At 39.6% G+C, this 142,891-nt stretch overlaps 6 protein-coding genes and 1 long non-coding RNA gene across 17 annotated transcripts; 3 read left to right on the forward strand and 4 right to left on the reverse strand.

Moving 5' to 3' along the window:
- Positions 1 to 3,148: 3,148 nt before the first annotated feature.
- BEST3 (bestrophin 3) lies at positions 3,149 to 30,569 on the forward strand. Of its 3 annotated transcripts, XM_086884428.1 has the most exons (12): positions 3,149 to 3,192; positions 4,809 to 4,901; positions 5,841 to 6,324; positions 10,077 to 10,246; positions 11,925 to 12,019; positions 12,551 to 12,784; positions 17,773 to 17,927; positions 18,624 to 18,701; positions 19,126 to 19,278; positions 22,531 to 22,611; positions 23,911 to 24,062; positions 26,368 to 27,883. In XM_086884428.1, exons 4-12 carry the CDS (start codon positions 10,095 to 10,097, stop codon positions 27,272 to 27,274), a joined length of 2,007 nt encoding a protein of 668 aa, XP_086740554.1. In that variant the 5' UTR covers positions 3,149 to 3,192; positions 4,809 to 4,901; positions 5,841 to 6,324; positions 10,077 to 10,094; the 3' UTR covers positions 27,275 to 27,883. The 3 variants fall into 3 exon arrangements, with proteins under 3 accessions (XP_086740554.1, XP_023787778.1, XP_023787779.1); XM_023932010.2 differs by lacking the exon at positions 4,809 to 4,901 and having other exon boundaries at positions 26,368 to 30,569; XM_023932011.2 differs by lacking the exons at positions 3,149 to 3,192; positions 4,809 to 4,901; positions 10,077 to 10,246 and having other exon boundaries at positions 6,250 to 6,324.
- A 2,081-nt stretch (positions 30,570 to 32,650) lies between these two features.
- LOC111932764 (cathepsin E-A-like) lies at positions 32,651 to 41,514 on the reverse strand. Its single transcript, XM_023932017.2, has 9 exons — positions 41,288 to 41,514; positions 40,931 to 41,108; positions 38,802 to 38,919; positions 38,183 to 38,301; positions 37,517 to 37,716; positions 36,728 to 36,850; positions 35,652 to 35,796; positions 33,110 to 33,208; positions 32,651 to 33,024 (listed from the first exon to the last, which is right to left on the reverse strand). The coding sequence occupies exons 1-9, from the start codon at positions 41,341 to 41,343 to the stop codon at positions 32,845 to 32,847; spliced, it is 1,218 nt and encodes a 405-aa protein (XP_023787785.2). The 5' UTR covers positions 41,344 to 41,514; the 3' UTR covers positions 32,651 to 32,844.
- Positions 41,515 to 45,896: 4,382 nt separating this feature from the next.
- LRRC10 (leucine rich repeat containing 10) lies at positions 45,897 to 46,913 on the forward strand. The gene has a single exon (XM_023931993.2). The coding sequence runs from the start codon at positions 45,989 to 45,991 to the stop codon at positions 46,823 to 46,825; it is 837 nt and encodes a 278-aa protein (XP_023787761.2). The 5' UTR covers positions 45,897 to 45,988; the 3' UTR covers positions 46,826 to 46,913.
- A 2,562-nt stretch (positions 46,914 to 49,475) lies between these two features.
- CCT2 (chaperonin containing TCP1 subunit 2) lies at positions 49,476 to 59,948 on the reverse strand. Of its 3 annotated transcripts, none has more exons than XM_086884433.1 (16): positions 59,755 to 59,948; positions 58,912 to 58,986; positions 58,403 to 58,468; positions 58,193 to 58,304; positions 57,280 to 57,356; positions 56,456 to 56,568; positions 55,699 to 55,901; positions 55,407 to 55,507; positions 55,192 to 55,319; positions 54,676 to 54,779; positions 53,044 to 53,163; positions 52,427 to 52,555; positions 52,238 to 52,341; positions 51,134 to 51,233; positions 50,267 to 50,408; positions 49,476 to 49,621 (listed from the first exon to the last, which is right to left on the reverse strand). In XM_086884433.1, exons 1-16 carry the CDS (start codon positions 59,755 to 59,757, stop codon positions 49,591 to 49,593), a joined length of 1,608 nt encoding a protein of 535 aa, XP_086740559.1. In that variant the 5' UTR covers positions 59,758 to 59,948; the 3' UTR covers positions 49,476 to 49,590. The 3 variants fall into 3 exon arrangements, with proteins under 3 accessions (XP_086740559.1, XP_023787739.1, XP_023787749.1); XM_023931971.2 differs by lacking the exon at positions 59,755 to 59,948 and adding an exon at positions 59,356 to 59,672; XM_023931981.2 differs by lacking the exon at positions 59,755 to 59,948 and adding an exon at positions 59,329 to 59,609.
- Positions 59,949 to 61,531: 1,583 nt separating this feature from the next.
- Positions 61,532 to 111,908, reverse strand: FRS2 (fibroblast growth factor receptor substrate 2). 7 transcript variants are annotated; one of them, XM_086884437.1, is made up of 10 exons: positions 111,736 to 111,885; positions 99,706 to 99,782; positions 92,211 to 92,299; positions 90,909 to 90,971; positions 80,177 to 80,282; positions 77,694 to 77,785; positions 75,672 to 75,858; positions 72,503 to 72,661; positions 71,516 to 71,679; positions 61,532 to 69,216 (listed from the first exon to the last, which is right to left on the reverse strand). In XM_086884437.1, the coding sequence occupies exons 6-10, from the start codon at positions 77,757 to 77,759 to the stop codon at positions 68,266 to 68,268; spliced, it is 1,527 nt and encodes a 508-aa protein (XP_086740563.1). In that variant the 5' UTR covers positions 77,760 to 77,785; positions 80,177 to 80,282; positions 90,909 to 90,971; positions 92,211 to 92,299; positions 99,706 to 99,782; positions 111,736 to 111,885; the 3' UTR covers positions 61,532 to 68,265. The 7 variants fall into 7 exon arrangements, with proteins under 7 accessions (XP_086740563.1, XP_086740565.1, XP_086740564.1 ...); XM_086884439.1 differs by lacking the exon at positions 90,909 to 90,971 and having other exon boundaries at positions 111,736 to 111,879; XM_086884438.1 differs by lacking the exon at positions 99,706 to 99,782 and having other exon boundaries at positions 111,736 to 111,873.
- An 83-nt stretch (positions 111,909 to 111,991) lies between these two features.
- LOC147653619 (uncharacterized) lies at positions 111,992 to 114,296 on the forward strand. The gene is made up of 2 exons (XR_015285532.1): positions 111,992 to 112,333; positions 112,439 to 114,296. It is a non-coding gene; the product is annotated as an uncharacterized LOC147653619 (long non-coding RNA).
- A 17,259-nt stretch (positions 114,297 to 131,555) lies between these two features.
- Positions 131,556 to 136,037, reverse strand: YEATS4 (YEATS domain containing 4). The gene is made up of 7 exons (XM_086884446.1): positions 135,934 to 136,037; positions 135,714 to 135,833; positions 135,115 to 135,181; positions 134,930 to 135,024; positions 133,491 to 133,583; positions 133,326 to 133,413; positions 131,556 to 132,141 (listed from the first exon to the last, which is right to left on the reverse strand). The coding sequence occupies exons 1-7, from the start codon at positions 135,982 to 135,984 to the stop codon at positions 131,972 to 131,974; spliced, it is 684 nt and encodes a 227-aa protein (XP_086740572.1). The 5' UTR covers positions 135,985 to 136,037; the 3' UTR covers positions 131,556 to 131,971.
- Between the last annotated feature and the right edge of the window lie 6,854 nt (positions 136,038 to 142,891).

Raw genomic sequence — 142,891 nt, forward strand, 5'->3', positions numbered from 1 at the left:
ACACGGTATTAAAATAATGGCACATTCTTTATGATTAAAAAAAACAGAATAAACACTGTTTCATGAATACACAGAACACAGCCTAACCAGGGAAGATAAAAATTAATAAAGAATATAAATTCTTCATTGACTCTTAAAATGATGAAGATTAAAAAGAAATTTCCCATTCAAGCACGTTAGATTACACTTGTCCTCTTTGACCATAAGACTGATTCTGCAAACAAGCTGCCCAAGTAGAGAGATTCTTCTGTTGAATATGAAATAATTAATGCCTGTAGATTTTTTTGAAGGTGTTTATAAATGTAACAATACTAAGTAGAAGAAACATAACAACTGAAATGGGCTTACTAACTTATGTAAGGACTGACATGTGGCTTTGTTTATCTTTAGAAGCAAGCCAGGGACGGATCCAGAGTGCGATTAAAAATAGTACAACATGTTCATTCCTAGTTGGAGCACAGCAGAGATACCAAACCTGAACTCAGAAATCAGAAAATAAAAATACAAAATACATTTTAACATGGAAGTTAGCTCTCCAATAATCCAAACAAACTTTGTAGACCCAACAAACCTGTTGTTATAACTCAAGAATTCTTTTACTTGATGTGACTCCAAAAACAGCTCCACCGAATACTGAAAAAAGCAGTGAAAGGCATCAGGTGAGAATTCAGGAATCCTATGTTTTATTCACAAGCCTGCTTTGAGCCTGGGTACCTTCCCTGTGCCTTAATTTTTCCATCTCTAAATGAAATTCATGAAACTTCTTCTTCCTTCCCCATAACACATACTTGTGATAAATTTTAAATAATTTTTCAAAGGTCTTCATTCTTTCAGAATGAAGTTCCTATGAAAATGGAATATGTGGCTTTAATGGGCTGGTATTTCTTATTTTTGCTCAACAACATAGAGATTCAAAATCAGACTTCAGTCAAGCCTGCCAGTTATTGCTGAGCTCTGTCCTATGAGGTGAAGCTGACCTTATGGTGAAAAATTTACAGGTACCAACCTGTAAAATATCACATATTCCCTATGTGATAGAAATACCATTTTATTCACCTTCTGTTTAGAGTTACCTAGTTGGTACAGGCACCGCTCCACTGGGCATAGGAATGCCTCCCAGTTTAGAGCAGCCTTTTCTTCTCCATGTCTTCTGTCTTCTCAAGCTCAGCATACTCATGATGCCAAGGCCCTGCAAGTTCAGTACAGCAGGGCAGCATTTCTGAAAAATAATCTGAATGCTTTACTCAGTTGCATAGATGGTAAAAAATGCTTAAGTAGTACTGAAACCAGAGCAATTTCAATTGCACAAAAGAAAGGGATTACTGTTACACTTTCCAAAGTGACCTTAAAACTGCCAGGCCTCCCAGAAGTCTAGTGTCCAGTATCATATACATCTCTGTTACCTTCATTGGAAATGTTCTCTCACACTCACTGTGGTAGGAAACATTTTCTGTCACCTCATTAAAATAGTCAAAGCATGGATTTACCCAGAGGAGAGTGAAGGATAAATTCCCCAGCTAGCACCATTCAATGCGCGTGCATGTTCTGGGCCATGAACTGGCTCAGCAGCAGCACAGCAAGAGGGTTTGTTTCATCTGCTCTTGGCTAACTCATTGAATCTTATGTCAAACAATGAGACTTTACATGCTGTTCAGGCATTTTTTCTAAGTAAAAGTTGTAGATAGCAGAGAATGAGAGTTTGTTGAAATTCAGGTGGAAATGATCAGGCTTGTTGTCCACAGAAATTCTTTCTGTGTTTCTTTCTGTTTTTTCCCCTATTAAGCAAAATCTAAAAAGTGAACAAATGAAGTTTTGAGGAAAATGTATGGCACTGAAGTATGCAAGAGAGGAAAGCCAGAGTTAACTTTAATACAGGGCTGGCAGGACCTGTATTAAACCAGTTAACATCTGGCTGATGGAGTAAAGTCCTCAGTTTTATCCTTTTCATGTGTGTATTACTGCTACTTTGAATACCAGAATGTTTTATTTTATTTATATTTATTTTATTTATGAAATAAAACTAGTTAAATAAGAGAAAACCCATGTGAGTTGTTCCCTTTACAAAAATAAGTTAATGATGGTTAGCCATCTCGATGAAATCCTTTTTTAGCACATATACCAATAATCCTATTCTCACAGATACAGCAACAACAACTATTCCAAATTCTTTCCAGACAATAACTAACTCTAAAAAACTCACCTTTTCTAGACACATTTCTCTGGAAATACTCTTCTGTTCTTAGTTGCTTTCCTGTTCTTGGAATCTCTTCTGTCTTATCCTTCACTTTGTCTCTCATACAAGCAGATACTCCAATAAATCTCTCTGCCCAAGAGACAACTCAAGAAAATCCTTCATCCCTACAAATCACATTTTCATTTGCTGGTACCATGACTCTAAATTTTGGGCTGAGGTCCCCTGTAATTTGAATAGAGATAATGAAGGGTGTACTTTCTCCCATCAGCTGCTGCATGGTTTAATCACACCTCTAGCAGTGTTACATAGGGTGAATTACTCCAAAGTTTTGTATTGCTCATCACTGCATGGTGATCTGGATCATCATTCCTGTAGCTGGATTTTCATATACACAAACCAAAATATAATCATATGAAAAATTCCTCCAAATAAGCAAAGCTGTCCTTATAAAGTGGGAGAAACACAATGGCTCAGTTGTAGGGTTATGTGTATTGTCCATTTTTACATACCATTTTTATTGTTGTTATTATTATATTTCCATGCAGGTCACATGGGTCATCATTTGCTATTCTGAGATGTAACATCCCTCACTAAAAACCTAGGCTGTTAAGCCATAAAGAGCATGAATTTATGAGGCTCCCAGTGATACCTCAGAAATCTTGACTGAGAGCACAAAAATGCCTGTTGTGCAAAGAGGCATTATTAACTCTAATATGAATATATTATATGAATATTTCTGGTCCAAAATAAACATTTAAATGGGAGAAAATATTTGTCTTTCTCTAATTTAAGTCCCTAAGAAATGCAGGAGATATTACTATATATTATGAAGCACAGACTACCAACTATCAGTATTCTTCAATGTCCAGAACAATACAAAATTTTGTTAACATAACTTCTTCATCAAAAAGAAAAGAAATTACAGTTTTGCAGCATCTGCATGGGAAAAAAAAAAAGAATGATTATGCAAATGGATGTGCAATCAGCTGCATTTTTAAGTAAGTACAGGAATTGTCTAATATCTAACATTTGATAATGTGTAAGAAGTTTTGAAACCTTGGTCATATTGCAAAGTAAAATGACACTGACTTCAGAAAAGCCAATCCATAGAGCAAAATCAATCACGTCTCCTTCTGTGATTGCCTTTTAACCATTTAGCTTTCACTTAAACTATGCTAGCATATATTAAATAACCTACCCAGATTGTTTCAGATGAACATGATATGGAGCACTTTGGGGACATAAGTCCTAAGTCATGAGAAAGCTCTCCCAGTCAATCCAGACACTGGCTTTTGAATCCAGTTCCTGGACACCTTATTCCTGGATGCATTGTTGATCTCATCTGTCTGATAAATCCCATGGTGACATTGTATGGCTGCGCCTTTTGCCAATAAAAGGATTGTCGAGGCTGATAAGAGTCACGGTAATAATATTTCTAATAGCAAACTCAGCACTATTGCATAATAAATGATGTTTATTTCATTACAAGGAAGTTACAAAGCATAGTATTTTTTTGATTGCAGTTTTACAGTACTCAGAGAATTAATCTGTCAGGACAGCAGGCTTTATCCTGCAGACAAATTCATTTGTAATCCTCTCAAGTATTCTACCATGTGACTTCAAGAGATAAAAGAGCCTGCTTTAAAGTATATTTCCATAACTCGCATTGAGTGATGCTAAGTACAGTGGTATCTCTCCCACTAGATTAACTTTTAATTATTGCAATTTCTCTCATGAAAGAGACTGTAAGATAGCACAGCGAGTCTCTACACAGTCATTCTATGGGCAGAGGACATTTTATGTTAATTTACTGATTTATTTAAGACAAGAATTCCAGCAGCAAGTGACAGTAAGTAGAAAAGTATAGCAAAACTCAATATATTCTCATTTGAGAAAATCTGACAGCAGGTTCTTTAATACTGCTCTCTTCCCAACACTTAAATTATTCACTTCCTTTCAATAAGAAAATTCTTTCATGTTGTTCAGACCACATTTTAGCCTATTTTTTATGGCATTTCTTTGGATATTGGCATTATGTGTTGTTGTTACAGCTACTGAAGTGCTTGCTTGAAGCTTCACTAGCACATGATATGTATTCATGTCTCTTCCAGAAATCTTCCAATATAACTGGATTCAAAAATCAAGAGGAAAGAGAAGTCAAAAGCATAAATATATTAAATAACTTTGATGGATTTCTATCTGTTGCACTCAACTGTCTCGTTAAACACCCATGGATGATACTAGCAGAAACCTGTCTAGTTACACATTGCCAAAATGTTTTTGTCTCTTGTAAGTGTCCAAAATACAGCAAGAGAAAATGAAGGCAAAATACACCATTATTGGTGATCATTAGTAGAACTGCATATAGAAAAGAACTTCGGAAAACTATTTTTGTAGATGAAACCACATTTCCCTAGAGGGAAGCAGAGGAAGACAGGTAAAAACATTGCCTATCTTTGGAAATATCCAACAAGGAAATAGAGACACCTTAGAGATAAAAAAAGGAGTACTTCCTACAGAACCAGTCCCAGTGGAGCTACACAGATGGAAACCCATATTTATTTCTGCCTCTGAAAACACAGGAGCTCTAAATCTCATGTCTTCTTCAAAACAGCTCAGAGCCAGTAGAGCAATCTCAGCCACTCCGATCTGCAGGAATACTGAAGAGCCGCCAGGAAAACCACCTGATACCCACTGACACACAGAGGTGCTATTATTTACTGCTCAGTGAGACCAGCAAATGATTATGCTCAGCAAAGAAAAATGTTTTAGGTCTAAGTAATTATTTTACCAGTGACCTTAAAACATCCCTGTTGTTGAGAATTTTCCTTGCACAGGGCAGTTTCTGTAATAGGATCAGGCAGTATGTTTCTTCATGCCAAGTCACTGAATGCTAAAATGATTTGTCATCTTTCGCCACAGGCCACTGCCTGACACACACATGCCACAGTCTAATATCTTGCCTGCTTTGACATCAAAGTGTCTTTCTTCGGTCGGCCATTAACAACAAGAAGAAAGGCAAACAATAGCAGAAACTTCTATTCTTTCTGGGAGAGCTTTAATTAAATAAATGGCCTCAAGTAGCTTAATGGGACTAAGGCAGGGGGGAAAACCTTTCATCATAAAACGAATTAAATCTATAAATCTTGCTTATTCTCTCCCCCTGAATTTTTTTTATTTACTTCACAGTCACATTATTTCATTCTCTGCTGAAGTTTATGGCAACATTATATGATATCTCCTGGGCTTTCACAGTCTATCACCTTTTACAGCTCATTCTTAATGCCATGGGTCATAAAAGACAGAGTTCATCTCATTTTACAAAGGGGAAGAGGGAAAGAAGTCCTATGTAAAACCTCCAGTTGCAGAAGGGTTTTCACGTGCTGAAATATACAGTTGTGAACAGGTCCACTGAGACTTTTGGTAGCAGCAACACTGCCTGTTTTGAGGGGTGAGTGATTTCTGCAGCATACCCCAAAGACCTGATTTCCCAAATCGAATCAGCAAAGCAGAAATACAGCAAATGCTGTGCTCCAGGGTGGGACCAAGGTGCAGCTGGGCCGCATTTTCAGGTTTGGTGGGGCTGTCTCTGGTCTTCCTATTTAGATGTAGTTAATCATTGCTATTCATTGATGTGTCTTCACAGGACCCTGTTGGAGACATTTCACTTTTCAAGACAGGTCTCAGAACAAAATGCTCCCTTCTTGTCCATCCCATTTTGGAGAAAATAAAATGTAAAAAAACAACTGTATGCACCAGCCAAAAGCATTGCAAGATTCTTCATTCAAATGAAAGAGGTCCTTCCGATGGCAAGTGGCGTTATAATTATAGACTAGAAAAGAGCAAGATCAGCAGCTGCTGCTGCTGCTGCTGCTTGCGTTTGTTCCCTGTGTAACTGACAGGACAGAGTACTTGGCAAAAACAGACTTCCAGAAGTGGAAAGACATTTTAACCCCTGTTCTTGTCAGTCCACTCCTCTTAGTGCTCAGCACCAGCAACCCCTTGCTTCAGGTTAAGGGAAGAGCAAGGTGATTATTGCAGATCTGAAGGGGACTTGGTTTAGGACGTCTGAGAAAGAGGAAGGGTCCAGGATTTGCCTTCGGGCTTGGATTGCTGAATCAAAATAGCAGGTCAGTGGATACAGCATAAGCTTAATATGTTTTTATAGTTGGCTTAACTCAAATCTCTCTCACTCACTTTCTCTTCTATGCTAAGAAGCTATTAAGCTATTAAGCTATTCTAAACTAAAAAATAAGGTGAACAATGACAAGGGGTAGGTCTGCATAGAGGTACTATTTATTTATATATTCTGTAACAAGATTTTCAGTTAGGAAATACTGATGGCTCTTATTTTGTACCGTGGTTTCCCTCTGAATCATAATGCATCCTGAAATTCTCAGCCAGGCAAAACTCCCATTTACAATTGAGTTCAATATTAATGGAGAGGATGCACTTATATTTTTATCTTTTTATGCCTAAAGTCTTCTGAAGATCTTAGCAAAAGTGGAGCAATATATAACTCACATTCCAGTCTGTGCTTGAGAAAGTTTCAGAAAGTAAATAAACACCAAGTAAAAGAAAAAAACAACATCACAGATACAAGTCAAGGTCTCTACAGGCATCAGATGGTCATAAACTTGCATTATGTCCTCAAAACTCACAAACCCCTACCAGCAAAAAGTCTAGCCCTATATCTGCTGATGAATTTAAGGGCAACATGATAATTAGGAATGTTTTTCATGACACTGGTGCCAGTGGTATCTGATCTAATGTACTCTCCTTCTTCAGCCCTGGCCAAAAGAGTGCTCAGAGAGGAATGTGCTGGGGGACATCGTTATGCTTTGCTCTTCCTGTCTATCTCAGTTTTAGCTTTTTAATTTCCTGTGGCTATAAGTAATGTAGGAAGGACTCTCTGCCAACATTCTGCATGTGAACCAAGGGCTTGGGACCACCGTGCAAGAGCCAGAGTAAGCACAAGGCTTTATGCCAAAACTTCCTGTTGCAAGGGGAGGCTGTACCTAAATGGTTGTATTTGCTCTCAGAGAAAAAAAAAACCACAAATGCAGATTTGAATTTGTGTTTGCTGCATTGAGAAATCTAACCAGACAAACACATAGCTGTCTTTCATAGCTTTGTATAGTCTAAACTGTTCTGTAATCACCTAATCTGACCTAATGTTTATTTGAAGACATTGATTATTCTGAAGTCCCTATATGAACCTAATGATAAATGTTAAGGAAAGCATTTGCTTAGCAGAAAGATAAAACAGAGTGTGCCACAGGCAAGGAAAGGCAAGGAAAGCAAGGCACCAAAGCCTAGAATTGCTGTAAAACTCATACTTTTCTTTGCCCCATTTCAGAGGCAGAAAGAAAAAGCAGGGACCTCCAGTATCTTCCAAGAGTCTCTATTCAGAGTCAAGAGCATTGAGTAAGGTGCTAAGAGATGGCTGGAGTGTGATTAAGTGAAGTATAGTTACTAGAATCAAGCAGACAAATTGCATTTAGTGGATAAAACTCTTCTCTCAGTCTATTGCATGGGGAAATATTCTTAATCCTGATTCCTATTATCACTACAGCTCTGTAATTTGTGGGCAAAGCCCATCCACAAGGCCTTGCAAGACAGGATTTGCTTCAGGTCTGTAGAGAAGGTAGACCCACTTTGTCCAGCTTAGCTGCTGACCAGTTTCTGGCACTTTCCACTTTCTGATAGCTGTGAGGAACAAATCCTTCCTGATCCTCCAATGCAGAAATGGAGAGTCATGTTTTTGACACTAATGGCTGCCTTTCTGCAGTGCTGCAGATGCTGCAAAGGTGCTGCAAGCAATATTTTTTCCTCTGTGACCCACAACAGAAGAGACCTCACAGAAAGTTTAACAGATGCCGAGATACCAGGGGAGACCAGCAGAACCCCTCAGACCCTGTCTGTCTCATTTATTCTTCCTGAAGGTCATCTTCTGTTCTACGATTTGCCCTCAGCTTAAAGATCCTAAACAAGAGGGTGACTATCCAATCCTCTGTTCTGATATTTGGCTGCCTCCACAGTTAGCAATTCCTGTTCTGTTTCATCCTGCATTTATCCAACTTCACCCTCTCATTGTGTTGTGCTGAGGGTCTGTGTTCTTGCCAGGCTATGAGCCCTCCCGTTATCAGACATCTTTTCTATATCTAAGTCCCTACATTCAGTCATTCCCACAGGAGATTTCCATTAAAAAGTGGATATTAATGGGGAGATAGAGACACACTTGTTGGTGATATGGCTTAAACGTGTACTCCACAGCATCAGTGGGCAAGATCTAAAGGCTCCTACAGCAATTCCAGGAAACACAGCATATTTTTAAGCATATTTTTTACCCCATTCCTCCCCTATAGCCCAGCCACAGATTTCTTTAATTGTTTATAAAGCCCCACTTTTGCTAGAGAATGGACATCTGTGCCTCCATTTTCTTAAGCATTGCATCCTGACCACAAGATTTTTAGCAGACAGGACTGCATTTCCATGCATGCCAGTCAGACAAGTTGGCGCTTGCACTGAACTTCTTGGACTACAACAATGACAGCAAAAAATTTCAAGGTCTGTGCCAAGGCTCAGGAGAAGAAAAACTATAATTTGGATTCTAAAGACCAAAACCAATGCTTCTTAAAAAAAAAACAGAAACAAAAACAAAAACACCACAAAAAATAATCTTCAGGCACATGCTGGCAAATATTGAGCAGTCATTCTGCAGAGGAAAAGAGACAGCCTGTCAGCAATACAAGGCTTCTGGTGTCTTTTCCCTGCTGATTCCCTTTGTGCCTAAAATAAAAACTGGCAGTTTTACAGGTGTCTTTTAATGGCTTACTTTATGCTCTGTATCAGATACACAGCCAAGAGGCACAAAATACTTGCATCTATTTACTAGGAATTCAGATTTTTCTTCCCCCCCCAAAATAAATTTGCTACAGTGGCATCATGAAAATATAGGCAAGAATCGTATTTGTGATACATAGTGACTTTCTTGAGATTTTGGGCTTGTCTTAATTACTCTTTCTTGTGTGCTGTATAAAACTGCTTTCATTCACATTTGGAGCTGGGATATGTTTTGTAAGGATATGAAAGTTCCTGTAGCATCTCCCTGCACTGGGTAAGCAGGTACCAAACCCAGCAACAAGTATTTACCTGTGTATTTTCAGTTGTACTTTAATTACACCGTGTCTCACACTACCTACCTGAGCAGGCCTATGGCTTGTTTTGCATGGCCATGCAATGCTGAAGTATTGATGAGTAAGTCTGGTCTCAAGGAGAGAAATAAAAACATTTCCCAGCTGATCTCAGCTGCTGTCGTAACTGTTAATGAAAGAGGCAGTCTCCAAATCTCATTTGGTTTTTCAGTGATTATAATTACCACAGCCAGCTAAAAATACTGGCTGGGGATGTACATGCATTTGTGGAATTTAGCTTTACTTCTCTTACCAAGAAGCTGAAAAGTTTTGAAAAAATGTCAAGCAAATTTGTTTCCTATTCTTTTCCCACACTACAGTGGGGCAAACTGAGAGTAAGCAGAGACTTCAGAGGTGTAACATGTCCCTGCTACTGCCACCCAGAAAGGTGGCCACATTCATTGCTAACTGCTGAGTTTGGGTGGTCACTGACATAAAGCCCAAATACAGCCTTGCATCAGTCAATCTGCAGGTCTCAACAGGGCTTATAACTGCAAGATTTTATTTTTCCCTCTCTTTCTATATATATATATGTGAATACAAACACCATGTATTTATGTACACATACTATTATATATTTAAATTTACAAGTATATCCATGTATCTATCTATACAAGGGTACATTCAGGTTAGGATACACTGTCTAAACTATTGTTGGTGTCCTGCTTCTCTTCTACTGTTTCTAGGCCCAGCTTACCACGACGATGACAGTCACTTATTCCAGCAAAGTAGCAAATGCCACTTTCTTTGGATTTCACAGATTACTCCTAAGGTGGAAAGGCAGCATCTACAAATTGCTATACAGAGAATTTATTGTTTTTGCTACTCTTTACACAGCGATAAGTGTATTATACAGGTACACTCTTTCCAATTCACATCTCATTAAATGTTATGCTGAAGTTTCAGACTTCCTAAGTGTTAGGCTGATGAATGATGGGGGGAGGTTACTATTTACTTATTGTCTTTTCCTTGGACATTTTCTAATGTGCTTACCTTTCCATGTTTCCTGTAAGGTGCCAGAGAAAGTATATAGTGTCAATACTGTTTATCATATTCAGCTGATTGTACTTTTAGCCTAGCACTGAGCAAACACCCTACTGAAGTTAGACTGAATAAAAACTCAGCTCTAGCCTAGGCTATACAGCTTTTGTCATTCTGACATTGAGCTGTCAGTCGTGAGCATGCCTCCCTGCTTGAGATCATAGGTATAGACCTTTTGCTCTCCCTGCAGAACTCTGTCTTTGGTTGCTTGGTGGGAATTTAACAACATTGAGAGGTAATAATTTTAAAGTGAACTTATATAGCCAGGAAAAGCAAAGTTTTGCTTCAAGCTAGAAAGGCATGCAGCCTTGAGTTTTGAGCTTGCAAAGAACCAAGGAAAATTGCGTGGAAGCCAGACATGGTTATTATCTGTGTGTCTCCCAGCACCTGGGAGCAACATGTTAGAAGAAGAACTACTTTTTCCACCAAGGTGTGAATTAAACAACATATGACAGATGCAATGCATCAGTTGGTACAGTGCAACTTTTAATTGATGAAGTACATTACATAGAAGTATCAAAATTATGGTTCCGTTCTTACCATGACCTCTAATTAGATCTCTGCTTTTTACTGGAAGCAAGGAGAAAATGAGCTTCAGTTTTTCTCTGATTAATCACTATTTTTTTATTCAGTAATCTATACCTGTAAACAAAGAAAGAAAATTATAGCATTAAGATGTAAAGGAACACCAAAGTCTCACTATTATTTAAATTAATCTTTCTTTTATTGAAATGTCAGGCAATTGAAGACCATGGTAAATACACCACAGGAAGCTTTCTATATGTGCTCCAGTTTTTACTGCACAATTGTAAAACCCAACAAATATTTGTTGTATGTTCCTTTTATAAGAAATCAAAGAATAACTGTAATACTCACCTATACAAATAAAATTATACTGAAGCTTGTTGTATTTAATCAGATGTCTTTTCCCAAGGGCAGAAGCTACTGCCATGGTCCACTTGCTATCATTGGGTGAATATTTTCCTGATTGCAAAATAAATACAGGTATAATTTAATCTTGTAGAAAAGGAAAATTTCATGGGAGTAAGAATAAAAAACCTGTTGCAACAATGTAACATTTCAAATCAGAGGAATTTGACTGGTAACCTTTTGCAATCCAAGTAGATCTGAGCATTTCCAATATATACCCCTCTGAAAAAGGAGAGTAAGTTCTATTTGCAGACTTAGAGCTTGCTGCCATCTTTGGTATGTATGGGACAGCAAATTGATTCTCCAGACATATTGATCCCATTAGTAGTGCCAGTCAAATTAGTTCTGAGAAAATTACAAAGACCAGGGAATAATACTGTTGTTTCCTCCAGCTTCTTTAATACCTGCCAAAAGTGTTTAGACCTTTACCTTTAAGAATTTTCTGGAAGGCATTAGCCAAAGTTGCTCCCCAGTGCACATATCTGATTATTTATACGTGTTTGCACTTAGTAGATAGAGCCAGAATATTATGGAAGGACAGATACATTTTATTTTTGCTGCAGATTTTTTCTTACAGGTAGCCAAAAACGGTTCTTTGAAAAATTATCAATTTACTGTGACAAATATGCTGAACAAATCCCAGTAACTTTTGTGCTTGGTAAGTACCGGTTAAAAGTGAAATTATTCTCCAGCTCTGTTCAGGCATTTTGTGAATGTTGGTGCATGGAAGCATTTCAAAGCTGACAGGCATGTGAGAGGCTAGAGGTTCACAATAATCATCCACTTCCAGGTCTCTTCAAGTTCAAGTTGCTTTTGTCATATCAACATTTATGCTCATCTCCTTAATATACTAACAAAAAAGGTTCCCATAGATCTAGATCTAGATCATGCCCACTAACACTGATATCTTGTAACTGATCTTCCAATGAACTAAATCTACCCTAAGTTTTACTACAGCAGAGGAAATTTGGAAATTTGTGGGTATGAGATACTCAGCTGGAATGTACTGTTACATTGCAATGTCCATTAAATAATTAGTATTTATTGCATCCTGGGTTTTGACATGGTTTATTGCATTTATTCTGGGAAAGGTAGCAGCTTAGTGATATGAACAACACTCTGCAAACTGAAATTAAAATAACTGAAGCCCTGATAGTCACTGGACTTTTTTTCCCCTTCTAACCCTCAGGTTTCTATGTTACTTTGGTGGTGAATCGCTGGTGGAACCAGTTTGTGAACTTGCCATGGCCAGATCGTCTGATGTTGCTCATCTCCAGCTGTGTCCAGGGCAGAGATGAGTATGGGCGCTTGTTAAGGAGGACTCTCATGCGTTATGTGAATTTAACATCTCTGCTGATCTTTCGCTCTGTCAGCACAGCTGTGTACAAAAGGTTCCCCACCATGGACCATGTGGTAGGAGCAGGTACTGTGCTTTGCTTCCCCAAAATTGCTTTCCTTTCCCTCAGAGGCAAGGCTCAGGGAGGAAAGGAGCCAACCTCGTTTTTCCTTTCCTGTGGCCCCATGTGTGCCTCATACCAACCCACATCAAAGCAATCACCTTTTTATTAGTGACTTAAATGACATAACCTTAAGAGTGCATCTTTAATGTTCTTAAAGTCTTTAACAACACTATAGAAGTCAAACGAGTTTGACACTCATGTGAATCTGCTTTCAGACCCCATGGAGGCAATAGGCCTGCCCCAAACATGCAATACAGCTTTATCTCAATTTTTATTTAAGCAGACTGCAGTTTAAATACATTGCACATTTTAAGTGTTGTGATTTACTCAAAAAAATCCCTCAGCCCCAAGGGGTTTTTTCTTTCTAATGAAAAACTTACCTTAGACTTAGTTTTTCAAGGATAAATATACTAAGTATTAAACATGTCTTTGTTTTCCGTTTCTTTCAATAACACAGTGAGTGAAATGAAGTGAGGAGCATTCAATCATGTCAGTCTTTGATTGTCTTTCAAGGACTAACTGCTCAGTATTTAAAGGCAAAGTGTGGCACTGTCCCTTCTGACTGGCATGGTCAGTGTCAGAGGTAGAACAGCAAAGCAAAGACATGGGGATGTGCTCCAAATAGAAGTCATGTTTTCTACTGAATATCTCGAATTTCTTAAAACTATTCCTTTGGCAGAGATTAGTAAGCAAAGTTGTAGCAAGTTAAAATATGCAGTGTGTATATACATATACAGATTTCAAATATATGTGAGAAGCTTTGGATATTAAAAAAAAAAAAAAAAGGCTTACTGAAATAAAACCCCAAACCATTTATGTTGGATACATTGAATTTTAAAGCTCTTTTCCTTGTGCTGTACAACAAAACTGTTTACCTGAGCCTGTGAGAGGTCAAGGAAGCTTCTGTCACTCTCCCCAGCAATCTGCTTCCACTATGCACTGGAAAATTACAACATTTCCAGGCAGCTAATCCAGCTCTGCCTCCCTATTGCTAGAGACAATCTGTTCCAAAGAGACAGAATGTCACAGCATTCTACCAAAATTGTAGACCAGAAAGCAAGTTTTGATTGTTGGGTTTTTTAACAGTGAAAAATCTACTATAAACTGTGCATGTGAGTATAGATAACATAGTCAGCTCTGGACTTCAGTACTTATTTTGTGGGTTTTAATGCATATTGTGTTGCAGAATTTTTATTGATGCAGTACTGAGCATTTCAGGGTATGTTTTGCTCCTATTAACATCCAGTGACTTATACAATACTCGGTAATAATCCCCTCCCTAGCTCCCTGTGGCATTGCATATCAGACTGCATGCACGGGAGGCATTTAATATGAAAGTGAACAGCACAAATCTGATACTTACAGCACAGTCATCACTGAAACAGCTTATGACAATTTTGCATTTTGCTGTCACACTGAGAACAGCCATGATGTAACTATTGCTAATGCATTTCTTTTTTCAGCAAATTAACTGCTTAAATTCATAGATTTTAAATTTGAGAACAGGGCCACAATAATCTAGTCTGACTCATCCATAACACAAGGCACAAAAGCTTGCTAGCAGCATCCTTTATCATGCTGCAATTTCTGACTGAGCTGTAATACCTTCTAGGAATATAATCAGCCCAGATTTAAAATTCAGATGGATATACTGGAGACTACACCGCATCCTAGGAGAACAGACATTCGCAACAGTAAACTTGCTGTTGAAGAGTGACATCTTATTCTCAGTCTGAACTTGCACATCTTGTTATCTTCTGTTCACTGGATTCTGTAATAGGTTTGGGGGTTTCTTTTTTTAATTAGAAGAAAATGTACTTTTCCCCTCAATAGTTACCTGTTAGCAGACTGCATAAAGGCTTGAATGAAACTCAGGAGCTTCACAAACTGTAGTTTCTCCATATAGGATACAGTCTAGAGTGGCTGTACCTTCCTCCTGACTCTTTTTCATCTTTTAACACTCTTTATGGAACTGTAGACAGTAGATCCATGGAGATTCACTCCTTTTTGATGCTGACTGCTGGGGCACACATGCTTTTAAGTGTCAAATGCCTAGCAGCTGTCAACTCTGTTGGCTGCAAGGTGCAAGAGGGAAGCTGAATGCTCAAGAACACAACTGTTTAAAAACAGAGTAATGGGTGAGCAGCTGAGCAGAGAGCACCCCAAAAGAGCTGATGGGAAACACTGAAGAGAAACAGGAGGTGTGAGCTCAGCAACATGAATACCTATGGATGGCTGTAAACTGCAGTCCCAGATTCTCTACTGGAAGGAAGCACCTGAATTAACCCTTTCCCACATAACACAGAAGCAGAAAATGAGGCTTTTATCTACTTGACCATGTTCCTTCTTCTCTAACCACTAGTATTAAAAATATTTAATGTGAATAACCTGAATCAGTCTTGTCTCAAACTACTGAGTTTTGACAGAACTGAATACTCTTTGAATCACTTAAGGAAGGGAATGTGTGATTTTTTTCCTAGCCAGGCTTGTGTTCTCATCAATAATTTTCCTGTAAGATCTCTTTGGCTGACACTGTTCACATTAGTGTCCTTTGATTATTTATTGATCGCACTCCATGTCACTCTTCTGATACTTTCACAAGGATTCAATGCTCTGTCATTCCTTAGACCATCCTTTTCAAGATTTTGGCACAATATTTGACAAATATTCCCCATTTTCTGAAGCTGCTCTGTCTTCCAGTGCTTGTCAAAACCAGTATTGTTGTCTATAGAGTTTCTTGGTTAATTCTTTGAATACTCCTAAATAAAAACATCATGGCCATATTTAGAAACCATGTAATTTTAAGAACTGAAGTTGGATATTCTCCTCTATATTGGATGGAATAGAAAGTGTTTCTTTACCACTGCAATAACAGTGAGCTGTTCTGAACTGTATGCCAGCAGTAAGAGCAATCCAGAATTAGTATTTTCTGCAATAAGAGTACTAGGTATTATTATTCATCAAATATTTAATCAATGTTAACACAAATATTTCAATGCCAGTTTGAACTTTATAATTAAAAGAAACAGACTTTGTTGAGCTTTCTGAACAGAAGGTGCCCGGTTTCAGTGGAAAGCTGAACTGATCCTTGCTGTTCTTTGTGACCCCTTCAGGCTGTGTCATTCCAGAGCCTCCATTGACTTGAATCCAGTGTTTACTCCAGAGTCAATTTTTTGTTTTTCTGTCTATTTCAGCCTGACAGAAGCATATTTTCCTGTCCTGTAATAAGCAGGCTGGCTGGACAGAAACTAAAGGCAGCCTGAAAGACTTTTAGGAGTCAGAAGTCATGACGAGCAGGTCAATTTGTCCAGTTGCCTACTATTTCTGTGGAGTTGTTTATGAGAGGTAGCTGCAAAATGCCCAGGGAACTTGTAAAAACTTCATCTCATTCTGTTCTGAAATTCTATGATGCTGCACGAGTACTGTCTCTTGCTGCTGAATATTTCCTCTTCCACAGTGTTTTCTGTCCTGTCCTTGCCTTCCTTCTCAGTAGATGCAGTATTTCATACCTGCTGTGTAGGCTTGTTCCAACTGTACAACAGTGATATTTTCCTCAACAACAGAATATTTAAAATCACTGTGGTTAGCAAATCTCCTTTAATTTAATTCACATTTCCATGCAACACAACTGAGTTTCTATGTATTTATTTGTTTGTTGTGTCATGTATCTTTAGCGATGTTAGCCATATTCTTGGAGTCTACAGTCAATTCTCTTACTGAATTTTCAGCATTCAAACTTGTAACTGGTTGGCTGAGCCCCCTATTTTGGGGCTGTCATGTTACTAAATTTGTCTTATTTCAGAGCTAATGTCAATACAACAAAATAAACTTTATAGCCACCCTGATAGATGTCACGCACCTGAGCAAAAACTAAGATCTTCCAAACTTGACAATTGCTCCAATATCAGAAAATTCAGGATTTGGACAGAGGAAAATGTGACTTTTCTGAGATTGTTTTTGTCAAAGCCTGGGTGGAAGGAAGACAGCAGAGCAGAGCTTTCTTCCCCAAGGGGGTAGAGGTGTTGCTCCAAAAGCCATCTGCTCCCTTGCCAGTCCCAGGCAAAGACTGGCTCTGGTGCAGGATTCATCACACTCAGCCCTGGCTCCCCGGTTTTGTGACCTTGGACTTGCTTGCAGCAGGGGGAAGCAGGGCTTCACGAGACAGGGGAACTCTTCAGGAAACCTAATAGCTTCCCAGCACCCCAGCAAGGCAAATTGCCAGGCAGAGAGCAGCTTGCAGCCCCACAGCATGTCACCTGGCCCAGTGTCCCCTTAGCAGCGGGATTTCTGTGCACAATTCCCTCTTCATCTCTTTGCTTGCCTTCATAACCCCAAGTAAAGCATCAAACAATCTGTCAGGGAAGTATTTCACTGGCAGAAGGCACACACTCTGTTGGGCTCTGTTTCATGCACTTGTATCCTCTGTTGCTTGCTCACTGCTTTGCAGATATAACAAAAAATAATCAGAATCAGAAGGTCATATAACTGCCCTTATATTGTATGTCAAAATGCTTCTGAAAGCCATCATTGGTGAAAACTGTTTCAGTTTTGACTGATAGATCCAGTTCCTTATTTTTCTGAAAGTAGAATATGAAACTAGAGAGTAATTTGTACAATTCATAGTGTTTTATGTACCTACCATAGATCAGCAGTTAGATATGAGAACACAGTAATAGTAAATTATTGCCTATATCGGTAAAGAGGAATTTAGCATAGGTAGGTAGTGCAAAAAGAAGTTCTTTCAAGCAAGATCTGTCCTGGAATTTATTTTTTTTTAATTGTTTGTTTGTTTGTTTTAAAGAAGAGATTACTAATTAGAAGTATAAGTTGTGTTTAGCAGAGTTCTATGCAAATATTACATAAACAGATAGAAATATATTCTGAATTTACAGTATCAGTAGTACTGAAAGCACAGAATAAATGAAGGTTGTTTTGGTGTTTTGGTAAACAGGTTTTATGACAAGACATGAAAGAAAACTTTTTGATGACCTTAAGTCTCCCCACCTGAAATACTGGGTCCCATTTGTCTGGTTCGGAAATTTGGCATCAAAGGCACGAAAAGAGGGAAGAATTCGAGACAGTGTGGATCTGCAGACACTGATGAATGTAAGTAGAAAAAGAAAATCTACAAAAAACTAATCTGAAATTGCTATGTTGCTTTTGACTTACAAAATTGGTTTGATTTAGTATGCACAGATCTCCTGCGTCATCTAAATGACCTTACTCAGGATTTATCCCACTTTTTTTTGTGTAATAATGTACACTTAAACACACAGCAGCATTCACTGGGATTCTTTTTAATATGACTAAGAAGGAATTGAAAGAAGCAAAAAATTGATGAGCAAAACATTATTGTAACATCAGTCTAAATTCATACTTGTTCCATTGCTAAAAATATGAGAAATGAGAATAATTTGGCATTTTGAAGATTTTATTATCAGCTTTAGAGAAGATAATCTCTCTGAACATTTCATTAAGTAGTAAAATATCCTTTTTATGATACAATATATTCTCTTTCATGTATCACTAGACTGTTAATAAGATAGAAACAGAAGATGAAGAAATACAAAGTATACTAAGCACTTCAACTCCATAAACCAAGTCAACATTCAAACGGGGTGCTGGCTACCATTATACTATCAATTTATATATACTATTCTTTCTTTTCTCCCTGTCCTTTTATATGTGCAAAAATGAACTGCAACAAAATATTTATCATTCAGAACTGTATCCCATGCAATTTTATTTTGTTATGGTTTCTTGCTGGTTGGTTTTGGTTGTTTTTTTTTTTCCCCCTTTTAGGAGATGAATAAGTACCGGTCATGGTGTAGCCTTTTGTTTGGTTATGATTGGGTTGGAATTCCACTGGTCTATACCCAGGTACTGAGCTATTATCTGGTAGAAAATTCAAAATACAATTTTCATAAAAGGGGGGTTGGTATAAAACATCCATATTCGTGGTATAAAACATCCATAGTCCCAACCAGAGTCTCTTGAGATACTGAACACTGGTTCACTGGCACAGGATCATGGAGGCCTGGCTAACTCCTTAAGGTGTATTTAATGCAGAGATGTTTTGAAGACCTTGCATAATTTGGAAGAGGGGAGGGAAACAGTGAAATTTTTTTCTCTTTCCTAAGTGTTCTTCCTGGCCACAAATTTTCCTGTGGCCTCTGTATTTGCAATACCTCCTACAGATTTAAAAATTATATGGCAAAAGGCAGACAAAGGCCATTGGGTGTGGGTTGTCTTGTGCATAAGATTGTATTAGTTCATTATTTCAATGAAGTTCTGTTCTTTGCAGGTTGTTACTCTCGCAGTCTATACCTTTTTCTTTGCCTGCCTGATAGGGCGTCAATTTTTGGATACTGACCAAGGATATCAGGGACATGACTTAGATATTTACATTCCAATCTTCACACTGCTGCAGTTCTTCTTCTACGCAGGATGGCTCAAGGTAAATTGGCTTTCTGGCCAGGTGATGGGGGGACCCTCCCTGGGGGGCTGGTCAAGTTGTCAGATCTGAGGCACACATGTAAAATCACCAGTGAATACTGAAGTCACACCAGAGTGAATTCAGCCTGAAGTGTTCTGTGGTCATATAGAAATATCATGCAGTACATTTTTAATTCCACCTGACAGTCCATATGGTAAGAAGTGGTTGTGAATCTGAAAGAACCCATTTTAGCAGCCACAAGTCCCCAGGGGAGTATTACTTTCACAAGACCTCAGGACTTGAACTATAAAGTGACAGAAAAGAGATTAAAAAAATCCTTCCTCCCACTCCTTTCTCCAATGGGGAACTATGGCTGAAGACCTGGCATCAGCTGAAAGGGACTAAATGATACTTTCTTCTTATGATCAAATCTGGTAGTATCTGCTGTTAACCTCACCAGATGCAGGCAATTAAAGGTCCCCAGTTCCAGAGGGCTGTGAAAGAGTGACAGACAATATTGGCTAGAACTCCACTGCATAAAAATGTTCATTAAAAAGAAGAGTAATAGAGGAACTGGATGCTGCCAAGCAGCCTGTTGATGACTGCTGGTCTAACGTAACACAATCAATCTGATAGCTGACTAATTAAGCCACATATCTCAAGGTGGTTCTCTCCTCTGCAATAGACTAACTGGAAAAAAGTTTCTTTGGGGTCCGTGTGCATTTGATTTCCTTTTGTGTTTATTAATCATGGTGGAAACATAGAGCTAACTTTTCTGCTAGAATATAAATTGAACAAAGTTGGCCAGCTTTAGAGACACCTTCCCACAGCCAGCTCCAAAGGGCAGAGTAGAGAAGGCAGCACACTGAGCTGGCAGATTGTGAGGAAAAGTGCATGCAGGACAAGCTCCTCTAGTGCTGTGACCTAGGAACTGAGGGGGAAAAGGATTTTGCTGCATAGGGACCAGCCTGGATGGGAGCAGGAGAGAGGGGGAAGGGAGGCTGGTATGGTGAAGGTAGCAACTTCTCCTGGAGAAAAGTGAGGTTTTATTTCTAGGCAGTATCTTCCAGTTATGCTAGAGGGCTAAAAACTGCAAGCTGTTCCTCTTGACCACCCTACTGGTGATCATGAGGGGAAATGGGTTTTCCTTCTTCAGCACCCAAGGTTGTTTATAGCTTCTCTTCCAGTGAGGCTCAGAGCTTCTAGACAGCTCCTGGCTGTGGCAGGTATGAGATGCCATTGTAACTGAACAATCTTCTGCATAAGGAAATGAAAGGGAGGAGAAGAAGCTTTTAAAAGTTAATTTAATATCAGCAGTGTTTCCTCAGACTGGAGGTTTGTCCAAACCTTCAGTGCCCCAAGTCAGGATATTTTTGTCTTGAAGGTTACAGCCAGTTTCCTGCCGAGTGTGTTGGACTTTGGCTGCCAGGCAGTAAAAAGGGCCCTGAGGTATTGACTTCCAGTAACTTGGCAATTCCTCAGAAATAATGGGTAAACTGAGCTCATTCTTTGGCCTCAAGCCTGATCTGTTATACCTAATACAGGGCCAAAGTTTCCCATTACATGAGACTCTTCTAAATCCCCATTTTCATTACAGGGACAGATGAACAGTCCAAATACAGAGTTTAGTTGTCCAGCACTACATTCCTTTCTGGAGAATAAAGTCATGTCTCACATGCCAGTACCAGGTCAGCCAAGGAACAGCCACCACCACTGTCTGCTCTGCCCCAGACCTCTCTTTTTTAAGCTCATGTGATAGGTTTTATCATGGATTTTTGGGTGGTGATCAGCTGGTTTACACAAAGCTGATCCAGGTCTTCCCTGGAGATCCACAACACAGACTGTGTTCTGGTTCCTCCCTATTGCAGCACTTTCATAGCTGTACCCAAAATTCAATCCCATGTCAAGGAGTGTGAGCAGAGGTGACCCCTGTCTCCTTTCATTGCTCCCACCTCACAGGTGTTTTTGTAGTGCTAATCTACTCAGCAGTTCTTCTGTTGTGTGCCAGCTCTGGCCTGGGAAGTGGTGGCCTTGGAGAGTCAGCAAGTGCTTATCCACAGGTACAGCCTAGAGGCACATAGGAAAAATATCCAGGGAGCAACTGCCTTACAGCTATAAGTTATTTAGATCATAGCTGTCCATAGTGAGTTTAATGAGCAGGACTGATTAATCATACAGTTTCTTTACTCACATTAAACCAAGGACCTTACTGCTGCTCCTGTGCATGGCTCTAGTGACCACAAGGAATGCTTGGAAGGGTTATCAAGAATGTGTTTAGCTTTGAAACCAGGGCTTGAAAAGATAAACAGAAGGAGAAAAGAATGGAGGGGAGAGGGTATTTAATGTGTGTACCAAGAAACTAGGAAATAGAGAAGCAGTCTGAATTTCCTAAAATTTTTTAAACATTTTTCTATTTAATCTTTCTTTTACCTCCATCAGCAGCTATGTCAATAGCTTACTCTCCACACAATGTACTTTAGTGATCAGGGGGGTGGTGAGGGCAGTCTCTGGGGACTTTTTCACTGGCTATAGGGAGCCAGAGAGGGTTCCCTTTCCAGAGTAGCTCCAGACTAATGTACCTCACTGCAAATGTGTCTGAGCTCACAGTCTGATTATGTCCTCCACAGCATGAGCTTCTGCCCTGCCCTGTTTTAACCACTTCAAGTACAGAAACCAGAAGCCAGCAGGTTGAATTAAAGAACAGACTCAGATTCTGTCTCTGGGATTTGGCTAGCATGATGCACAGAGTCGACTTGAGTCAAGTTTTTTTGTAGACTGCGTTTCCTCAAAAGCCTTGGAAGGTTGCCATTGGGGTTAATGCTAATAAAGAAGCAGGGGTTGAGGTGGAGAGATGAGCTCTATTCCCTCCAGTAGACTCCAGCTGCAAGGCTTGGGAATACTGACCCCATGCAGACAGCAGTGCAATAATAGAGCCTCTAGCTGCTAAGCCATTCATTTAAATGAGGCAAAGACAGCAGTAAGGAAAGGTAATGACTATTGGATGTGACAATTACCTTGGCCCTGACGTGTCTCAGCTCCCAGTAGGCCAGGGCTGGCGATGATGATTGACAGCACCACGAGGCACAGAGATATGAATCTATAGTGAAAGCAAGCTGTTCCTTCGCTAGGCTGGCGGAACCATCACACAGGAGCTCAAGCTATGATTGCAAGTGACAGGCAGGGAGAGACAGAAAAATCCAATCCTAATTCCTCTGCAGCAGCAGTCCTGACACGGCATGCCAGCCTGTCTTCACTGTCTTGTTTGCTTTCCAGGTCGCTGAACAACTCATTAATCCGTTTGGAGAAGATGATGATGATTTTGAAACTAACTGGTGCATCGATAGAAATTTACAGGTTGCTGTTGCTACTTCTAATTCCAGCTTTTCTCTACCATAGGTTATCATTACATCTAATAATATGTCTTATACTGAGGAATAAATCAGGACAACAAGTGCCAGCAAAACATATTCTTTCCCTGAAGGATTACCTGTGGCTGTGATCCACAGAACTTGTTTTCACAAGCTAATTCATCCTGATTTTGCTATTTGGCATTTACAATGCCTGACTAACCATGCAAACAGCTGACCTTAAATTATAAGACCACTCTGTTCCTGGAAAAATGTATAATGTAGGTCAATCCTGCAAAATCCAAAAGTCATTCCCACATAGATAATAACATATTTTGTTAATCTGAATGTCTCAAGATTAAAATATTGCATATGAACCTTCCTTTAAACAGAAAGGCAGCAAAAATAGTAAAAAGACCAAGCAGGGCCCTGAACTATTAAGTGGGCCAGTACCATGATTCATGTTCAGATGCTGTCACCCAGGACAGTGTCTGTGGTCAGCACAGGAGCCACTGTCCCCAGCCACAGGGGCTATGAGATGACAGGGGTACAGTTTTATTCCAGTTACCCCAAAGAGCCCTGGCTGTTGTGCTGTCAAGGAGAGCAGAGACATGAGGAGGTCCCACAGCACCCACAGCTCCCCTTGCATAGAACCAGGCACAGAGCTGGCTGAGGTGCTGTCAGACTCCACTCCAGCAAAGCAGAGCCCAGGAGTTAGGGAGAGCAAGGGCCAAATAAACCACCAAATTAAGCAAAGTAACCAGATGCAGGTATGTGCAAGAATGGGAAAGCACTTCACATTGACAAAGATGATCTCTGGCTTAGCAGGATACTCATGCTACCGTGCCTTAGAACCCATTGTGTAAAATTTATTAGAGGGATGTTCACATACTTGATTTGGAACGTCTTAAAATGTCAATAAAGCCTATCAGAAAGATTCTTGACCTCTGGACATTTTAAGGAGCACGTGTGTAATACTTTACACAGACTTTCTCTAGCATGTCTAACATGCTAGATCATGAAGGATCACATTTAACTCATTATACATGTGGGAAGGACTTCAATCTGGGACAAATATCTTTACAGTACAGAAGATTCAAGTTATGATAACATTGGTGCTTTCATGAGTCTAGGCAGATATAGCGGTTTTACTTTACGATACTGAGTCTCCTCCTAATGCCCAGGCCATCGTACACTTATGTTAAAGGGTTTCTGAAAGAAATGTTGAACCAGAGAGTATAAAGTAGACTATTTCATATACTCCACTATGTTGAAAGTGACATGATTTATGCAAAAAAAATTTAAGGTTTCACTTCTGGCGGTGGATGAGATGCACATGAATTTGCCAAGGATGGAAAAAGATATTTACTGGAATGATACCTCTGCCCGGCCACCCTACACAAAAGCAGCTGCTGATTACTGCATTCCTTCATTTCTTGGATCGACTATTGAGATGGGGTGAGTGGCACTAAGGGTTCTTAATGCCATCAGAAAGATCAGCACCCCAACAGTCTGCAGTGACTGGCAGACAGTCAGGGCAGGGATGCAGGCTCTGACGATACTGCAAGCAGGGAAAATGGAAATGGGAAAATAGGAGGGAGTGGACAGGCTGGTGCTGGTGGGAGGATGTCTGCAGTGGCCCATGTGTTCATCCAAGCTGTGCACAAATATCTTAAATTGTATAGTCATTAAATAGAGCATGTTTGCAGGGAGGGTGTGCTGATAGTCTCTGAGAACAGGGTGATACCTGAGAACAAACTGACTCTTCTTAATAATACTTGCTTTGCTACATTTTCTTCATGCATCCCCAATTAGCAAAACAGCTATTCCTTTGTTCATTTAGTTAGCAGACAACAGTTGAAATCAGTCCAGATGCCTGTGAAGATCAACAAGAAATCATCTTAAATGTTGTATGACTTTTCATTGACTAATAATCTTGGCATGGAAGTTGAAACAGTCAGATTTTGTGAAGGTATGAAAAGGATTTATTTGCAGAAATCAACAAAGAACAATGGTTACAAAGAATAGAGGGTATGGGATAGTCCCCTGTTGGGGATCTGTTGTTGGGATCTGTATGAGAAACCAGTGACAGGCCAGTTAGCTTAGAAGCTGTTAGTTTAAATACTTGTGACATGCTGTAATATAGACAGGTCAACAAGTGTAAATACCAACAAGCTTGAAAAAATACCAGACAAGTAGGTGTTCACATCTGAAAACCTTTTTTAAAGCTTTACAGAAGCCATTTTTTTATCTTTAAAAATTATCTCAGGATATTTGTAATTTTCCCATCATTTCCCACCTTTATCAGAATAAAATGTCTTCAATTTTTTGTTTCATTTGGCCTCTAAATTGTTATTTTTTCATTTTTGTTCTTCTTACTTTTTTCATTTTTGCATGCATTCTACTACAAAGGACAATGGTTTATATGAGCTCTTTTTATCACACACAGCCTTTTCAGAAGTTATTTCCTTCTGGAAATAACTATAAAATGGCAAAAAGAAAAGTAAAGAAGAAAGTAAAAAAGTAAAGAAGAAAAATGAATAGAATATAATTTATTTTAAGGTAATTTCTAGGGGGGAAAGGTGGCAAAGAAGAAACATCATTAAGTCTGCAAACAATTTTTTAATAAGAAGTACTTCACACAAAAAATGGAGAAAGGAGTGAATGAAACATAGCCTTGGATAGCTCCTGTGGAATGCAAACAGCTCTGATGTGTTTACTTTTTATTAATTATCTTCTCATCTGAACCATTTCTCTGGTTGTATCTCCAAAAATAATGGATAGTCCTTACGCAAACTTAAAAACAAGCTCTAAAAATTCTTCCAAGTCCAAAGCAAATATATAATACTTCAGCCCAAATGCAAAGTCTTCTCCAGTCACCTCAAGCTAACATCTGGAACAGGTTGCCCAAAGAGGTGGTGTATGTCCCATTTCTGTAAACAATAAGGTCAAGTTGGATGGGGCAATGAGCAGCCTGGTCTAGTTGAAGATGTCCCTGTTCATGGCAGGGAGGTTGGATTAGATGCCTCTAAAGGTCCCTTTCAATGTAAACTATTCAATGATCTTCGCAAATGCTGGATGAAGTTCCTTTGTCCCTCCAGGTACTGTTGCCTGCCTCTGCTCCTTGCCTCAGATTTGGCCGAAGCCCCTTTGCCATGCTTGTCCTTAGGACAGGTAACTGGGCTGGTTTGGCTTGTGCAGACTGCACTGAGTCAGTGATGTGTACTGAATTCACTGGCACGTGCAGCAATAGTTGCTCTCATGAAGCACCAAGGCTGTGCAGAAGAAGAGTACCAGGTACAGGTGAGACCTTCAGACACACTGTCATGCCCCAGAAGTAACTGAGATTTGGCCATCTGAGTAATGTCAATATTTTTTGAAACTGTTGTGCTCTGTTTCCAGCTGTAGCTTTTTCACTGTTGCTATTTTTGCCTGAAGGATTTTCCTGAAAAAGTAACTACAGCACTGAGTAGGGTTCCGTTCTCTCCTTTCCCTCACAAGCATAGCACAAGCCTAGCACACACCTAGCACAAGCCTAACCATGTGGAGTTGCCTCAAAAGACTGCAGCTCAAATATGAAATGGTGCCAGATGCCTGGCTGGATGCCTTTCCTGGCACCCTCATCCTTTCCTTCCTTCTCTTTAGGGACACACTAGGGCCTTGGTTCCTGTGTCTTGACTCCTGTGTCAGAGGGATAAATGTGCATAGAGACCCAATGCTTCCTATATTTAAGTGACATCTACTACCTGGCTTTGTTTGGCAGGCTGGCTGATACTGAATTCCTCTATGGGGAAGAGTGGCCTTGGGAAGAGGAGAAACACCAGAGACAGTATTCCGTTTTGAGAAGAGTCAAGAGGTTTCTCAGTGTCCATGAAGGTCCTTCATACCCAACTCACCACCGCTACAGTCGGCAGACGAGTGAGAATTCAGTGTTTTTCCCAGCAGATGAAAAGGGGCACATCAGACGGCTGCAGGAAATGCACACAAGAGGGAGGCACACTACCTCAAGCTTCAAGAAGAAATATGAAGGAGTTACAAGAAGTAACAAACTTCATGGTAGCCGAGAGCTAGGACCCATAACAGAAACCTCAAGGAATGAGGCGCACTTTGGTGACAGTGACACTTCATCTGAGACAACCAGGCCAGTTCCTGAGGTCATCGTTTCTGAAGCCCAGGAGATTGAACCTGATTTGCTGGACAAACCAGACCTGCCAACAGAGCGCTCTGCAAGCATGCCAGAAGAGAAGCTCCAAAGGATCCTAGCTGAGGCAAATGTGGCTCTTCTGAACAAACACCTTTTCTCCCCAGAAATGACTCCATACCTCTCAAGTTCAGAGGTGCATCAGTCACTTCCCAGTGTGATAGGAGAGCATAAACACGAGCCCCAGGTTAGTAACATAGCTGGTCTCATAACAGACCATGAGAGAAACCTTCAGCGATGGAGTTTACCAAGCTTCCATAGTCCTAGTACAGCATCAAATGCTGATGCTGCACCACCTTCAACAGATTCTGGGACAACTTCACAGCAAAGGACATTCAGTGATGGAAAAAATGCTACTTCAGCTTCTGCTCCACAAACATTTGAGATGCAGGACTTATGGGAAAACCTGGACAGTAAAGAAACAGCCATAGTAGAATTTTCTAATGAGGAGAGTGGAAGAAAACTTTGACCATTCTTCCTCTGGGTTTGACTGAACTTCTTGTCTTATCTTGAACATGGTTCTCACACAAATTTGCTGAAAGTCCAGAAGGGCAGACTCAATACTCAGACAAGTCATGAACAAGATCCAAGAGAGGATTTGGGCACCTATATAGGAGGCATAGTGGTGCCATACTTTAAGCCACTTGGTTGCTGGCTTGAAATCTGTGACCCTGTGGGAAATATATTTACAGGGAGAGCTGGGAGCCTAAGGATGTATATGGCAGTGAGCTGTGTAGACATGACTAGAGGAAACACGAAGCTTATCAGAAGAGTGGGTATGGTTCTGTCCACTTTGTATATACACTGAACTCTGCTGCCTTTGTCTGCTCCACCAGCTTGAGGTCCATGTCATCCCTGTAAGATCTAACAAGTTTTGGGTTCTACTCAAGTAGCTCAAAGGCAAGACATGGGCTTAATTCCTTTCTCATCCTGGAGAGATCCAGCCCACCATCTCTCACTGCCTGAAGGAACATTTGAAAAATCAGGCCCCTCATTTGTGTAGGACAGTATTCTGCCCCACTCCTGATGAAGCTATGCCACTAAAGAGTAGAAAAAAATAAAATAATTAAATGTTTCATTTCATTTTTAAAAATGGAAGGTGCAAAACAGCTGATGAGCTGTGCATGGGATGACTGAGCCATGGAGCACATATGTGACATACCCAGTGACACTTTATTGTAAAATGAGATTCCCAGGTGGCCTCCCTAGCAATGACATGGCTGCAGCACTCTCTCAAGAGGTGATGGAGTTGCAGGTGCAACTAAGCTTAGTGCTCCACTCTTGTGGAGATCTTCAGTAGGAAGTGCACAGGCTATAGTCATCCCAGGCAGACACCAAAGGGGTCCATGGCTCCTACCAAAACTGTTCTCCACTTCCTAAACCTCTCCTCCATTCTCATGCTTCCCAGGTGTACCACACACATTCTTGATTAACCCAAACCTGAGACAGCATTAGGTGGCTCCTGCTACTCCAGGGATGACCAAGCCACCGCCCTAAACCTGCTGATAGTGACCTGACCTTTCAGCTATCACTCCTGCAAGAAGTCTCAAAGTAGGCCAGGAAAGCAGCCACAGCTCCTTGGGTTTAGCTCTGATCCACGTTTACAAAAGTACAGTCTGGAGCATGTTGCCAGCATTCTCCAATCTGTGAGTATCCAAGTAGAAGATAGACAAGGGAGAGACAAGGTAGCTCAGGGACTGAAAGAACAGAGAAATGGGGGGACTGAAAGTTATGAGTCTGCAACAACCAGAAAAAGCATTATGGACTGCATGGACAATGAGTCCACCCAGCTCTCCTGCTCAGAAGGTTGCGTTTCAAAAAACAAACCAGCCTCTCTGCCATGGTCACTGGAAACACCAGTGGCTCCTGGGAGACTTTAGGACTCCCTGATCCTGGGAAGGGAATGAACAGACCTGCTTGTTCCTGCTCCTTTGGCCAACAACTTAAGTGAGGAGCCCTTCTAGCTGGTACCACATACAACAGGACTGTATCTCATCTGGGTAGGCTTTGAACAAAAAATCAGCTGCCCTCCCCACTTGTACTTCTTCCAGCTTTATTTCAGTCTGGAAAATAGCTCCTGCTGCTGTATATTAGGCCCAGGCTGAGCAGAGCCATGCTCTCAAATTCTCCAAAGACACTAGACAACACCACATGTATCCCATCAGTTTAGGAAGCAGAGGACACATGGCCCAAGGAAGCACTGTTTAAACTCATATTATGGGAATTCCATATATGCAGGGAAGCCAAGCACAGATTTGTCAAACACCTATGGAAGGACTTCTTCACACCATGAGAAGAGGTGACACTGGAGTCTGACAGCAGCTTATTGAAATTTGATCACAGCTCAGTCAGGCGTTCTGGTGCAACCTCACCCTTGCCACTCCACAAGTCTTCAGGCAATTCAGGTTGCTATATTCAGGTTTGACCAAAAAAAATGAGAAACTCTGGAGTGAAATCGTACAGAAATGAACAATGCCTTGGCCTAGGAGTCCAATTTTCTGAATGGCCTTATGCAACTTCTGGAAGCATTCCCTTTTTCCTCCTGATTTCCTCTTTCTTCTTGTAGCTGAAGCCACATTTTGCAATTCAATGTTTCTCAATCTAATTGCATCTGCAATTGTCAAAGAATTTAATTTACCAATGAGCTTAACTTACATAAAGGGCTAATTTTAAGTATTAACAATACATTTTAAGGACAGCCAGATAGCTCCAGTCACACAGCTAGGAGCAAAGTAAAAGTAACAGCTGCTCTCCTCTATAGCACTTTAGTGGAAGTCAGGAGAGCAACACAAGTTTTTGGGGAGTTTGTCCATACTCCTCCCAGCCATGCATGTATAGGAAGGGTTTTCAGCAGCTCTGAAGGAAGCCTGGCCCTTTATCTAGCTCTCTCCTCACAGTAGACAAGCTTGAGGGGTGTACTTTCCACTGCAAGAGAGAAATTAAGCCAGAAATTAAAGATGACTCAAGTGTCCACCACAAATCTGCACTGGGAGTACAGTTCCACCATACCTCCCCCCTCTAACCCTTCACACAGCTTCCACCAGGGCTTCAGGTACTGGACCAAAGTGCTCTTTGTCCCTAACCCAGACATCAGCTTGTTTCATCCCAGCACATTTAAGCAGGAAAAGCTTTCCCAGCTTCTCCAGCTCTGCTCATCTTCTTCTCAGGTTGGCTGCTGCCTAGGAAGCACACTGCTGCTTTCCATCAGGACATTATACATCTAATCAGCAATGATTTTGCTACCTCTCCCACTCACTCTGCCAGCACTCCCTGGCCCTGCAGCTGTGTTCATTACTTGATGGAGGCTAAGGGTGGCCACGCAGCAGCCATTAAGTAGGCAAGAGCTTCAGTTAAGCTGCACAGAGGTGTCTATTACACATGTAGATACATGCTAAATTAGGAATTACAGCTCTGAAGTCACACAGTGCCATCTGTAATACACAGCCAGCATTTCATACAGTGGACCAGCTCCAGGTTAGCTACAGTATTCTGTTCATTGCTTCTGAAGAAGCTAGTGCTGGGATAAGTTACCAGAAAAATTTCCTCTCCTCATTTAGTCTTATCTCACTTTGGCAAACATCAGTGTACTCTGATTTGCATTAAGTTATCATTTGGGATTATGTGCTCTCTTAGGCACTTCTCTCAGTAAACTATTTGCCTTGGCATGGTACATGGAGTATTTTAGCAAAACAATCTACAATTCATGTTCACAGGTATAGGCAATGTTGAATTATTGCATGAATAAAGGCACTTTGAGAAACACCATCATCCTGGTTGTACTGAACTCTCAAGAAGCACTTCTGGCAAGGGCTTGACCTATCATGCAAATCAACTTGATGTCTACCAGGAACAGCAAGGTACTTCCAGAAGCTGGCCAAGTTGGACAAGGATAGAACAGGGCCAGGATAGACAAGTAGGTCAGAGCAGCAGTTTGCTTCCATCAGATGGTGTTAATCTTGCACAAGATCAGAGATATCAGAACAAAGAGAGGGCATGCTGCCTGACTTTCCACCTGTTTCTAAGATGTGTTCACACTCTGTGCTGGAATTCATAGAGGCAAGATGTCAGTGCTGGGACTGACTGGTTGGGGGGACATGTCCCAACACCCTTAAAATCTTCTGCTGTAAATAACAGATCTCTAACTCTGATTGTAAACTCATATTTGAGAAACAGATACATATTTTATATATAATGAAAATGTACCAGAGTGTTAGGTATGCTGCATAGAAAACAAAAATACCCTGCTGCTGTTAAATGGGGGATGGGGCTTTATAGATGTTTGACTTGGTTCATGACCAAACAGATGACATTTTCTAGACAAATCAGTTAACTCATGGTCAATCCGTCCTTCAAGAGTGGCATGATCAAGGCAAGGCTGGCCTGAAATACACAGTAACTTCACACAGCTCAGTCTTGTCTGCAGAAAGAGACAGCTGGCAGCAGAGCCCTCTTTGCTAGAGGTTGAGAGCCTGGATGCCAAATGTGTAACACAATGTGGCTGCAAATAGAGAGTCATGAAAACAGGCACCAGAGAGAAGGATTATTTCATAATGAAAAGTCAAGATCAGTATTTCAGAGATACCTACAGGAAAACCATCCTGTTTTTGTAATACTGAGTCTTACCACTGAAAACTTACAATCTAAAGGGCTGTGATTGTGAAACGGCCAAGGCAGCAATGGACATTGCCTTTGGTCTGTGCCAGGCACATCCAGACAGCAGCAGCAGCAGGTGCCTGGGGGCCACCAGCCTCTGTCCCAGCAATGCCACCATGGGGCCAGTGTCCATCTCCCCGTGGCTCTGCCCTGCTGGGGAAGTGCCCAGTACACATGGCTGGGACTGCAGACATTTTTTTGCTTTAGGAAAATACCAGCAGCCCCAACACATGACATTTTTTTCCTCCAGGACACAGAGCAACCTGAATTTTCAATTGTTGTTCCACCCTCAACTCTCCTTCCTCCCAGAACTGGAACCACTGTAAACAAACATAAAATATAACTGAAACACCAGTGCTAAGATCAAAGCGGATTTTGTTTGGTTATGTTTAATTCATGTGTATGGGGGCAGTATCAGCTTTGGATCAGTAATCCAAACAAATATTCCAATGGGTAGAATTTAGGTGAATCTTTTGCCAAATCAGTGCAGCTACCTGTGGCTGTTTCATCTGAAACTTCTGCCACTGCTGACAAGAAGTGGCTGAGCAAGGGGCAGTGGATGTGTAGAGCTGCTGCATGGGTCCCATAACTCATCTGAGGTGGAGGAACACTGTAGTCTGGGTTTTCTAGCATGAATAGATGTTGCTCCAGCTGCTCACTCTGCCAAAGGGGAGAGGAGACAGGCACTAAAAGCAGCCTCTGACCTAAGGCATGGACATCAAATGCCCAGACCCAAAAAAAGGAGAATTATCAAGGGATAATGAATCCCAGGGAAAAAGCAGGCTTGAGAGGTGGTGTAAGGAGCAGGAAATCATGCAAGGAACAGTAGCTGAAGTTAGTGGCCACACAGGCATCTGTCAAATTCCCTTTTATATAAGCTGGTTGAAGCAAGCTAATTTAAAGAGAATTTCCATGGAACTCAGGAAACTAAGTTGAACGAAACCCAAACCATGGAAAATAATGATGGAAAGGAAAGCTGTAGAAATGAGGTGGAAACTAGTGCACAAGAAAAAAAAGGGATCGTCAGACCAAGCAGGACTAGGATTGGTTTTCCCCACACATAGCTGCTATCTTTTCAGCCTGGCACAGTTCAGCATTTTCATTCTTCCTGATCTTTTGCGAATCTGAGTGCTGAGCTGCACTTCTGCTTTATTTGAGAGCTGTAATGTGATAGTTACTCAGAAAAAACCTGTTTCTCCATTGTAAACATATAGATATTTAATCACAGTATATCATTTGGGACAAGGATCGCTGCAAATTCCTTAAAACTTGGATGGGGACAACACAATGCCCATTTAGGTCCAGAGTTTCAGCAAAAGCTCTTCTTCACATTGTTGAAGATCATTACATTAACCTGAGCTAAGACAGACTTAATGCTATTACAGCTCAGTAGTAATCCTTTCTGTGAACAGCTTTTGCAAATCCCACTCTGTCATTCCCACGGTCAAAAATACAGTAAAATGCAGACATGAAGACGTCTCCTAAAATCCAGAGCGAGCCAGTGCGAGTGGGGATGTCGAGAGACTGAAAGCCGCTCATGCAGAAGGTTTGGTCATCAATAGACTCCTGGAAGGGAAAGCAGATGTCCCTGCAGCAGCCTGCTCCATCCCCAGCTCAGGGGGTGAGGAGCAGGGAAGCTGTGGATACACACCTTTATGATGTACTGCTCTGCTGTCAGCTTGTATTCGCGGTGTCCGATGGTGAAGCTTATGTGAGGCAAGCTCGACAGTCTTCTGCAGTCTACGAGAAACTGGACACAATGCACTGACTGAGATGGGATGGCTTTGTTTTTCTTTAAGTATTGTTCTTGGAATTCAAGGCTTCTGGGGTAGGTAATAGTGAATTTACTACAGAGAAACAGCATCAGGCTGACTTACAGCCTAACACTGCCCTCCAGCTTTCCTGTACTCAGTCAAACCAGCCCAGCAGCCCAGACCACTGCACCCTAGGGAGCCAGGGCTGGAGAAAATCCTTTCAAGTCCAAAAAGAAATGAGGTGAATGGACTCTGATATCTTCCCTGTGCAACTCAAAGGCAAAACGAAGTGTGTGAGCCCCAGCGAGCCTACATCAGCAAGGGCTGCTGAGCAGAAGTTCTCCAATGCTCTGGCCTTGACAGGCAGAGGGAGTGCTCCAGCCACAGAGGGAGCACCGATGGGTGCAATTCACCCCAGGTCCTCCCATAATGCCATCACACTAGGGAACAAAAAGATAGTGAGGAATACATCACTTTATGCTTATACTTTGCCCTGGAGTGGGATTTAAAGAGTAGAAGGGATAAACTCTGGCATGGTCATTAATGGTCATTAATGTCCATAAATAATATATTCAGTTACATTAACAGAGAAGATAATTTCCTGGCCTTTCTAGTTATTTCATGAAACAACTGGTGAGTGAAATGGCACTGCAGAATGCTCCAAGTCCCAGAGGAATCTTTGATGTAAACTGTAGTGTTTTAAGTCATTGTTTTAGAGGCTTCCTAGAAGGAAGAATCTGCTTTTTGTTGTTTTTCAATCTATTTTATGAAAGCATAATCCTACATCTTCTGTACACTTAGGAACTGTCATACCATTAAAACAAAACAAATTATGGGATACAGAGGAAAAGGGTACAAAAATCCAGTAAAATGCTTTTTTCTAGAATACTAGAAGGGAGACATAATTATTTCACATATCTATTACAGAATTAGTATATCCAGAACAAATCAATCATTGCTGAAAAGAGATAAAAGTCCTGGTAAAATCCAGGATGGATACACTCACTTTTACTGAGATAAATTTGAGCCAATATGTGCAGTCTGTCTGTGATTGCTAAAAATCAGTCATAGAAAGTCTTGTTTTCAGAATGCTTTTTTGTGAAATCTGGGATGCCCAATGAATGTTCTTAGGTCAGCACTGGTGTATATGAACCCACACAGCAATGACCCATTCCTTGTTTGTATTAGGCTAGTATAAGTACATTGGAAATTAATATTTTATCTATGTTCATTAGCATGAACCAGCTTGTTATCAGAGAATTCTCTTTGGCATGTATCTAAAAATTTGAATAAAATCAAGATTAAAGGTTTGATTGAGAAAGAATCAGGAGCCTCAGGAGTTACACAGAGGTCACTGCAAATCCTCCTCTTACAAATGAAAGTGGATTAAGGATCCACTTTTGTCTTTGCTCCTTGTCCAGTGCACTGGGCACTTGCAATACTCCTAATTTTATTCCAAGAGTAGTTTTGGGTCAGGATCAAGACAAATTGAGATTAGCTCAGTTGGTTAGAATGTGGTGGTGCTAATAACACCCAAGTTGTGAGTTTGATCCCTGTACATGTCATTTGCCTGAGTTGGATTTGGTGATCCTTGTGGGTCCCTTCCAATTCAGAATATTCTGTGAAATGCAAAATTAACAAAAGCCACACACAGCAGCTTTTCTTGAGCACTGGAGCTGTGGCAACGTGCTGGTGACCTGTGGGAGTCAGCCAAGGGCCAGCAATAGGCACGGTAGAAATAAACTGCTCTTTCCCTGGGGGCAGGGACAGGAAGGACTGGTGAGGAGTGTCAGCAAGGGAGATGCAGGAGACAGCAGCAGGGGAGAAAGGAAAACTAGCAAAGAGTCAGAGGAGTAAGGTTCAGGAGGAAGAGCAAGAGCCAGGAAGCCTTGTCCTGTACCCTGTGACTCGTCTGTGAGGAGCCAGCATTGTGAGTGATGCTGATGTGCATCCCTCCCAGGAGCTCTGGCACGACACCAACTGCTCCACTGCAAGCCGACAGTGAGAGGTCCTGTCAGTGAAACCACTGTGGGGCTGTCATTAAAATACCATTCCCTTTACATCTGATGCTGACACAGCTGGCCACCAGGACCAAATCCCTCCCACCTTGAGAGAGCCAACAGCTAGAGATGGAGACCTCCAAAATCCTCTGAGCTTCCAAAAGAAAAGTATCTCTCATGCAGAGTACAGATCAATTCTTCAAACAGATATCCCCAATATTTCCTTACACACCACAACAGAAGATGAAGTGAACATTTGGGAAGAGGGCTGAGGCAAGGCAAATAGGTCAAGAGCAGCTTGGCTCAGAGATCAGGGCTGTCCTGGAAACAAGGCTTTTGCTGGCACCTGTCTAAGAAATAATTTCTGTTATTTTCCAACTCTGCATCATATACCAGTTTCTCTTCCTCTCTAGCTGTTCCCTGGCTGTACAGTTTTTACCTCTCCAATATTTGATGGACTTGCCCCAATATATTCTTGCAATCTCCTGATTTGTGAAGAGGGGCCGGTGATAAGGGAAGTGCCCGAGTCAACGATGGCTTCGCAGCCATGGGAGCAAAATGCCACCCGGCCCTGGATCTTTATACTGCAAATAAAAAAAAATAACAAAAAAAGCATCTTTAAGCAAATGGCATACACACTGTGACTGAAACACCATATTACTGCTGGCTGAAGTAACAGACTACTGACTGAAGTTAATCCCAGACAACAAGGGACAGGACAAGAGGAAATGGCCTAAAGTTGCACCAGGGTGGATTTAGATTGGATATTAGGAACACTTTCCTCACAAAAAGCATTGTAAAACATTGGAACAGGGTGCCCAGGGAAGTGGTAGGGTGACCATCCTTGAAAGCCTTCAAAAGATGTGTGAATGTGGCACTTGGGGATATGGCTTAGTGATGCACTTGGTAGTGGTGCTGGGTTGACAGTTGTACTCAATGATCTTAAAGATCTTTTCCATCCCTAATGATTCTGTATTTCTATGATTAAAACTAGCTGCCAAGCTCTGCTAAAGACAAGAATGTCTATGGACCCACTTTTCTGTCTCGAAACTCCTACAACTTTAATCATGTGCTTCCTGCTGATGAATATGTCCTCACCCCCAGGTATGTGTTCTCATCAATTTAGGCAGTGTGCTAGAGGTGTGACAAGGGAACACTGGCTACTTTGACCAAAATTAGAAGGACAGATGAAAGCAGGACACAGAGCTGGATTCTATTCCTGGGTGCCTTAACCTCTTAACAGAATAGTCCACCAAGACTCATCTTGATCACTGGTGCATCATATTAAAACAAACTAACATGCTCTCCAAGAAACCAGCTGCCCATGTCACAGCAGATTTAGAGAACCAACAAACCCCGATCTCATCCTGGTGAACCCCTCTTTGCAGGGCACTGGGGTAAAACACTGCAGCTGAGTCCTCCTGCACCTGTGTCACCAGGTGTTTCTGTCTCTGGGGGTTCACCTAGGGGGATGAATTTAAACACATGTACAGACATACATACATACATACATACTTGTTCATGTGTATTTGCCAGTAGCTTTTCTCAGTGACTGGGACCCAGTGGATTGAACCTTTGTAGCGAGAATGGTCTATTCCCCCCAGAATCAACTCACCGCCATTCTCAGTGTCATCTCCTCTGAAAGCAAAAAACAGTTTAGCACAGAATGGGAGTGTGCCAGCATGCACCAATGAGATTACACTTAATAAGCAAAAGTCAAATTAAAGCCCTTTCTAAATTCAGATATGAGTGGCTAAAAGGGATTATTTCTAAAGTATCACTGTATATGGTCTAACTCAGACCCTTCAAACAACCTCTGAGAAGACTTACTGTAGACACCAAGGTAGGCATCAGGAGCAGGCTGAGCCAGTTGCTATGCTCAGCTCCAAAGAAGCACTAAATAGGTGGAGTTGCAGCTAGGTCTAGATTAGGGAACAGTACTTTTCTGAAATGTGGCTATTTGGGTGTAGCACAGCACTTCTGTTCATCTGCACAGGCCAGAGGGAAACCTCTGGCAACAGACATGGCTAGTCTGAGCTGGGAACTTTTATTTATGACCAGCTCCAACAAGAATAGATCTCTGTGAAAAAAGTCATGGTCCTCGCAGGACATCTTTTCTTTTCACGCCATAATCCTCAATGTCAAATTGAAAACAAACAAACAAACAAAAAAAAACCCACAAAGAATCAAAAAATGGGGGAAATTTCTTTCTAGGGTTGAAGCTTTATACAGATGCACAGCTGTTTCTATCAACAATTGAAATAGATTTACTTCTTTTTTAGCAGTGTAATTTTAAAGGCAGACCTTTTCAGATAGAAAGAGAAGACTGGCTCCTCTACCAGGCGTTGGTTCATGATGCTGTCAAACACAGGCAGAGCATTGCCCACTGCTAAGGAGGGGTAGCCTAAGCCCAGTACACCATCAAAGTGGGCAAGGACAAAAGTTGTTCCTGGCTCAAACACCGATTCACCAAAGTCCTGTCCCTTGATGGAGATGTTACTTATCTGTTTGGTAAAAAAAAAAAAAAAAAAAAAAAAAAAAAAAGGCAAACAACCAAACAAAGAACAACCACAACTGAAAGTAATGAGATCACTAATAACAATATTTCTGATCCATATCAGTAGATTTATTCAATTTATAAAGCCTGGCTATCTTTGTATGACTTGAATCAACATAGCACATGCCCATTAGGCAGGTAGGCAGCACCAATTCCATAGAATGCCTTAATTATGTGGCTGCTTCTTCATAAGCCCAGGAGATGATCCAAGAAGACAATCAGAAATGAAAAATAAAATCTGAGGCATTTGTGTTGGTAGCCCAAAGCTACCACACCTCTAAGCACTCAGCTTGGTGGGACTTCACCCTGCCCTTGCTTAAACCAGGCAAGGTTTTCCAGGGCAAGGCCAGTATCTGAACTGCCCTGAAAACAGCTGATGTGGAGGCTGACACCCATTTTAGGTGGACACTCACCTGCAGTGTGTCTTTGCCAGCAATGCCCAGAAGCTGTCCTGAGCCATACTGCAGGGAGAAGGCTTCCCCTCCGTGCTCATATGAATCTGACTTGAAGGACTTAAATTTCTGGTGCACCCCTACACAAAGAAAATGACATCTCTACACTGAGGGGAGGTTCTGGCAACCCACTCACTCCCCAGTGCAGAACGAGATGTGATGTCGGAGAGCCAGATTTTTGTTTCTCTCAAGAGAGAAAGTGTTGAAGAAGTACTGTAGGCACCTCAGTTCCCCTCCAGACACCCCTGTTTGTCAGTACTTGAGAGGTAATTTTGCATTTTGGAAAAAAATTAAAACAAAAATGGGCATTTCCACCTCTGTTGGTAGGTCTCCAGGTCTATTTTCATGCCTTTTACCTCATGGTGCAGAGGGATTCTGGGCAGCTGCAGCTGGTGCTTGCCCTGGCTGCAGAGTGACGTGAGGGACAGAGAAGCAAAGTGGGGAGAGGAGAGCTCCAAGGGGACACTCCAAACCTCCCTTTGCAGATCCCATCTGCAGGCAAGCTTCTTGGGGAAGGAGAAGTGGGCAAGACCTCTGGACCCAAGACAAGAGAAGCATCAGGGAGAATAGCATTTCTTACTGCAGGCCTCACTGATGCAATAAGCGGACGGGACCCAGAAGTTGGAGGAGCCGGTGTCAAACACGACGGTGAACCTCTGGGGCGGTGTCCCGACGCTCACAACCCCGTAGTACTGCGCCTGCGGGAGGAACAACCCGCTCAACCCCGGGCAGCCTCCAGCCAGATATTCCTGAGGAAGAGGCCTGACCGGGAGCACCACACAACGCTCCCTCAGAGGCTTCTGCATAAACATTTAAACATAAATGCACACCACAGGAAGAGTGTTTGGTTCCACGAGTGGCTTCAAGCAGCAGGTTTTATTCCAGCTGAATGAACAATGGTGTGGCATTTTTAAAGCCTTTTAAGCAAACATTCAGTTGGTTTCTCTATGGAGTCAACAAACCCACTTGCACTGGCTTCAGAGGTGGCAAGGTCATCCTCAAGATGAAACTCTCACATCACCACACAGACTTTCAGGCTGTTCCTTACTGATGTCAGTAAGACATCAATGTTGCAAAGTCAGCACGACGTGCCTCTGCCAGCTTCAGAGGGCTCCGACCAGTGGCACAAATACTCAGTGTGGCTTCCCTTTTTCCTTTGTAATTAGCAGCTATTAAAGCAAGTCAAAAAGTATTGTATTGCACAAACTGTTCCTGATGTACTGGACAAAGTTCATCCAGCAGATGAAGAAACCGCTGGCCATCCCTGGATACCAGTTGAGACTGAGATAATCTGTGAACACGTGAATGCTGGAGCCAAGCGCTTATCCACATCCCGTACACAAGTGTCTAAGTGCTCCTATCTGGCCCTGGAAGAGCACTTCAGCATTAAGAGACCTATTTTTAGGAAAAGGCATTTCTGGAATTCAACCACAGATAGAAAAGCAATAGCTAGTGCCAAACTGTCTTCAGCAATACAAGTATTTGAATATGTACCTTCAAGTGCATACTTGTTAGTTAAAACACTGATGTTTCTGACCCCAGAATACACAGTCTGAATGAGATAATCTTGAAAAAGCAAGCAAGCATGCCATTTAAGAGAATATCCAACTATACAGTAGGATTCTATTTCTGCCTGCATTAAACAAAGGCATGTTCATTAAAAAAAAAAACAAAAAATAAACACCAAAAAACATACAACCAGAAAACCCACATATACACTGCAATAAAACTGTTCCTGGTGCTACCTGAATATGCTGGGGAAGTGGGTTTTGCTTTGTTGTTTTGAGATTTTCATTTATCCCTCTTTGAAATAAATTTTAAAGCAGGTTGAAATGTTTCAGTGTCCTTTGTTCTTCACATACTTATTTCTTTATGGCCCTCAAGTGTCAGTAAGTTCTTGCTGAATGAATTTGGCTTTCCCTTCGATTCCATTCCCTGTTCAGATGAAGACTTTGCAATGTTTCTGCAGCTTAGTTTCCCTTGAGATAAGCATAGCAGAAAAACCAAATAAAACAGAAAACACAGACCATCCAAATGGACAAAATTCAAAAGCTAGGAAAGACAGCTTACAAAATCGTAGATCTGCTGACTTGCCTGTCTGAGATCCAGTGAAATTAATATTTTTTCCTTTTTCAGCTTAGATGGTAAACCCTCCCAGGTCAGTCTCCAATATTTAATACATATTAAACTTCAGATATAAAAGCAGAAAAATAAAAAACTCTACTTAAGTCCTTGTCATCACTGATTTATGACTCCACCTGAATAAAAAAATGAGATTTGGAGGATTGTTTTATAACACAGAAGCATCCAAGTGTCTGGTAAACAGAATATGACTAAATGAAATAATCATTTATGCAATGAAAAACCCTATAGTTTGCCAAGACTGATATAGGTAAACCTTCCATATTTCTTTGGGGACCCAACCGAGTCCAATACAGTTCTATACAAAAATAAAACTTGTCACAGGACAACCACTGCTGCTCTACACCAGCTTTCCACTCAGGTTCCATGCTATCCTAGATCTAGATATGTTTTATTTTACAGATTGCAACCTGTTTTTTATGATCTAATATTTATAGCTTAAAGCAACAAGACACCACAAGCCCTATAATTTCATTGACAGACTAGATGTGAAATGTGCTGGGGAAAAAAACCTGCCTTCAGTAGAACGATGAGTCCTAATGATTGCATTACCAAAACTGTACTTACATTCATGTAATCATACAGCCTTTCTGAAGTAGTTCCTACTGATAAAGCAATATCTGCAGGGAAACAATGCAGATACCTCCGGGCAAAAACATCAGGGTGGTGATTCCTCCAAAATTCCTCTAATTCTCCCTTTTCCTTCAGCTGTTTCTTGATAGATTTGAATCGAATCAAGGGGATTCTATGCAAATAAAATAAACACACAACAAAACCTGATTGTCCTTTCTAGAACTGTCATATACTCAATTTGTTGTTTTTTTTTAAAGGCTTCTTTTTTGAGACCTCAAGTAGCAACAAGTACAGGTCACCCCATGAAGCCAGCTGAGATGTGTGCCAGCGAAGTCAGATGTGTTTCCTTACCGTTCCAGAGCCACGATGAATGGGATGTAAACCACAGCCAACAGTATCGCCCTCATGGCTCCAAGCAGTTCACAGTCTAATGACACTCCTTTGCTCAGAAGTCCCTTTTTTATGGCCTGTTGTCAGCTGAGGGCAGCTCGCCAGGTCAATCAATCGCAGGAGGTCAGTGCTTTGGCAGAAAACTGATTCATTTCTCAGACTAACCGCTGGTTTGTGCAAATAGTGGTAACCAGTGCAGCTACTCAGGCACAGATAACCAGGGCACAGTCTAGACCAAACAGACATTTAACTAACAATCCTTAATGCTTTTTACATAGATATAATACATGGGGTGAGCTTGGCTCCTGTTAGCATGAGAAAGAGGAAGCAGTCCAAGGACTTGCTGCTTTTCAAGCGAGATGTTGCTCAGAAGTGTTCAATGCAGAGAAAGAGGACAAACCATTTTCCAATTGCATGGAGACATTTCAGCAAGGCTGAGCAGACATTTGGTGGGCTCGTGACAAGTCACCCCCTAAGAGTTGAAGTTTAATTCCCTATTTATGGGAGAGCTCCAGTTTAAACATAAATGTGACTGCCACCCCATAAAATGGATCTTCAAAGTAAAAAACACAACAGTACCATACTGCAACATACAGTAAAAACCAGAAATATGTTTTCACACATTTCAGCAAGACATTTGAGAGACCTCTCTTGGATTTATTTTCCTTCAAGTTTCCTGAGGTTAGTGGCTCCCACCCCTGCCTGACACTTGGGTTCAAGTCAAGCCTGCAGAGAAACAGCGGTGTCAAGGAGAGGCTGATTTGGCAGAGCACAGCCCTCAACCCACCAGCTGCCCAGGAGGAAGCTGAGCACTGAGTCTGCAATTTATTTACAAGACTTTTTGAATCTTTCCTCTGCACAAGAAAGAGCAGTAAGCAACCACGTACTGCAGCCTAGCATATATTAAAGCCAGCTTTGAATAATCAGCCATTTTTGCTCAAAAGGCTATGGTAGGATGCTGGGAAAGAAGCAACCACATTTTGTTCTTTGCAACACACCATGTATTTAAAATAAACTTCTCACTATGCAAAGGTGAACTGGAACTAAGTAATTCTCACAAAAGAGAGCAGATGTGCAACAGCACAGCAAGGAGTGAATGTCAAAGAACATGGAGGAGGCAGGAGTTGTCATCTTCTGCTCCAGCAGCAATGTCAAGAAAAGGCAGCAGAAAAACCCAAACACTCAGCATTTGTGAGCCAAGAAGGGGTTTAAATGTCTGTCACAGACTCTAATTAAGTACAAAGCAAACAAAAATTGCTCCTTTAAGTCACTTCCCTTGCTATGTCAGACTGATTGAGGAGGAGGGTAAGAGAGCCTTAAAATTGCTAAGTTTAGAGCTCTATTTATTAGTTACCCTGGATTTTGAAATACATAGTTTTCTTTTTCCAATGTACCTCCAAAACTGTAACAGCTAAAAAACTCAGCAAAGGCTGAGCCTGGTGTCATCACACAGCTGTGGGCAGAGCTTTGGATCTGAAAATCCACCAGCATCTCTATTATAATATCTTGTTTTTAAAATAATAGAATCTCAAAAATATATCTTTTATATTGATTTCTATTTTATTATAATCTTTTCCAATTACGTATCTCTGAGTAATAGTCCCCATTTCTCCTGGACTCAGAGGTTTTACACAACTTACAGCAAACGATCCCACTCTGTCCCAGAGTCACCTGGCCACTGAGTTGCAAGAGCTGGGCGCTGCAAATGGGAATGGTGAGCAAAGATGTAGCCATTTGTGAAATTCTAGAAAGCAAGGGCATTCCTCAAGGAGCCCCCTCCTGTCACCTGATGGACAGCAGAGCAGATGTCATGCCCTTGGGTAGGGCAGCGTCACTTTGACAAGAGCAAGACAATGTCTGTGCTGAGTGCCTTTATCACTTGAACTTTTCCTCAAATGCTACAAATGTTTCTGGGAAGTCGTTAATGTTCCTTTTGGAGGGCACCACAGTAACTTTGAAGACTAGAAGTGGTTTTCAAAACACCACCTGGGTCTACTGTGAGGACTGCCTTTGCCTTAGTGCCTTCACTGAGTGGCTGATTCTCAGAAAGAACATGATTGTTCATTTTATTGCAAGTGTAGTCCTTTATTAATCCACACACAAAGGTTATTCTTTCCCAAATTCTCTGATCTCACGCTATGTTCCAAGCAGACATTAACTTCGCTAACAGAGGTACAAAATGCAGCAACAAAAGGTCATCGTGACCTTTTTTGATAAGCTGGAATAATGATTAAACTTCAGTGGAAAGGATCCCTAAGAAATAGTTATCTGCAGCTTAAAAGTTCCATTAAGGAGAAATAATTAAAGTAGAAAAAAAAAAAACAATACCCATATCTGTATCTGAAGACGTAAGGTATTTCACAAAGTTATTTGTCTACATATGGACTGTTGAGAAAAATATGCCTAAACTACATCATTAATATATTCTTAGCTATGCTCTTATGTTGTAATGATTAGTAGGTTATCTGAAAAAAATTGTCTAAAAGACAAGGCTTTGCTGTGGATGTATATTCATTATTAATTATACCAAATGCACTTGGTTTTCCACACCCATAGCCTACAGTGCCTTAAGGGGAGGGAACCCTTGCCTTCAGAAGGTACCACGGCTGTTTAGAAATGAAAAACAAATACAACAACCTGCTGACACATTCCCCACAGTGGCCCTCTGACAGGGCACAGAGTATCAAAGCAGTGAAGAAGTGTCCAAAGGGATATGCTCATGCAGTGCAAACTGGCTTCTTGCTTCTGGGACACCATGCTCAGCACATCCCACCATCAGAGAGGGCACTTTCAGGCCCTCTATTCCACAGCACCACCACAGATGACTGTGACACTGTCTTTGTTCTCCAGGCTTGATACTCCACCCAGCTTCTCCATCCAAAACTTATTCTATGGCACGCAGGTCTCAGCACCCACTCAATTCTCTGTCCTGCTACAATACTGTTTCCCAGGTGCCCTCTTTATTGTACTCCTCCATACATTTCATAGCATCACTGCTGCATGGCACAGCCACTCATCTTGTGGGAAAAAGGGTCATAAACAGCCTATAGCCTATACCAAATTGATAGCTAAGTGCTGCTTTACATTTGAAAACAAGTGATGGAACAGAGCTCTATATAACTAGATTTGAACAGAAATCCAAAGGCCACCTTAAGTGGTCCCTCTTCATCAATTTTCTGTTTGCTCTGCCTTCTAGTTTTTAAGAGTGTGTAGTTCTCAGCAGTCACAGATTTTGGTAGCACAGCACCTAATACCCCGAAACCAACTGCAGATTGTTCAAAGAAAGTATTCTCCCTAAATTACAGTAAGTGTGGAGAATGACAGCAATGAGTTGTAGATATCAACACAAAGAGGCAGGTGCTGAAAAGGCTATTTTACCTTAAAACGCTCTGCCAGCTTTCACATCCAAGGTTCATGGTAGAGCCATGGCCAACACCCAGGCAGGGCAATCATAGAATGGGTTGGGTTGGAAGAAATTTTAAAGATCATGTAGTTCCAACCTGCCCACTGGCCTGGGTAGGGACATGTATGACTACCCAGGAAAGCTTGAAATAGCAGCAGCTCAACATGTCAAACTATGCAGAGGTTCCTACACACAGGAATGCTCCTAGAAATTAGAACTGAATAGCAAAATGGGTCTTGATGAGAGAACACTTTACATCATCGCATCTAAATAGCCATAACTTTTCAAAATGGGACTTACTTCATTCATAACAAGTGAGAATCTTGATGGAATTAAATCCATGGGAGTTTCGTGACAGGTTTTGGTATAGACACGGGAACTGCAGTAGCACAGTTGGAAAGAGGATGGAGAACAACCTTGGCGATTTGTGATAGTGCATTACATTGGGATTCAGACAAGGAGTAAAACATAATGTAATGAAAAAGGCCCTGCTGACAAGAAGTAAAACATAATGAAAAAGGTCCTCCTATACAGTCAAGAGTGCCAGAGGCTATAATAAATACCATTAAATTAGGAACATAAACAGTAGAACTGCTCAAGATAGCAGTTTGCCAAGTATTTGTGTTAAAGCTTTAAGATAAATACGGAGTGGCAAGTTACACTCTGAAATCCAAGTATTTGGCACCTTTCAAAATACATCCCTGAAAGTGCCACTCATCTTGAAAGTCAGTCAAGTCTTGACAGGTATTTTAAACAACAATTTGATTATATCTGACATTTCTGCTGAAAGTTTAATGAAAGTTAAACATCTGAGGTTAAAATTTTGGTCTGCTGTGATGTTTACTTTCTCAAGCCCATCCTTGCTGCCTGCACTGGCTACACAGACAGCACAGCTGCAGCAAGAGGTGTGGGACTGGGTATTGGTGTGACCCTAATTTTGTTTGGGGCAAAATCAGAGAACATTTACAGTGTGTAAGAAGAGGAAAGAAAGAAGGAATGTTTTCGGGGGGGACAAGCGAGTGGGAGTGTGGGTGAGAGAGGGTGACCTGGGCCCTGAGTCACCCTGTCTATAATCCTCTTCACCAAACACTCATTCAGTTATCAGAAACATTTCAGAGCCCTTGAGATTAATGGCTGGTGCCATGTAAAGAGAGCCTTATATTGGGAAGAACAAGTTACCAACAGGCCAGTGTGCAGCAGGAGACCGAGGCAGGCTCCTATCCCTCGCAGTCCCAGCCATCCCAAAACAAAATCCTGAGATGGGCAACAGCCTGAAAACCATACTTGCTTTTGTGCCCTCTAACAAGTGCCAGAAGTACCTCCTGGAAGACCTAGAAGAGATGCCCGTGGATAAAATGGTTGATCTGAGTGGCAGGCAGATGAGGCGGCTGCCTGTGCACATTTGCTCTTTTAGGGAACTGGTTAAGCTGTACCTGAGTGACAACAACTTGAACCATCTGCCTCCTGAGCTGGAACAGCTGCAAAACCTGCAGATCTTGGCACTGGACTTCAACAACTTCAAAGCACTGCCCCTAGTTGTGTGCACACTGAAGCAGCTGTGCATCCTCTACCTGGGCAACAACAAGCTCTGCAGCCTGCCCCTTGAGCTCCGACTCCTGCAGAATCTCAAGACCCTCTGGATCGAGTCCAACTGCCTGCAGTACCTGCCCGAAGTGGTGTGTGAGCTCAGCCTGCTCAAGACCCTGCACGCCGGCTCCAACGCCCTGCGCACCCTCCCTCCCCAGCTGCAGTGCCTGCAGGAGCTGCGCACCATCTGGCTGTCAGGAAACCTGCTGTCCGAGTTCCCTCCCGTGCTCCTGGACATGCCTTTCCTGGAGGTGATCGACGTGGATCGCAACTCCATCCAGTTCTTCCCCAGCCTTGCTCACCTCCCTGGACTGAAGTTGGTGATCTATGACCACAACCCCTGCAGGAATGCACCCAAAGTGGCCAAAGGGGTGCGCAGGGTGGGCAGATGGTCAGAAGAGACCCCCGAGCCCCGCAAGCGATCCGGAGCGGTGATAGAAATCACGCTCGATGAGAAACCGTTGCTACCTGCTGCTGCCAAGACCGAGCCAGAAGCCGAGCCCTGCTGACGCTCCACTGCCCCTTTTGGCCAAGGTGGCAGCGCATGCCCACCACTGCCCAACTTCTACCTCTCCCTTGCTTGCTGGTGTCCCAGGAGCACCACACCACCGGGCAGTCATCAGGAGTACGTGCACCAGCTTGGAGATAGTGTGACAGCAAAACTCTTGTACAGACACCCATCTTTGTGCAGCACCCAGCACTCCCCCTAGAACAGACTTCTTCCCTCTCCCACTCCTCCCACACTGGGACCATGGACAATTCACAATAGAGATGAAGACTCAGTTTAGATGTTTGCCATGGGTGGATTGCAAGGAGCACATATGGACTCACTGCTCCTCACCCGTGGGCTCACTCTTCTCCCTTCCACCTTGCTGAGGTGTCCCAGCTCAGCTGGAAGCTACCATTCAAGGTGAACACTGCTGAGGCCCACAGCTCTACAGCAACTCACAGCATTGGTCTCAAATTACTTACCTGAAACACAGCAACACCTTGCAGGTTTCTGTCTGCCGAGTGGGAAACGGTAGCAAAGTCCTGGCTGCACTATCAAGGAAACAGCACATATGCACAGGGGGCTCTCCTCTTTCTTCCTGCAAAATTTGTGACAACTGCTTCATCACTGCCAAGCAGCATTTAAATGATGGTGAGGAAAGCTGGAGGCTTTGCTGCTGCGTTTTGTTACTGGCAACATTGCCTCTAAGGACAAGTTTTCATGCAGGATCAAAGAAGAAAATCAAAGCCTGACTAAAAAGGAAAAGCCACTAAGAGCTGAAAAGGTAAACTGGCATGAGTAAAATCCAGAATTGTTAGCTGTCACTATAGGCTTGCACATAATCTGATGAGGCAAACTTTACTCAGCTGATTTCAGCTGGGTATTTCTCAAGCTTGCAACTTAGACCACTTCAGATCTCCTTAAAAATGCATGCTTTTTTTAAGCTTTGCTTTATTTGAGTAAGAGAAATCTGGCTCAAAGTGACATTTTAAACTTTAGACTCTGTAGCATGGTTGAATTAGGTGACAGCTTTTTTAACAAGGGTGCAGAGCCTTTGGTAGCACACTCTTCGGGCAGAACTGTCTCACCAGCAGAGCCTACAGAAGCAGCAGTTGACTTCCCAGAAAAGGTTTGATTCCATGCCAGTTCGTGACTGCTTAATGTCATCTACATGTTTGAAAAATTACCTGGAAATACACAGACTCTGCTAGTACTTGTCTTGTTAAATGAAGTCCAAATTTGCATCTGGCTAGTACCCATGTAGCGTGCTACTAGTCAAATTAAATAAAAGTATATTACCATCTTGCCAAGTTAAAAATCCTTTGGAATTAACTGCAAATTCTTTATCTAGTCTTGTTCCAACAATTTCTTCCTACAGAAAGGAAAGCAGGACATGAATTAGGGGCATTTTATTTTAATGTCCAAGGTCAGTGTTTTATATCCCACAGAACTGAGCTGGTACTGTATTTATCTGAAGGGATGGGGATGACTGTGCTTTCGCTGGCTTATCAGTGGTTTGTGTTTCACTCAGCCCTATCCACACAGTACTGTCACTTCTGAAGAGCTGAAGAGTCTCTGTCAAGATTTAAGAGGAGGATTCTGTAAGCAATTCCTTTCATTTTGAGAAATCTAAGGGAGAAAAATCTTTGCACACACTTGCTTATTTCAGCTTAATCTCTCTGCTTTGGCAGACTTGCCCTGGTGTTTGCCAGGTGCTGACAACACATTACACTTGCAAGGGACAGAGAGGTCACAAGGCCTGGCAAGGCACCATTCTGGGCCCCCACACAGACCGGGCCCCTGCTTGTCTGTGCTTACAGTCACCACAGATCTGCATGCAGACTGCTGCACGCATCACAGGCTTCCTTCCAACCTAGGCACAAAGAAACCAGTTCAGTCAAGAAACACATTGCCTTTGCAGCATGAATATAAAGACTGGACACAACAGACAAGAAAAGGATGGAGCAGAGGGCAGGAAGTAAAGTTATGGAGCCTGGCACATTTTCTGCTAATTGTCCTCAATTACAAACGTCTGTAAAGTCAGCCCAGTACTCTATAGATCAACACTATATGGGTCCTGAATGCTGCTCTCTCTCCCAAACTGCATGTTCCTCTCTCTTTCCCCTCAGCAGAATGCAACATTTGTGGTGTAAAAGCTGTAAGATCACTTAGCTGTAGTTCTGGGCATTGACTGAGGTTCCTCTTCCACTCTCTATTCCATCATCAAAATCAAAAACAGAAACAAACAAAATACCCCTCCAGTATCACTAGAAAAAGATACCATGGAACTTCAGAGCCTATTTCTAGGACTCCAAATCAAAACCTATGCAGCCAGGACTGGAATACACCACTTACACTAACACAGCAGGTCAACACAAACCAGTGAGCCACGAGAGCTTAGTGACCCCCTGAAGCAGCCGAGGCCCGAGCATGTGCACCACAGCTGTCCTAATGGATCTGGCTCATCCCAGTTCTACAGAAAGAAATACAACTTTGGGGAATCTGATTTTTTTTTTAATTTTTTATTTCTGTGCATTGTAAGTGGAACCTGGAAGGAACAGAATTAATAGGATTGTATAAAACCCCCGGTTTATACATTCCTGAATGTGAATTCTTCCCCACAACACAGAAAAGCTCCAGTAAGTAAAAACCAACTGAAGACAGTGCCATTGATGGAGATCTGTTTATCTCAAGCTTCTGTTCCATAACCTCACAAAAACTAGACCATTAAAAAAAATTACTAGGTGAGATCTGGTCCACACATCCTCGGGTACTGAAGAAAATTTAACAGGGGCGATGGTCTGGTACACGTTTTCTGGGGAGAAAAAGAATCAGAAAATCACACCACACTGATGTCCACTAGCCACTCCTCACCCACCCTTATTTTTAATCTTTAACTAGTATTTTGTGTTCAGTGACAGCTTTATCTCAACACATAAAAACCAGAACCACCTCAGAGCTAACACACCACCCATGACTATGCTAAAAACAAATCTTGTGATTCAAAAAGCAGGGAAAACTACCTGGTAGCAAGCACCCAGGCACCTGCCTATCAGCAGCAATTCTTCTCAAACCTTGTAACAAACATGTTTCTGTTTTAGCTGCAGATTCTATCTTGGAAATAGCTGGACATTTCACTACAATTCTTGCCAAAAGAAAAAAGAAAGCATGACCCCTTACATTTTGGTCAGCCACTTGTACAGGTGTTTAGCGGTGACCTGAGATTAACTAGGCATTACTCAGGCAGTGCAATTTAAGTTTGCTGATGGCACTAAAGGCCTGATGATACTGGTAATGTAATAAAATGATCTAATATGAACATCTGTATGTCACATGCCAGGTTCCCTTTCAAAACTAAAAAAGTTTCCCTTTTTTAGATCAAGACTTCTCTGCACCCTTACTCTTCCACAGAAGGAGGTTTACACCACTGTGACTGACCACGCAGATACTCTGATCATACCTTGGTGCTGCTTTAATGATGTCATCTACACGAAGAATCATTTCTGCTGCTTCAGCTGCACTCAGCAAAACTTGTCTCTTGACATGGAAACTTTCTGTTACTCCCAAAACTGACATGTCCCCAATGACACCCTCTTTCATATCTGTAAGAAGAAATACATTAAGAGATGGTTTTTTGTTTTTTGTTGGTTTTTTTTTAACTCAGCATTTTACTTAAGGAAATTACAAGAGGCTGAGATCATAGTAATTCACCTGCTCAAATGAACTACACTGATAGTTAGGGGAAGTATTAAATAAAATCTTCTACATCAAGGCTCCTGATTTAAGCCTAATGTTAAAATTACTTACAAACAATGGCAAAAATTTTATACACTGTGATGAGGACACAAGATCCCAATAGGACTCTCAGCACTATGTCCTTAGGTATATTAACTTGAGGATTCTTCTCCACAACTCTGTGGTTGTTGTTCAGTTGGGTTGTTGGGTTTGGGGTTTGTTTTGGTTTTTTTTTGGAAGGGCAGGGGGAAAGGGAAGGATGTTCTGTTCTTATGGGGTTTTAGCTGGTTGCTGGTTTTAGAACAATGCTTTTCTTTTTAAGCTTCCTATAACTAGACTCAGTGTAAGGAAAGTGCATTTAGAGGTGGAAACCATCCACTTAAGAAACAAAGGTTTTCACTCTACTGTCAAAAGGCTGTTAGAACAGAAAAGGAATGTAGTGCTGTACACCCAAGCTCTAGGCAAAGCAAACAAATCAGCATACTCAGCTCTCCCTACTGAATCTATGTGACAGACATACATGAACAATTTTAATGAGCTTAATGGACCTGCCAAACAGCAATTCAAATAGAAGCAAAACTCATCCACTTACCCAGTCCGTAAGTGGTCTTCCCTTCACTATGAGCAGCTCTGAGCTGAGCAACCAAATCAGCACTGTCATAGCCAGCATTATCAGCTATTATTGTTGGGATCTAAGGGGATAAACACAGGTTGGTTTTAATTAACACGGGGACTGACTGTTAGTAAACATGAAACATACTTTGATGTTATTAGTTTACAAATGAACTTCAAGAAGATGCTTCAGAAACATGGCAGATGATCTGTTAATGTGATAAGGAGAAAGTAAAAAACCCAAACTAACTTTCTAAGAATTTCAAGACCCTGTTTTAAGAAAGTACCTAAGAGGACAAAAGCATGTTAGCAGATTTGTCAGTTCATTTTACACGGACAGAATAAAAAAAAAATAATCTTGTGTTTTATAATTTCAGACTACAACTGGAGAATTTTTTTAATTTAAAAAGCACAGGTCTGCTGGGAAGCATTAACTACCTGACCATTCTGTTCACTGTTTCTGTGACAGCAGTGCAAACTTGCACGTGTTGACTGAAGAGGTGATGCCAAGTGTTACTATGCTCTTGAATTTTCTTGGGAGAAAGGTTTTCCCAAATTTAAATTGCAGAAAGTCAATTTTTTCTCAAATTGACAGCCTATTAGCACAACTGTATTAGTATTTCTTGTGACACTCTTATTTCCTACTAAGATGCAATCTCCAGTTCAAGACTAGAAACTTGTAGATAGTACTAGAGTATGGATACACCTAAACAGCACTACAGCATCAATGGAACAGAAGGGTTGCTCTTTTCTAAATCAGTTGTCAACTACATAAGATTAGATTTTTATGTACTATTTCTGCAGCACTTTTAACTATCAGGTAAGGACAGCAAGAACCAATTAGAGGGCTAGCATATGAACATTCACAATTCTGTAACATGCAGAATTATTAAAACACCACTACTTTTTTCCTAAGAGAAAAAAACAATTTCCCCCTTTGTTTATCCAAGATGTATTGCTAAACGTCACTTTTTTACTTTGGACAACCAAAACTCTTAAAGTGAAGCAAATATCTGATGTCACAAGTTTGTAAACTTCACGAAACTTTGTCTCTTAATACAGCAATCTGATTACATAAACCTACCATTCGTAAAGCCTTAGCAAAGGACTCCATAGCAACAGACTCTTTGCCAGGTGTTCTGACAGCAAGTTCTGCAACAGCATTAGCCATCAGCATCTCCGAACAACCTGTTCATTGAAGATACACAGATGTTACACATCTGATGTTCAGTAATACAAAATGTGTGACATTTGCAAAGAATTTGATATTCACCTCCACCATACACAGTTCTTGTGTCCTTCACAGTCTGAGCCAGGACACAGAGAGCATCATGCAAAGACCTCTCTGCTTCATCTAGAATCTGCTGTGTGGCTCCACGCAAAACTATGGTGCAAGCTTCACCTAGAAAGCACAAATGTAAAAGGATTAAAAAGAGAAACCAGGACACAAAAATGGGCTGTAACAAAGTATTTACAATGGTTTTGCTATCACTGCAATCCAGATTTTTATTACTTAAGTTTGGGAGCAAAAGAAAGCATGATGACATTTCAAAGACAGAAAATTAATATCACCTCAAAACTCCTTGAAAAATTATGAGTATCAGCATTTACTAGAACAAGCTCTCAAGCTCTTTAAGTATGACATATTACTACTTTTCTTGTCAACTGAATTTTCCAAAGCAGAAACCTTGGTTCCCATCCTTAGAAATTATTATATACGTTCATATAATACAAAACATCCAGTTTCAACCATGAAACTGTAGATTTTTACTGAAAAGCAAGGCTTTAGTAAAAGGAGTTACATGAATCATTACAGAATTCCTATGCCTCGCTGAAAACTAAACAGCATTAGCAGAGGGTTAACACAAATGTTACTGATAAAACACTTACCCATTGCCACTCCAGAGAAATGAATGAGTTTATCTTCTCCAATCATGACTTCTTCAATAAGCTTGCAGCTTCCTAGTTTTACTAGCTCAGGGTGATCAAAAGTTGATGCGATTTCACCACCTACAAGTGTGGTGAAAAGAGATCATAAAGAAATCAGAGCTCACAATGAAAGCATCCCTTCAGGCAAGGTCTAACCAAGGGAGGGTTGTGTGTGAAAAAAAACCATCTTTGTAATTGCCTCAAGCCAAGACTTTCTCATGTCAATATGTAAGCATCAGAAACCTTTAACTAATGCTGATAAATCCTTAAAACACCAGTGGTTTTTTTCGTATCACAAGGACTAAAATGCTTGTGAGTTGTGTCTGGTAACAGAATAAACAATCATCTTTGTTAGCACTACAATGTCATTATGTTTTAAGTTTCCACAGTGTTTACTAATTAAGTATTTATAAAATACTAAATGAAGCTTCTTATGCTTTAAAACTTGAGCTTGTGACAGTATTCATTTTGCCTGCCTGATGATGGCTGAGAACCAGTGGCCACCATACTCCTGCAAGTCTCATTCCATGCTGTAGCAGCAATACTGTGCATGATCTGCAAACTGCCGTATCATAAACAAAACAAGCATTATGAAGACAAAAACATCTTTGAACACAACATCATTTTAATTCTTCTTTCCTCCTCCCATTAGAAAACTCTTTACATGTATACATTCCCAGTGCATGCTGAAATATCTCACAGTAGCGTACCACTGCGTAGTTGTAGCACTACAAGGAAAACCAAGACTTGTATCAGAGAGTTTGTGTGTATTAAAAACTTGTCCTTTTTTCAGCTATACTATTCAAGCCAATGTGCTCTGAAAAGGCCCATATGCTCTGCACAGAAAGTTTGCTTTGAATTTCTTCCAGAAAGCAATGTTCCTCCCAGTCTAGCACTTGCCTGTGTCAATGTGCCTACTGACAGTTACACACAATTGCTACTTCAGTTATGCTAAGACACTAAACAAGACAGTGTCTCTTCCTTTCTCCTGCAAAGCAAATTCATCATCCTTCCTGATCACTTTCAATATCAACTATGATGTCCAAGTTAACTATCTCTAACTTCAGCAGTGAGAATTATCTGTATCATTCCACAGGTTTCATTTTCATTAGTTACTAGAATCACATTTATGCTGACCACTACTCAAAACATCCAAGGTTGTTCATACCATTTTGAGGTCCACCTCAAGTCAACAACCCAGTCCCACATTTTTAACAAAGCATGACTCTTTAGTCTTCTCTATCATTACAGTCAAACAACAGACATTTAGAACCAAGTGCTATCACTAAATCAAAAACTGTTAGTATTAACTTGTGGAGTTATTCTTTCTGTTGCTAAGTTTCATCTTTTCCCTAAAAAACAAACCTTTCAGAATCTTATCAAGCAGGAACTTAACTGAAAATATTTTTAAAATATGAAAGAAAATTACTGACTTGCACTAACTTGCTAAATTATACCCCATGTTTTGCATTATGATCATTTATTCACAGATGCTGGAGAAAAAGTAGTATGTTTAAGTAAGTTAAATGTTTACTAATGATCAAACAAATGATGTACCACTCCAAGTTTCATACATCAAGATACTCTACAGACCTGTGACAAGAGCCAGACGTTCTACACCAGCAAAGTCTGCATGTTCAATAGCCATGACACCAGCAGCTCCAAAGAGATGTTCAGGGTAGTTGTAGATCAGCTGCCTAAAATTAAAACACATCTCACCATCACACACAGAACAAACCTTTCAAAACAACACAGGAACAAAAGACACCAGATTCTCAGTAGCATGGACACAGGACAGATTTCTGAAAGCTACTAAAGCAGTCAGTGTATGAGGCACCTGCCACACATGGAATGTTACACAACACGGAAGCAAAGGCAGGAAAACGTGCAAAGCTAAGAAAAAAAACCCCAATTCAAACTATGATGCTTTTTGAAATACCCTTTCTTTGAAGAAACACTATCACACTAAGCACAGGCAGCCATATGCTTTAAGGTCCAAGTCCTTTGATCCTACATACCTGCTTGGCATTTAACTGCCTGTTCTAGCAGAATGAATTAAAACAACATCGGGAGTAAGGTAACTCTCCCCTTTTCCAAAGAAATACATACCTGTTAATAAAGCAATTTATTCCATGTTTAAGAATACGATCCACTTTCTCCTTCATTTTTTCTTTTTCTGCCTGTTCTATTTCTGCCACTTTTGCTGTGGAGTCCACTCTAACACGAGAGCCAAAAATCTAAATCAAAGAAAATAGAGTTCAGACTTCAGTCTCAAAATTCCATTTACAAAAACACAGTTTCTCAACAGTAGTTCTGTCACATACCTTAATCTTGTCTGTATCCATACCAGTATTTGCAATAAGAATCTTTGCATTTTCAATTCTTTTTGGTTGATTTACACCAATCTTCTTGTCAAGTAAAAAGCCTGTAGTAACAGAAAGGTCTTGTAAAACATCAAATTAAAAAAGGAGAACAATTACTAGTTATTACAAAATCCCCCACCTTTCGTATTCAATTTAATAACAACAGTGTTTCCCATAACAAATTTACATAGATGTGTAGCCTTTAGCAGCTTTATTTCTCAAGTGCATACACAGTCAACACTCAAAGACTTACCTTCATCTAAGTAGGAATCAGCCAAACTTCCACCAAGTTTCTTAATGACATGGATAGCCTCCAAATTACCAGAACCTTTCAACCTAAGAACAGCTTCTACAGCCAGCTTGACAAAGTGATCCTTATGGTGAGTAAGCAATTTGGATGAAAGAGTTGTTCCTGCAATGTTCATCAAGTCTTCACGGAACTTCAATTCATCATTACTAAAATAAAGACAGTTCTGTTAAGGTGGAAAGTCTGAAAGCCTTAACTACCACTAACTACCACCATGAGTCTAGCCATCACCTCTTCTAATCTGTATCTATATGTACCAAATTCTCTTTTGCGGAACGCTGCACAGAATCTCTCCACTGCCCCAGAACACAACCTTCTATATGAAATCCAAGTTTTGTCAGGAGAATTTTCGCATTCAGCTTTAGAAAGTTTGTGCTTTCAAAGTGCAGGGCATTGGAAATAGCTGTATTTAAATTGCGAGTCCGAAATATGAAATAACAGCTCAGATCTTTGTTCTGGGGAACAAATTACAGCTTGTATTTAATTTCTGCACATCACAGACATCTTGAATATCATAAAGCTTCTTTAGCTCATTTGGAAAAAAAACACACAGTATTTTTTTCTCAACTGTTCAAATTCATGAACTCAGCCTTCACACTGCTTTAACAAGAGTGAAAAAATTACCCATGGACTGCAATTTGCATTGATGCTTTGATCTTGAGTAGTTTTTTATGAAGAGTTACAGCAAATGGACATTACTAACCCATGATCCACGGCTGCTTTCAAAAGTGCCTCTCTTGAAGCCTTTGTGGCTGCTCTCCAGCCTGCAATGATGGTCTGAGGATGAATCTTCCTTGCAATCAGTAATTCTGCCTCCTATTTAAATGAAATCAATAATTACTTCCCCCCTAAAAAAGTACAGTTACACTAACTAGAGATGACATGTTCGTTTATGGATGCAACTTTAAAGTGTAATTGAAAAAAGCTATCTTCATTTTTCTGAGGAACTTGTCAAGCTAATAGATCACTCCTTAAGATGCTCTTGATCCCAGCTCCTGGAGCTGAGATGATCAGCACATCTGCCACAGCTCTGCAAGGAAGATTTACTCATTTCTCAAATCCTTTTCAACTCCCTAGTAATTTCAGGTTTACAGTTTGGCAGTGTAAACTTTTCCATAAGCATAAAATCCAGAGTTTAAAGTATGGATTCAGGTGTTGAGCAGGGAGCAGAATTTAGCAGGACTTTTTTTTCTGTAGAAATGGATTTCAGAGAACTGAGTCTCACAACTAAGCAGTGCTGCATGCTGCTCAGTGCAATAGCCAGGAAGTGACCTGTGAAGAGTCAACTTAAAACACTTGAGAGTTTATAAAAATTATATAAGAAATAATAGTCTATAATAATACCCAAAAAATGATGATGCAATACCTAAGGGTTGTTTTTCTCCCCCTATTAAGTTCAACAGCAACAGAGCAAGCTATTCCTTTCTATACTTGGGGAGCCCTTTCACAAACATAGGATAACATACCTCCTACTGGTGGTATCACAGAACTACACTGACAAACATCTGAAAAAACGTAATACATCACCCTCAGTAATTCAGCTGCCAACACCGTGACAGATGTAGTTCCATCACCAACTTCATCATCTTGAACCTTTGACATATCTGAAGAAGGAAAACACAGTATTAATGCTATTTTTCTCATGCATTAGTTTGGACGAGGAAAACAGGTCTTACTCTTTGTGTAAAGAAGGAATTCTAAAAAAATCCCCAGAAAAACAAGTGATCCAAATGAAATTCAACATTCTTCAAATTCTTGCTCTTTATTTGCAACCTAGACACCAGTTTCAGCCTGGTGATGGTCAAGATGCTCCCCTGTGTTACCCATTCTAAAAGGGGTTATCAAAAGGAAGTACAGCCAGATAGAAGCTCTAAGGCATAGATACAAGATCAAAAACTGTAATAACCAGGTCTGCTACATGAACTGCTGATAAACTGAGACGCAGAAAAGACAAAATCAGTAGGAAACCTGAAAACAATAGTTCAGGCTCCTGCTTGTCACCAGCAGTGGATCACTGGCACAATAAAACAGCTGCTCACAACAGTAAACTCCACAGAAGTACAGCTGTCACTCACTGAGTGACAGAGATTTAAATCTGGGAGACACAGAGAGAACTTTGGTTGCTGCACAGATTTCTGCTCCGAATTTTCATACTGCAAAAAGAGGGGCACATAGCTGTCTTTAGTCCCTTCTGAGTCATGGGACAAAGCAGGGTTGAGGCAAAAGAAGATGAAAAAACAGTTCTGAAGAGCAGCATACACTACAATTTAACTTTTGCAGAATGCCACAACTCTTGCAATACCCTGCCCTTCTTACTTTAGGATTTCTGGTCCCCCTTACTTCAATTTTTCACAGAATTTCAAGAACAATTTTCTAAGAACAAATAAAAACTCTGTGATAGAGTTACAAATTAAGAAATATCAAGCCTGTAAGAACTCACCAACCAAGACCTTGGCAGCTGGATTGTCAACTCCAATAGCTTTCAGGATAGTTGCACCATCATTAGTAACTGTCACGGAGCTGTCTCTCCCAGTACTTAAAAGAATCTTGTCCTACAAGATGTGAGATTTAGAATACTGCTTGAAAGCGCACTGGAACTATTAAAGCTAAATTAACAGGTATGACTACTGAGAGCCTGCAGTTGTCTTACCATGCCTTTAGGCCCCAGGGTGCTCTTGACTAGGTCACCAATGGCAATGGCACCAACAAAGGATGACTGAAATGAAAAAAAAATATGCCTCAGGGAACAATTTATTTCTAAAGTAATACAGGAATTCTACACAATCACATAGCTTTCGACATTTTAACCAAACCTTCCACCTCCTTCAACAGAGGCATAAGGAAAATTTCTTAACTGCTAAATTTTCATAACCAGATCAAATATACTTAAATCTCCCAGAAACAGTAAGTCTGTCTCAAAGCCAGAAGAAATGCCACCCAATAAACACCAATCTTCTGAGCTCCAATAGAGCCACTTCAGTTTTGGCACTGAAGATTTCTCTAATTTTTCTCTCCCTTCTGTTTACAGACATGGAACAAGTAAAGCCAGTTAGAGACAGAAGCTCCATATCATGATATAGTGTAAGTATTTTCAGTAGTAGAAAAGAGAAAGTTTAATTACCTCTAAGTAACACCAGTTTCTTAGAGAATTAAACTTACCAACCGAGCTGTTTCTGCTTTCTCTTCATCTGCACCTGCCTTGAAAATGTTCACAGGAGCCAGGGAAATGGATGCCTAAAACACAGTTAATGCAAGAATACTGTTCTAGCTTCAACAAAAATACATGTTTGAAAAGCAAATCCCTGACGCTAACAACTTAATATTTTATTAATAAAATTTCTTTAATGCCCCATTTTGTTGTGATAATAGGTATATTTAAGAAATAGTTAAGGTTCTCAAAAATCCCTCTTCAAATCTCTTAGTCTTGTGAAGGGCTTACAAGACCGAGTGCAGCTGCTCGCTGACTGCAGTGCACACATCCCTTCGCGGCTGCTGCTCTGCCCAACTCGCCGGCCCTTCCTTACAGCCCGAGGGCAGCCACAACCAGCAGGAACCAAAAGAAGTCTATTTACTGACCATACTGAGGCTTTAGCATTTTGATACCTGAACTGAAGTCATCCTTTATTAATCTTTTTCTTTTGCATACCAATGCTAATTAATCACAGCAGTAACTAACACTGGCCTTTAAGGACCACCATTTGCGAAGCACACAAGGCCTTAAATGAACAAGGCTCAAACACCCCAACACGTGTTCCAGGGCGGGATCGAGATGGGGGGTGTCCCTGCGTGGGCCGCGCCCCGCCCCGGCTCCAGAACCTTCGGGGCCACCCGCGCGCGGGGTCGCGAGCGCCGCCCCCACCCCCGGCACGGCGCGGGGAAAGGAAGGGCGCGGCCTCCAGGCCCCGCGCGCACGCCCGCTCGCGCGGAACGCAGCGCCAACCGGCCTCTCCGCACCCCCGGCCCTGCCCTGGGCCAGGCCGTCGCCATCGCCCCGCCGCTCACCATGGTGCCGGTGCCGCCGGGACCCGCCGTCCGCCCCCTCCCTCAGCAGAGAACCAGCGCCGCGCCGCAGCCCCCACGAGCTCCTCCGGAACTGGCGTCACAGCGGCCGCCGCTTCCGGCGGCGCGCGGGCCTCTGGGAGCCGCAGTCCGGCCCCGCGCCCTCAGCGGCTGCGCGGCCGCAGGATGGGGTCTGTGGGCTGGAGATCTGTTCGGAAGAAATTCCTTACGGTGGGTGGAGAGGCACTGGAGAAAGAAAGCCTGCGTGCCCCATCCCTGGCAGGGTCCAAGGCCAGGCTGGATGGGGCTCTGAGCATCCTGGTCGAGTGGAAGGTGTCCCTGCCAGGCCGGGGTTCGGAGCTAGGTGATTGTTAAGGTCCCTTCCAGCTCCAACTGTTTTATGATTCTCCGGTTCGATGATATTCCTGGAGGTCAAAAGCATTTTTAGTTTCTGCCTGTGGCCTTTCAGTGCGCTTGGCAGACCATCCGAGATGGCTGTTCTTAGACCACGTCTCCAGTTACGAGCAGCGAACAGGAGATGCCCAGCGCAACCCCACTCGATACCCTCCTCAATTCAGTAAAGAAAAACGGGTAACTATGCCCCTGGCAGCTTTGCCAGGGCGAGACAAAACTTAAACCTGGCTTTGTCACTGCTTTTCCTCTACACAAAAAGCCTGTTACCTGGTCATATAAAAAGACAAATATCCAAAGCCAACCTGTATTGTTTTGTATGACTCATTCTCAAGAATTAATTTCAGCTGGTATCCCTCTTCTTGCTGCTAGATACTAAACTCTTGGGATATGTGGGAAGTTGCTTGTTCTAGATTCAAACCAGCCACAGACAGAAATCCATCCCAATGGAGACAGCAAAAGAGAACATGACTAAAACTCTGCCAGCTCTCACCTGTATTGCTAATTTTGTTGATACTTACTTAGTGTTAGCTCTTGAGTATGTTAGGCTTTTTGTATTGTTTTCTTCACAGTTAGATACACTTCCCTCCACAACCGCGTTCTGAAAACTAGACTACTAATTTAATTTAAATATCTTTAGTTTTCCTCATAGTTTTGGAGAAAACTATTTAAGTTTTGGGTAGGGCAAGTAATACAACTAAAACAAGGTGAACAGCTTCTCTCAGAATCACAGCATTCATAAAGATTTGCACTGAAATAATAATTCATTTTAATTTACATTTTCTGCTACTGTGTTGAGTTAGGAGAAAAAATACTTTAAAGTGCCTCAGACTTACCCAAGTTAAGGCTTTTGAAAGGTCCAATGCTCACAGAAAAAAACTACAGCATATTAGTAAATTTGATTTAAGGGGCTTTTGAACATTTTTAAGCTATAAGCACCAGAATAGGAAGAACACCGCAGCAGTGCTGATTCTGAGCTCCTGCTTCTCTCAGCTGTGCAGTGCCCTCACCTCTTTGTGCCAAGGGCAATTTTTCAAGTTGCACTCGCTGTATGTGAAGAAAAAAAAATGCCTCATTTTAAAAATCTCATTTAAAAAAAATCCCAATCTACGTTCATGACAAAGATGTGACAGAAAACCAGCAGAAATGAAACAAAATACTGGAGATGATTTTACAGACTTCAGATCACCATGACCAGTTTTGGGTTTGTTTTTTTCACTACTGAGTAATGACTGGAATATGGAGACAGGGAGGAGAGCAGAGAGAGGTACGTGAAGCAATGATTTAAAGAAAAGCAAAAAAGATTATACAAACAAAACACAATGCAGTGACACTAAAACTGCAAACTATGGAAGTAACCCACAGACAATTTTTAATGTAAAATCAATAGTTTATTGCCATGCTACAATTTTTTTTTTCCAAATGAAGTTGGCACTGGTAAGGGGAAAAATGTACATAACACATTTTTTTAAAAAATGCACATTTGGTAAGCTTTCTCAATAATGACAGCTTAAAAGAAGTGAAATTATTTTAAGATTAACATGGAATGGCATAAAAATACACTCTTTCTGCATAGTATAAGAAATACGGAATGTTTGTAAAAACAAATTAATTGAACAGGGAAAATTACTTGAAATTTCATAAACAATTTGGCAATGGTACTCCCACTGTTTAGACTTTTTATATAAAAGAAATAAAAATCTAGAAAGCTACCTTTATACAAAGTTGCTATATTTATGCCTTTAAGTAGGAAAAAACATTTTATAATGCAAATTAGGACATACAATAATCTTACAATATGATACAATGTAATGACAAGAAAGGAACATACAACACAAGATTTTGGCCTTTGTAGAAATGTCTATTTCTGCATTCAATAAATGCATTTGTGGCACACTGGTGACTACTGTATCACTACTACCAGTCAGCTTTGACGCTAGCGCGGTGCGCAGCTGGCCTGCGGTTTGGCTGGGACACAGGCTGCTTTCCAGGAGACCAAAGGTGATGCTGCAATGAAGCGAGACGTGAAAAAGGCAACGTGCCTGCTGGTCGAGCCATCTGGACTGTGGGACACCATACAACACTCTTTCCTCTCATACCAGAGCATTTCTTATACATTCAGTTATTAAGTACCAAAGTCTTACGAGTGAGAACATCTGTGTTCACGATTTGGCAAAATTTCAAAATACAAAGTTAGTACCAAATATATAATATATTATATATAAAATGTGGGTGTATGATATACACACATATTCCAATGCAAAAAAACTGCATTATTATGGAGTTAAATCCACTGACATCCATTCCTATATAACATGACCATTAAAATACAGGTGTAATCCTGACCTTTTCACACATTTTAGAATCACTTCCTCTTTCATACACAAAAGTTAAAGCAACATATATGCAAGTAATGATTAAGAAATCAAAATTCCCATAGTTATCTGAACTCTGACCACAACAAATAGGATTTGGTTTTCAGTACATTTAATTAAATATATTTATATTTTTACATATTTTTAGACCATTCCTGAAGAACTTGACCAACCAGGTCCTCAGGTGTAACAGAACTGTTACATCAGCAGAACTTGATCTTGGAGGAGCACATCCAGTGGCCCTTGAAGTCAACAGGAATCATTTGTTCGGCTTCAAAGGACACTGCATGCACACCAAACAAGCTCTGGAAGGGTCACCCTGCTAACAAGGAAGGTTTCCTGATGACATTACAGCTCCTTGTCAGACTTCCTTTCCTACTGCCAAAGGGAAGGACCCAAGCCAGGGATCCGTGGACTCTGGGCTCTTTGGGTCACTTGGCAGGTGGCGCTGGGAGCAGCCGTACATAGCACAGCCCCAGCACTGGGGATTGGCAGGGTGAGCTTCACAGCACCTTTTATACTAAGACTTCTCATGGGAAGCAGAGAAGCTGCTTCCCCCACACTCCTCACTTGGCAATTCAGTCACTACAGGTCTCAGACAGGAGCTCTGGCTGGAACCCCAAGGCATTTAGTACTTTGCAGACACAGAGGAAGATGGTCCCTGTTCTGAAGGGCTTGAGCCTATTTTTTAATCATTGTTTTTACATAATCTCCTTTCTATATACACATATTTGCTACATAAAATAGAATTACACCAAAGTAATGGATATAGCAGAAAACATTGTCACAATATATGTATATTACCACACTAAATAATTACTAAAACGGCAAGAAAAATTTTAAAAATGCCCTTCATAATGTATAAAAATATAGAAATGTCCAACACTTGTTTCATCAACCTTATTTCTCATATTCTATTTCTAACTGTACACCTACATATTCTTCCAAACAAAATACTGCGTTAATCTGGAGTAAACACCGTGTTAGGAAAACATCCTCATAAGACATCTGACAGACTTAGTCACATACCTTACAGCACAGCACAAGAAATAATGTATATGTGGTCAGAGTTGCAGATGCTAAGTTGCTCTTTATTTTTTTCTTCTGATTCACTTATCTTGTCTGAAAGAGGAAGTAATTCCTAAAGATAGTGAAAGAACCTCAACGTGACTTTCTTTTTCATAATCTTCTGTAAGAAGGACATCAGCAAACCTGACTCCATCTTAACGCAGTTTTTTGTGGTGGAATTTCTTCTGGATTTTTTTTTCTTGGAGTGTATATGAAGTAAAAATAAAGATATAATAAATGAACTTAGGTTTATATTAAGTAAATACTGTCAAATATAAATGCCTGAATTGCTACCTCAAGGAAGAGATGGGAAAGATCATATAATTAAATTCCAAAAATACCTAACTCTATCTATCACAATGAAGGACCAGACTCCTTTAGGGGAAATAGGAGAATTTCAGATTGAAGTCCACTACTAGTTCCTACTCCATTAGTTTCATCTTATTTGCAGCCATTAAATAAATTAGTACAGTGCAGAAATGGAATTTCACCATTGATCTCACTTTACATGAAGCAAGGAATACTGCTTAGAAATAGATGTCCAAATCAGATATATCATTATATGCTTAAAATAGTTACTGACATTAATCAGTATTTTGTTTTTACTTCACTGACAATGAATAAGAACAATCTGCTCTCTCCTGAATCTCTCTCATTGAGAAGTGGTTAAATATAAAACAAAAACAAGAACAGCCAGATTTTGAGCCAATACAGTGTTATAAAACCAGCAAAATCAACTGCTGGTTTGTCACCTATAAAAAGCAGTCCCGTTTCGACAATGGTTTGGACTTCATACAGTTTACACGTTTCCATGATTCTTTTTACACCCAAGCCATAATCAGAGGTGCAAACACAGACAAATAATCAAACATCAGGGGGTAGGGGGGGAAGGACATTTTATCAATTTATTAAAGGAAATTTCTACTTCAACACTTTTATTTTCTGTAAAAGCTCTGAAGACTTTTATAGGAATAGTGCTTCAATGCACATCATCAGATTCAACCCCTGTCAAATGCAAAACACTGGGGGAAACAAAATATGTTCTAATGAGTGTCAAGGTTTTCAGAATGGTCTTTTTCAATATTGTTTTAGGAAGTCAGCAAAAAAACCACCACAAAAGTTAAAACAATTGGTCCTCCTTCTGAGGAAAATATTATTTTCCTGATATAACAATGGAATAAATTCTCACTTTCTAGCACAGTCTTTATGATGTACTTTTGGTCACTTTTTTGTGTTCTCGAACAACTCAGTTTCCTTGTTTAAAAAATACAGTAATGTATGTCTTTCCCAAATCATTGCACTAAAGGAATACCTAAAGTTAGAGGTTTCCCCTTGTCAAATGTGTTTGAAGGGCAGCAACCGACTGCACTTATGCACATTATGGATGAAAAGTAGAACTGATGGAGATGCTACCATTTTTACAGGACCTAGTTTATGTAAACTTAACATGCCACATTTACTAAAGAAAATGGTTACATATTTCTAATTTCTCAGTCTATACACCTGTGGGCCCAAAATAAATATGATCTAAATACCATGGAGAGATTTCAGCTGAAAACTGAATCCTAGATTACAGACACTAAATCTAACATCACAGCCTTTAAAAGAGACTGAATTGAAAAAATATTTACCAAGTCTCAAAGGGTAAAGTGCATTGCAACTGTATCTACTTCAAGGGGTAGAAAATAAGGAATGCTAAAAATGAGTAGTGTGGCTGACAGGGACTACCCAGTATGTTTGTAGCGTACACAAAACGAGAAAGCATTATCCCACTTGTAAAATGTAACAGGTTAAAAAAGTAGTCCTGGAAAATATGTCATCAGACTTGTTAATATAATTAAGGCTACAGACAGTTGAAATTTCAGTATGTTCTCAATTCTGGGGACCAGAGCTAAGAAAACATTGTGAAACTTGCAACAATGTAAAAAAATTTTCTCAGACCATTCTTTTTATCTGAGACTATTCAGAATAAATCCATAAGAGAGTACCAGAACTAAGGAGGGATATGGCTGGTTGTTGAAATTTCAGCAGGTCACTTATGATCTAGCCAAAGCCTCTGCTTCCCTATTTAGTAGTTAACAATATTATTACTTCCCTGCCTCACAGGTGTGTTTTACGGGTCCAGTTAATTAGTCCAAACTATACAGATGAGGACCATATATTTCCAAGCAGCTAGCTAGATCAAAACAGGTTTGCCTCAAAACACATGCTGAAGCATTAGTTCAGCTCACAAATTTAAGTGAGCTACATGTTAAGAACAAGAATCACACCAATATTATTAATCCAGTAAGTATTTTGCAATACATGGCAATTTCTCTTCAGTACGGACCAGGAGGTCCATAAGGTGAGGCAACGGCAAAGATGTGAGGGAGCAGTTACAGAATCATAGAATCAGGAGACTTGTAAAAGACCTCTGAGATCACTGAAGCCAACCTATGATCGAACACCACCTTGTCAACCAGACCACAGCACCAACTGCCATGTCCATTCTTTCCTTGAACATCTCCAGGGACAGAGACTCTACCACCTCCCTGGGCAGCCCATTCCAATGTCTAATCAGCCCTTCTGTGAAGAATTTCTTGCTAACATCCACCTGGCACAGCTTAAGCCTATGTCCTCTTGTCCTGTTCCTGGCTGACTGGGAGAAGAGAACAATTCCCACCTGGCTGTAACCTTTAAAATGCCTAGTTCTAGGTAGTCTTTGCCTTCTTGAGTACCAAGGTCTCCTCAAAAGTCAGCGAGTCTGTCCAAGAGTATGCAGAGGCTGACCACGAAATAATTAATAAGGTTTGTTTCTTTTAAATATCTCTTTTAAGTTCCTCACAATGGTCTCAATGACTCCCATTTTTTACTTCAGCAAATTATGTTCTTTGTCCATCTGGTATTTCAGTACCATACAGTCTGTAAAGAATAATGAAAGCCAGAGTGAAAAGGTGGCCTGCTACCACCTAATAGTACAGCAAGAGACATATATTTCAGGTGCTACTACTGCTGCCACTACTAAATGAGAGAAGACCAAAGAAAAAAGTTGTAGGAACAGAAATACACACCAATTTAAAAGACAGAAAATAGTTGCAGTTTGGTTTCTATAAAACTTCAATTCAAATATTGCATGGAGACCCTTAATGCTTTTTCAGATCTCCAAATGGCTTTTCTTGCATGTTTTTCCTCACAGTTCAAGGGTTATTTTACATCACACCAGTTCACACAAGTGTCAGTTCCTTTGCAATCACAGGCTCAAGAGCAATCTCTTCTGCTGCTAGTACCAAGGTGCACCTGCAATACTGCCAGAATTCTAACATTATTCAGAGTATTAATAAACAAAATAGAAAAACAACAATTTCTAAGGGTGCCTCCGGCATATTCAACAAACAACATTCTACCTGGATGTACCTGTAACACTGAGCAGCCATCACTGTAACCAAATTCACCAACTGCAAAAGGAAAACAAGTATGCTCATAGATAATACTACCTTCAGATAATTTACTACATATCTTTTTAAATTAAAGTACACTATCACCTATGGATGCACATTGCTAGAACGTACAACTTTCTATAAAGAACTATCAAGTCCAGTACCCTGCCTCCCGTGTAACCTGTGTTTGATGCTTTAGAGGAAGACAATAACTGCATAATAAACCTTTCCAGTTGTGCAATAATGCATGCTGCTGGAGAGCTGGAATATTTCTGTCAGGCATAAAAAAGTAGAACACTGGACGAAGACAACCATTTGACCTTCAAGAGTCTTGCTTTGTCAAATGCAGAGAGTAAGACAAATACATAGATGACCCTGAACAATTAAAGCTATGTACATTATTTTGACTTTTAAAACAAGACATTATGGAACAAATAAAAAGGAAACACACAAATGCAAAGAAAAGAAGGCACACTGAACTAAGAAATGACAAGAGAGCCTTAATTCAAACAGCCCACCTGTGAATTCCTTCACAAAAAACCCCAAAACTTTGATGAGATTTAAATTTTGTCAGATTTCAGAGGGAATTTGATATGTCACTCGGAATTCTATTTTAACGGAAGGAGCTTAAAGCTGTTTTTTGATGTGTTTATAGTTCTGATCAACAACCATCAATGTGTCAAGAAAACTGTCAGGAATTAGAGGCCTTCTTGCCCGCAGACAAAAAAGGTGTGGTGTTTATATTCCTTGAGATGAACCAATATATCTTGTGTATGTCAAACTGAGTGAATTAATGCATTACACACATTTAATTCTGGAGGAACCACTTCAACGAGGAATGAATGTCAGGTATGTATATTGAAAGATTAGGTTTACCTGCTAATAATGCACATATCAAGAGGCTTCAAAAAGTGTTATAAATGCCATTAATGAGTATAGGCACCAGACCAGAATATTTATAAATTCATAACTGACATGTCACTCAGACTCTAATCAATTAAAGAGGCACTGTGAAAGGTGGTGATGCTGCTATGCAGTAATTACTTCTACTGTAGAATGAAATAGTGTTACCTAAAATGAATACTTGCTCTACATTAATTCCCTTTAGTAAGACAAGTACATGAAGTATGCAGAAAAAGTTCTGTTAGTCTATAAAAGGCGTTAGTGTTAAGAAATGCAAAGTACTCGCATCTTCAATTTTATAAACTTCACAAAAGGTGCAAATGATTCAATGCTCCCCAGGCTCACATAGGCAGATCAGTACTGTTATGTCTAGTTTTCCTAGAAGTACCATCATCTCGGGGCAGTGCTTTTTGCAAGCTTGACATAGCAGCAGTTCTTTCAATGTCTATCACAGCATACAGCTCTGTGCGCCTGGTTGGAGTTTGCGGAAGTGGAGTGGTGGGGGTTTTTGGAGTCTGAGGGTTGTCAGAGTCACTACCACCTTCCAAGTCAACCTGTATATAGTTGAGCTGCCTGTGTTCTAAACTTGGACGCCTAATGTCAAAGTTAAAGACTGTTGGGGTACAGTCCCGACGTCGTGTAAATTCTACTTTATGAGCACTTGCTGGTACTGTTACATTCTCTGTATTGACATAGTTATGCATCAGATCTAGGTTATTGTGGTAGCCATTCAGAGACGGGGTCTTTGGTCCTAAACTGTCATCTTCATCTCTGCTCAGCTTGCGGGCTTCCCAAACAGGCGGCAAGGATGGCAAGTTCTCGTAGTTCAGCAGCGCAGTTCTTCTCTGAGCAGAGTTGTTAATGTTCTGGGTGTCTGAGGTACTGGTTGATGTCAAGCGACCTCTCCTGACCCCTGAGGCACTAGGGATTGATAACCTATTTATATTTTCATACACCAATTTGTTACCAGATGGTGTCTCTCTACGTTCATCACTGTCGTACCCAGTGTCCCATTCAGTGTTGTTTGTGCTGCTGCCACTAACTTGATCTCTCCCAAGTTGTTCCAGTTTCTCTCTTTCCATTAACTGCCTTTGCACAGGTGTTGGTCCTAAAACAAACTTCACTCCTTCAGGCTCCAGGAGAACCTGAGCATCTCTGTCATCAGTACACATCTGCTCTTCTTTCACTTTAGTTGTTTCAGTGTTAGAAAGCTTTGATTCCAGTGGCACATGCACACTTGATCGATTTTTTCTTTCCTCTTGTACTCCAGTAGTGTTTACGTAAGTGTGCACCTAAAAGGGAAAGAAAAAAGAAGAAATTCAAACACTATGCCTTCTCCCCCCCTCCAAATTTATTAGCTTCTTAGCTCCCCACTTTTCTAATCAAAATATAAACTTGTGATGGCAGGTGTTTAAGAGCAAAAGCCACCTCTCTTGCATTTTGCTGAACTGTAGTCAGCTTTAGTTTTTTTCCCTGAATTTTTGTTATTAGTTATGTTAATGTTCCTCTAACAGAAAAACAGAATTCATATCTTATGCTGATAATTATTTTTATCTGATGTTTTATCTCAGTTGTGCTCTAGTTCTAGAGATTGGCTGTAATCAAGGCTACCTTGGGCTGCTCTAACTTAGCTTGTTACTTCACCTGGGTAGATCACTGAGAGCTCTACTTTGTTGTCCCTTACCAGTGACCAGCAATTACTTTGGCTAAGTTTATGTTCATAACTTCCACAGTGCAAGGAAATCTACTGTCCACACAAGGAAAAAAGAAAACCCCAACCAAAAAGTAAACCACAGAGAGGCATAAGAAAACCCTTGTTCTCTTGCCTTGTGCACTACTCCAGGAACAAAAAGAGAGGTTGGGCCTACAGGAAGAGCTATCCATTCTTTTTTCACGAACCAACAGCCTCCTAAGAACAGGAACTCAAGTAAAAAAGTACACAATTCCATATGAAGTGTGGCACTCAGATTTAAAAAGAAGCAGGAATTGGCACCACATGTCACTAAGAAAGGCAGAAATACACTTCTAGGTTATATCCCTTCAATTTCCACAATGGATCAATACAAGGCTGAATGGGAGAGACTGGATTCCTTCTCTAAATTTTAATTCTATATCTGGATACCCAAACAGCAAAAGTAGTATTTTACAGCACAGTCATGTAGCTTGCCAACCTTTCTGTCAAGCTCTGCAAGCTGAAGTGTCATTTACCAGCTCACTTGACTCCTCCACTGATTTTTCAAACTCACTTACTAGTCAGTAACTCCAACAGTAACACCTGAGCTCTTCTGCGAGGGCTCCTAAAAAATCTTTTCCCACAAGACAGCTCACAGCACTCTGCTCTGGCTACCTTCTCTGGTTTCCAGCACTGTTTCTTGTCACACATGAAAGTCTTCCTAAACCACATGACATTCTTAAACTTGACTGTCATTTTCATCAGCAACCTCAATGATGAGCGAGTACATATCCTAACAGTTTACAGTCTATCCAGACTAGTAGGGTTTCCAGGGAGAGGGATCTCAGCAGTCTGGAGAACTGACCTCATAGAAACCTTATGAAGTTCAGCAACAGCAAATACAAAATCCAGTGCTTAGTATGAAATAACACCAAGGCTAGATACCAACTGCTTGAAAACAACCTTGCAGCAAAACTTCAGAGGTCCAGGTGGATGGTAAGTTGAATTTGAGTCAGCAGTCTGCTCTTGCAGCAATGAAAACCAAACATGCACTGGTCTGTGTTAGCAATAGCACAGCCAGTAAGTAAAGGAGACTCACAAGACTAAACCTGAGCTCCAGAGTACAAGACAGACAGAACCATACTGAGGTAAGTCCAGTGGGGGGCCATGACTAGAGAGGAGCTGGAGCACATGACATACAAGAAGAAAATGAGGACATCATCTTAGTCCCATTTTAAGACAAGGCAGGGAACCACCTAATAGCTGTTTTCAACTACCTAACAGATAAAGCAAAGACAGAGCCAGACCCTTTTTGGGGATGTTCAGCAAACGGCCAAGCGACAGCCAACACCAGATGTAACAGGCAAAAATCTGATAACATATTAAAAAATGATTTCACAGCAAAAGTGATTAAACACTGGAACACATGGCTGAGATTCTGTGGAATTCCTTTACCTGTAGTATTCAAAACATGACCAGGACAAGGCTCTGTGCAGCTGTCTCCAACTTAAAACTTTGACCTAGACGACTGGAGGTCCCTTCTAACCTAAATTATTCCATTAATTCTATTTGACAAATAGAAGACTTACATATAAAGAAGCTTTTTGACCAGTATCTCTCATTACAATGTACAATTACTCATGTTTAAAAATAATTACTGAAATTTTTGAAAAGAGTATAACACAAACACATACTTTCTGTATCTTTACTTTTTTATTAAATATTAATTCCTCAGCAAGCCTTTCTATGAAGTATCATTTTAAAGAGGCTAGTCAAACACTTTTCTGAGGTAGTTAAAATACTGTAGGAATACATTACACCTGATGCTGAAAAATGCAAGTGAAAGCCTACAGAACAGTCATCAGAAAAATCTGAAGTGATGTAGAGGCTAAGTTGAACAAAGGGAAAAAAGCACCCACTTGCTCCTCTGCTACAAGTAAAGGATGTGTTGATTCTTCACCGACAGAGGGGAGGCGTGCGCTGCCGACAGAAGGATGTCTGCTGGAAGGGTGTGATGAAGCATCTCCAAAAGACGGGTATCTGGGATAGCCATTGGGTAAACTTTGTGCATTGAACCCAGGAGCTGATTCAATTAGAAAATAACCAAAACCATATTAAAATTGAACATTTTACTGTATATGAATAAGATACTTTAGATATAAAGTCTAATTTTCAAAAGTGAAAGTAAAATATGTAAAACAATACTAAATATTCACAAAGCTCAAATTTGCTTGCAGGAAGGAAATGGAAAACAGAACAGCATCCCAGTATATACTAGAACACATTTCTGAAGCAACCACTGAAAGCTAGGTGTATTACACACCCAGTGAACTCCCTCCAACTTCTCTTTCCCCCATTAACATCTCGCTCTCTCCCTGACAAACAGAGACTCCTTACATAAGCTTCCATTTCTCTGAAATCATCAATAAACTGGAATTCCTAGTTTCAAATACCAAGTCATCTGCCTGAGATTTCAAAAATACCATAAAATCTTAGGTAAATACTTCACTCACCCATTCATCTACTCAGAGTAAAAGAAACATATTCCAAACCAACTGCACGTGTGATTTAAACAGTATTATTTTCCCCTAATAAAAAGTTTGAAACATTGCCCTAAACTAACATTTCTCCAAAATGCTACAGGTAAAGCATGGTAATACATCATAATGAAATTCAATAAGCATATTTGTAAGTCTTCTTATGCAACAACTAAGTTCCCAAAACTTTTTTCTTGAAGATAATCCTCAGCAATTACCTCAAGAGAATGCACTACTGGTAATTAGCCTCTTAGCTTTAAATTAGCTTTCCTTTTAATTACTTAAAGATTAAATTCATATCAAATGCCGTTTTCAGCTAAGTACCACATTACATTCAGGTATGTCATCTGACAGTAGAACCATCCTTACTGGTAGGTGTTCGAGGGGTTCTTGGTACTTCCAAATCAGTTTGATGATTATTCCTTTCTACTACTGGTTCTTCTACCACATTTATGCTATTATTCTGCATTATCTCTTGTAACATGTTAAACAGCTCTTCTGCCCGGGCACACTTAAAGGCAAAGATTCCTATAAACACACCAAAAAAAAAAAAAAAAAAAAAAAAAAAAAAAATCCTGTTACTCAGAAACATGCCTTACAATATATATAACTTTAAAGAAATAGAACTGGAATCCACATAATGAATACCTGTTAAAGAAGCAAAAGTTTTATTGCACCAAAACACACAAAATTACTGTGACAACCTTTGAAGTGGTTGTCTAATAGAAGAATAAGGTTCCCATGCACCAGAAGTTAAATTAGAACAGAAAACTGATTCAGCTAGGAGCAAAACTAGGTTTTGAGTGCTAAATGAGGGGGAAAAACCCAATAATTTTCTTTTTTCTTTTTTTTAAAGCTGATAAAAAGGATACCTGTTAAATAAATATATACTTAAAAAACATTAAATGAAACTACAGCAGTGTGACAGAGTTGTATTTCCTAAATCATATTTCTATTAAACTACTATAAAAATAAGATACCTGCACAACAGAAAAGGATTTAAACACTGGGTAAAAGTTTAGTTTCTTTTAAGAAAACTAAAATGAAAAGCTAGTAAGACAAACTGTGTGGAACAGACAGTAACAAACTAATTGATTTAGGCTAAAGGATAGACACAGAACACAAAGTTAGCAGCAATACCATGTATTTTGTGTGTGTATTGTGCCACTTTGCCTTTGAACAGCAGGGAGTGTCCCAACTTACCCTCACCAGCAAAGTCGCAGCTTTGGATTATTCTTCCATTGAAAGCATGAAGTTAAAGTTGACACGCTTGTTAAACGTGGGTGAAGGTGCTCAATTTTTAAACTGAGTACTACAATCTTAAAACACTCTTTACTGAAAACTACCTACCTATATAACCACTCTGTAAGTGCAGTTATGTGAATACACTGGCAATTACTATCATCATATATTCATTTAGGGATGCAGAGCTGTGATAGATCAGAACCACCAGAAATGCTTCACATGGCAGAAGTTCACACTACCCCAGCTGGGAATACCCCAAATGGGCTATGAGGAACAATGCTTAGCTACTAATAAGTAGCTGCTGCTCAGAACACTACAACTATACACTACAACTAGCAACACTACAGCTATAGAGATTCTACTATTACATGTCCCTGGCCCTTAATCCAGCCATGTTTAATATTTTGTATATTTCTGAATACTTAGGCTGGATATTTAAATCTTAATGGACAAAAAAAATTTTAAAAAAACTCTCAGCATGTTTCTGAGAAATTCAGCTGCCTTTAAATATATTCATATTAAATACAATGTGATCTGTCACACAACATGGTGACATACCAACTTTTCCAATTTATATCCTGAATTATCTGTTAGATGTGCCCCTAAGACATGTCTGCAAGGTTTTTAATTCCTAGTACAAACTCAGTGCTTCACCATCATTGCTTCTCGCAACTTATCAACAGAAATAACTTGATATTAAAGGAAAAACAGAAAGAAAAATATTGACTAATGTAAGAAGTTTCTAGGCAGTACTCAGGGAATTCTCAAATGAAAAACTTCTTGGTCATCCCATGAAGTAAAGATGAAGTTTTGCAACTGTGCCCACAAAACCCACTGTAGGTCACAGAAACAATGTTTCATTGCAAAAGGGCAGTAGAGAACATTTTCTGACAGATTTCTTTGACCTCAATATTTACAGTATTTTAATATTACATAAGGAAGGCAAGAAGCAAAAGAGGGAGGAAAGGGCTGCTGCTTACACAGCCTGCTTAATCTTGTTTGTAAAAAACAAAAAAGAAAAATTAGAAGGAAAGCAGAGATGTTGATTAGACTTGGTGTAAGATTTTGCAGACTTGCTAATAGACTGTAGAGAACTACCTTCGAATTAGTATTTTGAATTAAGTAATATTAAGTAATAATCTGTTTTCAATGTTCAGAAGCAGTAAATTAAATCTGCAAAACCCATTAAAGTGATTATCTTCAAAACTTTAAAAAAAAAGTTTATTACTTTAAGAATTATGAAAATTTAGTTTAGTATGGAGTATACTTCAATGTTTGAAAATATCTCCATTTCTCATTAGGAGATGAGCTGAGTGTGCCTTTTAGACTCCCATTAAAAAAAAACTTGTCTTCCTTTACCTCTGCTTGGACAATGAATATTGACTAGGTTTATTTATGATCCAGTTCTGACTTTTTAACAGTGAAATTAAAAAACAAAACCTGCAATTTCTCAATGACTAAAATTATTGATAATAGCACTGGTAAATGACAAAAAATCCTAAAGAATGCTGGAACTTAATTTCAAAATATGAATGCATATGATTTCCAACCGCACACAGCTGTTTCACAGTAGGAGGATGCAAAATGAGGCTGAGAGCTCAACAGAAACAGCTGTTTCCTTGGGGACTGCTGCAGGGAAGAGAGAAACACCTGAATGTTCTCAGAGGAAGCCAACCTTGGCCCAGGCAGGCATGGTCTGGGGTACTGGAAAGGTAACCATCTTTCCAATGAAAGCCACTCAAAAAATAACTGAGCATAGCTGAAGTATATACACCTCATACAAAAATGTCAAAATTTGAGAATTATGTCATTGATATTATTGAAAGTGATATTTGCTTTAGGAAGAGAATGAAACACAGGTGTGTTACTCAAGACAATAATAAGGTGGGGACAACCTGTTCATATCAGTGCTCCAGGCTTTTAAAATCTTAAAAACAGAGAATTGTTTGAATTCTAAGGAGATTCCTCCACAGTTTCAGATTCTACTGCCTCCCCCTGGAAGTCAAGTCAGCTTCTGAGGCAGGACAATTTCTTTGTCAAAACCACCTCCTTAGATGACCAAAAGAATACTCACATAGAAGCTTGAAGTCCTCCAGACCTATAAATGCCAAAACCTATATGCAACTCAAATCCTCATTCTTCCAGAAGACCATTCCTCATAAAGTAATTTTTTTCCAGAAACCACATTCACTTACAGCACTATAGCCTTCATAACTCTTGCCAAAGGACTGGCAAATATCTTCCAACATCAAATAAACTTCCAAAAATGTTTATATGCAACATTTCCACATACCTTGTCCAGTTTGACACCTTCGACCGCTTTCAAAAGAGAAAAGATTTGAATCATAGCCATAGCGACGGAGACAGAGGTAGTGCCATTTTACAGAGTCCCTTTTACGGGTGTACAAAATTAATTCTGTATCTGTAAGTTCCATTATGCCAGAACCCAGTTCATTACCATCATCATCCACATTAATAACCTATAAAAAAGAAATTAAAAGCGTTAGGTAATTACTCTTTTGAGAAACAACACCACTTTTAATAATCTTAATGCCTGACTGGTAAACTCCTTCTGTATTAGTTACAATGCTTGTAGTGAACATTTAAAAAACAAAAAAAAAACCTCAGCAAACTAGTTTCTGTGCTACCCTAACCCAGAATTTTAAAAAATCATATAATACTTATTTAGAAACAATACAAATGAGGCTGCCTAACATTACTGTAAAATCTGATGAGAAATTTAAAGCAGAAGAGATTTGGAAGTTAAATATTTTTTTTAAACTGGCTTTATGTACATATTCTAGTATTCCCACATGGATATGGCATACCTCAGATAATGGAATCTTTCAGAGCCCCATTTCTAAAAAAAAAAAAATATTTGCTTTGTCATATAACCCCACTTACAGTTGGGAAAAGGAATGAAAAAGGGTAAGTGGCTCCAAGATGTGAAGATTGGCTCCTTCGCATACATGTATAGCCCTGCACTGTGCTGAATCACCCAACAGTTTTAGATATTTTGCTGCCTTTTAAAAGTCAACAAATAATTCAGATACCTTATAGTTATCTTGTGTGAAAAGATGCATATAAAGCTAAACTCTTGTCCTTTCTGCTTTTAAGCTAGTTTTGAGGTCATCCTTTATAGAATTTGGACGGTATATATTTCCCCTCTATTTTACCTTACAATGCTGCTTTTAGTGCAGTTCTTTCTTCATCAATAAAAAAGCTACCAAAAAAATTTCCCCACAGAATTAATGTTACTCCCTAAAATTACTCCCTAGAAATACATTTTCAACTTGAAATCTAGTCAATTGAAAATAATTAAGAATTGCTTCATCTGCCTGTGAGGCTTATGCCCATTTTCCTCATTTTGTAGATTACATTCATTCATCTCTCCCTCCCCCACCTCCCCAGCCCCGCTGCTAAACAAACAATAGAGAAATCTACAAGGAGAAAAATAGGAACTAGTTACACAAAGTGATGCATAAAGAGCAGGAAAACAGAAAAATATTTTATTCTTCAGATTTCTTAACTGATAATATTAAACATTTCAATAAATTCCCATGGCTTTAAAGCTCACTTCATTGTTGCCCTCAGGCAGCACGTGAATCAATTTTCATTATGGAAGCATTACATTCCTTAGTCAACTCACAGGGACAGTTTGGAGCACAGAAGCAAATCTGACTTATGTGACCTATGCAAAGGTATGTTGACTTACAGTCACTGAATTCAGCTGCTTCATGCTTAGCACGTCAAGCACATGAACAAGTGTTCGCAAGTTTATAAATTCCAGAGATATATGAGACATAAGGGCACTTAGAAATAAGATTTCTCCACATAAAGGACAAAACTTTTCAAAATGCATAATCAATAGCGATCTTCAAGTAAAATCAGCAGTCTTGAAATTTTCTATTCATGACCCCACATTCAGGTTCTTAATCACACTTCCCCAAAAGCTATTTATTCCTTTATGCTAAGGACTCCTTTCCTAACGTAACCTTCCATAGGCAACAATATTTACTTGGGCTCTACCAACTGAAATGGAGGTGGATGAAAATCACAAGACTTCTTCCCTTTCCTAAAGATCAAAACTCTCCTAAAATGCCTACCCTGTCTACAGAATTCCTGTCACCGCTGATAAGAGAGTGTTTCTCAAAGGTGCAAGAGAAAACTGTAGCTACAGGCACCTGCAACTCTGCAATGTTTCAGCTGTGTAGAAATTTACATTCCATTTTCATTACTTATTTTTTTAATCACAGACCTAATCTGTAAGAAAAAAAACCAAAATAGTTCACAGCACATCACACCAGCTGCATACCTTAAACTTGTTTCGTTGGTTATCTGGGACAGTTTCTTTATCTGGACAGCTACAACAGCTACCCATGACTTCTTTAGAAGACCATCTGATCTCTAAAGGGGAAAAAAAACGCAACCAACAAAATGATCATTTAGTCGAAGTAAAAATGAAGTAACATCAACAAACAACTCAATGCAAATTACTCTGACATACAATTCTCCATGATGAATCTTCCAGTCACATGTAATAAAAAAATCAACGTAGATACTACAAATATGATAGTTAATTTAGATTTGATAGTATGAAGTGGCAACACTGAGCTGGAAAAGTCTGAAAATAACTGAACAATAACTGAATTTGAGGTTACTACCAAACAGACTCATTTGATTTGTCACCTTAATTCCCATGGTAGCAGCTTGGGGGAAAACAAAACCCAACCACTTATAGCGTGAGATTTTCACCTCCTAAACCAGGCTTTTACACAAGGCTGCTATCTGGATTCCAGTTCCATCTAAATGAGCACTCCCTGACTCCGGAGCACCGCGCTAGAGATGCTCCTAGAAGCCCTGGGCTGTAGCAGGTTACCAGGCACAGGCAACACAAAGAGCCCATATGGCAATCCTGAAAGGCTGCCCTGGCTTTGGCAGCTCCAGGGTGGAGGCGTTCCAGGACTGCAGGCAGCCCTGTGCTGGCAGCCACGCAGTGAGGCTCTGTGCTTCCAATTCTGTATACTTCCCATATTGCAGTGTATATCAAACTATGTAATCAGAGATAAGGGAAAGGAAAAAACCCACATTCAACACAAATATTTTAAAACTTGGGTATTTTTTTATTTCTATTAAGTTCCATTTGGATTAAATTGTGTTACACATTTGTTTTAAAATCGTTAAATACTCAAGTAACACTGAACAGCATGGCTAAAGTAATGAAACAAAAAATAAACACCTTGATATTTTTGGTATTTTCATTTAAAGATTTCTGTGTGTATGGAAGAACTTTCACAAAGCAGTATGATAAAATGTTAACAGAATGAAGTCAAGCAACTTGCTGTTTGACCCTCTATCACCATGAAAAAGGGGTTAAGTCTCATATTTCTTAAATACAAGAAAGTCTGACAAAAGAAAACTTAACCTATTTACATCATATTTATACTAGATCAGAAGTAAAATTTCCAGTACACAAATGAAAAATGGGGCAAAATCCTGGAAGAGAGCTATTAAGTCAACAAGAGATACAACATTAGAAATCAAGAAGAAAGGAGATTGAATGGCTTGATAAGTTTTCCTTACTAGAGGGTAAAAAATCCCATGTCATCTCAAGAAAACCATTACTTGGTTTCTAGATAGGCATTTGTATCAGCATGCAGCAGTAGTATCCATGTAGCACTTCAGTCTGCTAAGGGATAAGGTGCAAAGAATACAATGAAAAGCAGCTAACTCTTCCACTTTTCTTGATAAGAAAAGCCACTCAAAAGATATACTCCTACTCTAGAGATTGTATCAATCAGCCACCAAGAATCCCCTGCAGAGGTAACAACACTGCTCCAATTAATCCAGTCATAGAGGCAAAACACCAGACACCTAACCAAAATCATAGATTCTTTAATGCCATTTCTGACCATAACATAAAAACATGCATTATATTGACAAAGGTTTTTTCCCCAACTCAAAACAAAACTGGGGGTTATTTGTTTGCTTCTACTGCTGCAGAGAGAATCTATGCTACACACAATTTATTTTTTTTTTCATTGTAAAGTTTTGAAATTTTTATAGTAGCAGTAGTCATAGTACTAGTAGTTGTTCCTCTTCTATTTGGAAAGGGAGATACAGGTAATAACACCTGTTCCTGGTTTCCTGCTCTGGCACCCCTCAGTGCATCACCACAGTAATGTTCAGATGTTGTTCTGGTCAGGCTACTGCCACTGTGCTATTTAGCCTGAGAATCCCCTGCTGTGAAGAGCAACAGGTGACAACAGCCTCAATGCAGATTAACAGTGAATGCTCTGGTCCATACAACACAGTTGCATATGCCTCTAGCAGCCTTCAGGCACAAATGCATGCACTTAAGGCCCAGACTTATGTTTTGCAGTGCAAACAGAACTACTTAGTTGCATGCTGTTAGTATCAGACTTTCTATGCATTCAGCATGAAATAACTGATCAAGTCTGTTGAAGACACTGCCTGCTTCTTTAATAAAACTTATTAAAAAACCCAGAATTTATAATGCAAAGCACTTTGGAGAAAAAAAAAAAAATCACTGGAGTTGCAAGAAGAAACCTGTAGTATATGAAGGTATTTGAAGGACAGACTCTGTACAACAGGAACAACAAAGAAACTGTATGTAATCAAGAATCATACAAGCTTTTTATTTTGTCTCATGTATGTTCTAAGATTGATATTTCAGAAAACCAAGAACTGAAATGCTGCTTCAAAAGGAGATGTGAACCTAGGTTAAGAGGAAGAAATTGAACAGGTAGGGAGCTGGCAGAATTAAAAATCACTCACCTAGATTTGGCCATTAATACTCCCAGCCTCTGCTGCAGCATCAGGACTTCTGTCATACTCAAAGTGTCATGCTGTCTTGTCACAGAACTAATCATTGGACCTAGAACTAGAAGGGTACATAAAAATGTCAGGTTTTTTTCTTGTTTTTAAGACGCCAGTTAGTAAATTAACAAAAATACATGCTTTTGTTTATAATTATTTTGTGACTATTATGTCAAGCAAGGTCTTCATGATGTTTTAGATGACTGGTGTCTGAGTTGCCCTGGCATTCCAAAGCCTTGAAAGAAAACCCAACATTCGTTTCTGCAGTGTAGCCTGTCACACTGGGACTCCATTCATTCTCCACTCACTGCATACCCAATTCAGTGTGGAAATGACAGATGTGAAGCTCCCATTATCCTCAGTGCATACCAACCCAACCCAACTCAAACCACAGTGGACAAACAGAAGAACACGTACAAATCACTCTATTTAACTCCCTCTTGCTTATCCTACTGAACATACACAAATGCTGACCTGTATGGCTAACACATCACCCTCTTTCTCTGCTTCCCTCATGATTCTTGCTCCATGACATCAATCATAAATTGCTTGCTTTTACTTCCCCACCTCCTGGATTATTCTCACACTAGCTATCCTCTCATATTTAATACTAAAAGCTAATTGCTGTTCCCATCACACTAACAGCTGGCAGTCTCTGTTCACTGTTTGTAAAACTGCCGAACAAGCCGTTGATGTTTCCTTTGATGCTGTTTATTAAACTCAATAAAAGTGCTAATTTCTCAGAATAATACTTTATTATTAGCCTTCCTTATCAGTCTTTCAGAATGTCTATGCAAACTTCTTTGAGACCACTGCAGCTTTGCTTATAAATTTTTTGCTGCAATTCTTTGTATTCATCAGCTGTCCCCTGTGTTGCCCCTGGATTAAAATCATCTTGGCAAACCAAAGCACTCTGCATTTTTTACATAATATCACATGTAATGTAGTCCCAATTTCATCCCAGGTCCTAGGCATGACTATACCAGTTGCAGAACCCTCTTACTTGTGAGGGGATTGAGCAAAAGATTACCAGAAATTCAACACCAGCAAATGCAAAAATAACACTCTTAGCAAAGGAGCTCTATCTGTTAGGAAAGATCAGTCACACAGTCATGCAGTCCAATGGTAACTCTAGCTGGACAGCTATCTTAAAGCAAATGAAACATAACTGTTTGGAAAGACTTAAAAGTGCCAAACCAAAAATACAATTCTATTGTATGAATCCATAGTGCAGTACATCCACAGATGTAGTAATGTATGCCATCAGGCCTCTGCTTTTACTCTGCCAAAAAAAGACAGAGTAAAAGCAGAAATACGCTTCTTAGATGGCTCAGCCTGAAAAAAGAGAGCACACATAGCAGAAAATATGGGTACAAAATTACAGGTGACAAAGAGAAGATAAATAAAGCACAATTATTTTCAAAATGCAACGATTAGGAAACAGCAATTGACATGATTAAAGGAGGGTTCAAACACACAAAAATTCATTTTTGCACATAGTCTGTAGCTAAACTTTGTGATCTGCAATGTCTTGTGGGAGTGAGTTCCAAAATTTTAAAGATTCAGAAAGTAATTGGACAAATGCAAGCTCCATGAAGAACTTTTAAACTCAAAGCTGTTGTATCTGGCTCTAAAAGTCTCTAAGGTGCAGATACTTAGAAGGGTCTTAAGGAATGATCATTAAATGTTCCTTCTTATTGTTCCCTTCCCTACATATTTACTACTGGCTATCAATTTACTATTTACTGTCAGAAACAAGATACTGGACAAACTGATACTTGAAGTGTGACCCAATATAGCCATTCCAATTAGCATATATGGATTACATCAACTCAGCATAAATTTGTGAGCGCTCTGCCATAAGACATTAAAGAAAGGAAATAACTTACAACTTAACTTGAAACTAAACCCTAGATTTCACAAAGGTACTTTTCAAAAAGTGAATTTATTGAACTGCTTGACAGAGATGTATACAGTTTTTTGCATACAGTTGTGTACCTGTCCTTCTGCAAGCTCAAGCTTTGGTTATAGGATGGCCCCATCCAATCTAGCTGGTATGATTAAACTGTGATTTTGGTCAGGTTAGATTTCTGATGGCTTGGCATACCAAACCAGCTAGCAGAGAGTCTAGGAAGTGCCAGAGCCAACTGGGGACAGAATCAGAGCCTTAGTCACATCTACCCAGTTTTCAGAAAAATTAGCCACTTCACTAACTACTGAGATTGAAGTTTATCATATTCCCTGCTAAAATTTTCAGAACAGGAGAATGGAAAGAAGGAGCAGAAAACCTGATCCACCCACTCTGGTGAAATCTTAGGAGATAATCATGAGAAAAATAATTAAAATTAAAATGTTCATAGGCAAGCTGTCCTAATGCAGTTATGTTTGCATTGGTCTTTACCTTGGTATTTTTCTAGCACAGTTTTAAACCTTTTACATGGTTAGGTTACCTAAAGCAGACTAGCCTATTTCAGTTACCTAAGAATGATTATTAAACAATCTAAACAGAGTTTTATAATTAAAGAAAACACACAGACTCGCAGCACCTAACTTCTTTTAAATGCAAAGCATTAACAAAATTCTCCAAACAGTTGCTTGCAATTGCAAATTGCCTATTTACATTTCGGGACTTTCCTAAATTTTCCCAAATTGCAAAATATTTACCGAAACTTAAACACACAAGAAGAAGTAGACATTTCCACAGTCACAACCCTAAGTTATGTCTACAATGTCAAATTTAGTAGCTATAATTTCCCATTCACAAAGCATCAGTGGTGGATGGGTGCAGTCATGCAAGGAGGGGGAAAGGGATGGAGAGTATTTTCTGTTTCTCCTCAGCACATTCATTACTGCATTGCAAGGTAAAAATCCCAGGCGATACAAACCAGGACCAGCACTCATCTAACCTGCTGTAACTTCACTAAGATGCATATTTGGCTTTGTGAAGTAAAAACAGACTAAGCAGGGCCAACAAGTTATGCTAATCTCTCACAAGTCGAGGAACACAAGGCATCAGTGTAAACAAGAGTAGATATTTTAAAAAGAACAACACAGTCAAAAGTTTGTAGGTACTCTAACATTTGCAATTCTGCAGCCTCCCCAGGCTGGGACTGATCCCAACAAGGCGTGCAGTCCCCTTGCGCAAAAAGGCCATGTAGAATGCTGCTATCATAGTCCTCATTTGCTCATAGTGACCCCATTAAAGTCAGCTCATGGCTGCAAAGCTGATCTAAAAGCTGGCTTTAACTTAGTTCTGTGTGCTCTGGTTGCAGAATCAAACATCAGGTGATATATTCGCTTTATAATTACCAAAAGGAAAAAAAAAAATAAAAATCTGTACATCAGCAAAAACTGACTTGAATGTTTGGAGACACAACAGACAAAAGAGGTGCCAAAGCTAGAATGTTCTCCCATGGAAACACAGGGTTTAATGGCATATGAGTGCTCAGAAGAACAGGGAGAACCCATGAGAAATAATACAGCAAAAGAAGCACAAAATGTTCTCCTTGCCTGCCTACGCCTGCCACCATCATTCAAACCTACTCATCTTCTTTCAGGTGTTCTGGAAGGCTCTTGCCTTGCACAGTCTGACAAACAACAACGTAACAACAATTCACACCCAAGAAGCAAATGCGTTTTGGGAAGAAGGCGTTTTAATAGTAAAGCAAACTGAACTAAGGTCAGATATAGTCCTTGCCCTTCATCCACCTGGCAACAATTACTAAGAAAATTAATATTAAAGGTGCCTCAGTACCTGAGAAGGATGAAAAAAGAGTACTAACAAACCATAACAGAGTTAAAAACTACAATGAAGGAGATCCAAGAAAAAACTAAACATGCTGAGAAAGAGTTTGGTGCCGCTGGCTGCAATTAGGGAAAACAAAGTATGAAGGGTTGAGGTGAAGTTGCAGAATCTAGTTTATAACTTTGCTTATGCTAACAGGTGAAGTTTTCCCTCAATATTTTTATTAAATGAGCATGTTGTCAGACTTATGATTAAAACACAGCAATAAATGTATGCTCCTTTTCTCTCTTTAGCCCTTTCCAAAGGAAAAAAACAAAAACAAAACAACAAAACTGACAGAACCCAAGCTAAACTGTAAAAGCTTTCTGTCTCCAATGAAAACAACATTATTGCAACCACACACCAGCTCAAGCAGACCAGCTTGCCATTTCAGTGCAGTGCCCTCAGAGCCCTCTTTGAACACGCCTTGAGGAGGCTGATGCAGGATCACACCAGAACTCACCCTCTCAGCAGCATTCCTTTGCCGGCACCTTCTGCTGCTGCCAACTGCCTGCTCCACAAACTCACAGGAGACTTTCTTTTTTTTCCTTACTCCTGCTTTAACACTCACATCACCTCATAGCTTGACTTGTTTTGCTATATATGTTTCCACATACTTGGATTCAAAATGAACAGCAACTTTTTTTTCATATTTAAAAGTGCTATATAAAAACACCCAATATAATTTAGTAAAACTAAAATGAAATAAAATGAAACATAAGGAAAAGCAAACTTGGAGCCTTGTTGTTTGTTTAAATTCAGAACTAGCAACTGATCTTGAAAAGTCATTATGCAAAAATCTGAAACGGTATGCTACTATTAAATTAATTCTCTACAGTTCTCATTAAAAGTTATCATTTCAGCAAAATGCCCAAATTTAGGTGAGATAGTTAAACATTTGCAGGAACGCTGTTCAACAGTAATTCCTTAAAAAAACATGCTGGTTCTGACAGAAAAGCTCTTATATTCACCACAGTTACCACAGAAGTGAAGATTAAAGACCAGGTCAAATAGCTGAGCTAAGATGAGCACAGAGAGAACTGCAGCAGGCAGAGAAATGTTGTGCCAACACTAAATACTTTGTGGCGTTTAAGAACAATTTATGTTACACCAATCCTACACCTCTCCACTTTGCTCCAGCATGACATTCTAAGAACAGCATTCCCTTATCCTGAGGTGTGGTACCCCCATACTTTGGCCTGTCCCAAAGCAATATAAGGGGTAATCACACATCAGGTTGGTACAACTGTTCTATTCAACAATGCACACAGACACACATACACATAGAGCCATAAATGGAGTTTCAGATTTTCATCTCAGCACATTTTGAAAACTCTAGGTCTTTAATGAACACGAATCTTGAACAGGAGCACAAATCTGTTTGCTTCACCATCCCCATTAATCCCTCTGAGGATGTGGGACATTATTGCTTGTTCTACTCTTTAATCGCTCTCCAAAAAATGAGCCTCTTACTCTAAACTTCCAGAGAAACAAGACTTATGTTTTACTTGGTATCATTTTTAAAACAACTTACACACATACAAATATTTTTCAATTTCTTAGTAAAACAATTTCTCCAGATCCACACCACCATATTGTTTTCTGTGAATGTCTGCCAGATTAACTGCATCCTTTCAAAAGAAATAGCAGAACATCAAACTCCAAACAATGACATTAGGTTAAAAAAGCAAGCATTATAAATTATTTTACTCTTGGAAAATCTGAATCTCTTTTAAAACATTCTCTAGGGAACAGCATATACTGAAAGCATCATTTTTACATAACAATATACCAACAGAAATGGGACTGAAGTTTTAAGAGCTGTGCTATGGAAATGCTTTTTGGATACAGGATCAAGGAGTAAGGCAAAGAGATGGGAAAATATAGTGGAAGGCTACAATAATTAAGTAATGGGGCTGAGGAAGAAGAGAGAATCTAGCTTAATTCTTGAAAAGAAAGCCTGACTTCAAATTGTTTAAATAGTGAGTCAGTTCTCCAATACTGAACCACAAATGCCTCCTACAACTTGAGGCCTGCACTCTTGCCAAGTTTTCAAAGCCAGCAAAGTGCCAAATCTTGTAATTAGGTAAATGGCATTGAGTTTATATTTTGTAATATTTTAATCTTTGAAATATTGTTGGTTCAAACATTTCAGGGAGGGTTAAGTTCTGCTTTTATGTTTTTGACATGTTTACAAACACTTTTCTAATACATTAATAGAAACAACTCTGGAAAGTCTACAAGGTCTTTCTTACTGAAATGTTAAGCAGATTCAGCAAGAAGTTATCAAAAATGAGACCATACCACTGTGTATTTATTACAATAAATAAATAAATAGAATATGTATATAATTTCAGTACGTATTCTCAATATGTACCCTTCTTCATCTGTCCATTGTTGCACTATCAACAAGTTCTTAGGACTTGGATACAAGGAGTCTGGCCTTACCTTAACACAAGCTTTTATATATGGTTTTTATTTCTCAGAAAACTGACAACCGAATCCTCCCAAGATCTCATTAAAGCTATTAAAAAATAGCTTGCCTTCTTTATTTATAATTTTTCTGTTTTCCACACAGAACTCTTCCCATCTCTTTTGAAAGGCTCACTATTTTCTTAGTTCTGTTTACATATTTCCTCAGGTGCTTCTTGTACATTTTTTTCTTCCCACTTTAAGGAGACACTCTAATAATCGTTTAAACTTAGCTACCCCATGGCCCCAAATCGTTACATAAAAGGGAAAGTTTAACAACAGCTAGTTACACCTCTATGCAGATTGGTCACTGAAATAAAATCCAGTCTTAGGGTATCTTTTGTCACTACTGAACTGCATCTGCCAAAATTAGGTTTAAATTAAACTTATTTTCTTTGTATTCTAAGTGAAGAAGCACATAAAAACATTTAGTTAATGTGACTGATTTGCTAAATCATGGTAACTTGATTGCATAGATGTCTGTCTGTGCTTTGGGCTACACCAACTCATTAAAATTCTGATTATTAGGATGCAGACAGCAGATTTAAGTAAAACCCAATTATAATCGCATTTCTGCATCTAAGCAATTATTTTCTTCTTTTCATTGTTGAATCTCTCACAGTCAATTTTATGTAATTAAATAACTATGTCTTTGAGTACTCCTTTGTTACTGATTTAACACCCTTCCCCATTAGTCTAGTTGATCCATGCCCTAAAAATTATTTTCCTATTTGAGATAGAAGCTACTAAAAACTAGTTTGATCTACCTGTACAATGGAGAGCAAAGTTTCACTAAGCAAAACAACATTTATTCATAGTCCTCTATAATAAACACACCTAAAAGGTCCACTTCCTTACATTATACTTCCATGTTTTTAAAAAGCTCCATGTAAGTTCTTATAAAATGTGTCCTTCTTGATCACTGCTGAAGCACTACAGGAATATCTTTAGGAATAACTACTTTATTAGCCTAGTTCTCTCAATACAGAGCCCTACAAAGCTTTATTCTGTTGTGGATGATTTGCATCACATTTGACAACTGCTGTTCAATGTTCAGATCAGGCACCATTTTGTTCTAACAAAGAATAAACGTACCTTTTTATAGAATCCATATTGTCTGCTTTGTATAGCTGTCCTTTTACTATTTTAAAAAGCTGTAAAAGTAATATATTTGGGGAATATGTATCAACAGAAACGTAGATGTCAGTGTGTCCATGTGCATGTCAATATCTACACACCTGAACAAGGAGCAGGACAAAGATTAAAGCTTAGTCCGCCCTGATAAGGAAAAGCACCATTCCCACAGGAGTGCTCCCAGCAGCACAACAGCCTGATCAGAACACTCACCAGTGGAAGAGCCTGCAGCCTAACACAAGTTTGCATCTTAGAGTGTATATTGCTCCTTTTCCTGTTACCACATCCCCAAAACAGAGTACTGATACACATTTAAGACATATGAACTAAATGAAACAGAAAACTAACAGATGCCCCTCCTATGACTCATGGAAGTTGAAGATTAAGAAAAGCGTATCACAGCATCTCATGATGAGTAAAACACATAAAAGACCATGCAAAAATCATTTTGACATTACCAGTCAATAAAGATGCCAGAGATGTCATTAAGATTTTACAGCTTTTTTTCTTGTCCTGTGTTACTCACAAGGGATCCTGGCTAAACCACCTGGGCACAAGTCTGGCTGCATGGTGAACAAATGGACACAAGAGTGCAAGCAAATTAAATCTGACAGAGAATGCATCTCGGGTAATGTGAAGATCAGAGGAACAAAAATCCCCTTGCCCTACCATAGGATCTTGCAATAAATTTTGTTATGCCATTCTTCCTAAAAAGATAAAAACAAAACTAAATCTCTGATTTCTATGGTAAAATTACCATCATAGAACTACTGGTTTTATTACAAAGTTAGCCTGAGTAACCATTTGCTCTCTTTGACTTTTCAATGTAATGAATTGTAATATAAGAACGCGCATATGGCTTGCAAACCCAGTCACTATTTGGAATTCCTCGATTCCATCAGATGTGAACCTCATTATTTGCTACTATTTACACAATTAATTTTTTTTCCCCTAGGTCAGCTATTTGAGTTTCTATTACCAACTCTATTTCCTGGAAGAGCATGGCCTGGGATGACAGGTTTTGAGATGGAGGAAAAAGGAAGGAAAAAAAAATCAGGTTTTCTTCTTCTAAAATTTAACTCTTCCCAAGACAGTGCTGCAGCTTAATCTTCAGGCACTTTACTGTCCCATATATTTGGATTGAAAGACTGTTTGTACAGTGAAGGCGCCTATTTTGAAGAAATAACATTTCAAACAAAACAAAGCTTTCCTCACCTGAGAGAAAAAAAAAAATACATACACATTAGAATTGTATCTATATATGTTTTGTATATATATGTATACATTTCTATTTAAACAAGTCCTTCCATAAGATTCCTTCTGTTAACAAGTCTGAATAGGTATCATTTAGAAAATTTCTGTGGGAGGATTTTAGGATTAAACTGTCAACTTTGAGTGTCACATAACATTCAGAAGCACTGGTACATTCAATTACACAGAAAAATCATATTCACTTTTTTGTACAGAAATTATCTCCTACTGTCATAAGTGGCAGATATTTAAGGATAAAAACCAACCTTTTTGGACTTTCATTTTCATAACACATGCATGTTTTCTAATCAACAACTATGACGCCTGAATGTATGAACTACATGCTCTCACAAAGCAGTCATATGCAAGATTTGGATTCCTAAGTACCTATGAAGACTGAATAAGCAAGAGTGACACAACTCAGTTTTAAAAAAAAAAAACCCTCCCAAGTAAAAGGCTTAAAGAAGTGCCCTGAACTTTCCCGGTGAAGGCACAGTAGCCTTAAGTTTCAGCCTCAGACAAATCTCAAACACCTTCTCTTCTGCTTGGCCACAGGGAATTCCAAGCACTGCAGAGTGTCAAATATCACCTGAAACACTGTAGCCCTCAAAGCCTCCAAACAGATGTTTTGTTTCTCTATAACTGCATTTAGCGGTAAGCTCTACGTAGGAGCTCACACTGGCTATTATGTTACTGTATTATTTTGTGACTCAAGCTTTTGTGCTGTAAATTTCCTTAACTTCTAGATAATAAGAGGCTGATGTAGTTAAAAATACCGCACTAAAATTCCTAACACTTTTGCATACAGAGAATAAACTGGTTTGATTTATAGCTAGCATGAACAAGCTTTCCCTTGCCCATCCATTTTGTTAGCATCTGATGGCTCTGTTGAATGCTAATTTTCTCTCAAAAAGAATTGATTCTAGAAACTGCTTAAGATGCCAAAACTTTACTACTATTACTAACCATGACTACATCAAAGCAGCACTCACAGCACTCTCTGAAAATGCTATCAATTACACAACGGGGTCTTGTCTTTACTTGGGACTGAAGTCTCCAAAATTTACCCTTCACAGCTACACAGTTTGTGCTTTTTTCTGATGAACTTCCACAGTGGGAAACATATACATCTGAAGTCAGGGGGGCCAGTATGTGTAGAGTACACTACATTAATTCTTCATATTTATGATACTCTTTTTCACAAATCACTACTCAAACTGATCACACTCTCATTACTGTATGCCTGCTATTTAATGGATAGTGAATAGTACCACTTGGCAGAGCACATTAGCTTATAAGGTCCAAACAGTAGCTCTGCTGTTAATTTTTTTATTATTAAACTTCAAAAAGGCCTTGCAAACAAGAAACCAAAACAAATGCAATACTGATGCTCTAAAAACCCTGCAGACCTCCATGTGAGCTGACGTTTCTGAGGGAGTGTTGGCTAAAGCAGATGAGTTGTCTCCCTGATGAAGAGTCCCTATTCATAAGTTAGCCACCATCCCCTGAATCAGCAACCCTCAAACAGAAGCTCACCATCTCAAAGTTCATTCCATCTTCCCATTCCTCCTATTCCCCCCTGCAGTTCAAGCAGCTCTTTGCAGGAGGCAATGGAGAATTGCAAGGGGATAAACTGACTTATGTTCCTCCTCCAGCTAATACATCTCTATCTAAATGTATGTAAAAAAACATTCATTGCTACTAAGAAATAAAATACAAAATAATAATAAAACCCCATACCCACATGAATTCCAGCTATCTCAGGTTTTTCTTTCTATAAATATCTTTTCAGTTACCCACCATCCAAACATCAGCAAGTCACTCATAACTCACAATTGCTCTGGGTTAAAAATAATCATTGTTTTCCTTGCTTAGCTTTTTTTTAACCTGGATCAGCTTCCTGATCAGGTTCACCACATGAACACTGCAATGCAAGTCAGGGGCTGGCACTGTTGACACTGACAGCACCACAAAGAGAAATGGTCTTTGAAACCAAGCCTACAAATACATCTTATGTATCTGTATCAACTCTGTATTAACGGTAGTTACTTATGGCATGCTCCAGTTAAGTAATCAGTCACATCTTACTGTCAATGAAAAGTCACAGAAAACCTGAAAGAAAGGACAGAATAAAGAAGAATTCAGATTTAGGCAGGTTCTTTTTAACAAAATAATTAAAAGAAAGTTATGGTTCTGACCAATCCACGGGACTTGGAGCTTAACTTTAAAGCAGTTACAACATGCAAAATGGATATCACTCCAATACAAAAATTTTCTAGAAGAGGCCAGGTAAGTTTAGTTACGTAGTTCAATCAGCCAATTTGCTGCCTCAGAGTATTAGAAGTCTACCCAAAAAGTACACAAAACCCAGTCATTCGCAGATGCTGAAAGTACAGTCCTTTGTGGGTAAAAACTCTACAGCCTCTAGCAAACCAGCACCACTTGCTTAAAAACATGAAATGTAATATGACTTGGCACAAATCCCATTTAAATAACAAGCCCATAAGGCTTGCTGGCACTTACTTGGAAAAGAGTGGAAAGAAAACAAAATCTATTCTGATTCGCTCAATTCTAAGAACTAGATTTGTATTTTAAATGTAATATTTATATATGACTCAACATCTTAAATGAGACTTCAAGAACAGAGGAATGCAAGTTAAAAATCAAATCCAACAGATAACTGACTTACTAAGCCCCTTCTAGATTTTCTCTTGAGGTGAAAATTCAAAGTACTGATTTCCCTTGCTATACTTCTCTACTCCAACTTATTAGCATTCCTGCAGCGAACTATATATTTTACCAGCTTTTTTCGAGATAAGGGAAATTGCTTCTTACCACTGTTAATATTCAAACTTCTGTACAGTAGTTACAGGATCTTCCCACTTCCTATAGCACATTTCAACTGCTCAGGGAAGTCCAAGGAATGATACACAAAAAGTCTAAACCAGCCAAACTGAACTACCACTGTCCACAGAGAAGACTGGCTTTAACTAGTTACCATAATGAAATATAGTAATTTAAAAATAATTTCTGCTGAACACCCTGTCACCTGAGACCCATGTTTTTTATTGTGTGAATAAATGCAGTTATTTTTGAGGAGCTCTCTTGTGTATAAGAGACATGGGATATTACCAGATTCCTGAGCTGTTTTATCTACATCAAGAAACAAGTTCTAGGATTAGAAGTTACAGTTAATAAATATTTACACACAGAAATTATTGGCTACATGGAAAAAAAAAAAAAAGGCTACACTTCAAGATGAGATAACTTGATAGAATGTTTGAAAATGAAAAAACCTTTTAAACCCATTAATTATAAAAACTACCAAATAATTAAACACAGAACAAATACCTGGTAATTAATGTCTGCAGTAAGATGACAAGAAAACTGATGGAGCTTTGATGTCTTGAAGAGCTCCAAGATCAAGGTTAAAAAACTTTCTGGAATACATAATTAGGTAGAAAGTTAACAGCTTGCAATAAATGGGTGAGATGTAGTGTCTTATCAGAACACAAAGGATTCAAGATAGGTTCACACATGCTATTCTTAAGCAACTTAAAATAAGGAATAAACACTGGCATTAAAAAATGCAACCAAACAAGAAAAAAATATTTTTCTGCATTATTTAGCAATTTTCAAAAGCACATTCAGAATAAAAACTACATTTGACCTTTGTGCTGAAATATATTCCTGGAAAGAACTAAATTCTAGCATAACACCATGTGACATACTAGACTGAGATAAATTACAGAAGTTACTGAGGATCTTAAAAAACAAAACCACGGAAATAAAACCAATAAACACCAATACTTTGAAAGTATGTGGATGTTTGGATAGAAAAATGGTAATGTTTGCTATGTAGCAAAGCTACAAAGTCTGAAGTGTAAACTTTAAGGTTTCATTAATATAACTGGTACTTTTGATCTTTTATAATTACTTTCTTTGGTATATTTTATAATGACTTTCACCTATTCACTAAAGGAGAAAATGTCACTGGACTCTGTAAGAGGAGATTTTCCAGCAGCAAACAGTTCAGGTAACAATTTTATATGGCAACTGATTCATAAAGCATGATCACTGAACATAGTGTTTGTTCCTTGTCTAACTCAGTCATTTTTTCCTGTCTTTTCTATAGCATTTCATCTCCACATATACCTCTTCTGGCAAACACCCTGAAAATAACAACTGACCCTTCTGTACCAGCTTAGGAGAGTTTAGTAAATCAGTAGGATGATCAGTAATAATCACCACACTGCCAGTTATTCTGTCCAGTGGAGACAGCAACAGGTGGAGCCAGGTGGCAGGACCAGAGGCAACGAAGGCCAGGACCCTTTGTTTCCAGGACACTGGAAAGAACCTCTGTCCAGCTCACTGATGGTCTTTCCTATGTTGTTGAGAGGTTTTCTTTCTGTTACAGTCCTCATCTCAATTCCTTGCACCCTCTCCTCTCACAATACCTCATCTCAGTTATCTGTCTCTTTCTCCATTTTCTTTGTTCAGCACATTCCTAGCTCACATCCAGAAATTTGCTGCCACCCTTGCTGTCAATCCACAATCACTTACATAATGTAGTTTTCTTGTTTTGCATGCCTATCTCACCCATTTAGACTACTTACAGTTGATAATACCTGCCCTAATATCTATATTGCAGCTATCACAGGAGATGTGATTGCAGCTGACCATTACACACAGTGTAACAGACACAAAAACTCTCATGTCCAGCCACAGTTCCTTGGCAGGAACACCTCTACCAGTCTAAACTGGCAACCCCATTTTATGGCACAGCTATCTTGCTGTGCTTGTCTGTTCTGGTGCAATGAAAATATTCTCCATCCAAGAACTGGCAATGAGCAGATTAATTTCAATTATGTTAAAACACTGTTATGCTTATAATACAATTTAGGTGCCTTGCAGCTCATCTTTAATTTGTGTACAAGTTATGAGGGGGTTTCATGTGCAATTCTACACTTACCGAGGTATTACCTGACATTGTACTGTTATAAACCTTCTAACCCTAAACTGTAAAGACACCAAACACATCGGTTTGATCGGTACTGGCTTTTAAAAGGGAAAGTGTACAGTTTGTCAGTAAACTTGGCTTAAACAAAGCTTCCTTAGAAACTACACCTTATTTACAGTCAGCACAGTACTGACAAATCCACTTTTTTATTTTTATGTTTAAAAATTTTCCCTGCAATAGTTCAAGAGAGAAGGGAAGAAAACATAACGGTGGAAGACCTTGAAATAAAGACTCTCAAGACATGCTGTGCCAATTAGTTTACTTTTCTTACAGAAACTGTGTTCTTAGAAATAATACAACTAGAAAGTCCAAAGGTCCATATTTAGGAGATTCAATCATGTCCTAAATATTACATATTTTAAATATTACATATTAATAAAGTATTTAAAATATTTTCTGTTCTTAGAGTTTTGCTCATACATACTAACATAAAAGAGGCACCCCGACACAAAGTCTCACCTTTCCCTTGCAATCTGAACGCTGTATAAAAGAAACTCTATGTGGCAAAGAGAAAAGGTGAATAAAGAGAACTTGTACCCATCAAACATTTCAAAAAACTTACTGCATGGCAAATGAAGCTGAGCACAGTGTGAGTTACACTGTAAATAACCAGTGAGAATGCTAATGAATATATAGTCTTTAGGATGACTTATTTCTACCAAATGCACAAAAATTATCTCATCAATCTGCCCAAGTGGTCCAACAAACTTTGGATATAGGCATGTTTTGGAAACACACTGGCAAGTATACTTCACTGGTTGAAAAAACTTTGGTCATTACTTGTATTGAAATACCCATTAACTACCTACTCCCAAAATATACAGAATTATTCCAGTTAACAGCCTCTAAGGCAAAAAGTTCAATCTTTACCCAAACTACACAATAAACTAGCAGAAGGATGTGATCATTTGTACTCATCAGCATGGTGATACAGATGCAGAGTCCCTGAGCACGTAGCTTCTCTTTTCCAAAGCTTTACTACACACCAGAACCTCCAGTTACTCACCGTCTGATTTTAAGCAAGGCAGATTTTACATGCGGTCTCACCCTATATAAATCCAGTATTTGCTCTCCTAACTCCAAAATAGCTTGTTGATCTTCACTTTGTAAAAAGGAATAGCCTCTTTGAGCTTTCTATAGACTTCAAGGCACCAACTACCTGCCTGTGCCTCCATCTCACAACTGCTATTGCTGCCTGTGCCAGCTAGATAAATCCATGTAAAAACTTTTGGATCCCCAAAAAGTTGTACCAGGTCTGTGAGAACTAAGATTATAATTTCACACTGACAGTCCCCTCAAACCACCACTTAAAAGCAGACAAATTAACAATAGTGCAGCTATGTATATCACACTCTGCATTTTCCCATAAAAATTTACATATATACACAATGTAAACCATTAAAGGATGCCATTAAAATGTAAAAGTATTTTCTAAGTCACCCCTTAAATTTATTCCTTAAAGTATTTTCCAAGTCATTCCTTAAAAGCCACATCTTCAATTACCAGAATCTGATGCTTCCAAATTCAAAATATTGAATTGGTCTTGCTTATTTAGTCTATCCAGAAAAAGACAGGAGTACTAACAGCAAAGCCAGATGTTGTTAATAACATCTAATTAACACCACAAGGTTTCTACTGATTCACTGCAACCCCAGAAACCTTGGGTTTCTGGTGTTTTCATGCAACCAGGATAGATAGGATTTTTCTGGGAAGAACAGAGAAAACAAGTGAACAGCTGTGTCTAATAACACCCCTCATAGCCAGTAAACCTACAAGTTAACATTAAAAATTGAAGTTTCTTGTAATCTTTGAATCATTCTGAATTTGAAAGTGAGGAGAAATCCCAAATAATTTTGCATTTTAATATATTCTGCACATCCAAGGTCAACACTAATCTAGACAGAATGTACCCAAAAGTTCAATTATCTTATAGGTAGCACAAATATTTAACCTGAAAAGGAAATACAAAGATTAAAAGAAAATGTGTGCCTTTTCTACTCTTATAAGCTCAAAGGACCATGTTTTATGTCAAAGATTTGAACATTACAGCCAGACAGCTTTCAAACAGTTGAAACTGTGAAAGTTCTTTTGACCTTATACTCACGATTAAAGCTAAACTTTTAAAAGTTTTGAGTTTCTTTTAAATATTCTCTTTCATAATAAAAAAAACCCAAACCTACCAAGAAAAAAAAAAACCTAAAAAACCAAACAAAACAAAACAAAACCCCACATTACATTAAATATGTCCCAGAAGCCATATTTAAGCACATGTGATGCAGGAATGAATGGGAGGTAGGAAGAAGGATGGTAAAAAAAAATCCATAAAGAGAAGAAATTCAGTTGCATTCTACTCAATATAATTTTCATTATTAGAAGTACTTTAACCGCAGTGTTTGATTTTAGTTACATAAAGTGAGTAACTTAACTGTACAACTTTAAAAAAAACCAAATTATAACAGTGAATATTCATAATCAAACAGTTGTGTAACACTCACTAAAGATTAAGTTGGGCTGCACCATAATTTTTACACTGCCAACCCCCACTTGCTTGCCTGAAAAAAAACCACCTAATTTCTTACCACTGTTGTGAAATCACAGGGAAGTCCAAATGAGTCAACACTAATATTTACATACCTATGTCCTACTCCACTTGTTCTTCTTTATATGTTGACACTAAAGGCACAAAATGCCAAAAATAATTATTTTTAAAATTTGTAATTTTCTCTACTGCAATTATGTCTACTAGAACTGACATAATAAGAAGTAAGAGGTAATAAAAAAAACCCCATCTCTTTCAAAACCAAGCCTGTTTCTGAGGTAATACAAAGTCAGTTTATAACAAGGGTACTCACATGTATAAAAATTAGCTCTACGTTTATCAAGTAGTGTGCAGCTTTCTTTTTGTAAATTTAAGAGTCATTGTGAGGTGAGATATTTTAAATTAACTGCTTTTCATTCTCAGAATGCTATTTTGTGTTCCCCTCAGCTGATCTAAAGGTGACAACAGCTGAAAGACATGGTCTTTCCTACTCTGGCCATACTCCAATTAGCCAAACTTCAATCCCAGCTACAGCACTGGTCTTGCAGATCAAATGACCACACTGTGACCAGCACCAACAAAAGGAAGGCTGGACCATGACGCCTAAGGAGAAATCAGACCCTTCTTTTTCCTCAGTAGGTCTCACTTCAACCATCTTAAAGTTGTCATGAAAATAAAGCTTCATTATACTCTAAGATGAATTTGCTAAAATAAATTAACCTGTGTATCACTTCTTCAGAACCCTAGAGAAAATCTAAGGGAAAAGAAACCAATCTGTAGGCTCTGAAATTGCTTTCTTTTAAAATACATTATGCAAAGCTAAGTTCATAGAAAGGCAAAGTTACGTGCAGAGTGCAAATCTGTTTAAAAGTTGGAAGTGATTTATACATACAAAGAACAGTATTTCAGTTGCAACATCAAAAATTGTATTGATAAGACTTATTATATCTCAACTTAAACACATAGCTTTAACATTTCTAACTTCCATTCACATTGCAGTGTCAAACACAGCTTCAAAAATTCCTAAATATTTCAGAACAGAATTAGTGACAATTTTTCCAGTACAGATTTTGTTTTCTTACATAAGTGCATTTAATTTTGCTCTCTTTTGTTTAAAATAAGAACAAAAAACCCCTCATTTAAGAGTACAAGTTAAGACTAAGCTCCTGACAGTTAAGCTGTTTCAGCTGACTGATGGAAGTCATTCCCATCATTTCTCAATAGGTCAACTACAGATACCAAGTTTTAAATTATACTTTACATAAACACTCTGAATGAAACTTTTGGAAGTTTGTCATTTGATAAACCTGATCACTAAAGTATTCAGCAAGCATAGGTACAATGAAAGATTTTTGTCCTCCCATCTGCAAAAGACAAATAGGAGAAAAAATAATTCAGAGTAATAACATAAACTTTAAGCCTTCACATTTCACATCTGATTTCTAATGACACTGGCAAGATAAATTATTTGCTTTCACCTTACAATTACTACTGTCCTAGTTTACTGAAAACCAGTTTAAAAACTTACTAAACTACTTAGCTTTTAACTTTCAGGTTAAAAGGATATCTTTGAAATGATAACTACATATTGTCTGAAAATATTTTGGCACTGGCACAGAATCTGCAAAGAATAGCCCAAGCTTTAATTTAATTATCCTTTTACAAGAACTGTGGTTTCAGAAAATACAACAACTTCGTAAACATAATAATCACTAAGAGTAACTGCCTTTGGCAGTAATGTCACAAAGCAAGTTTGGATACCCAAGATAAACCATGACTCCTATTATTTCTCTCTGTACTCTTCAGTTAATATAAAAACCCAAAAGCAAATGAAAATGGTGTGTCTAACACTACACAAGCAAACAAAACACAAGTTTCTGTCAGAGCAACATCTTATCATCAATAAATAATGAAATCAGTCAACAAGCATATGTTACAGAAACTGCAACCCAACAATAAAATCTGCAAAAGCTACATTATTTACTAGAACAGAAATAAAGGAACTGATGGAAGTCTAGAAGCAGTTACAGAAGCAGTGTGAAATAATCATTATGCTACTTACACTGTACTTTACTCCCAGATATACTATCCACTTACTGCAACCCCTTTGTATATACTAGAAGACATCCAAAAGCACAGAAGCCACTTATCCCTGCCTAAAAATAGTGCAGGTATTTTGAAATCAATTTAGAACTAAGAAACATGATAATCAGCTAATGTTAATACATTGAAACACTGTAATTCAAATTTTGTATGTAATAGGCAAGATTAAGACAAATTAAAGCAAGCACACCAAATTCCCAAAAATCAAGCTTCTTCCTAATTGATTGCAAGTCCCCTTTCTTTATCAGTTCCCACACAATTCCCTCTGCTGATTTACTGCCTTATATTGCCTGGCTCCTACGACTTCTGTTGTACCAACCTTTAGGCTGCTTACCTATGTGAAACTCTGCAAGTTTTCACAAGTCCAGTTCTACATCTGAATTGGATGTATTCTCTCTAATAGCTGATCATTAAAAGAAGCGAATTATTACTGTGTTTGTAAACATATGTGCTTTGATACTACTGTACAACTCCAAGTAAATTACTTGACTCTGAACATTTTCCATATTAGTACACTAACATCCCTACACTCCTGCATAAATTCAAAGCCATTTTATGTTGACTATCTGAATATGCAGCTCGATTTCTTCACACTACCCCCTAAACTACAGCAAGAGAAAACTGTTTGGTTTAGTTGGAAGTCACACTGTTTAACAAGGAGGACTTTTAATTTACATTATTTCAGTCATCCTAGATACACCTGTAACATCTCAAGTGAGAGGGAAGCCAAATGTAGTGCAGAAGGGAAAAGAAGCAGTTAGAAAACTTTTAAATAATACATGATAGAACTACAACAAGATTATATTCATACCTTGCTTCTGGAACTGTGCCAGCTCGTGAAAGCCTGTAGTATGATGCAAGGAGGGCTGCTGTCAAATTCTGAAACCTGCTTAGTGCTGCAGGCTGATATAAATTCTCTTACTGCAGCAGTGACTTTTGCAGGCAGCCCTATTACAGCTTCAAACAGGACCATGAGCATGTTAACTTTGCCCTTTCTAACAGCCCCGCACAGCAGCAGCATGAATCAATTAACCCCAGTGGTGTAATTTTTCTATTATTCAACATGAATTGCATTAATTCTTGACTGTTGAGGCAATACATTTTGTCTGTTATATTAACTGAATGATGATCAAACTGGATAGAACAAATTTGTATGGGTATGTTAATTTTAGCCATTTTTGTACCTTATTGTGTATTGAAGCAAGAGCTGAGTTCTTTAACCTGTAGCACATCTAGGCTTCCTTGATGGTCATCAGATAGCCTAGGGAACAAGAAGCAATCATAGGATTCTAAGAACTCAGTCTGCTACTTGTGTGGTACATGTACATGACTCATTTGAGAGTTTCCCTAGGGAATCTTCGAAAGTGGACACTTTTCAGAAGTCTCATTATATTTTTAAGTGTTTAAAATCTCTGCCAAGTCACTACTATAGACTTATGCCATCAATTGTGAAATATGATCTTAGTTGAAGCACATCTACTAACTTCGTTAGTTTAAAAAATACTAAAACAGATTTTATAAATAATTCTTAAAATCCATATAAAAAGCAATGCACCACAAAACCCACTAGTACAATTCATTACATTAGGCACACGTCTAATGTGCGCCTGTGAATGCACACACTTCACAGAGAAGCATTTACAGTTTTCTTGGAAATAAAATGAAGTTCTGGGAAGTAGCAACCACCATCACCAAGAAACTAGCTGAGAAATTCACTGTACTCACTAAGTGCCAGGCCCCACCAAAATCCCCACCTTATTCAGGAGACAAACACTGAGCCACTCACAAATCAGCTGCTGAATTGCCACAGTTTACACCATGGCATCTTAAAGCAAACAAACAAAAAAAAATACCATAAGGCCATACTGTAAACTCATTTACAAATAGTTTAATCATGCATGTGCAAGAGGATTGCAAAACAAACTACAGAAAAAAGTGCACTACCTGCCCCAAGATATGCCATCACCACTTCTGACTTAAAAAACTACTGATATCCAGTTTAACTGTTAACACTCCACCCAAGTGTACAGCTGCTAGGCAGAATTATGCTATTCAAACAAACTTTAAAAAATAAAAGTAGAGAAAGGGAGAATGATCTACTCACTGTGCATATGCACCAGCACAAAACTTTCAAGACTTGGAAATTGTTGCTATTAAAATATTTTTTTTAAAAAAAAAGCAAAAGTCCCTTCCTGGTCCCAAATTATACAACATTTAACAAGTAATAAAGGAAATCCAGCTTCTATATTTCTGAGATTTTTGCCGAATTTACATTTAACAATGGTTTTACTTTCACCACTAATATAAGAACAATATAATCACTAATACAGATTTGAAGTCCAAAAAAAGGTTAAATGAAGTCTCTTATTAGGATTAGCCTATTAGTAGCTGAGCAAATAGCTTCAAACATATGAAATTTAATATCAAACATTTTTGGATGCAATTTTTGGTAACAATTTTAGTTGCATTTTATTCATGACTCTAGAGTTGTATTTCAAAGTCAACACTCCCTTATTCTTTCTAGTTTTACATTCTTTTTACATGTAGCTATGTAGTTACAAAATTTCCGATAGCTGCCAGCTTCGAAACGGTTCATTCACACTAAAAGTTTAAAAGTTAGAAAAGATAAAAAGTTAAAAGTTTTTAGGTGATTACTAAAAGGTAAACAACAATGTGATTTCATTGAAATAGTCTGCTATTGGAATTAATTCATAGAAAGCCTTAGCAACTAATGTAAACCAAGATTTCTCACAAATCACTGTCAGATCACAATATTTACTGTTCAAAGCACTATGTAAAAAACCCACTTCTACTGTTCACCACTGCTAGACTTTATTATTCCATTACAAGAAGTATTCTTCTGTGAGACTTCCTTGTTTGAAGTCAAGATTACAAGAAAATAGATTTCCCTAGTACAGCACACCCAAGAATAAACCTAAAGTGTAACTACTTTAAAAAACTCACTGATACAGTATGATAGGACACTACTGCTAAGAACCCAGTGCACTCCTAAAGTGCACTGCTCATTACAGAAGTCAGCACCAATGAAATAGTACCACTGCATCCAGTCATCAATGCAAGAGCAGACTGATAGGTCACACATCAACTGATTCTAGCTCTACTTATCAGCATGAAGTATCTCCTGGTAGTCAACATTTAATCATTTATTTAGAGCTTTCCCCAGAGTACACCACTTATTACGTACTTTAGTCTGTCCTCAAGGCCTCAGCTGAACACATTCTCTCCAGACAACTGAACAACTACAACTACAAAAAAACCCCATCCTCCCTATGGAGAGCTTATAACCAGTAATACTAAAATGATATGGCACAATCAAACCTTCAGAGAAGTAGTTTTAATTTGATACTGCTGACAATGTTAAACTGCTTTTCAGTTTGATATGAAACTATTTTAAAACCGTACCATTGACTATTAGTACATTACATCCATTTAACAAATAGAATTCTATATTACAGCTGACATGAGAAACACAAACCCTTCAAGAGAAATAAATTTAAATTTAGCAGACATACATGAAGTTGTGCTCTATGAGACCAGTGAATAGTGACTTAACAGAACAACATACTCTAAAGCAGAAAGAAATATTTATTAAGTAAATGTAGTGACACTTAGGGACTAAAATCATAAAAGAAAACACATTTGTGAAAGTCAGATGATCAACGTAACACTGTAGGCAAAGAAAATCCAAGACAAACAACCTGAACTTTAGATTTTGAAGAGCACTTTGTTGCAATTTAGTAGTAGAAATATTTCAAGACCCTAAGTGGCCAAAAGTATCTTAAAATAAGAGTCATAATGTACACTTAAACCCAAAGAGTCCTACAGAAACTAGAAGCTTATCTAAGTTTCTGGTATATGTTGTACCTCTGAGACAAAACACACACTGCTCTAGAACTAAAGAGCCACAGGACAAGCTAGAAATGTTCTCCCAACCTCTGTTATCAGAAAAAGTTCTGGAACCTAGGGAGGGAGAGAATATAAGTACTGCACAAGAAAGGGTCACCTCTCTACAAAAAAAAAAAAAAAAAAAAAAAAAGGTAAGAAAATATAAAAAAATAAAATAGTTTGCCTGAGATCTATGAAGCACCTTCCCTTTTTCATTTCCTCTATACATTCTTTTCCTGTCCAGCAATTTTTAGGAATGGAGTAGCAGGACTGACCAATTGGCACATATTACTCAGAATTTCTCTAACTATAGGGACAACAATATTGTTAATATAATACTAAATAAATACCACAGAGTTCATGCTTAGAGAACAACTTATTGGACTGGATCTAATATTAGCTTCTTCATTACTTTTTAAGATCTAAAAAGTCTTAACTAAATGCCTTTTAACTATGAAGATTAACATAATGGCATCCTTCCTAGCAAAATTGCAAGCGCAGAGGAAACTCTTTCAGGAACTGAATACCATCACCTAAAACTTGTGCAGCAAATGGAGAAAGAGATAGCTATCAAGAGAGATAAGAAGGCAATAATTCACATTCATACTGAGATCCGATATTTGCCAATTAAATGCTTTTTGTAGCCCTGAAGTAGTGAGCTATTATTTAATAATTTAAGATTAAGTCCAGTCTAGCTGCACAAATACTGTATAGTCTGACAGGAAACATCCAGCTTATGTTAGTATTAACATTGGTACACCTGAGAGAATTAACACTCAATCACTGCCCTAGTCCTTTTACATTTATGGCATTACAAATTGGTAACACATACACTGCGTTCTCAATTTCAAGCTATGAAAGTCTACTTAGCAGATTTTAAGAGAAGAAAACATAATGCAGCTGCCATGACACAAAAGAGATTCACACTGATTTAACTTTACTATCCTAAAACATTTCTAAGACACATACAGCAAGCTATACATTAAAATTTATTATTTTATCTATTATGACTAGTTTACTTTTTCATTATATTACCAGCCCAAAAAACTCACAGTACAAGTAGCCACAGCAGTTACCTTTCTCCAAAATAAACCCCCCCAAAAAATCACAAACAAAATGAAAAACATAAGCCACTGAAACTTGGGACCAAAGCTTCATGAAACATGAAAAAAATATTTAAGAGTGACTTGGCTTTCCTTAAGAATAAAAAAAAGTATTACCTCTGTTAATGTTAGCATTAGTTCTGCAATGAGTCAAGTATATCACATAGCACTTAATACTAATTTGATTGCCAGTTTAATTCAATTCTTATATTATTTCAATAAAAGTTGCAGATTACATCTGTCTCACCAAAGAAACCTTGAAAGTGCAGAAAACAATATTTACTAACTGAAATCATAAATGATACTAAACATCCACAAAATATGACACTGTATTCACACAACACATTTTAAAGCATGCCACCGGTGCACTTTACTCCAAAGTAAAATCACTGGACGAATAAATCAGATTTAAAATATATTCAACAATATACGTTTCCCAAGCACCTATAAGAAAAGATCCAAAGGTAACATGTATCCCTGCCCACTTACATAGTTTAAAATATTATTTATCTATTAAATATTACTTATCTGTTAAAATATTGTTTATCTGTATAAGCAAAGAGACAACAACATACTCCAATACCCAAGAAGAAAGGTCAGAGGAGCAGTCATTTTCTCTTGTAATGGTATTAACATATAGAACATCCCAGAGATTTTGTAAATCAAAGTATATGACATGAAACATAAGTAAAGACATGGTAGGAGAAGAAAAAAAAGGCAGGAGGAAAAAGACTACCATGCAGAAATAGGAGACGCTGGTCTTTGAATTCAAAGACAATAAGCGAGATTCAGCTTGATGAGGAAAGTAGCAGTCAGACTACTAAAAAATCGTAGCAGCTGTATTTTGAACAGATTGCAGAGATAGGAATATCAGCAGAGGGAGAAGGTACTTGAAGTACTCCAGATGGCAGATACAGAAACTTCATTTGCACAGACAGAAAAAGAAAATGTGGTCTTGAAAATGTTATTTGGACAAGGAAGGAGTACATGAATAAAACATGACTTTCTCAAGGAGAAGAAAAAGGGTTATTCCCAAACAAGTGCCCTCCCTGGGTGAGGGAGGATTATTACACTGTCAGCAGCATTGCAAATGGCAGGCAAATGAGTAAAGTTTGAGCGAAAAGATAAAGCGCTCTGAAACATTCAAAATGTTTATGATGATAAAAAACACCTAAAGGAAATACAGGACACACAAAGAATAAAAACACACAAAGAGCCATGAATCTCTACAAAGTTTACAGCAACCTAAATATAGGAGGTGCAGAGATTTCTATGAACGTTGCATACTTTGGGTACAGAAGTGGGAAGATGCTTGCAGCAAGCAGCACTGCAAAGGCAGAAGAGAGTCAAGGCTGTGACAGCCAGGCAGGTTTCCCTACATCATAAGTCCTCTCATTCCCACAGACCTAAAGCAGCTTAGTTACACATTTTATAAAAATCCCAACTACACTTCGAAAATGTAAATATTTTTTTAATTGTATTATAGCACCTGACAGATGCACAACAGCAACTATTTTCAATTATAATTTTTGTGGTGATTTAAAAGCAAGACCATGTTTTATTTGAACTAAAATTTATGTTCTAACTACATGTTTCAATCAGTGTGGAGTTACTGAAAAATACAGACAGCTAGAAAAAAAGTACTCTAATACCCTCTACTTGCAATGGTTGCCTGAAAAGGCTAAACATGTTGAGTGACATCAAGGGGAAAAAAGTCCCCTTGTGTTTCAGTAAGATTTTCTTAAAAGAAAATAACAACTGTGCTTTAAAGGAGTAATTCAAAGAGATTTGGAAAAAAAAAAAAAAAAAGCCCTACAACAAATGCTAAGATGTCAGAAGAATCTTAACATACTTCCCTGAAGAAGTAGCCCCCCCTGTGTTTGCTTGGTATCTTAATTTGCCTTTGGTTTCAAAACCCTAGGCTTGCCAAGAGCTATTCCTTTCAAAACCTCAGGAATTCCATTACTAGTTTTAAGCTAAATTAAAGGAAAATAGAAGCATTCAATGCATGGCAAAAGTACGCACAAAGTGTTTGTTGATATTCATAAATAGACTGAAAAATTTACCCATGTCTGAAGGGTAACTGCTGCAGAGTCAACTCAGTTTTGCTCTGCCATGCTGCTAAGCAAAAAGCTACTGCTGTCAGTTCAGACAAACTCAGCATAAGATTGATACATTGCTACCAAGATCGAACACAACACTAGATTGTTCATCTCTCAATTCAAGTTTAAATATAAACTACAGTTTGCATTTCTGCCAGAGAAAAAAAGGAAATAGTGAGAGTTCCCTCTTTAAAGCAACTGTTTCAGCATCTCCATTAGGGAAAAATGTCTCCCTCTCTTAAAGCATGGCAAAAACAGCCAACTCTCCACTGTCAAACATCTTGAAAGTAATGAAATAAAGACATTTACTCTCAGAAATTCATCTAGTATTGTGCTGATGAATATCTTTCCAATGTCCACACAATTGGGTCTCTTCCAAGTCATGGTATTTTATGATTCTCAGCAAGCAGTATTACTACAATCACATTTGCCCAATAAAAAATGGTAAGAATGAAATGTCCCCACCTGCATATTGTGCCAGGTGTCATACTATCACACAAGAAGGTAACATCCCTGTGTAAAGCATTTAAGAAAATCTTCTTGAAAGACAAATGCTTCATCTGTGTCAAGGTGTGCAATCCCAATAGACAAGAACTACTATGCAGTTTAACTTCTTTGGCAGCAGTGACAGGAGAACAGTGAAAATATCAACACACTATTTTAAACTGCACCTCTCATGAGAGATCAAAGATCTGTATCTTGCAAGAGTCTGGGTATATGGGATGGAGAGTTTATTTTACCCTTGGAAAGGCAGGAAATTAAATAGTACAGTATTTTACATTTGCTACGAGCACAGACGATTAATACGCTATTTGTGAATTAGATTTTTCTCAATAGAAAAGTAACAAACACACATACAAGTAAAATCTGAATAGCAAGATATACTTGAGCATCTTTTCCATAAGATACACATTTATCATAAATTAAGGAAAGAAAAAGGATAAGCTCAAAACATACATTTGGGGTATTTTTTAAAATCCTGGTCCAAAAAGGTGTTAGATAGAAAGAGGTGTTTCTATCTACAGCCAAAACAGAACCTAAACATTTATTAAAAAGAAAAAACAAAACCAAAAACAAACAACAAAATAAAAACTAAACAAACAAAACCAAACCAGTTCTGTGAGAAGGAACAGCAGGTCTAGTAACTGGCTGATTCTAGAAGCTGAAGTATAAATAAAGGCCACCCAGCATGGTCAGGGGTATGATTGCAATGACATGCAACACAATGATTTTACCCCTGCAGCATCTGAGAGGAACACAGATACAAGTGTTACTAGTAACTAGTGTTACTGTCTAACACTGATACTAGTATTACTTTGTAGATTAAGATTCAAGAAAAAAAATCAGGGATTACCCTGGACCACCTGAGAATTCAGTGAGAGATTACATATCACTCCTGTGACAAAGAGTTTCTCATTTCACTACCCCACACATGGATGTAAAAGCATTTTAGAAAAGCAACAAAATAAAACATGAAATTAAAGTACTCTAAGACATGAGAAGGAAACAGTCAGTAATCACAATGCCATTTCCACTAATTAGAAAAGAATGCATATAGTCAATCCCAAGCATGCAATAATCATGAATTTTTATTGTATAAACATCAGAAATAAGTTATTAGTTCTTTTTATTTAAGCCAAGAGGTAATTATTTCTGTTGTCATTTAAAGCTTGAGGGGAAAACTGAAATTGTGGAGAATCCCATGGTTGTAGGAAGAGGAAACTCAATAAAGAGTGAACTAAATTCTCCATCATGATTGTTGCCACCCTGCCAGATGCAGTGAAGATGAAGCTTTGAAAAATACACTATAGTTGGAGAATACATGACATACGTACTCAGACATTTGCATGCACACATACTTCCATGAGAAAGCACCACATACCTGTTTATCACCAGTTCAAATTTAAAAAGAATTGTCACATCTAGCACTGATTACGCAGAAGGGCCAACACCAAAAGATGATGCTCAAGAGCAGAAAACTGAACGTCTATTACAACTGCTGTTCTACAACTCATACACCACCAAAATACCACCTGCATGCCCTACGCGATATTAAACATCTCTGGACAGCAGTTTTCAGCAAAAAGTTCCTCAAATCATTTTGACAAAAAAACCAGTAGCAGACAAAAATAAAACCCATTATGTTTTTACAGAAAACGTTACCTAAGAGCTTCCAGCAGTAGCTACTGCCCAGTTACTCATCACCACTGAGCAAAGAGAGACTACCACCCATAAAGACTTGCAACAGTGAATCATGTAAGAGCACACTAATCCACTTTGGGAAAAATTAATCAAGGTAACTGACCAGTGAAGGTAGGCTGAGCTAATACTGTCCATTTAATGGCTGATTATGTAACACTGCATACGGCTTCTCTGGTGGAAAGGATTATTATGCATGGTAATCTATGGCAGAGAAGGAGAGACAAATGGATGGAGGACACTGTATCTACAATTTTCACAGATATTAGGGGATAAAAAAATAAGACAAAAATCAATGCCTATCCATATCCTGAAACACTAACTACAACACCTATGACAGGCTGAATAAGATAGATTTTGAAAACCACTAACCATTATAGTTACTTAGGAAGAGAAGTCACAGACTGCCTCCCCAGAAACCATGTGAAGTTAGAATGTGTATCTTACCTCAGACAGATTATCTAGCCACATAATTTTCATAGATTTGTTATGTCTCTTTATCTACTTGTTACTGCAAAATACGCTGCCATTTTCTTAGTGGACACCGATCACTAACTTTCCTTATTTATGTCTTTTATATTTAAAAGCTCAATATAAATGCCAAATAAATTCATTTGTGGAGTAATTTGATGAATACCAGTTGTATGAAACAATAGGTATCAAATCTTTTTTTTTAAATTAGATACTATATAAAAGTCCAGATTCTTCCCCCAGAAATCCCTTCAAAGCACAGAATGAAATCGTACACACACCACCCTGGTTTAAGGGGTCTCAGATGTAAATACTCCCATGAGCCATATCCAAATGATGTCTTCAAACCCTTAATGCTGTACCATCTTAACTTCACAGAATTAAGGCCAGTATCAAATATCCTTTAAACTGGCATAATGTGTCACTGTCACCAAAAGAAACAGACACACCCTGCTCCCCTTACTGCTTGCTTCCACCCCCATCTCTGCGCCAGCACAAATGTTTGTGCAGCAAACTGATCCAGCTCAATGCGAACCCTTCCCTGCCTGCCCCTCCCCCGGGTTAGCTCAATCCTCAGCCCAGCTCACCAAATAACCATACAAGTATTTGCCTGCACAAAGGAGGAAGCAGCAGAGCAGGGTGGAAGCAAACAGGACCATGTTTTTCCATGGTGGAGCTGGTCTGTGCCAGCTGTAGGCCAAGGAAGGAGTAGTAGGTCGAGTCCTGCAACACCAAGCTCACAGATCCAGGCCTACGGTGTGCTGCTCTTGCCCCTCCTCTCTGGGATCCCAGCCCTCCACTCACACAGCCACTGACAGCTATGCCACTGCCGGGTCAGTCGGTTCAGGGTGCCGAGTCAACTGAAAACTAATTCTATCAAGGGAAAAAAACCACAAAGTTGCTAATTTTCAGGCTCCAGAACCACTTCCCAGTGCAATCCTTACCAGCACACGGAAGGAACAGAAGGAAGGATGCTGGAAAGGTCAGAGGTCCAATTTTTATCAGCTTGGGATGCTGTGGAAACACTCAGACACCAACACATTTTAAATTTCAATTTGCCTGCAGAGCTGAATGTGACTATTTTAATCATTTTTTTTCCTAAGATTAAACCTTATTCCAATCTTTGCAGGAAGATTCAGGACTATGGCTAAGCAGCCATAGTTTATTTAGGCACAAGAAGCAAGAAGTGAGGCCAGTTCACTACATTTGCCACTTTCACCCTTCATAGTCAATAAAACAAAGAGAGAGCATTAGTTTCTCTAACTTAATGATAGATTTACCAGATAATTGTTTTAAACATCACTGATTAAATGAACTCAGATATTTGCATAAGAAGAACATACATGGAATAAAATTATTACAGCCATGTTAAGTATTATCTTAACCATAATTAGTAGTCAAAAGAAATTTAAATGATTCTGGTGATTAAAGCTGCCTAACAAACCTCAGGAGTGAATTTCATCCATTATTAAAAAGGTTGTTTTGCTTAAACTACAAGTCCCAGTGATCACAGAAATGAACAAAATTCATTTCCATGAGGTCATAATCAAGACACCTAATAAACATGGATGCAGCTACTTTCAAGCTAACTTTTAAACAGCAAAGTATCATAAATAGAAGGATAGTCTGTTAGCAACAATCTTTTTAACTCGACCACCAACACTTGACACAAAACACTGACCTGGAAAGTGAGCAAAACCCTGAAAAGCTATTTAACCATATATTCCTCCAACTGCTGGCACACTATTTCAACAAGCATTTTCAAAGCATCCTATACATGGAAGTAAATAAACTCAGGGACTCTCAGTCAAGTAACAAGGTTCTTAATTTCTTTCCCTTTAGCATGGAGTTAACAGTACTTGGACGTGAACTGGTGATTTATACTGATACAGGTTTCCTTTCAAGCAGGCACAGACAGGTGTGCTGTTTAAATGCACTTGCTAACCAAGGAAAACAGACAATGAATCTCCCTGGCAGTTCTGCTGATTTCAACAACAACAAAAAAATATTATTGGATCTGAACCCATGTATCAGAATACCGAGCCACTTTTAACACGGCTTTAAAAATTCCTTTAAACAAATCTTTAAAAATTCGTTTGTCGTTTCACTAAATACAAATATACTGTAGAATTAGGAGAACAGATTAAATGTCAAGTTCATGATATGGAATTACTGTTAATGTTAACACCAGTAAAGATTTATTCAGAGAACTCTTTTTGCTCATTACACTAAACATCACTTTGTCACTAGGCCTTAAAGATTAAAAAAAAATTAAATATTCCTGTATCTTTATATATATATATAGTCACAAATAAAATGCTTGTTAAAAATATTAATATCAAACAACAGCTAGTAACTTTCTCAACACTTACTAAAATTTCTTGATTTCTACACTATTTCTTCATTATAATAATATAGTATGCAATGTTAGCATTATATGCAATAAAAGCATTACTTTCAACTCACAGTCCAACAACATTCCTAGTGATTTTTAGTCATGATTATCACAACTTATGCAATGACTTTGAACAAGATGCAGTGACCATGAAGATGCAAAAACATGCATTCTTCTTCAAATATTTCAAGTTTAGATGATCACTCAAGCCAAATCAGCACTGAGACACCTTTTGACGTCGGTGTGTCTTCAGATCCGTCCTTGCTACATTTACTTGTATTGATAAGTCACAAGGATGGGCGGTTTAAAATGACGAGGAAGTGAGCTCGGTATCGCTTTCATTCATACACACGGCACCCCTTCCAAGAGCCTGGAGGAGCCCGTTCCCCTTGCAGGCTCTGTCTGCGGGTCCCAACCCACTCACCCCACACAGCTCTCCATTAGTCTCGCACCTCGAAAGCCCCCCGGGTTTGCTCAGCGACGTGGAATAGCAAACGCACTTGTCTTGGCAGGCATGTGACGGACGCAGCCGAGCCAGAGGAAGGTGCGAGGGCTTGACAGGTGACACGAGATGAGACACGACCATGGGACACGCCGCGCAACGAGAGGGCGGTCAGGCAGCCGGGACCGCTCCCCGCGCCAGACCTGCCTCCAACACAGCCACAGCAGGGACAAATTTATCGCCTCGTCTTTTGTTTCTAAACTCGCACTCCGCTCGTCCACCGCCGCTCCCGCCCCAGCCCCAGAGTAAGGCAGCGATCCCCCTCCGTGCCCGGCCTTCCCCGCCCAGAAACAGCCCCGGGCCGGAGCCCCCCGCGCCTGTGGGGGCCCGGCCGCCACCGAGCTCCCACGCCCGGACCCACGGGGAAGGAGCAGCAGGTCCTACCGCGGGGCACGTCCCAGCCCGGCTCCCGCGGGAGGAGGCCTGCCAAGGGGCTGCTCCGGGGCCCGGGGCTTCCACTGGGAGGGGGCGGCAGCGGAGCCGGCCGGGCACCCCGCAGGAAAGAGCCCGGGGAGGGGGCGAGGACAAGCACCCACCTGGGCCATGAGCCCCGCGCTGGCCGCCGGGCCGGGCCGCCTGTGACGGGCGAGACGGCGGCCCCGCGTCGGGCCGGGGCACGGCTGCGCCTCCGACCGCGGCAGCGACAGGGCCGCGCTCTGGGCCGGACCCTGCCCGGCTCCGCTTCCGGAGCGCGGCGCGATCGCCTTCCGGGGCAGCGCCCGCGGGGCCGCGGGGCGGCGCCTCACGGCACCGGCACCGGCAGCGCCCGGGCGGAGCGGCGGCCGCGGGGCTGAGACGGGGGCCGGAGGGGAGGGAGGCGGCCGGGAAGCGGGTCCTGCTGACTCCTCAGGTTTGGGGCGGGGGGGCCGAGAGGAAAAATCAATCTGTAATTGCGCGCACGGCTGGGAAGGACTGGCTCTGTTTGCTGTGACTTTTGTAGCGCTCGGTGTCGCGGTGGTACTCGAGGCGCTGCCGCGGTGGCTCCTCGCCTGCGGCCGTCGGAGTTGGGCTGTGTTAGTAAGGTTGCACTACATGCCACTGAAGGCAAAGGTAGGCGCTGTGCGCATTGAAAACAAAGATACAGCACAATTGATGTGGGAAACAAGAACCAGAGGAGGTGCCACACCTGCGCAGGTTTATGGAAACGCTTAACATTCCTGTTAGCCAGTGCAAAAAACCCCACAGGTTTGTTCTTGCTCTCGCTACCTCTGTGTCACCGTGTCTGTTCCCTCTTTACAGAGCAATACGTGTGACAGGTCTTGGACCAGAAGACACTGTGATCTACAATTACACTCGAACGTGTAGGTTTTGTCCCATCGTACACAGAAACACACTGATCACAGAGCAGCCAACAGCCTGCATCAAATTCAGCTTTGTCTCTTCTTGTTATCCACCTGCTTTGGCCATAATCTAACTTCTGAACTCCTCACCAAACAATGCCTTGCACCAAGTTGCTTCATAGTACAGGTCTGTCCATGTCTCTGACTTTCTCAGGGTTTGTGCAACTCCTCTTTTGACTCTGTTTCAGTTACCTCATGATAAGGAGAATAGAAAATCTTGCTCTCACAATTGCTCACTTTCTTCCCTTCCCTGGACAGTTACTGCTTTGTAGCAGAAATGTTGAAAATAAATGAATCCATAAATGAATTGTAGTACTCCACAATCCTTTAATCTGTAATAATTTAATCTGTAGGTTGTGTGAGAGTTGAAAAAGCTGAAGTCTATGCAGCAGTTTTCTTCAGATGGACATGCTAGAAAGGTGATAATACCTAGAAGGAAAAGAGTGGAGAGAGCACTGCTGTGGTTTAACATTTGTACCTCCACAGCTGTTGGCTCCTGTGCATGTGAGTCAGGACCCAGAGGATGAGATGGACTGAGCAGAGTAAATGGGATTTTCCTATATCTGAGTCATGTAATAGGTGAAGTCATGTAGCAAACACTGTCTTCTGACATACAGTATGTGCTCGTATGCCATAATCATAATATACCAATGGGCTTCAAAGCAATAGGCTATTCTTAAACATCTGCAGGATTCCTTGTGGCCTTCAGGTCACAGGACTGGCCTTAAAGTCTGTTCAGGTGTAGTTGTCGATCTTGATCTGTGAGTAACTAAGTATTGTGCCTTGAAATTTTTCCCTAGTGTTTTCAGCAGTGTCTGGATGAGCAAGAAACAAAGTTTCAGCGTGTCTCTCCTGGGTCATTTATTTATTTTGTCCTCCCTCTAGCGCTCACCACACCTTTACCAGTTCATTTGAACGGGTGCACTTAAATTATGGCAAGATTTGTATTAAATTAGTATATCACAATGCCTCTTTGACAGTCAAGTTGAACGTCTTCATCAAAGGTGAAGTGGTGTATTTGTTCATGTGTGAAATTGGTCATCCTTACTGTTTACCTGAGTGTTACCTTACCCAACTCACCCAAATTTACTGACAGACCAATTCAGTATTTAGATACTGGAGCTGCACTTTGTGGCTTCTATAGATTTTTCTCAGAGGGATTTTCTTGCTTCTTGAGACCTTGCTGTGCTGCATTCCTGGTGGGAATTTCTGTTCTGTTGTTGTTCCTTCATGTTCTCACAACATAGATGTTTTGGATCCATGACATATTTGTTGCTTCTCATCTCTGCAATCATTTCTGTCATCCCAAACTGAAGTTATTGCAGCTCTGTCCAGATGCTGCATCAATTATAAGTCTTTCAAAGATTACATAGCTGCTTACAGACTTCTGTAAATAATTAACTTTTATTGCTTTAAGTCCTTTGATGGCATCTTCATTTCTGTTAGAGCTCACTAAACTTTCTTTATGTCAACTTTGAAGTCCAAAGCCTTCTGTGTTGTTTCATTATAACTCACATTCTCTCTTTTAAAAAATTAGATGCTGCTACTTTCTTTAAATCTTTTCCATTTTAGTGCCTAAACTTTCCAAATTGTTTGCTTCAGTATTTTTTATATGGTATTATACAACCACTACAGGGTGTGCTAAATGCATGTCTTTCTGAGGCAACAGAATTTAAAAATTAGGTCATATAAGTATTTTGGAAAGTTTCTTAGTATTTTAAGAGGAAATAAATTTGAACTGCTTCAGATATACAGTAGATCGTATTTCCAGAAGTTCTTATTGCACTGTCCTAATGTATTTCAGCGCTGATTCACAGACCACTCTTGTTCCAGTCCCTGAAGTCTTACAAGATGATACCAACGTCTTTTGGTGTCTTTAATAACAAAATTTGGACTCTGCAAGTCAAGTGCTTTTGCCCTTGGCCTATGTTGATTTAGGCATTATTCAGTTCTGTAAGCAGGAGCGCAGCCCTGTCACATACATTTTAACAGCAGATTTTTTCCCCTGTATTGAGCACTGGTGAGGCCTGTGCCAGTTCTGGGCCCCTCACTGCAAGAAAGGCATTGAGGTGCTGGAGTGTGTCCAGAGGAGGGCAACAGAGCTGGGGAATGGTCTAGAGGGTGAGTCATGTGAGGGGCAGCTGAGGGAGCTGTTTAGCCTGGAAAAAGGAGGCTCAGGGGAGACCTTATTGTTCTCTGCGACCACCTGAAAAGAGGCTGTAGTAAGGTGGGGGTCATCCTCTTTTCCCATGCAACTGCAACAGGAGAAGAGGAAACGGCCTCAAGTTCCACCAGGGGAGGTTCAGGTTGGACATCAGGAAGAATGTCTTCATGGAAAGGGTAGCTAACCATTGGAATGAGCTGGCCAGGGTGGAGTCACCATTGCTAAAGGTGTTTAAAAAGCAACTGCACTTTCTGCTATGGTCTAGTTGACAAGGTGGTGATTGGTTACCGTGATCTTAGAGGTTATTTCCAACCTAATTGAGTCTATGATTTATCTGATTAAAACAGTGGGTTTTTATTTATATTGTATTCTTTCTTAATATCTGGACCTGTCAAAGAGAGTACTCTTGGGGAATAGAACGCCAAATTCTCCATTGTTTCTGCTGCTTCCTTTCATATGCTGGTCAGAGATGCATGGCAATAAACTTCTCAAGGCCATGAAGTGGAGACTTATATCTCTATTTTTCAAGAACTTTGGAACCTTTCGCATTTCATGTGAAGTTTGTCTTCTCATGAGGGAAGCCTTTTCTGATGAAACATGAGATGAGATATGTCTACACCCGCACAAAGCCTGGATGTGTTTTTGGAGATGAATATGGACTCAGATCCTTGATGTTTCAACTATAACTTCTACTCTTGCAGTAAACGTAGGAGAGTATACAGTTTCTCCTAAAATCATAGCAACAACCTCATGGCAAATCACAGAACTTTGCAGTCACTTTGTTTTGTAATATAGAAGGCCTTTGATATTCCTGTAGGCACCACCTAACGCAGCTATAGGTGAGGGCTGTACTATAAACACTCTTTCCTGGTTTATGACTGCAGTGAAAGCATTTTTCTGGTTGAAATGCAGTGCAGAAGCTTGTGTGCTTTCTCTGCTATAGGAGGCTACCTACAGTAATTGTATTCTGACTCACATTTTCCAAAAATTTTCTTTTTTCCAAAAAGAAAAACCCGTTCAGACTATGACAACATTTCAGAAGCTGGGAAACAAATTTAGAGAGAGTCAGACTTAGTGTGCTAGCTGAACAGAATAATTCCAGCCACATCATATTCTGCATCCCCTCATGTGTGGCATGTTAAGTAGAATAACCCTTTGTACATCACATCAAGAAATTTTTGTTTTCACAACCAAACAAACCCCCTGCATACAGTAAGTGCCATACAGCACCTACTTATGGCCAGATCCTGCCCTTCTTATGAATGCACACCTCCACAGTACAGTTAATAGTTTGGGTTTTTTTCAGAAGGAAGTGCAAGGTTGACCTGGTTTAAACCAGTAGTTTACTGCTTCATTGAATATTGTCTTTAGTTGTTGTTTTGGTTTGAAAAGGTAGATGTCTGCTAAGGAAGGCAAGAGCTTTTTTTTGAAATGGGAAATATAAACCTCCTCTTTCTAAATTATTATAATTTTGAAATAAAAGGTCTCTCAGGTAAAAAATGTGAGTGGGAATAACAGTTCTTTATTAGTATATATAAATAATAATTTAAAAACCCTACAACTTAATAGGAAAATTAAAATAAAATGCAGTAGTACAAAAACACTGACAGAGTCATAGTACAACCTGACACCCTGTTGGCCAGGGTGTTGATAACAGTCCAATTAAATGGTGGCTGCAGTCCTCCTGCAGTGACAGATGTGGTTCTGCTGAAGCAATGGTCCTGTAGAAGGGTGTAGTTTTCCTCTGAAGGTCCAGTGGTGATGTAAAGCAGTCTGGTTTTCCTCTGGGAATACAGTGGAAAAAGGCTGTCTGTGATGTTCCAAGTCTCAGATTGTATCCAGGTAGGAATGCTTGGCTCCTCCCCCTGGGTGGAGCATCTCACAACGGGATGATGTAATTTTATCAGCCATGCAGTGAGATTCAATGGCCCATTAGCAGAAGATATCATCCTGGAGGGAGGATGGGTTCTGGAAGAGATAAAGAACACTGCCACACCTGGTTTTAACAGCTAGCCCATTAACAGAAGATATCCCCCTGGAGTTATGAGGGATGGGTCATGGAAGAGATAAAGAACACTGACTGCCGCATCTGGTTTAGACAGATGGTAATAGAATACATACTTTTGATTACATCTTGCATTGCAACCTAAGACAGTTGTGATTTCACTTAAAAGTGAAAAAGAAATAATAAATCCAATAGTAAATAAAGGTGTCTTGCAGCTGGACATTTTAATTTACATAGTGAATTTTTTCCTGAAATGACTGCTGGAATATGACAAACTTTCTGCTCTTACAGGGAAAAGTGGAGCAGACCTGGTCATTCAGGAATTCTTCTAGTGGTTATTTGTATTATAGTTTGGTTTTCCTCAGTTTTATAAATTGTCTTGTCCTTGTACAAATAAACTGTTGACAAGGTAAAAGGATCCATGAGTTCTATGAAGGACAGGGTAGTTGTGACAGCTGGTCAGTAGACTTTTAAAGATAATACAAGTCGCAAAAATGTCATTTTAAACTTACATATCTCCTCTGACCTCATTTTAGTCTGTGCTTGCTGTCTGAGCTATTATATAGTTTGTTCTTAGAGGTGCTAGATGTTTGGTCCTTTATCATTTGAATATTGAAAGCCTGAAAAACATCACTGTAAGTGAAGCTATTTTTTGGGCCTCACAGGTATACACACTAACTCAGTTCTCCTCACAAGTTAATGTTCTGTGTAACCAAACTGAACTGGTTTCATTTTCCTATATGAAATATGGAAATGCATATGCAGTTCCTGTAACTTCTTGGTGATTGTTTCCCTGGAGAACCATCAGTTTGTTGAATGTACACATTTCTGTTTCCAGGTTATTATGCCTGTAATAAACAAGCAGGATATAAATCTAATTAAGGGCCTCAGAACTGTGTACACTTGACTGTGTGCTAAGTACAAAACAGTTTCCAAAGAACACCATCACAAAGGCAGACTTAAAAATTAGTCAACTTGTACAGCTGTGGTTTTTACTTCCTTGTGGGCACCAAGTATGATAGAATAAGGTTGCCTATCATATAGCATTTTTCAATTTTGTGCCTTCTGGAGCACAGAATGGAGGCCTCTCACAGGAGGAAATGGTTATTTTAAATCTGCGTGCAGCAAGTGCCCTTTGCCTTATTCATTTAGTGAGTAAATACTTAGATATTTTTAGGGCATTTGTCATTCTGTTAGTTGATACTTCATTAGAGTTAGTGGAATTATGTCTATGCTTCTTTTGCAAGGGAAGCAATAGAATTTAATTTTGCTTACAGGGAAGCAAATTCTGTCCAGTTTTCCTATGTGGTATGTGATGGAAGCAAGTAGACAAACAGGATCACTTGGGATCCACTCTGAAAAAGATGCTGGCTAAACTTTTCACTGTGAAATGACATTTATGTGACTGAAGTCACAGTGACTGGAGAATAGTGCTAAATAATCTTGACAGATGCTGGGCTTGTGTCAGTTGTGCCAGTGGTGTTCCATGAGCTAATATTGTAACTGCTACTGGAAAACTTGTGGGTGGACTGTGCACCTTTGACTCAGCCATGACAGTGCTAATTTAGGAATGTTCAATTAAGCCCACACTGCGAGTTCATAACCAGGACACTGACAAATACTCCGTTTTGCCAACACAGCAAGTGTTTCAGTGCAGAGGCAGAACAGGCAGGCAAGTACAGATGCAAAACTTAAAAGTACGTCCTTCAAAATCCTCAAAATAACAGAGTTGTGAGGAGCTGCTTGCTCCACTTGCAGTTAATGTCAGTGAACTTTTTTTTGCTAGACACCTTTTATGCAGAATTTGCATATTCAAGGCTAGGAGAAGCAAGCCATCCTGTCATTTTCCTGTAGTTCAGTGATTAGAAAGGCTGAAATTTGCTTGTAGGGGACATGGATTTCATTTCATCCTCAATCTGTGAACTTACAAATTAGTATTTTGCACATACTCAGAGTGTGCTACAGCCATCATAAAGTTATTACAGCTTCCTTAGGCTCTGAAATCAATCCACTGAAACTGTTTATTGATCATCTGGGCTGGACTTTTAGGAGTAGAATTAGCTTGCTGGGAGGTACATGTGAAAGTGGTCAGACATGTTCTGGGAACATCACTGAAGAAAGAATTTGTTGAATGTAAGCACAGGAAATAGCTGGAAAACAGCTGAGTGAGAGTTTTTGAGACAGTAATTTCAGATTTAAGGAACATAGGTATTCAGCATCTGAGCCCTCTTGTTGGAATAGTCAGCAAGACCTGTCTCAGGTCACAGAAGCTAACCAGTGACAGAGAGGTGGGGTGAGGCTTTAGCATACAGACAAATACATCACACTGTGGAAAAATCAACATGGGTTTTTGTAGATAGAGGAGCTTTGTCATAATTATGAAGTTCTTTGACGAAATCAACAAACTGATAAACCAGGGTGATCCATTCATTGTAGTGATTTCAAAAGAGCCTCTGGCACAGTCTCTCAGCGCTACTGAAGAGTACTAGCTGTCACAGGCTAGGAAAGAAGTCTCTTCTTGAATTAGTAACTACTGAAAGGGAAGAGTTAACAAGGTAGCAATAAATAGTCATTTTTTACAGTGTGGGAGAGTAGATTGGACTCCCACAGGGATTCATGCTGGGACCTGCGCTAGTTAGCATACTCAGAAATGGTCTTGGAAAGAGACTTGAGTAAAAGCAGCAGCACGGTTTGCTGCTGATGCAAAATCCTGTGCACTAGTGCACTAAGAAGCTGACAGCGTGGAGCTTCAAAAGGATCTCCTGCTGAACAGCATGGGTGTTAGACTAGAAGTAGAAATTTGGTTCCTAACTGTAAAGTAATGCAGGCAAAACCAATAAAGGAAATAAAAGCAAAGCATTGCATTAGCACCTAGTAAATGGAATGGAATACAGTGGCCTTTGGTTCTGGTTTTCCCTAGCCAATGATTTACAAAAAGCTGAATATATATTGTAAAAGGTTGTGCTTCACATGACCTGTTCTTTCTATTCTTGGCTGTTTAGTCCTGATCATTAAGTCCAGAAGCAGGTTAGGGATACTTGTGTCTAGGGATACTGTCTGATGCAGTATGGCCATTTGGCAGCTAATATAGGACAGAGACACCGAGATGGTCAGGGGGCTGGAAAAATGGTGCATTGCCTTAAGGAGGCAGCTACAGGAAGAACTTACTGCTGCTGCCCACATGGAAAAATGTGCCAGATTCTTCTTAGAGGTGCACAGTGATAAACTGGGAGGGAATGGACATGTCCTACTAAGTTGTGCTTAGATTCAGAGATCTATTTCTTTCTCTTTATTGCTCTCTTTGTGTCTTTCAGTCTCTCTATCTCTCTGTCTCTCTCTGTCATGAAGATGGTCAAATATCATACGAAGCTGCCGAGAGAGGCATGTGACCTCCTTCCAGGGAGATACCCAGAGGCTGACTAGACATGTCCCTGAGCAATCTGGGCTGACTGGCCCCACTTTGAGCAGTGGCCTGTCCTAAGTGGCCTCCAGAGGCCCATTGCAACCTATGGCTTCTGGCTTCTTAGGATGGGTTCTTACCACGTGCTTGTGCCCTGATTATACGTTATTTTAGATGGCATATTCATGACAGAAGTGGAATATATTTTCTGCAGGTTAACAACTACATATTAAAACTCAATTCAAGAACATTGTGGGGCTAAGACCCTTTGGATTTGGCATAAACAAAACAAGAGTCAGCTAGTGGCTGACAAGAACTTCTGCCTAGAGGCTTGACAAAGTATTAAAATACTTCGTAAAATGTCAAGAAGAGGAGTTGATTGTCAGAGTGCAGCTACAGCAGGAGTCAGTAAGTGGTACGGTTGTCCATTCTTAAGGATTTTGGTTTTTTACTTCCAATGTCTTCTTTAAACAAATGACACAATTCATTTGTCAGATGCTGAACGATGGGCAAGAGTTAACCTGGCATAGCATGTGCTGCCATGTCACATGATGTGTTTGTATAGGTATGTATTCTCTGCATCTGGATCAAACCTGTCTCCAACACAAAAGTCAGTGAAAAGATGTTCTTCACCCTGATATGTCTAACTAGGGTCAGTGCTTCTTAGTACTTGGGTTAAGACCTTTGAAAGGTAAGATAATGCTGTTTGTGGCTGACTGCTTCTGTTCAACACCTGGCAAGTGTGGCATGAACAAACAATTCAGACTACAGTAACACCCAAAACTGCCCATCACTCTTTTCTCCTGTAATAAGAACTTTTATTTGTAAGCTGAAGATCCTGCCACAGCTCAGCAACTTAACAACTGTGTATTCATCAGCAACACTTACAGAATAAGCTGAGTCCTATAGTTTTAAAGAACAAATGTGCTTCAACTTAATTAGTCAGGCCTGAATAGAAATTAAAGGGTTTGCATGTCTGTTAGTCTGTATGTGGGTAGAAAGGCAGTGAGGTTAAGATAATAGTCTCCAAATGTATTCTCAGAAAACATTTAAAACCACAGCAGGGTGTGATTGTATGCAAATAAGTATTTTTGCAATAGCAGATTAAACACCTTATGGAATTTGTATGGAAAACTGCATGCTTGTACTTGATGCAGAGTATGATTAAGCACCAGTGTGTGAAGATTTTGCCTTTGGTCAAAAATTAAGGCATTAATTTTTAATTTTTTGAATCAATCAATGTTTTTTTTCAGTCTTTTCACAGTGTTTAAGTTATGAATGGTGACTACTAGAGAGAAAACAGAACTTTCTCCTTGGGTCTGATTTGTTACAAGAATATGTCCTGCTATGGTTTCCAATCAGTAAATGCAGGGCAGTAGCAGAAAGTCTGGTGATAACATGGCAACATGTAGTATCTGAGACAGTGAGGGAAGAAAACTGGCAAACTGATGAAACTTTTACTAGGATAACTTTTACTGTATGTATTTTGCATCAGCTTACAAGCAGCTTTTCATGGGTGGGTGAATGAAGCATTTCAGGTTCCAGGACTACATTTAAATAAACTTTTTTCATGTTCAAAAATTGTTGAAATGAACCTCAGGCAACCTGGTGCCTTTAGGGGCAGCAGGTACCTTCTCAGAAAGATATCCTTAGCTGTAGTGGAAAGACCTGCATTGTCACAGGCAGATAATTGCTGATCTACTTGGTCATTTGCATAGCTAAGGGACACTAAGGTTGGCAGAATAATTTAACTGTGTTTGGAAGACTCTTCATGTTAACTTCTAATTTACATTACATACCAGAGTTGTGTGTCTGCCTTTCTGAAATTCCTTTTTCTTACACACAAATTAGAATGTCCTGTGCAATGAGAGTGATACCATGGCTTTTCCTAGAAAATTGCCCTTTGGTATGCTCAGGAAGAAGTTTAAAGGAACATTCAAAGTTGCAACCTGAATTTTTTTCTCCTAGCAGTGATAGAACTGATTTAGCAAAATCCAATATAATGGTGTTTGTTTTAATCCTGTGTTTTTCCTATCTGGAGTAGGAAAAAAATAAAATACATTACTTCAAATTAACTTTTAGATAAATAGAGACATAAACTGGACTCACAGTGATAAGCAGTTTCTCTGGGATGGATAGTACTTCAGGAAAAACATAAAAGCTTCTCTGAAGAAGTCAAATTATCATGTTGAGAAACAATAAAACACATTCTCTGTCTTCCAAAACAATTCTGCCTACTCAGCAGCAAATCTGCAGAGGGAACTCAAGCGCACACTGGCAGGATTACGCTTCTGCCTCTTAATCATAATTTGTTAGTGAAAGCAGTGGTCAGAGGAAGTGCAAGGTCAGCTGTTCTGAACACTGGTAGAGCAGGCTTCACTCTCCTTCATTCATGTGTCATTGTCCCAGACTCCAAAATCACATCTGGACATAAGTAGATAACTAAGTGTTGTGATTTATACAGACAGGTGAAAATTGGATACTCTGGAAGATATCACCTCCCCTTCCCTGGAAGGTTCTCACCCCTGCTTAGGGAAGGGCTCGGTTTATGAAGCTGTTGCTGAAGTACTGATCATACCCTGATGTTTTAAGAGAAGAAAAGCATAAATGCCAGGGATTTTTTCCTTTCTCCCCATCATATAAGGAGTGGGCTCCTTTAGGAAAAAAAGAACCTGATTAACATGTGGGCAGAAACCACCAAGTGAAGGTCATGGGCCATCCAAAGTGATGAACCACTCAAAGCCCTTGAAAAAAATAACTTTTATAGTTAAAGCTGAGACAGCCAATGTAAAAGTCCGTGGAAACAACTTCAGGCATGTTCCCTCAGAAGAGGCATAGAAGAAGAAAAGGTGACTTGTGGCAAAGCAGACTTATTGGTAATGGAATGTAAAGCTGTTTATACACTGCCTCATTTTGCAGCCAGCATATTATTTCTCACTTTTGGGACTGCCTGGGTTCACACATAAGCTGGTAGAAACAAACTACATAATTGCCTTAAACAAGGGAAATAAAAGCAGAGTTGTTAACATAATGATATTTTAAGCAATAATTATTTCAAGCAGAAATAATTAGATTTCCCTTTCAGTAGCATATAATAGCTTGCATTTTAAGGCAATTTAGGGACAAAATCAAAATATATACCAACATTATTCCCTCATGCAGAAACAAGTATGAAGAAGAGTCTAACGGATGGAGACCAAGGAAGTCTTGCTCATAAGATTTTTCCTGAAGCAGTTTGGTTGAGGTAGGACTAACTATTAATAGAGATTTGCCCAATTGTCTTTGTTATTCCCCACTGCTTCACTGCTTGCAGGAGGAGGGAAAGATAGCAGAACAGTTTTTGTTCTAATGAAGCATTTTTTAAAAAAAAAGTCTTGTGTTTACATTAAAGAACCCCAAAGAAACAGACCTTCAAGGTGAAGTGAGAAAAGGTGAAGTTTATGAGCCTGTCTCTTGAAGAAATTCATTGCACTGCCAAGAAAACTTGTGCCCCTCATGAAAGCAGAAAGCTTCTTTAAATCAGGAGAGCCAAACTGGTAACTGTGGATCATAGATGATCTTTGATGGGCTTTTCCCTCTCTCTTTTCTCTCTCCCAAACTCTTGGCCTTTCCTGAGATGTTCAATTAGTTGCTGTTTGTGTCAGAGCTCAGGGTAGACTGCATATGCTGGTTTTGAATGATGCACTTGTCAGTGCAGACCTCTGTGAAGCAGCCTGAAGTATTTGGGTTTTTTGTTCTGCTTTCAAAATTGATGGGTACAGGATTATTTTGTCAAAGTATGAAGCAAAATACTTAGAGTTTTTGTTCTTAAGTTTGTTTTTTTCTCAAGGCTGCTTAATTCTGTACCACACATGTACCCACTTCAACCGTCAAACAGCCTGTTTGCTACAAATGGCAGATTTTCAGATATTTTTGCTCAAGTCTTTTCCATCTCTCCTTTTTTAAAACCATGACAATGTTTTTCATGCAAGTAACTTCCTGGAACACTACTTTTTTTTTTAAATAAGTCTGATTTGTTAAAGACGGTGAATTCCTAGACAGCAGTTGCTTCTCTTACCCACTATAGTCAGACTGAGTTGTGTTGCCACAGGATGAGAACTGTACTGAATGCTTCTTCAGATCAAAGTGGATGAAGGTTATAATTTTAGAGCTGAAAGACATTGCTTACAGTTGGAGTAAAAAACTGCAATTTATTACACCACCCATCCTATATTGCCCATTCAGATCGCAGGCCTTCAGGCCTGGAACTCTGCCTGTGCGTTTTACATACACAGTGTTCTCAGGATACAATATAAATAATAATATATCATCAGTGAAGGGAACAGCCCAGTGGAGCAATCCACAACTGACTGAACCTTTCAGATATTGTGGAACAAGGCCAGCATTACTTCAAAAACATTTCTTTTTTCACAAAGTCAGTCAAATGCCTAAATTAAAATCCCACTCCAATTGCTTTGGTCTTATCAGATAAAGTATCTGTGTGTTCATTTAATATGCCTCTCATGCATTTTATCTTTATGCTTCATTTAAATATGAGAAGCAAACATATTTTATACAGTTGTTATTCTCCAATTACTACAAAAGCTTCTTGGAATCTTTGATCATGAGAATGTTATTTCAAATCCAGTTCTGCTTCGCAATTACAAAGTGTCTTCACTGAAGTTAGTTTGGATGCAATTCTAACCCCAGTAGAGTAAACCACAGTCAGTCCTCAAAAAACCTGGACTACTGCTCCTATGACTATGGAGCAGTAAAAAGATCAGGATGAACCCAAATAACTGAGTTAATTTATGTGGTGGTGGGAGTTTTTTAGACAGAAATTCCAACCAAAGCTGCAATGATAACAAGCACCTGATGTGAAACATCAATGATTTAGCATTACATGGCATTTACAAAACACTATTACCATTAAAATACAGCAGAGCAGCAAACTTTATTTTTTGTATCAGGGATACTAGGACAGAGGTTCAGCCACAGTGCTTTGGTTTCTTAGGGGTATTTTTGCACAAGGCCACAGAGAAGTGATGCAGGTATATAATGGCTGCTAACCAAGTTCAACATGCTTGAGTGTGCACAGCTATGTGATGATCACCGTGTATCCAGAGCTGTCACACAAACTGTCTCTAGATTTAAGTAGGATTGAAGCTAGCACTCTACAGATAAAGCTCAGGAAGTTACAGCAGCAGCAAAACCAAGTTACACTGCTTTTTGTCTTACAGATCATTTGTCTAGTATTTATTGAGTGGTGAAATAGCTGTAGCATAGAACTGGGGAGAATGACGAAACTTTTAAAACATGCAAAATACAGTGCAAAAAATAATTTTACTGCAAAGTCAACAAGAGGGTATGCACCCTAGCAATGGCTAGGTGACAAACTGACAAGTGGTTTGTTTAAATTTATGCCTAGGGTATCTTCAGATTTCCAAAAGCCTTAGCTTAGTACTTGTAAAGGAATGCTGAAAAGTCTTAACCATCATGAAATAAAAAACATTACTAAAATGTCCCTTCTTCTATTAAAATGTGGCTTCTTCATTTATTGATTTATTACCTTCATTCACCAGAGGTCTGATTGAAATTCACTCACTTCACAAGGATGTGAGGTCAGGTTTATTTAGTAAAGTACCGAGCATTTCCATCTCCAAACACAGAGGCAGAGCAATTACAAATGCTTAGTACCATATGGGGTCAGATTAAACTATGAATAAAGTATTTTCAGACAATGAATCCATGAAGAGTTTTACTACTTTTCCATTTTAAAATACACATATTGTGTCAGCCTGTTCCAAAAAGTAATGGTTTTGTTTCTGTCTTTTATCCTTGAGGGGAAAAAGAGTACTGGAAAGAATTCACAGCCCTAGAAATGCATTTCTTTATTCTCAGCAAATGCACAAGGACTAGGACTCATTTCTTACTTACTAATAAAAAATGAGCAAAACTCACAACACAGTTTCGTTTAAATTCAGCTAGACTGCGTTCACTTTTTGAAACTGTAGACTCCTGAGTATTAAATAACATCAAGTGAGTCTGTCAGGATGCAGGACTAGCAGACCAACCAGGGATGAGATGCCCCAAGAGTACACAGTACTCTTGTACGCCCAAGAGGAGCAGCCTTGTGGTTGGTGACTTGCAGGCCTGGCAGCTGAGCCACACCAAATCAGCCAGGCATGGTGCACGATTTTCTGTCGTGATCCAAGGTAATGCCCATCTTCATCCAACACTGCACCTGATGGCTGCTGCTGATAAGGACTATACAAAGAAGATTCAGAGCAACCACAAAGCTTTGCAAAGCAGCAGATGCTTTGGTAATTCTAAACACTATGTAGTAGGTGCTGGAGTTCAGTCTTTCTAGTTTAGTCCTGTGTCTTTCTTCACCATGTAAACATATTTAACCTGCAGCAAGAAGGAAAAAAACCAGTTCCAGTTGTCCTACATCTATATACACATATTTATTCTACAATCATAAAAAGTTTTATAACTTCCAAAGGTAACGGGAAAATAATTCCATCTAATTTAGACATATTTATTTACTAAGGCTGCAACTCTCCCCAGAGATGGTTCTTTTTTTTCAGCTTGAAAAAAAGTACTCAATTTGTTTTCTCTAATGCCCTAATCACAACACGAGATTACAGTTTTTCCTGCCTGTTCCCTGTCCAGTCCTAGAGAAGTCCTGCAGAGCTGACTGTCTACAGCTCACTGTGGGCAGCAGCATGGGACATGATCTCATGATCTCATGGTGAAGAACTAAAACTGTGCGATGCAGATTCAGTTTCACTCAGGAATGTTTAGCTTACAAAATAAATGCTTTACCTACTACATAAACTTCCATAAAGAAACCAGGAAATAACACCACAGTTAATTGCAAGCTCCTCAAACATAACTTCTCAACATTCTCCTTTTTACCTACTCAGGGTTCAGGTGACTTGGGACCTGAATGGAGCTTTAGGTGGGACACAGTTATCAGTCTACTCAGGACAGCAATTAAAAAAAAAAAACAAAACCTGGATTAATTCTTACTTTAAAAAACAGAAAGAAATTTTATTAACATTCTAGATCAGAGGTTAAATAGAATGTGCAATTTGAAAAAAGCTGGTTTGCAGACTGAAAAAAAAAGCGAGATTTGCCCAACATTGCAGAATTAAGACGTTAAGAAGAAAAAAAAGCTATTGGTCACTTCAGGTGAAAGTATTTGCAAAGCAGAAACCAGCAGTAGGTCAGATGAAATATGTTTTCTGTCCTAAAGTACAGAATTCTCCACAAGTGTGGGAACAAGAAACGCCAACTTCTCATTTAACAAACGAAGACCTTAAAAATACAGTCATTATTAGGGGCAGAGTAGGACAAATACTGTATATTGCAATGTTAATGAAGTTCTTTTTGTGGCCTAATCACTGACATTCAAGAGAATTTTCCTATGAAAATCAAGATATATATTTTAATTTTGGATGAGCATTAGCTATTTGCATTGGCAAGGCTGTTCCACTAGAAACTTACATAACTTCATGTGCTACCTTAAAACATTTTTAAATGGAAATAGTATGAATGTATCATAAGTGAATAAATCCCAACTAAATATATATATATACATATATAACATGAATTTCTCATTGTTGCTACTTTTTTCTACCATCCTAATTCTCTGATCTTCCCCCTCTTAAGTGAAACTGTTCTTCCCTGTGGTATGCAGGAAAATTAAAAGTTCCAACACACTTGGAAGCCAAAGGTTCATTTGTAGTATTCATTAAGCAGTAAGTAGTCAAAGAAGTTTATTAATTTTATCAACATTACGTTATAAAAAGTAATTACTATTACTGGTGTAAAATCCTGCCATTTTGGACCTGCAACTGAGTGCAAGCAAAGTACGCAGTCCAGTAGAGTGCCTAAGTTATGTTTTGTGCACTCATATTGTCACAATCTTGGCCTGAAAAAGGGAAAAAACAACCCCAGAGATTTGTATTTTGAAAGTTCCTTCCCTTCCCAAATGAAGAAAAATTGTAAACATTCATGCTTTATTTTGTGCTTCCTGCCACGGCAGCTTGATTTGTTGACAAGGCTGCTGAACAGTTCTGTAACATGCAAGAGATAATTTGGTCACCTCTACAGAAACCAACACAGGTGCTCTCATATCATCATCATGTCATCATCAGATGACCAAGCCTCAAAGCAAATGAGATCAACCAAAGATATCACAGCTCTGCCAAAATCTCAGTACTTAAGCTGCTGTACAGACTGGGGAATATTTTGAACATATCTGCCACCTGGTGTTTGGAAAGCATCATGTCTGAAAACAACCTGAGATGCTCTTAAATCTGTATTCTCGTTAAGACGCAAACACACGATGATGTATTTTATATGGATGAAATGCATAAGCAGCAAAAGGTTGGTGTTATTACCAGCCTCTGTCTAGAAAGAAAATGAACATGGTGCTTTAATGTTGCTTCCAGTTCCATCTCTATGGACTACAAAAATTCTTTAATTGTATCTACACGTCCTGTCAGATAATGGCACCTCTGGTAAGAAACATCCTGGGCAACAGCATTATGGTACTTCACAGCCTGACAGTGTGCCAAACCCAAAGGAAAGAACTGAGATGGAGCTAGGTAAAAGGACTAGTGATGTGTAATACTGGGTACTGAGTAATGAGCCTTTGTCTGAAATTACTGTGGTGAGTATTGATTTGTCTCAGCTAAAACATTTAAAATGCCGAAGTCTTTATAGTGGAAGTGGCAATGACATTAACTACTAGTTACTTGATATTGATTGCTCACTGGTAAAACTCGTAACAGTAAGCATGTAAACTGAGATAAACCATGTTTACCTTTACCTAGAAAAGGGTTACTTCAAGCAGTGGCTAAAGCTTTAGTGTAGGCAACTGAACAAATCACTGTGCAATTCAGTGGTATCAAACTGTACCTATAGCAGAGTGAGATTTTTTTCCTCCTCATTTGCAAAGCAAGATTTAAATACAACTGTGTTTCCCAGTGATAACTCAGGATGAATCCAGGCTAAGGTCAGTCTCAGCCATATAAACAGCATTTAAATTTGCACCCTGGCAAGCACAAACATTTGGAACATTTTTTCTGGAATTGCATCTTCGTAGGGCTGCTAAAAATTAAGTAGAATGTAGCATTTGGGTTTGTCTTTTTCTTCAAGACAATGGAGATCAAATGCAACTGTGCTCTTAGGTGCCCCACACCATTTCAGTTCTAATAACTTTAAAAATGCTACGCCCTAGAAGGTCAGTACTCACTGTAAATTTGCTGTGTACACACACGCTCTCAGGTGTTTGCATCAGTAACTTCTAACTGCAGAGCACATGGGAACAAACATAACCTCTCAATTAGCTGAGATCCGTGCAGCTCTTGGGAATGGCCTGTGCAGGGCCAGGAGCTGGACTCCATCCTTGTGGGTCCCATCCAACTCAGGATACTCTGTGACAGAGTCTATGATGAATTGTCATTAACTCCTCCCAGAACTTAGTCACTGTCTAATAGTTTAGTCACTGGCTCAGTTGCTTTCCCAGCATCACAAAAAAGTGTTTTCTAATGAAAACACAGATCCTAACATGCAACTTTGTAAAGCAGAAGGTGCTCTTCCTCTTGTCTATTGACAGTGACTACTCAGCACAGACAGCTGTGTTATTAGCAGATTTGGACTATTTTCTTATCAAGAAGGGAGCTTAATGACTCTTCTAGGATCTTTGCAGAGAGTGCAAAGAAGAAGAAGAAAAAAAAATACAAAAAGTTTAAAGAAAAACTAAGGAGAAAAAGACCACAAACTCCAAAGTGGTCTAGCATGCTGGTGGCTACTAGCAGTGGAGCCAAGATCCATTGCTCCTGTATCCTAGGACACTAGCCAGTTTATTGGATGTAAACAAAAAAAAAATTTCAGGCTCCCACAAAAAAAGTTGGATTCAAAAGGAACATCTCCATTATTTTTGGTCTGTCCAAGCCTGTTTCAGCAGACCTGTTGATGTTAGTCACAGCTCCTGCAGAACCTCTCTAATATTCCATTTAGGCTGGTCATCATTACTACTATTTTAACTGACAAATATGAAAATAATAATGTTGTCCACACCAAAAATTTTGTTTTCCATTCCCATTTTTGTTTCAGCATGCACAATATACTGTGGCTCATGCAAATCTTATTCTCAGTGCACAGCTCTGAAAACTGCATTCGTCCCCAGCTGCTACTTAAAAGGAAATTGGCTACTGAATAAAGAAACCAAAGCACTTAGGCAGCCAAAAATTGACAAATTTGGATATTCTGCATTGCTAGGATCTGTGTGGACACCGTGGTACAAGCTGTCCCTCAACCTATGTGTATTTGTAATACCATAAACCAAGTATGCCAAGTTGCTGTTCTTAATGAAAACCCTAAGTCTACAAATTGAGAGATGGAACTTTCACTTCAGTTTCCCAAACCATATAAAAGCCCAGCAATCATCAGTTGTTTCACATATGAAGAAATGAGTGCTTCATTCTCTCTACAAAAATCATGTACTGATTTTTCAGAATACTTGCTAGTGACTTAGGAATTATGTGGCAAGGTTTTGGTAGTCAGGGGTTAAAGGGGTGGCTTCTGTGAGAAGCTGCCAGAAGCTTCCCTTGTGTCCAACAGAGCCAATGCCAGACGGCACCAGGATGGACCTGCCACTGGCCAAGGCTGAGCCCACCAGGTTGCTGGTTTAAAAAGGGGAAAAAGAAAAAACTGCTTGGGCAGGGGGAACAGGAACGGAGATAGGAGTGAGAATATGTGAGGAACAACCCTGCAGACACCGTGGTCAGTGAGGAAGGAGATGTTCCAGGTGCTGGAGCAGAGATCCACCTGCAGCCTGTGAAGGACCACACACCAGAGCAAAGGGATGCCAAAAGGAGACTGTGATCCCGTGGGAATCCTGCACTGGACAGGCTCCTGTGTCCCCATGGAAAGGAGCCCACACTGGGGCAGGTTTGCTGGCAGGACTTGTGACCCCATGGGGGATTTCACACTTGGTGAAGAAATGTAGCCCATGAGATGCTCTCCCATTGGAGGAATTCATGGAAGACTGTTTCTTGTGGGAGGGACACCAGGCTGGAGCAGGTGAAGATTGAGAGGAGCAGAGATAACCTTTGATGAAGTGACTGTAGTACAGTACAAATATGAAACAAAATTCTACAAAACAGTACTGGAATAATTTGCTGCTTCTGAGCATAGTTTGTAGCATTGATGCATTTATATGTGTTAAAGCAGCTTTGGGGATAGAAAGTCTTACCTGTAGATATACAAGTTATTTAAAATCCTGTTTTCAGAAAGTGTTTTCGCTGTGCTGATAAAAGAGAGACATGCCAAAAATCACTGTAACCAGGCTTAAACAACTTGCATACCTTTATATTTCAGCCTCTGCCTTAAATTGCTGTATGCTACTTACAGTGGTTCTTGAAGCCCACAGCTGGACAGAAACAAAAAACTTTAAAATAAAAAACTGCGTATTTTATTTTTAGCTTTAAAGATGCATTTCTAAACAATCAGTAGAAAAAAAAAAAAGTAAAAAAAGTAAACACCAGCATTTTGTAAAATCACATTGAACTAATACAAGACTTAATACAAAGTTTTCATACATGACTCAAATGCAGTTTTCAAAGAAATAGTAGTCTGGTCTTCAAGACCACTTCCACTTGAAATAAATCCTTAAGTACCCACAGATTTTAACTATAAAACAAGGATACATTCTTTCTTTTTTCTTCCATTCATAGAGTTGATTGCCACAAACTTCAATCGCTTGCCAGTGAAATTCTCATAGTCTCAGTTACAGAACTGAAGAGAACTCATACAATTCCGTGACTGAAGTCTTTCCATTTTCAGTACACACTCAAACCAGCACTTGTCACATATCTTTAGACTGATCATCTTCCTCAAGTTTTCTGATTTCATTCTTTAAACAGTTGATGGTTTCACGACTTGCTTTTAGTCTTTCTTTAAGCTCAGCAATTTCAAAACTAGTCTTCTTTTTGGCAGCTTCAAGCTTCTCCCTGGTTTTCACTTCAAGATCTGCAACTGTGGTGGTGATAAAGAAAAATATACATTTTAAGTACCATGAAATTTGCTTTTTTTTTTTTTTTTTTTTATTTAAACAGTAATTTGGATAGCATGTGTCCTAAAAAAAAAAAAAGTCTGTTACTGTTAGCCTTAGAGATTCAATGGTTGCAATCAAAAAGGTAGCCACATAAGAATCTGGATTTAAAAAAAAAAATAAATCTTGTTTTGCAGCCTCATTCAGCCCATCAGTTTTGCAGATAGTTATACAATTAATAAAATAATTTTCTACAGGTTGTTTTCAAGATTGGTGAGGAAAATAAAACCTGACATGAAGACAGCACATACATGGGAAATTACAGGGAACTATGAATATGTGATGTCCAGTGACAGCACATGAGGCCACATGCACAAACTGAAACATGGGAGGTTCCCTGAGACTGTAAAGTGACCAAATGGTGGCACAGGCTGCCCAGGGAGGTCGTGGAATCCCTATCCTTGGACACATTGAGAAGCCATCTGGACACAGTCCTGGAGAATCAGCTGTAGGTGACCCTGCTAGGGCAGGGTCAAGATGCATCCAGAGGTCCTTTCAGGCCTCCATCATTCTGTGGCTCCTCCTCCATGTACTGTAAGCATTTTCTGTGTCTCAATGGAGGTAAATTCTAGGGATCTGAAAGCTCCAGTTATGCTTTTATGAATATATGACATCAAATATCCTGTTTTTTACTGGTTTTTTATGCACAAGTTTTAGGACAAAGAAGGTAAAACCAGCAAGTCTGTGAAGGCTGCAGAGATCACTCATATCCCATACATTACATGACTGTGAGCAGTACCAAATATTATCTGCTTCATTAGCACCTTTTAAGGAAATATTTATACAAAGAAACCACACTGAAAGTTTCTACCTGCTCTCTGGAGAAATAGCCAAAAATTTTAAATTAAAAAAGTTTGAATTTGGATGTTTTTATGAATCATATTATTAAACAAAAACTGTAACATGCAACAAAATAACAAAAATCTACCTCAAGACTGGCTGAACTAAGGCAAGAAATACAAGTAGCTCACACAACCACACAGCCAAGCAAACACACGGCAAATAGGAATCCTAACTCAGAAGAGCTTCAAATTCATAAAAAAACACACTAAAAGCAAAGCCAACTATTGTTATTTCTAAAATTAAAATATTTTAGTGTCCAACTTACACTCTGTTTCATGTTTATAAGCACCTAGTGTTAGTTGACGGGATGTTGTTAACAGCTGTTGCATCATTGCAGTAGGATCTTGAAATATCTAATGAAGGAGAAAAACACATGGTATCACTAATACTGTTAAAAATAAAGTGAGGACTACATTAAGAATGTTCATACCATTTCATCATAGAATTCAGAAACTACGGTTTTCTTCCCCAGGATGGCATTGGTATCCGACTGAAAAAGCTTCAGCAAGTGATATAAAGTTACCTATGCAAAGACAGAATTTTATTAGCTTGAAATCTGTAGGGAAATAGGAACTTTGTTCTAGATATCAACAAGTAGTATTCATTCTTACAAAATAACTATAGGATTTTAAAATGTTTTAGGAATGTAAATACAAGTGTCATATAACTCCACTAGAATTACTTTAAATTTAACTGACTGTTAAAACATGCCAACTACCCAAAGACCTCTTGAGACTTGAAAAATGTCTTGGAAAGTGGTTTAGGACTAATATACAAAATATACTAATACCACCTTCTATTGAAACATTTCCAAATGGGTGATTTAATTCAAACCGATTTTCTCAATTAATCAGTTAGAAAGCGCTTTCTGTGACCTTATCCTCTATTCTTGAGAAAACAAAGCACCAGGGAGGCTGTGAATCACTTTCCACTGAAATGTCTCTTTATACTCTTCCATCCCTGCACTGCAAATGGCAGGGTGGGGAGAGGACTGGAAGCCCTCTGTGCAGCCCTGAGGAGTTACTGAGCACCTGGCCCATGGCCTGGGCAGGGCACACACAGCCCACGTTTCTCCCCTTCCACAAATAGGCCCAGGAGCAGTGGTGGAACAGAGCAGTACCTGACACCCCTTGCTAATTCCTGGAAAGGAAGAAAGTACAGGCTCCTAAACAGCCTTTCATGAACAGCAGCAAAAAAAAAAAAACAACAAAAACACTCAACCAACTTTAGGACAGCTTACTCAAGCTGTGAACGGAATTAATGTAAGTCAAGATGCTACTGTGCCCAGAAAAGCCATTGTTACCAATTGCCATGTATTCAAGAAAAATTAAAATTAATTTTCACTCTCATTTAGCAAAAAAATGGATTAAAAAAAAGATCGTTAATACGACAGAAAGAATTCAATCCTTCCTGAAATAAAAATACTTTCTCCCTAAAATAATCAAGTTTCCTACCTGAACCTGCATAAAGGTTTAGACATACAAGGTACACAGGGGAACACAGGAGTGGAACAAAGAAATTAATTCCAATACTTTATTCAACTACAGAGTTATTTTAACTTGGTCTTCTTAGGCAGAGACTCATGCTAGCATAGTAGCCCTGCTGCTTTTTGACTGATTTTGATCAGACAGAAAAAAAATAAAATACCAAAATATCCTAGAACTTAGAAGCTATGTGGAAGAAAAATCCTCAGCATGTGCTCAACCCAGGTAAGGTGTAATATGTGACCAAGCCTTAAAACACTTTTCTACAAGAACGCACTTTCATAACTTTCATAGCCAATGAGACTTATTTTGACCAGCAATTTCCTAGAGCTGTGCACCCCCATAATTAAATATTTAAGCTTTGTTAAAAGTTCAGTGTACTTACAGGTCTTTCATTTGGATCAATGAAAAATATCTTAATGATTATTTCAAATTCACCCCAGCCTGTTTCGGTGATTTCATACGGTGGTTTGGTAACAACTGCAATAGGCAACATAGAAGTGTTAATCCCACGATAAAGCTGCAACAAAAGCCCAGTTCTAGGAACAACTGCCCAAATGTAAAACCCACCTCTTAAAGGATTACCGTAGCTTTCATGCAACTTGAATTGAATTTTTTTCACATATGCAGACATGTCCTAAAACAGAAACATTGTTATTTCTGATTATTCAGCACATCAAGCTACTATTCAATCATCGATCCTACATGCCTACATTCCTTCTGATTTCAAACAATATTTATTCTGACTTTAAGCACAGAAGGAAAGCAAAACGGTAAATCCAAAAATTAGTTCTGGCACGTGAGTCTGTTCATATTTTGTCCCCATGAATGTTCTCCAGTCTTTCCCTAAGCTGGAAAGAGGACTCCAAAAAACATAAATGGAAGCATGCCTTTCCCATGGTTTTCCTTTTTGGGAACCCACCAGCCTGTTCTCTGTGCTTACAGCCCTTTCCTCGAGTCCCGGCTTTTCAAACGCCCAAGTCCCGGGGCTGCCGGGCTGGAAAAGACCTCTACCACCGCGGAGTCCGACCCTTAACCCAAGGCCACCACTGAGCCAGGACGCCAAGTGCCACATCCACAGGCATTTTGCACGCTTCCAGCGACGGCAATTCCCCGCTTTCCCAGACCGCCGTTCCGAAGCCGGACCGAGGGAGGCGGCTCTGCCCTACCTCGTTCCGGTACGGCTTCACGTACACCGTCCACTGGTGAGTGTGACCGTCCTCCTCTCTCTTCTTCCCAAAATACCGCGCGACGTTCCCGTACACGATCGGCTTCACGATGGTAACGCCCTTAGAGAAAAGGAACACAAGCGGACGCGCCGCGTTCAGAGAGGCGCCGCCGCGCCGCCCCCCGCGGCCCGAGCCCCGCCGGCGGCCGCCGAGGCCGCACCTTCACCCTGCCGCCGGAGTCAGGCCCGAACTCTGCCATTCTCTTGAACATATTGCCCGGGGGCGCCGCCCGCCGCCGCCGCCGCCCGCGCCCGCCCCGCCCGGCCCCGCCGCCGCTCCCGCCGCCGCCGCCGCCCCGCGCCCGCCATCCCCCGCGGCTTCCGGGGCGGGGCCGCGCCGGCCCGGGCGGAACGGGCCGGGCCCCGGGAAAGGCTCCGCGGAACCGAGCGGAAAGGGCGCTCCGACCCCGTACAGCAGGGTGCTCAAAGCCTCAGCCAGCCTGGCCGCCCGGTGATGGGGCATCCGCAGCTGCTCTGGCAACCTGTTCCAGTGCCTCAGCACCCTCACAGGGAAGAATTTCTTCCCAATATCAATTTTAAAACTATCCTCTTTCAGTTTTAAAGCTATTCCCCCTGGGCCTGTCGCTACATGCCTTTGCAAAAAGTACCTCTCCAGCTCTCTTACAGGCCCCCCCTCAGGTAGTTGAAGTGTGCTCCGAGGCCTCCCCGGAGCCTTCTCCAGGCTGACCCCAGCTCTCTCAGCAGCAGATGAGTCCGAGGGGGTTGTTGGTTTCTGGCCTTGCTCCGTGCCCCAGCTGCACCCACTGGTCAGCCCAGCTCGGTCTGTCCCTGCGATGGACGGGAGAACTCGGTGGACTCCTCAGGGAAGCTGCAGCCAGACCCTGCCTGCAAATCATTTCTCACAGCATCCCCCTCCCGTGGCCCTCCAATGCCTGTGCTGACTCTTGGCAGAGAAGAAGTCAGCGAACATCGCCTAACCCACTCCCAGAAACCAAAAATTTCCTACCCTGTTCCTTGTATGAACTAGATTGTGTGAACAGCACTGCTCAGCTCTGAAATGTTACAGCTATTTTTATCAAAGCAAGCTGGCAAGACTGGAAGCTGGGCCAGTTTTTTACAAGCAGTCAAGCTCTGTTTTCAAAGAAAAATTTTCTGTGGTCAATCTAGCTTCTAATTAATAATTGGTTTCTGTGAAAGACTCCTTATTCCAGTAACAAGATGGACAAGACGGGGAATGGTGCAGTTCCTGACCTAAAGAAACCTTTTCCTCTCATGTGTTCATGACTATTCCACAGATCCCCCTTTGGAAAGGGTGGGCTCAAACATTTCTACTCTGGTTTACAAAGACAGAGGCGTAATCAATCTTTGCTAATCTGTCAGAAAGAGAACAGGGTTTAAAAATATCAAAAACTTCATCAGAAACTATCATACAAACCCTGCTAAGACCCCATCTGGAAAAAAGTGCACCTTCCTGTTAAAAGAGTATATAATAAACTGGGTTGAGAAGAACCTTAAAGACCATCTAGTTCTCACCCTCGCCCCCACTGTGGGCAGTCACCTTCCACCAGACCAGACTGCCCAGAATCCCATGCAACTTGGCCTTGAACACTTCCAGGGGCAGGGCATCCACAATTTCTCTGGGCAACCCATTCCAGTACCTCACCACCCTCATAGCAAAAAATTTCTTCTTAATATCTAGTGTATTATCTCCTGTTTTAGAAAAAAAAAAAAAATAACTGAAAGGCAAATATGCATGAACAGGGCAAATCGGTGTAAATATCATGTGCCTCCTAAAACAAATTTGCCAAAATAAAGGTAGAGAAAGTATTAACTAAATGCCTTAAGGGGCTAAGTAAGATGGGAAGGGAAATAACAAAAGGGCGAGCAGTATCAGCACAAAAATGAGATTAATATAATCTAGCTAAGAAGAAACTTGGGCAGCAATTTCCTTTTGTAACCCCTGGAGCATGGGAGGAACAGGATAGACGTCCTGTAAGAAGTGCCGGAGCAAACACCCCAGACAGACATAGGTTTTAAGATAAATCATAGAAGAAGTTAAATGATGCACTTGCCTGCCCCAGGACAAGGTTGAGTTTCCTATCTCATGCAGCATTTTCCAGTCTTTCTTGCTATTTTGCTTTCTTGAGCAACCTTGCAATGAAGTATGGAAGGCTAAAACACACCCACACCATTCTCAACCCGTTTTACCTGTAAGTATGGCCAATCATAGAGATACAGGTTGTTTGAAAAAGAAATTAACTCCTTTTTTAAACCTGATACAAAGATTTGTTCACCAAAAGAGTAGTTAATGGATTTATTATCTGAATACTCACAGGCTTGAATGTTATTATCAAGACAGAAACACAATTAAGAAAAGAAGTGGCAGAACTGGAGAAACTGGCGCTGGACATGTGCTCTGTGCCAACAGAAATAAAGGAAATAATCTCAAATGGAGAATGCTTCAAGGCAGTCACTGAATTTCAGAGGCAGATTGTGGCTATGGAGGGAAAATCTTTCCTGGAACATGTGGAAAGAGAACAATCTGCATAACAAGAAGACATGGGAGAGACTGGAAATGGATGGAATTGTCTGAACTAGACCACGTTAGGCAGGTTCCTGTCTGTAGCAAAGGGCTGGGAGCACCCTGAACATAAGCGCTGAAATCTGCTTCTACCAACCTGTTTTTGGGAGCTGCTGCACATCATCTGCAACCATGCTGTAACTGTTGAGCCCAGCCTCTGTCCAAGTGTGCAGTTCAGGTCAAGTTTTTTCATATGCCAGTGTTGTGAAAGGAAAGAGCCACCTACAGGGAGCTGGCTGCTCCTCAGAGCTGAGCCCTTCACCTGCCAGCTGTCCTCAGATGTCACACACAACACTGGATACTGGCCTACACAACAAATAAAGAACAACTTCCTGCTCCAGATTCTTGCCAAAATTACCAGGTTCCCCAGCATCTTCACCCAGGTTAGGTAATCTCAAGATTTAATTCCAAAATTGTGGAGTTTTTCTTCTTTTTTTCTTTCTTTTTTTTTCCAAGTTCAAAAGAGATGGTTACATTTTTATTCTTTGTAAGGGGATTACATACAATCTCACAGGAGCTGATCTTGCAGAAGTGTCACGTAAGACTTCCCTCAAATTCTTCCAATCCTGGAAAGGACAAACTATTCACCATTTTCAATACTCTTCCACTACAGGTCTTTGAGAAAGCAGGAGCTGTGAACCTTCATCTTGCAAATATTCCAGGCTAAATCACTTTCAGGAAAGTGAGAACTGCAGTTTTAATTACATATAGGCTCCAATTAACTTTTTGAGGCGGGAGCCCAAGTCCCTTACAACTTGACCCATGAATAAGGATTCTGTTTGGCATGAACGGTCTCTTTCTATCCCCTCCCACCAGTGTGGAGCTGTAACACATCCCAGCAGAGCCATGTATCTTTTAAGAGAAGCACAGTCTGCAGATTGTAAAAGGTGGCAAGGGTAGCTGTCTGTCAAAAGAAGTAAATGGCTAACAGTGAAATGGGATGCCAGCAAGCCTCAGAAATGAATTTTAAGTAAAAGAGTAAGCATTCTGAAATGCAGTAACTCCATAGAGTCACTGCTCCTCCAGAGGCAAATGCCTGTTCCACAGGGGACCCACCCATCTTCAGAGGGGTTTAGAGATACATTCCACTACAGGCAACATTTTATCTACTTGCGTGGACATATCTTTTTACAATGTCTTTAGCATCAAAGAAAGGTTTCTAAGCCGTAAAGTATTTCAGTACCAGCGTCTCATATACGGAAACAGACACAGGAGTTTAAGAGCAGTGCACTCAAAAGGCATTCAGACAAGGACTCTTTCATGAGGTGGCAAGGCAAGGAAACAGCTTGTTTATTTTGTGGAAAAGGGGATTAAGAATTGACTGCCATCTTCTTAAAATTAGGACAGTTGAGTATTATTACACCTAGTTCTACTGACAATGCAGACACAATTAATGAGATTAAGTGAAGAGGAGCCGAGGTTTTTTGATGACACTAGATGGCAGAAAGAGCCCTTTTACACTCCTTGATCCCATCTACACCATTTTGAATGTACCCTTACAGGACAGCTAGGGGCCTGTCTTCACCACTAAGATGCAGGTTAAAAGAGAAAATCCACTTAATGACTGCCAATGCTAATTAGATTCATGTAGTTTTGGAAAAAAATGTTCAGCAATATACAATTTTTAAAACCATCTGTTTACATTGGGTCCTTTATGTAAAGCAGAGAAGCCTTGTTTGAGAAGAAATTAATTTTACTTTTTAATTTAATTTACACCATGGGTACAGGATTTACAAGACTTCCAGCAGACCGATGGGAAGCAAAGTGCTAAAAATTTTTCTGCAAATTCAGACAGAATTAATTGAAAGGAACAGCAATATTCTATCTACAGAAAAAAGCTCTTTCTATTGGGCTGCATTTGTTTTTCACCATCTCTCCAGGAACAGAAAGGAGAAAAAAAAACTAGCAAATTTTTGATCAGTTCCTTGGACACCATATTCTTTATGTTTCAGCATAAGAAGTGTGAGCTGAACCACATCTGTTTTCTATAATATTACATTATGTTACACTATGTCACTTCTCTGATTCACTTCACACTCAAAAATCTGTCCAGCAGAAGAGCTTAACTGCACCAGCCCTTCTCCCTCCCTCATCCCAAGGACAGCACTGCATCTCTCAAGCTTGCAACATCTTTGACAAATGTGCTGCTTTCCCCAGCTGTCACTCCACAGCACTGCTTCTGCACCTTTCACAAAGTCCTCCTTTCTTCTCCAGACTAAGAAAGGAAATATATTTCCACTTCACTCTCATTTTGGTCTCTATGTGGTCTTTTTTATACACCTCTCAGCAAGTTACTTTTCCTGGACACAGAGTAGGCTTATCATCTCCCCATTTCCAGCAATTTACTTACATTTTACAGAAGCCATCACTTGCTTTTCTATCTTCCAAGAGATAAAACAGCTAAAAATTCAATGCGATTGATAAGTTTTCCTCCTTATACAGTTCCAGTTCATCTGTCCATCTATTGTGTAGCAAAATCTCCTGAGTAGCTGCAGCCTTACCTATACTCAGAACATGAATGAGCATCAAGTCATAAATTCTTCACTATGTCTGGAGTAAACCCTGCTGTTAGTGAAGATACATGCAGAAAGTAGTGCCATGCTTTAAGTACTTTAGGATATGCTAAACCCATTGTCAGAGGTGTTGAGTGTGCAGACTATATTCCTTTAACAAATATGTTATGCTGACCAGTAGGTTATCTTTAGAAAAATGCTAACTTGGAAAAATTCCTTTCTCAATTGACTACTTTATTTCCAGAAGCATGGTACTTGCAGACCTTCCAGAGGACTCAGCTAAATCCCAATTCAAAACAGAGGTCCTGATCCCAAAATTATTAAACCAGTTTTTCCTCACCCTATGTGTCACGATTTGTTATAGTCCAAAATTTAAGGGTGCAGACACTCAGGTGGCCTGCACCTGAACTTCATGTAATAATGTTTGTAAAAAATGCATCTTTGTGATCATGAACTACAAACATACCTCTGTCTTCCTTTACTGTCTGCATTGGACAAACTTACTTTTTGTAGCTTCATAGACTTTGCTCTTCTTATTTTGATGTTTGATTTGCTTTCTTCTGCTCCTCTTTTTTGCAGCTTACCCTTTTTCCTGGACAACTTGAAGTATTATGAAACTGTCTGAACGATGAACCACGGGAAAATTAAAAGGCAGAGAACAAAACTAACAATCCAAACCTGAGCATCTCTTTCCAGCCTGAACAAGGGTTAAAAAAGACACTTCCAACTCCTTACTCAGTGCCTGCTTCCTTAAATGTGCTCAAGATGTCTCACTTTCACAGAGATAAATTTTAAAACTAAAGCCTCTCTCTGATCAGTACCTCTTGTATTGACAGCAAATAAAGCAAAATGCCAGCTTTGAGAGAGAAGAAACTGCAGCAGTGCATTCAGTGAGCCTGGTGCAGAAAAGGTGCAGCAGCAAAAGGGAAGACTTCTTCTGTAAAAACATCTGGAGAACTCAGCTATCCCATTGCCTGGCATGCAAAACCCACAGCAGATATGCACAGGAACTCCAGCTTCCTCACAGAAAAAATTCCTACAGTCCAGTAATCTCCCTTCAATTGTAGTTAGTGTAAGAGCAGAAGGCTCACAGAACTGACTAGTTTTGGTTCCCCTGCCAAACCTCACAAATGCCTTCCACCTCCCTCTCCTCACAAAAAACTAAGTCAATAAGAGCCACACACAGTCAGGCTACTCAGCCAAGTAAAGCCATGTTCAGAACAGGTTTATCCTGGTGTGATTTTGGCATTTTAATCTTGTTTCCAAACATCAGAGGACAAGATAGATGGGAAGAGTAAGGTCTCTTTGCTGAGGTGGCAGAGAGGAAGCTTCTGCACCAGCTTCCATACTGCTAAGCACTGGAGACTCTCCAGTCAGAGAGAAACAAACAAGGACAAAAATCTGAAGCCTGGATTCTGAAGCCAACCCTGAACAAGGTTGCAGGCAAGGTTCTTACAAGCAGAATTGAGCACGAACATTTTCCTAGTAAGCAATATCAAATTATTTCCATGTCTGCAACTCAAAGGATAATATTTTCCCTAGGGAACTTTCATGGAAGAAAACAAACCCCATACTTGTTATATTACCTTCCCCATTCTCCAATACCATTTCAAAGCATACCTTGATGGTTTTGTGTCCTGGTTAGTTGACCTATGCTTGAACACCTCCACAACGAATTCATCCATGTACTACTGAATCCTCACTGTGTTTATCTTAGAATACACATCCCATGTTTTGGGGGACAGGATGCTTTACACACTTGTCTCACATTTCAGCAATTGGAACTGCTGAACACCCTAACCTGGAGGAAAATTGCAGGAAGATACTTTCAAAATCAAGAGTTTGCAATGATTTCCCCCTGGTTAAGAATCTTAACCCAGAAGGAAGCCTGAAGTCCCCTGAACCCCACCAGCCACAGCCCGACACCATTTCTACCTCTGTCTGAATTTTCACGTGGTAAATGAAACCAGGCTACAACACACAAATCTTGTTAAAAACTCATATTGTTATGGTGAATTCTGACACAGTACAGCAAACTCAGTGGCCAAGTTGGCTTTGCTATCC

The sequence above is a fragment of the Cyanistes caeruleus genome, chromosome 4 (assembly GCF_971803275.1).
Source record: "Cyanistes caeruleus chromosome 4, bCyaCae1.hap1.1, whole genome shotgun sequence".
Lineage (NCBI taxonomy): Eukaryota > Metazoa > Chordata > Aves > Passeriformes > Paridae > Cyanistes > Cyanistes caeruleus.

Bases quoted from the DNA above. Each gene is read 5' to 3' on its own strand.
- BEST3 (XM_023932010.2), top strand. From the start codon at position 10,095: ATGACAGTCACTTATTCCAGCAAAGTAGCAAATGCCACTTTCTTTGGA. The intron at 12,785-17,772 runs GTACTGTGCTTT...TTTGGTAAACAG, and splicing joins GGACCATGTGGTAGGAGCAG to GTTTTATGACAAGACATGAA. The intron at 17,928-18,623 runs GTAAGTAGAAAA...TCCCCCTTTTAG, and splicing joins ATCTGCAGACACTGATGAAT to GAGATGAATAAGTACCGGTC.
- LOC111932764 (XM_023932017.2), bottom strand. From the start codon at position 41,343: ATGAGGGCGATACTGTTGGCTGTGGTTTACATCCCATTCATCGTGGCT. The intron at 35,797-36,727 runs GTATGTATGTAT...TTTTATTTGCAG, and splicing joins TGGCAAATACACATGAACAA to TATAAAGATCCAGGGCCGGG. The intron at 33,209-35,651 runs GTAAAAACTGTA...CATTGTGTCCAG, and splicing joins GTCCATCAAATATTGGAGAG to TTTCTCGTAGACTGCAGAAG.
- LRRC10 (XM_023931993.2), top strand. From the start codon at position 45,989: ATGGGCAACAGCCTGAAAACCATACTTGCTTTTGTGCCCTCTAACAAG.
- CCT2 (XM_023931971.2), bottom strand. The intron at 55,902-56,455 runs GTTAGTAATGTC...TCTTTATTTTAG, and splicing joins AAAGCAGCCGTGGATCATGG to TAATGATGAATTGAAGTTCC. The intron at 49,622-50,266 runs GTATGATCAGAG...TTTTCTCCCCAG, and splicing joins ATCATTAAAGCAGCACCAAG to AAAACGTGTACCAGACCATC.
- FRS2 (XM_086884434.1), bottom strand. From the start codon at position 77,759: ATGGGTAGCTGTTGTAGCTGTCCAGATAAAGAAACTGTCCCAGATAAC. The intron at 75,859-77,693 runs GTATGCAGCTGG...TCTTTTTTATAG, and splicing joins ACCAACGAAACAAGTTTAAG to GTTATTAATGTGGATGATGA. The intron at 69,217-71,515 runs GTGGGTGCTTTT...TTTCCCTTTTAG, and splicing joins TACTTGTAGCAGAGGAGCAA to GTGCACACTTACGTAAACAC.
- YEATS4 (XM_086884446.1), bottom strand. From the start codon at position 135,984: ATGTTCAAGAGAATGGCAGAGTTCGGGCCTGACTCCGGCGGCAGGGTG. The intron at 135,182-135,713 runs GTAGGGCAGAGC...TTTCTGTTTTAG, and splicing joins TGAAGCCGTACCGGAACGAG to GACATGTCTGCATATGTGAA. The intron at 132,142-133,325 runs GTAAGTTGGACA...TCACCACCACAG, and splicing joins TTATAAACATGAAACAGAGT to TTGCAGATCTTGAAGTGAAA.